The sequence below is a fragment of the Alosa sapidissima genome, chromosome 11 (assembly GCF_018492685.1).
Source record: "Alosa sapidissima isolate fAloSap1 chromosome 11, fAloSap1.pri, whole genome shotgun sequence".
Lineage (NCBI taxonomy): Eukaryota > Metazoa > Chordata > Actinopteri > Clupeiformes > Clupeidae > Alosa > Alosa sapidissima.
The window spans coordinates 11,905,890-12,031,812 of NC_055967.1; the positions used below are offsets into that span (position 1 = coordinate 11,905,890).

The window sequence follows — 125,923 nt, forward strand, 5'->3', positions numbered from 1 at the left end:
AAGAATGCACAAAGAACATGAAATGTAAAGGAACTGTTGTCCTACTGTGAGCAATGTGATATGAACAAAAAGGACGATGCACTGTATGTCAGGGCCTGCATGACTTGATGTCAGAGACATTATGATCAAATACTAAAAAGTTAGGGTGCTCAACTTTCCCCCAAAGTATTATCGATCTGTTACCTTGGCATTGTGCAACAGTGTTATGCAACCGTGCAATAACTGTTACGATTCGGATGGAATTATGAAACCATTGGAAGATGTGTCAATCCTGCAGTCATATAATTCATTAAAATAAAATATATTGAATATTAACATTAAATATATTGAATATATTCATTAAGATTAAAATTAAGAAATAGTTATCATGATATCAGAAAGTGATATCTCAGACGTGGTGTACATCTGTGTTCACATCACTCTGCTTTGCATGCATTTACTTTATTGTTTGTGCTATCAATTTTGATTACCTCTAATGGGCAATGGCAGCAGAAACACTTCAATTCTCAAAATATTTTCTCAGAACTGACAAATAATCATGAACAAGAATATAAATGGACAAGATGTAATCTCAATGATTAGGACTAAGTAAATATTCTCTTGCATTTTGGACACAGAGCTGCTTATTGCAATTACACAATTAAAGCAGCCTCACTTGGCAAAAAAATCTGCCATTAAATCTGTTCTGGAGGGCAGTCAGCATCTGGATACACTCATTTACAACAAACACAAGGCCTGTCTGAGCTCTTTACGCTGTCTGACACATTGATCAATTCTGTAAATGTAGTGGGGATTTAGGCCTGTGCTTCTCAGAGCCTCCATTTCCCTAAAATCACCAGAACAGACTGTTCTCCCTGTTGGGGGGGGGGCTACTAACTACACCTAATGAAACACAATGTCTCCATCGTGTGGTCATGTCTCTGAATAGACTTTGCACACTCCTACTGCTCTCTTTTAAGGGCTGTCTTCGTATTTCATGTGTTCGGCATAGGCAGGCTCTAAAGCGGACATCCACAAAAATGTAGTCTGTTCAGTTGACTATAATGATCTTTGAGTGTTCAATATGTTCTCCTCAAGGAAGGAACCTTTCAACACTGCCATTATGATCAAGGATTTAATGGAAGGTCTAAGTCGGCACTTTTCATGCCATACACTGATGCATTACTATGACTTGCATAGTAATGATAACTTACAAATAGGTTCAGTGGGTACAGTCATTCTGGTTCAACAAGGTTGCTAAGTAGATCACATGCAAAATGTTCCTTGTGAGAGAACTGCTTTAAAACATGTTTTTTAAAAAGGGTATTTCTTTTTTTTTTCTTTTAACAAGCTGTTAAATTTGGTTGAGAAAATATTTCTGGAAATTCCATAAACTGTGTGACTACTGTGAAATTCAACAATTTTTACCATTCTGCTTTAGGATAAGACCAATATGACTGCAGTGACGTGATAATACAGATAGCTAAATATGAAACCTGAGAAGAAATCATTAGAATAATTTACACGAGAGAAGACAGATAAAGTCACAGAGTGTATAAAAACATATATTCACTGTTTATTTAATGTTGGTTAACTTGATCGACAATGTTTGACCGTGAGCCACCATATATACACCAACAGAAAGCCATGAAAGCTCCTTTGTATGTTCATGTGGCAATTAAAATATACTGATAAAACAGATATACCCAATATTGGCAGCACTATGCATACATGTTCAAATGTGTAAATGGACTTGATGTAACTAAGCTCCTCCCAGTTGCTCATTAAGTGGTTCGGCACACTGACAGTTAGAACCAGGAACAGAAAAATAACACTAAGCAAAACAGCAACTATCAAAAGGAACACAAAGGACCTCTTCCCAAATGTGCACAATACAATTGAGGCCATTTTGTTTTACACTATGGTCATTGTTCAGCGCTGCTGGCTGGGAGACGTAAAGCTTTTCTGGAGAGGGAGGAGAACACTAGCATGCTGATGCATTAATGCACAGCATTAGTGCGGTGGACTCTCTTGTAGAGAGATACCATTGAGTAGATTATATTAGATTTTAACAATGGTGTTGACTACAACAGATTCAAATAGAATTGATCACTCTCTCTGTCTGACACAAGGACGGCCACCAGTGCGGTCCATGTGTATTCCTCAGTATATAAACTAGTCAGCAGCAACCTGGACTATGCGTCCAGAGTCCCTCTGAGAACAAACCCGACTATGTTGAGGATCCCACCTCCACAGCAGAACTGCCACTGAGCACAGAGTGTGAGTGTGTGTGTGTGTGTGCACGTGTGTGTGTTCGGGGGTGAGGATGTAATATGGGATGAGGGAGCCGCAGCAAGCAGAAAGACATTAGTGATATGTATGTGCTGTTTTGCTTTTTCAAATCAATCCGGTTTTGATGTGCTGATGAATGGGGTGCTATAAGTGGAATGGGACCTTTTAAAACCCTACATACCACTGTACTGTCTCTATGTGTATCAACAACATTGCCATTGATAACCTGTCACAGATTCCATAAGTTATACCGTACATACAGTACTATTTTCTTTAAAAAAAATTACTCTTAAAAGAATGAGCCTTTAATAACGCTGTTTTAGTAATCTGGAGATATCCTACTGCTCTCTTTTTACAAGCATTTTTATACAAAAAATATCATGGTAGATGGCAAAAATGGTAGATAGTCTACATTAAAGACTTCAGGGGGCAAATGAAACAAACTTCATTGTAATTTCCTTTTCTGAGTGTTTGCAAGGAATGGAAATGATCCTGAATACCTGATGAAAACGCTACATGCTACAAAATGCTGCAATCTCACCGTGGCAAATTCCCCCCTTTTACTGCCATTGATTCTAGGCTGCCATTACTGCAGCTGAGACAGAGGGCCTTTCCCAGGTCGGCTCATCAATCTGATTTGCACGCTGCAGTGTGCGTGTTTGTGTGTGTGTGTGTGTGCGTGTTGTGTGTGTGTGTGTGTGTGTGTGTGTGTGTGTGTGTGTGTGTGTGTGTGTGTGTGTGGTGCTGGACTGCAGTCTGACAGGCTGTTTGCCACTGGTCTCTTGACCACATAATCGATCTCTGTGGTTCAGCTTGGATGATGCAGAGTTGGGCTGGTGCAGTTGGCTAAAATGGAGCAGATTGGTTTAAGGCAGTGGTCACTTTCTTGATCTGGAGTTCTCTGAGTGTAGTGGTTCTGCACACTGGTTTAAAAAAAAAAAAGACAGCTGGGTGGGTGCAGCCTATGGGAAATCGGGCAGCTGCTTTAAGTGAGGGAGGGATCCTTTCGGGCAGAGGGTCACTGGTCACTTCGCTAGAAATCGACAAACACACATACATTCCATGTGCTGCTGGACTGACATAAAAACACAGGGGCCAGCTCAGTTCACTCCCCCCCCCCCACACTTATGCTGACACGCCTCTCACTCATTCCCTCACTCCATCTAGGAGTGTGACAGTTTTCTACTGAATGTGCAAACTTTTGTCACTCGTAATCACGATAAAGGAAAAATATATATATAACAGACAATATAGAAACAAAAAGAAAAAAAGAAACATGTGTGCAGTCCCTGATACAAACATCCAAAGCCTTCCCCTTCAACATGCACACAAACATACACACACTGCAAATATCATATCCTGGCTTTGGAGCACACTTTACATATCATAGCATGGTTGATGTGAGGAAAAATAACCTGTAGCAAGATGTTCTTATTGTTACTTATGTGCCAAACTGAAAAAAAGAGTTGTAACTTATTATGTTGCATATAATGATATCAAGTACATAAAATATGTTTAAATACTGTCAGTTCCATATGTTGTTTTAACAACAATTGCACAGGTATCTTTAAGTAGAGAAGCATTTGTCCACCCAAAGCTATTTGTAAAAAGACGTCCTAGAGCTGTTCTGACCTGTGCTTCACTTAAACCCATAACTTCTGGATTCACTCTGACTCACTTGCATGACACAGAAGTGCCATTTCTGACTTGAACCCTGGCTGACGGACTTGGGCCAGGCAAGAGGCATTTCATCTACCGATTCAGATTTGCTATGCAGTGTCGACTGTGTAAGGGCACTTGGATCTACAAAAATACTTTCAAACAACCTTATTTCCCTACCCAGCAATAACTGGATGACATGCTAGAGTGAGAAAGAGAGAGAACACATCCTGCAAATCTTTGGCTTGCCTCCTCCTCTCTCTCGTTGCCTGTTTTGCATAACATTACTCAGTGATAGAAAAATATGAGATTTAGATTGGGTGACTTTGGGATAAACAGCCTGAACATCCACTTTTCCATGAGATGCTATCCACAGAGACAGCCACTAATGTCCCACTCTGTTATCACTCTCTCTCCCTCCCTCTGTGTGTTTGTGTGTGTGTGTGTGTGTGTGTGATTGTGTTTCACGCCTATCAAAATGAAAACTGAGCAGGGCTGATCTGCATTAAGTGCTGAAGAAGAGGACGCGAGGACAGGGTCCCGTGGCTGGAGGGTGTCTCCCGTCTGTCCTAGTGTGGCGCTCCCTTCCCTTTCTCCCTTAGTTCCCCTCTTTCTATTAATATTCTCGCCACACGGCCTGGCTGTGAGAGCCTAAAGCCCCGGGCTTAAGACAGCTCGTCCTGTGGGCAGCCTGTGAAGAGGGCGAGGGGGGTGGGTGGTGGGGGGGGGGGGTTTAGAGGGGTGAGGGGATGGGTCAGAGGGACAGTCCTGTCAGAACAGCTTGGCCCAATCTGGATCGGCGTTTCACCAGCACATACTGTGTCCTCAGCGATGGCTCCCTGTCAATCATGTGCGTGGGACTTTCCCAAACGAGCGTAACTCACACATCAGCAGTTTGCAGTTTGAAAAAACAGAAACACCTCTCCACTGGTCGAACTCTTTTGGGTGGACAGCGGGCAGCCTCCTGATTCGTGAATCGGTTGGTGAGCGATGAGTGGTTTGATTGCAGCCAAAAATCCCAGGTGAATTAAGTACTGATACCAGACCAGCTCATTCACAAGTACCTGATATGCCGGCCATTTTTGCTGTTCCAAAGACATTCAATGCCTTCTAATTCTGTTCAGTCAACTTGATCTCTCTCCTTCATCTCCCTTCCTCTGTTGTCTTTCTGGACTTGATGGTATGTCTTTTCCAGTTGCTTGCGAGCTATTTATTCTGACTGAGGTTGTTCTGAACAAACACACTGGTAGATGTACTGAAGCAGCTACTTCCCTCACAAAACACAGTATGGACTACAGTTATATCAAAAGGTACATGGATTATTTAGCAATGATATGAAATTCTTTTTTTTTTTCCCCTCCACTCTTGCGGCACTTCTATCAAAGAAATGCTTGTGTCTGTTAAGAAAGTTCTTATATGCTTTGCCATGTTTCTTTTTTATGAGTTTGTCAGTCTGTTTCTCAAAACTGGTCAGTACTGGTCATCAAACCCTCTCAAAGCCTTAGAACCAAGTCTGACTGGATACCAGGAAAAACAACAACAAATAAACAACAAAATCCAAAGCACAACCATAACATGTAGTTAAAATGCATGTGGTACAAGTACAGCGCATAGTAATAATCAGCCACAAACAAAGCTGATGGACTTGTCCAGTTCTCCAAGCGGCAGAGTCTGGTTGTAGCCGTGTGGGACAGAGGAGCACGTTGAGGGGGAGGAGACAGCAGGCCTGCAGCCGTGCCCCCCTCCCTGGGAGGGGCGTCGGCACGGTGACTAGTGCTAAGCGCTAGGCAGCAGCCCGAAGGCGGTCCGGAGGCGCGCCAGAGACAGGGGGCTCAGACGTGCAGTGCCTGCAGGGCCTGCTGCTGGTGCTGCAGGATGCGGACGACGCGGCCGAGCGAGTCCGGCGTGGAGAAGGCCAGGTACTGGCAGCAGAGCCAGTCCTCCAGGCTGACGCCGCACACCGTGTCCAGCGAGCGCTCGGCGAACTTGATCATCATCAGCGTCCGCTTGAGGTCCAGCCAGTTCTGCAGCGTGGCCTGCCGATGGCCGGGGCCCGGCGAGGCGCTGAGCGCCTGGAAAAGGTCCTCGCGCGGCCCCCACAGCAGGCACTGCAGGCAGGCGCGCGCCTCCGCCATCTGGATGCGCTCCGACGGGTTGGCGTTGAGCAGCAGCGCGGCCAGGTGCTGGAGACCCTGCGAGTAGAGCGAGCGCACGGGCAGCGGCGGCAGGTCGGCCGTCGAGTACTCGCGCTCCTTCAGCTCGGGCGACTCCTCGAAGGGGTTGGCGCGGTGGAGCATCTCGTAGATGAGGATGCCTGTCTGGAACTCGTCGCACTTGCGGTACTGCGTGGCCGTGACGATCTCCGGCGCCAGGCGCGAGTGGTCGCGGATGGCGTCGGCCGCGGCGGCCGTCGCCTGGTGCTGGGCCAGTGCCGCGCCCTTCTGCTTGGCCTGGGCGAAGTTGCTGATGATGAGACGCGCCGGGCAGGCGTTGGCCAGGGCCCCCTGGCCCGCGTTGGCGCCCGTGCCCGCGCTGAAGGCGTTGTTGTTGTTGTTGGGCTCGCCGTTGGGCACGTCCAGGTTCCAGGGGTTGCCCGGCTGGCAGTGCACCAGCAGCAGGTTCTCCAGGCGCAGGTCACAGTGCGTCACGTGGAAGGGCTTCATGTGCTCCAGGCCCGAGCACAGCTGCAGCAGCAGCAGGCACACCTGCCGCTCGTACAGGTCCGGGCTGTGGGTGTGCCGCTCGCGGCCCTCCCGCACAAAGTCCGCCACCGTCTGGAAGGGCACCTCGCGCGTGATCACCACCACTCGGCTGCGCAGTTTCCCAGATGGACCGGCGGTAGCGGCGACAGCCTCGCCCTCCTGCCCGTTGTGTGCCACCGTGTCAGACGCCTCAGACGCCTCTTTGCTCGACCGCTTCTCCGCGACCTCTTTCCTCTTCTCCCTCTCTGGGCCGTTCTCCTTTTTGTGCGACTCCTTCTCTTTCCCCCCCTCCTCTTCCTCCTCTTCCTCTTCTTCTTCACTCTCACCTTCCTCCTCTTCCTCCCAGGGCAGCAGGCGGGAGGGCACATCGGCCACAAAATGGCCGCAGTCCTGCTGGATGTTGAAGTGGAGCGGCAGGCTCTGTCTCACCGCCAGGCTGTGGAAAAACTGCTGCTGGGTCTCCTTCACTTTACTCCTGCAGATCTAAAGGGAAGAGAGGAAGAGGCAGTGATCTCAACATTCACACTCACAGGAGTTAACTGCACTCGTGGGTAGGAACCTGCTCGCTATGAAAAACAGCATGTATTTCCTTTTCACTAAATTCATCAGGCAGTTACTACTGTGGGGACATTGGGAGAAGACATAAAAGCAGGCCATGTTTGTTTATTTTTTCAACAGTTTATATGCTCCATGCTTCTCCCCTCCAAACACTTTGATATCATGTGAGATTAGTTTTTATACAGATGGCCCTTAGACATGGGAATAAGCTGGAGTCTTTGCATAATTAAGAGTGCAGTCACTGTGTGGGTGACACAGGTGATTTGCAAGATGGAAGCCTGTGAGTTTGCTAATGGTGCTTCAGATGCTCACACAAACACAGTGTAAGTGAGTTATTTGGTGTGTTAGATCTCCCACGCCCCAATACACTTGAGTGGGTGGGAAAATGAGACACCAGTCTTAGTGGTTGATCACGCAAATGAACGGAGTAAAAGCAGGAAAACCCTCCAAAATATTTCACTTCATCAACTATGTAACAGTGTCCGTTTAAACACACACGCACACGCACACACACACACACACACACACAGAGAGGCTCCAGCGGCGATGGGCAGCCAGAGAGACCTCCGGGATGAGAGATGGCCTCCAGCGAGATGGTAATGACGGGGGAATAATGCTTTTTCATCTCTCCTCCTCTCTCATTCTGTCAGATGATGCAGTGCGCATTAGCGTTTACGCTATTGATCTCACAAATAACGCAGAGAGAGAGAGAGAGAGAGAGAGAGAGGATGGGGGATGGAGCGGCTCCAGCAGCAGGCAGGGCCCCAGCAGAATTGACTGGCTCCGGCTCGGCAGCGCTCTAACTCAGGCTGACAGGTTTCCCGGCCGCCCCCACTCTCCAGCACCGGCACACAGCCCCCATGCCTTTCATTCTGCCCACAACCCCCCCCCCCCCCCCCCCCCGCACTCCTGATCAAAGCGGTCGGGCAGCCACCTTATCTCCGGGCCTCTGCTCTCTCTCTCTCTCTCTCTCTCTCTCCCTTGCTCTCCCTCTGTGGTTCCTCTGGCTCTATCCCCTCACTAAAACACCAAAGGGAATCCTTCACTCCCACTGCCTGACAGGGAGAAATTGGGGTAAGGCCCTGCAGAGGGAGGATACCATTCAGATCAGAGAATACCGAGCTCACTCACACAGTGGCTCTGCTGCTTCGCACTGCATGACCTTTTGAATTCCGATGTCCGATGATGTCCACCCAACATAACACATCCCTCACAGCTATGCACACTGTTATTTTTTAATCACTTAACATTTAACAAAAACATTCTTTGACATGAGGTTATTCAACTATAAAGGCCTCCAAATTTTGAAGATAATGAGCCTTTGGAGGGAGGTAGGAGATGACCAGAGGCACCCAGTGCGAACGCCTGCTCGGCTGCTCCCGTGCCGTCCAGCTGTGCGTCTAGTGCAGCCGGCAGCAGCCAGTCTAGGCCTGAGTTGAGAGGTGTAATGGGGAGGAGGGGGGAACGTGTAATGAGAGACTGTGAGAACTCGCAGACCTTGTGAAAAGAAGCACCCTGTCGCTTCCAGGAGAAGTTGATGAAATTTTTTTACACCATTTCAGAACGGCGGAGGGAAGAAAAAAGAAGCTGAGGAGAGTTGTCTCTCCTCTAATTGGGGCTCAGAGAGAGAGAGAGAGGTAAACGGAAAAAATGAGCGAACGAGTCAGAGAGAGAGAGAGAGAGAGAGAGAGAGAGAGGGAGGGAGAGAGAGGAGTTAGAATTGTTGTTTATTTATCAGAGAGAAAAAACAAGCATCTCTCCTGAGCCCGTCTTTAATAGAGCAGTCGTTTTGAAGGGCGAGGTTTTCACCATGTGTAAATAATGTACTCTCTACTTCACTCCCTCAGTCGTCTGGTAACATGCCTCTGCTCCATCTCTCCTCTCCCTCTCACTTAGAGGCATACTAATGAAGCTCTCCGAGATGTCAGTCAACACAAACAAACAAACAAACAAACACTCAACTATAACGATACCTCCTACTGAGACAGTGACTAGATCAAAACAGCCAGAGATGATGAAATAGTGTCATCAGCAAGGACAATATTCCATCAAACAGCTAAATAAAAAACAACATTAACAACAACAACCAAAAAAAATATTTCACTTCATAATGCCTCAGTGCAGAGTGAAGAAATGCATCATCTCATCAAGACAGTGTTCCTTTGACTTCTCACTGCACCTTTGTGCTGTGACACTTTGTGTTTCGATCTGAACATGCACTATTTGCGAGGCTTGTGACCTAGAAAATATATCACTTTTTTTCAGTAGTGCGAAGAGGTATGAAAGTGATGAAAAGTAAAGCTTTTTTAGTGTGTCCCCTGAGATCTCCAGCTGACGCTTACAGAGGTAACGAAAGAGATTGAGAAGGAGGAAGAAAAGAAGAGAGAGAGAGAGAGAGAGAGAGAGGAACTTTCAGAGGACGTGTGTTGGCTCTCACCTTGATGGCATAGTTGACGAGTGGGTCTTTGGCGTAGGAGGCCGTGTAGTAGACGGCATCTCCGGCCTCGCAGCAGGGCTTGCCCGTGGTCAGCCTGAAGTGGGACCAGCTGTCTGTGCCGAAACGCACGTGGTCCTTCTGGCCGGCCATGAAGCGGTCTTCGCACTTGCCGGCCAGCTTGCGCAGCGTGTCCGTGTGCAGGCCGCGGATGCGGCCCACCACCTCCTCCCAGCTGTCCATGCCCTTGTAGAGAGCCTGCCTCTGAGGCTTGGCGCTGGCTGCCGCCCCGGCTCCGCTGGCGGGCACCCGGCCCGTGGTGCGAGCTCGGCCTGCCAGGGACTCGGCGCTGCGGCAGCCCCGCCACTCGCGGCCGGCCGTGGCACTGTTGGCGGTGGCGGCGCCAGTGGCCAGGCATGAGAGGCTGTTGGCGGGCCGGCCCTTGCCCACGATGGTGGGCCGCTCCAGCGAGTCGCCTGACTCGTGGTCCAGCGCACCGCGCGCCTCCGAGCTGAGTGAGGAGCTCTGGCTGGCCGTCTCCCAGGTGGAGTCCAGGTCGTAGAGCGGGTTGGCCACACTCAGGTTGGTGCCGCCAGGTTTGGCCTCGGCACGCGGCCGCAGTGGCATCACCTCCCTGGTGAGGTGGGCATCAGGCGCGGAGGTGCGCCCACCGGTGCCCTTCTTGGGGAGGGGAGGCGGCGTGTCCTTGACCGCTGACTCAGGGGCATCCGGGTCGACTGAGGCGAGTGTGTCGTCCGAGGCCTTGACGTTCCTGGGGTGCTTCAGAGGGATCATGTTGGCTCTGGACTGACCTGTAGGATCAAAGACAACACAAAGTCACTCTTACATCAAACTGAAACACAATGACAATAGGCCCTTTCGCACTGTAGGAACTTTTTGCAGTTCCTAGAACATACAGTTCCAAGAACCAAGTTTTTTTGCACATTCAGAAAGCATGGAACTGGGGATTAAAAAGTTCCTCTGACTTTTGAATACTGTAACTATTTGAGCTCCTACTTAGGGCTACGGCCTTTTCCCTGTGCATAGGAACCATGACTAATGTGTATGCCAAGACAGCAGAAGCCACATTTTAAAAAAAATCTCTGTAAAAATAATTCAACTTCTGTTCTAATTTGCATAACATACAAACTGCATGAGAAGGCTACAGACACTGACTCTTGTCATGAAAACGAATGTTTTCTGAACAGATGAGAATAAATGTTATTAACAATGTTGATTCTTTCTTTTTAAATGTTTCCTGATACCATGAGCCTCTAGATTGTCAATACACTTCAGTAGCTAGTAACTAAATAGCAATGCTATCTGTTTCTTTACTTAATTGTTCATGTAATAATTGGGCTTCTAATGTGTGTTAAGTCATCTCAGAGTTCCTAGTGTGTGTGAATGCAAACAGAAAAAAAGCCCTAGGAACTGTGTAGTTCTAGGGGTAGCCTCTCCAGCTAGTAGTTACAGTAGTAGAACTGTGTTCTTAGAACTGTTGTGTCCGAATGTGCCTAATAAGCAGCGACAGCGTCGACGCCTGAGAAAAGGTGGGCCCAGGTGTGATACTTGAATGCTCTGAGTTCCTGCTGCTTTGGATAAAAGCGTCAGCTTAATCCTACTTTAACTGTTTACTTTAACTTAACTTCACTATTGACAAACCACACCACAGCTCCCCGGGTAAAACAGTAGGCCCAGATGGCCCTTGTGGTGCCCATCTATGGCCGGTCTCTGGAGGGATGAACCAGACAAATCCCAGGGGGAGGTCTCCTGGGGAGGAGTCAGGACCTCCAGAGGGACAGCTGGAGAGAGGGCTGTCCAACCGCCCGTGTGAGGGTGAGATAAAAACTCAAATCTCATTTCTGGCCAACACCAGTGAGGCTTAAAGAGGCAAGCAAAGGGTGATTTTGCCTGACAGCTTTAGTTAATTCTGCCCTAATTTTGACGACCAAGCTAAAAATCACAAAAGTCTGTTCCATGTTAGAGAGAGGAAAAACAATAGTCAAGAGGAAGAAAATAGAAAGAATAATGACAATAGAAGTCTGAGAACTTCCCAGGACAGCTTGTGCATAAGATATGGGTTTAACTAATGTGAAAAAATAAACATGTACAGATATTCCAAGGCACTCGGTGTCTTCTACTAAAACATCTTTGAAATAAGATAGAAAAAAATATCAAAAGGGCCAGCTACATAAGATTGTAAGTTAGATATGAAGAATCCTGTTTCACGACCTGATAGCACTTAACATTGTCCACTTAAGCCACCATCAGCCCTCCAAAGACAGTGTAATCTCTACTCCTCTCCAGATGGGCTCCTGCCTCTAAGACTCTTAGGGCCATGATGTTATTTTTTCATCATGGAAACGACAGATCTCGTAATGAATGCCAGAAGAGGTTATTCTGGCCTTCCATTTTCGTAATGCTGAGTGTGTTGAGAAGATGTATAATAAAAAGTCTGTATAAGTAAAATCCAGAGCCCAAAGTATTTATTCTCCTCACCTTCCAAGTCTTACACAATCAAAAAGCTTTCTATTCACTAAATTAAGGATCCAAGTTTTGACCTCACCATAGTCGTAGACAAATACCGATCCCCATGTGTAAAGAATGCATACAAATCAAATCCTGGGGCAGTGCCTCGCTTAAAAATACCATTAATTATTGATTGATCACTGGCTGGGCTACATATTAATCAGAAACCAACCATGAGTGGAATATGGCACCTGGCACCATTAAAACACAATGAACAATGACATGGCAAAAACGGTGTTGATGAGACCTTGTACTGTTTTGTTTTAACTTCCAATCATATTTTAATGATCCTACACGGTTGGGTGACGAGGCCTCCATTGCCAATAACAAGCTGTTCTTAATTCCTTTCCTGGTTAAATAAAGCTTACAAAGAGTTTATCTTCTTTCCATCTAAACAAGTCTTCTTTGCACATGTGGCTGTTCAGGTGTTCCCTTGACTGACCCAAATAGATTGCTATTTCCTGGCACCTTTTCATGCATACTGGAACGTGAGCCAGGATTGCGACTTCTTGGTGAGTCTACCCCAGCCTCTATATACACCACACACACACACAGGTACACACAGGCACATATACACACACACAGGTACACACAGGCACACGCACACACACACACACACACACACACACACACACACACACACACACACACACACACACACACACGTCCCACTCTTACACTTAATTTGGGTCCCAATGCTGTCTCTTGGGACCTTAACATGCTTGACACTGCTAATAACAACCCACCCATACCAAACCAGAAGAGTCTGATTTATATTCACTATGCAAAAGAGTTTCAGCCTCTCTTCTGGTGGATCAGGATAGCCCTGAGGTCATAAGAAGAGTTCCATTTCTAAAGGGGCGTCATAAATGCCAAACAGGGTTGGCCTGGAGCATCCAAGTCAATGAGGGGTTCCAAGTGCTCTATTCCCACACACAACAGAATTACACATTTCTATGCCCGAGAAAAAAAAAAAAAACACCTACGCTGAAAGGGATGGAGAGAACATCATCAAGCTAATTTTTGCCACTTCACAATGTGAAAATTAAATATTGGGGAGGACTGACACTGTTTTAACAATCACCTCGTGTTGATGACTTCCTTGTTTTTTTTTCCCTCTCTCTCTCTCTCTCTGTGTGTGTGTGTGTGTGTGTGTGTGTGTGTGTGTGTTTGTGTGTGTGTGTGTGTGTGTGTGTGTCTGTGTGTGTGTGTGTGTGTAGATCTGTTGGCAGTAATCTTATTGGATCTTCAACACCGGTGCTGTGCCAACTAAAGGGCCAATGAGAGAAAGTGTAAGGTCAGAGTCACATGGGACAATCTCTTGACTGAATCCCTTCAATCTCCCTTCGATGGTCAGCAAGCTTGCTAAATTCCCCTCTCATCATAAAAGGTAACAGAAACACAATTCCAATCATACAACACTGACAAAGTAAAAGCCAGCCTTCTCCTCCACATAAACGTCTTTAACGTTGCTGTTAAAACTACCCATCAGAAACCCATGTCACCCTCTCTCAAAGGCTTAGGATTCCAGCACTACAAAACTCCTTGTGGCACTTTGAAAGCAGAGCAGAGGGGGAAGAAAGAAAACAAGACAGCTACATGATAAAGCATGACAGATCACCATTCCTTTGATCCCCCCATCCCACCCCACCCCACCCCACCCCGATTCTCACAGGTGTAGATTAGCAACAGGACAGCCAGCAAAAGTCAGCTTTACACTCACCTCTCCTCCCTGCTCACTGATCTCCTATCACAGCTCACCGTGCGCAGGATTAACATATGGCAAGCCTGATAGCACACTCCACTGACCTGAGTACAGCACTGCCAAGTGCCAACGCAGACAGCGCAGAGCAGAGAGATAAACAAGCAAGGCAAATCTACAGATAACATGCGAGAGTGAGACAGGGAGCGAGAGAGGGAGAGAGAGAGAGAGAGAGAGAGATAGAGAGATAGAGAGAGAAAAAAACCTACCTCTTTTGCTCTGTGCCTCCCCACTAAATGCTACAAAGTTCAGAGAAGTGGCGGTGGTGGCGGAAGCATGAGCAGCATCCTTGCTGCTAAGCGTGCTCAGCGAGCTCTTTTAAGATTTCCTGCTGCGCCACTCGCCACCAGGCAGGAGAGACCTGCTCACACTGTCTCCACACTCTCAAAGACCGACACAGAGTGAGAGAGAGAGAGTGTGAGAGAGAGGGAGAGGGAGGGAGGGAGTAGGAGGGAGAGAGGGAAAGGTAGCCAGCCATGCTCCCTCCTCTCTACTGACACTTCACAAAGGGGAGGGGTGCTAGAGTGTGTGTGTGTGTGTGTGTTTGTGTGTGTGTATATTGGCAGCAGAGCGACAGATAAAGACAATCAATACAGTTCCTTTTTTCGCTTTTATGAAGGATATTGTTGTTTGTAGCACCAAACAATAAAATCTCTATCAGAGCATTCAATAAGTTTTCCACTGTGCTGTCTGTAATAGTGAGTTGTAGTAAGTCAGGCGAAAGTGCATGTGCTTTGTGTGACAGAGTAGCAGAAGACAGGCTTTTGCAGAAATCGTGACACTGCATGCAACCATGATGGTGACTAGTTCTTTCTAATGTTGCTAATAGTTCTTTCATTAACCTCCAGAAATCAGTAGAGGAGCTGTTTTTTCACACCCGCACACAAAAACCTATAGACACACAAAAGCTCACAAATGGTCACCCCATTAAGAAGATCAAAGTGCCACACATGGCTCACACAGCAGGGCACACACACACACACGCACACACACACGAGCACACACACTCCTGGCTGCTCACAAAAGGCCCACCAAGGGGCTTAACACACATGTCATTAGGGAGCAATGAGAAAAGCCCTTTTCCAGAAGCTTCCCAGGGCCTGCAGGATGCATCAGAGCCCTGTCACTGCCAGCATCGTCCCCTGCCCAGGCTCTGACTGGGCCGTTAGTCACAGGGAAACTCAACTTCCTCCGCACATAGCTGAGGCAGCGGCAAACGGCTTGAGCACAGAGAGCTGAACAGAGAGAGGTCAGATGGAGAACAATGCATAATGACCGCAATCATACGGGTCAGAGGACACAGCGAGGGAAGAGAGTGAGAGAGAAAGAGAGGAAGAGAGAGAGAGAGAGAGAGGAGGTGGGGTGGATGATAAGGGTGGTAGTCTACACAACTAGGACTACAACTTGTACTGCCTGTGCTGTCGTCTCATTCATTTTAAACTTCAGAAACGTCATCCTTTTGAGCAAAATAACACAGTGAAGTGCAGCCAGAGATCCACATACATCTACATGGCTGAGTGGCTGTGAGGAGAATGATGGAAGGCCTATATTGTATTTTGAGTGACAAGGGCAAAATAAACAATACAAAATAATAAGTACAGAATATGCCTCCTATGCCACCCTATTTCAGGGATACATTCTCTTACATTTTCACCTGTCAAAGAGCTGAGCCCAAAAATGGTGAGCATCCTGACACATAAGTGAGGAAAAATTAATTTCACATATTCTTTTCTGTCAGATAAAACAGCATCACTAAGGTGTACTAATACAGTATGCATGAGAGTTACACTTTTCAGTGTAAAAAATACATCTCACATTTCCAAATTGACACATTCACTTCCTTACATATCATTTTTACCACAATTAGCTGTCTGCTGGGGAGGGGGAAACTGCCTCAAGAGTTCTTTGCGAGATAACTAGCATACTAGAGTTTCAGACTGAAAGCTCCTGATTTCTATTTCCATTGTAAAGACTATGCAAGTTTCATTAGTATGTGGAAACATGGGACATCATTAAGGAGGTATGGGGAGAGTCGCCAATGCCAACCCTCTCCCAAAATATGTCAGTTATGGAACAGCATGTAACTGGGTTAGAGGCGGTCATGTTTGTCCTAAAAACCAGGCAGCTTCACACTCAGTCACACAGCAAGGAATGTGGCGTGCAATTGCAATGTATGACTATAATCTTAATCACTTGCCAGCCAAGCTGTTATATTGATTTTAGTGATCTCAGTGGGCAGTGGGTCTGTGTGAGGCTAGAATGTCAATGTACTCTTTTGGCACAAAAGGATAGGAGAGGGCAGGGCAGCCAATTAGTAATTCTATTTCTATCTAGTTTCTCTTTCCTCTCATGAATAATGCCTCTGCTTTCACAGTAACTTTAGTGAGTCAGGTGCAGATCATCTCATTTGAACTCTGGACCTGTGGATCTGAGTCTGGGATGATGTTGGTGACTCAAGAAGAATATCACTTACATTGCTTAAATTGGACTGCCAAGTTTTTACTTAACTTGGTAATGACAAGAACTGATCACTTTGACTGGATTCACAACAACAATCATGAAATTATATTCATTCTCTATTGAAAACTACACGAGTAAGCAAATGACAGCAATAACATGGACTGTACGGGTGCAAACCAACAGTACAGAGGCACACTGGTTTCTCTACAATAGCAGGCGCAGGCCAGGGAGTGCACAACAGCATTGTGATTTTTCTTGTAGTCATGGTAACCCAACCCCTGACAGTTTCTGAAGAGGAACACTCAAGTTTTGATGAGACTGTGCAGGAGTTTTACAACTGTCACGACGACTACAAAAACTACTGATGCACATTCGAATAATACTATCTACTGAGACAGAGTGGAGCAAAGGCAGAAAGACAGTAACAAACAACAAGTCCAGCTTTTACTTGCGTATCCCTCCCTTTGTGGCTAAATTCTTTACGCCAGTTGGAAAATCCTGGCAGACCATGGAGACAGTGAGTGGGAGACCAGCGCTCCCAGCGTTCCCAGTGTGTGCTCTTACCCAGGTTGCTGTAGGTGGCGCTGCAAGAGCTGGAGGCGGGTGAGTACGAGTGACTGCCTTCCTCCTCCTGCTCCCCGAGGCTGGCACTGCCCTCGCTGGCTGACGCAAGGATGGGCCTGGCGCTCGAGGCGCAGGCCTCAGCCACCGACGACAACTCTAGCTTGGCCGGCAGGGAGGCAGCGGTGGGCATTTCGCTTTCGGCCGACTCCATCTGCGCTTGGCTGTAAGGGGGGAGGGGGGAGATGGTGGGGAGAGAGAGAGAGAAGGAGAAAATGCAGAGGAAAGGGAAATGAGTTGGGACCGTTAACACGACAAGCAATGGTCTACTGGTTAGCGCTTCGGACTTGTAACCGGAGGGTTGCCGGTTCGAACCCCGACCAGTAGGCACGGCTGAAGTGCCCTTGAGCAAGGCACCTACATTAACACCTGACTGCTCCCCGAGCGCCGCTGTTGTTGCAGGCAGCTCACTGTGCCGGGATTAGTGTGTGCTTCACCTCCGAGTGTGTTTCACTAATTCACAGATTGGGATAAATGCAGAAACCAAATTTCCCTTACGGGATCAAAAGAGTATATATACTTATACTTCAAAAAAAAAATCCTCGATGCTTAACACTGAAAAACAGAAAACGCTTAACACTGAAAAACTTAAAAGAACATTTAAGCAATGTAGTACCTTATTTTAGTGCCTATATTGAACAGGTTCAAGTGTGCACAAGTAAGTTTTGTGGAGATGTGCCAGACACCAAAGTGTTATTAGCACCTGTTTTATAAGATGCCAGTAGGAAAGTGTGTCAGTGTGTGTGTGTGGGTGAAAACCACAAAATGAACCATTTGTGTGTAATTTCCCACAAAAACATGCTCCACACAGACAATCACTGAACAAGACAAATAAATGCACATCACCTTTACAGTCACTGAAAAGTATTGGCACCCCTTTAGAAATGTTGGTTTTTAAGCAAAATACACACACTTTTGGAGTTTGTTTGAGAAAACAACACAAAATATCATCAAAATGCTGCAGGAAGTGAATACTGTCAAACTGACACGGCCAAAAGACTTGGCACCCTTCACAAAAAGTGTCTTTTGCACTGATAAAAGCACTTTTCATTGTCAAAATCCAGTGCTAAGGTTATGGGTAGTCAATCGTCAGCTGTGATAGCACTTCTGAGAAATATCAGTCCATTTCTAATGAACAAAACAGAATACTGAACCAAAATTATAGAACTAACTGGCAGTTACCTATTGTCACTCATTTATATGGTTTTGGTTCAGTATTCTGTTTTGTTCATGCTTATAAAACAGCAGTATGTTTGGATGAGGAAGAATAAAGCATACACTGTAATGTGCACCCTGTCTAAACTGATGCATGGCAATAGGTAGGTAGGTAGGTAGGTAGGTAGGTAGGTAGGTAGGTAGATAGATAGATAGATAGATACTTTATTGATCCCCAGGGGAAATTCAAGGTGATACTTTAGGCCTAAAGGGGTAGGGTAGAGTCATTCAAATATTTGGAAATCCTTGGAGAAAATATCATACTGTCCAAAGAAACCAATAGAAATGTACAGTAAAGTGACTAAACTTGAGTCTATTGTCCATTAGAAATGGACTGATATTTCTTAGGAATGTTCCCACAGCTGACGTCTGACTACCCATAACCTTAGCACTGGATTTTGACAATGAAAAGTGTGCTTTTATCAGTGCAAAAGACACTTTTTGTGAAGGGTGCCAAGACTTTTGATCGTGTCAGTTTAACAGTATTCACTTCCTGCAGCATTTTGGTGATATTTTGTGTTGGATTTGGGGAAATCAATTGTTGTTTCAGTTGTGTTGAGCTATTGAAATGGTCCTAGTTTGTTTGTTCTCTCAAACAAAGTCCAAAAGTTTGTGTATTTTGCTTAAAAAACAACATTTCTAAAAGGGTGGCAATACTTTCATCAGTGACTGTATATTAACTGAGAATTTCATAAAATAATACAATATTCCACCACTCGCAGAGCTCTCTGACGGGATGAGAATCTAATGGATAATGAATGGTACCTGGACCTGAGGCCCTCTGATGTCTTCAGATTGACTGCTGTGCTTTGTTCATAATGCAGTCACCCACTGGTTCATTCAATGATTTAGACATGAATCAAAAGATTCTTGCTGTGTGCGTTCTGCAACTATTATTTATGGAGGGCTTAAATTATGTATTCAGATCGCAGATGCAGATAATTCTATTAGAGAAACACATTGCTGCACAGCTGCAGCTAGAGAATTTCACCCGTCCAAACTATTGAGGGCCATCAATCAATGTGGCCCTAGGGGAAAGTACTCTCCTGCAATTATAGTGACTTAAATAGGAGCAAGCTACACAGGTATGACACATGGTAGAAGCAAATGTTCCCGTAAAGGGTATGATCAGGTCAGCAGGCCAGCATCTTCACATGACCCCAAACGAGGTGGTGCGAGAAGACAGCCTGGTTTGGCCACATTCTTACTGGACCTGATCGGTGCAAATGCAGAATCTTTGGTAATCCTACAGGTGCTGTAGGAGGACCTGCTGAGATATAAAACAGGCCACGTGACATAGGCCGAGAAATGTTCTCCATACAGCCTGTCACAACTGACCAACCTGATCACAACTACCGGTACTCATTTATCCCAATCCGTGAATTAGTGAAACACACACAGCACACAATGAACACATAGTGAGGTGAAGCACACACTAACCCTGAGCAGTAAGCTGCTTGCTACAGTGGCACTTGGGGAGCAGTGAGGGGTTAGGTGCTTTGCTCAAGGGCACTTCAGCCGTGGATGTGGGCATGGGAGAGCAGTGCTCAACCACTTCCCCCGCCCACATTTCACTACTGGGTCGGGGATCAACAGACAACCCTTCGGTTACAAGCCCAAAGCCCTAACCACCATGTCTGCCCCAGATGGCAAATCAGGATATGACAAAAATAACTTTTTACATCAGTAACAACACCTTGTCCTCCTAAATAAAACCAACTTTTACGTCTAACGTTTGGACCTCACAAACATTTACCCAACTATGACTATTTGTTTCACATGCAGTTGGCTGAAACTGTTCAGTGTCAAAAATCAATCAATCATGTCTAAGCTTCTGCAGCAAAGGAAGACATTTTCTGAGAGTTCTTTGGACACTTCCTGACAAAGCAACCAATTACATTTAAATGTAAGCGTGCACTTCTGGTTGACACGAAAGCATTAAAAATGGCCCGCAGCAGAAAACATGTGTGGTGTCTACATTTTGGTGGAGAGTGAGAGAGAGGAAGTGGGGTTTTGAGTAACAAAATATCCAAGAGCATTAAAGACAAATACAGTGAGAGATCATGGTGAGTATAATAACTATATACAGTGAGAGATCATGGTAAGTATAATAACCATAGCCGAGGGAATCAACAACAGTTGCTACATGAGAAAAAAAATAGCCAAAACCTAACATAGCTTTCAGTAGACCTCAGAAAAAGCCAAATGGGTTGGTGATGTTCACAAAAACAGCCAGAGAAAAACAAAACAAAAACAACGCAAAACACAAAAAGTTCTTCACTGTCACAGTATAGTATTTAATCAGATCAACAGGCTGCATTGTTAGGATGGTTCCACTGGTGATTTTTAACATATAATTTAGAACCTGTGGAACTTGCAGAAAGTTAGAGAATGCTGGAAAATATGGGGGTGGGGGCCATTCCATCCATTTGATCTACTTGTCTATGCTTCCAACCAGAAAAAAAACAAGCACAACTCCCACATCCAAGTTCTTGCTATGCTCACACTGGTACATATTACACAAAAAAATCTCAACTGCACAACTTCAACAAATGTAAGCTCCAGACACTGGATGAAAAACCAACACCTCCCCAACAAATACCTGAGCCCACTGCGAGCACAACACGACAGCTTTCGGTGTTAGGACTTGTTCAAACAGTCTGAACGTGCCTTGTACTTATTGCAATGTTATTGCCTTGTGTGCATACCTAAACGTATGTGCCCACAAACAATATAGAACACACAAGCATGTGCGCACATACACACACGCACACACAGTGAGACACTCCTCGCTAAGTCAACAGGACAGATGAAAGGTGTAAAGCGGAGCTTACCCTCTGTACTGGCTTACACAGTTCCCCATGAGAGCAAGTTTTGAGAGTAGCGGGTTGCGAGAAGTAGTCCTAGAGCAGGCACATTCTTCGAGGGTGAGGAATCCCTGGCTGCCTCAATGAGTGGGAGCTTTCCCTTTTTGCGTTAGGCTGGCTCTCTTTAACTCACTCAGCCTTTACTCTTCACAGCACTCACCTGTCTGAGGTGCTATTTGGCGTGGTGTCAATGAGCACGCCCATAATCAATCACTTGGCTCGTTCACAAGCTAAAGGCGGCTTAACCCCTCCTCTCCACCAAAGAAAACTAGACACTTTCCTGTCAACCCGTTGGCTACTGGTTTGCCAATCGAAACGCTTCTGTTGTGCTACTGGAGATGAGAGTCTGACGATGAATAAATGTCCTCTGACAGCTAAGAGCAAAAATGGGGAAGGACATTTGGGGCTTTCCCAAACACTATTCATTTAATGAGTATGATTTTATCACTCTAGGGATCAAAGGTTGTATGGTGAACATACTGCAGAGCTCCCATACCGCAGAGAACACAGGAAGTGCTTGCGACACCACAGGAAGTGGCTTATGTAGGTGGGGGAGATTGCAGGGTTGTCTATCCATCTACAAATGCAAGTCACATTACAGAATGTCAACAGGGCAAAGATCCTGTTGGCATGACAAGTTGGTTTTGTAATTTATGATTTGGTGGAGCAAAACAATTTCAATGGTCTGACAGAGTGTGAATCATAGGCTTGCCCTCTAACCAAACATAGTTATAAAAAAAAAATAATAACTTCACAATAGAGTATAGAAGAAAGTGAGACCAAGTCATATAATTTCAGGCTGAAGTTCAGACTGTGTGGAGGCACATACTGTACTTGAATGATCAGAACATCATGTACAGTAAATGTGTATCAATCATGTGAAGTGTAAATACAGCGCCAAGACATGACTCTCGAAACCTGTTTTTTTTTTTACTCTACTGTGAGAAATAATAACAATAACCACTTACAAGTGCAATTCCATTTACAGAAGTCTGTGACAGAGGATGGTGTGTGACTGTGTGTCATAAAAACATGCCCAATTACAATTCACTCCTGCATCACAGGGTAATTCATGGTAGACTACTAAACATGTGAAGGCAGAATAGTCGCAAAGCAAGAAAAAAAAGCATGCATTCCATTTATGCATTGAATGTGTTTGGGAGAACTTCAGTAATTTCACTGCTATTATGCAATCAATTACCCATGCTGAGCTGAGTGAAATGAATGAGGCCACTAGCACCTGACTGTTATTGAGAGCAGTGTTAATGAGAGGGGGCAGGTACCACCAGGCACAGGGACTTGCACAGCTTCTGAAGAGCCAGTTGGGCCAGTCTGAAGCTCATTTTGCTTCCCAGCTCATAAATAAGACACATCTCTCGAAGGGTTTCAGTGTCCCTAATTACCAACAGGATGGACTGTATTTACATTTGACACAGACAAATATGAGGTCCTGTAAGCACCAGTTAGCTCAACCTCTTGAGACCCTTGTGGGGATGTGACAAGGCAGCGAGCTGATCATTACCAGTGACCCTTGCTGCCATCTGCCATCTTGATTTATGGGTCTTATTATGTGATGGACAGGGGCGAGTGGTTAGCCAGGCTGCTCACTGATGTATGGCCCCCCTGACAGGGTCAAGAGGAACTCAGGCATGGTGGAAAGACACAAAAAAGCCTTCAGCTACTCAGCAGTGCTCTCAGAGACGAGCCTTCAGACTTGGAAGCTTGGTATAAGGTCCAGGCACATCCTCCATAGCTTTTCATAAAGAGCTCTAGTGATTACAGTGTGTTGATTGAACTTCTCAAAATGAGGATTCACTTCTGATCAAAGTTTATATTTTAAACAGTTCACTGAGGGGCATATCGCATTTGGCTAATTAATCAGCGCCACTCTGTCCTTAAGAAACAGGAGTTGTTACATTTTCCAGATTGAGCATAGTACTCCTGCTGGAGCACATATAATTAACTGAAAATGATGGATGGTTGCACTATGCAATTAATTAGACAAAGCCAGGGGCAAATATTGAAAGGCTGCTGTACTTCACAGAAGAGAATATAAGCACAGCACATTCAATTGGATTGCCCTGCATCAATTAAATATTAAGGTAGCTCTACACAGTAATGACAGCGCATTACATGTACTTAAAAGGTTACCTCAGAGAGCAGTGAGGGTCAGAGAATAGTGAAAAATACTGTGAGGGTAATGGAATTTTAGAGCCTATGAAAGAAGAGAGGAGAGAGAGAGAGAGAGAGAGACTAATTACCTCATAACTTTGCTGATAAGGAGACTTGCTCTGCTCTTTGGAGCTGGTTGTCCAGGGGACAAGGGTCTTATGACAGTGGCCTCTCCTGAAGCAGTCTCCCTGCATTCTTCAACACGTAATTCTCCCTCTCCATCACCCGTGGCACTGCTGTCTGGTTTGTATGTAAATATTATTGTGGGTTTCTGGTTGGGGTCATCCCCTTTGGCTTCAGCAAACCAGTGGTGGCGTTGCGTGGGAGGCGGAGGTAGCATGGTGATTACAGTTCCATCGAGGCCCACCAGTTTGCCTTTATCCTTCTCGCGCTCCACCTTCTCTCTCTGCTCATCTTCGTCCTTCCGCCGGCGGAAGAAGCTCTTGAAGGATATCCAGCGTTTGGGCTTGGCACTTTCAGATGATGGACGTCTGCCCTCTCCAACCCCTGGACTTATCTCTCCATCACTGGGACGAGAGGACCCTGCAGAGGGCTTTGTCCAGTTGCTGAAGTGCCTCTGGAGAAGGTTGGTGGCATGGTATGGAGAGGAGGTGGACCTGGGTGGAGGGAAAGGGGGATTTGCCTCTGCCTTAGGACTTGTTGGGGCCACAGCGGCAGATGCACTCTGGGACTTTGGCAAGTGTTTGGCTGGAGTCTCCTTCCTGGGTTTTGACAGGCATCCGTCTGTAGAGGAGAAAAGTGACTTGGGTCTGCTGAGCGTGTCCCTAGTGGCGTCAGGTGGGAGGGCATAGAGCTCCTCAGCACTGCAAGTTTTGCTCTGAGCAGACGGGGACTCTGGAGGGGACTGGGGTGGCTGTATCGAAGCCACTATCTGGGACAGCACAGTGCTCGCTTTCTCCCGCTGCCCTGTGCTGGTGCCAGATGATGACATAGTGTCAGTGTTGCTGTCTTTGCACGCCTCCCCACTGGGCTCACGACTCCGCCCTGGTGTGGCACAGCTGGGGCTGTTTGGGGGCAGCCTACCAGGCAGAGGAGAGGAGGCGCTAGTGGGAGGGATGAGAGATACAGGAGTGGTGGCTGGCGTGGTGTTGTGTTCGCTAGTGGTTCTGCAGTTCAAGTCCAGGGATTTTGGAGATGTTCCTAAGCCACCTGTTACATCCTCTGCAGTGAGCTTGTCTCCCGTGGGCTTGCTATTGGGAGACTTCTCATCGGGGGAGGCTTGGATGCTCTCAGATGAACCAATTTCCTCGTAGGTGTGACTGGTGACCCTGCCTCCAGCACCAGGTTTGGGCTGTGGCAGTTCACCACTGAGACCCAGGAAGCTCTTGTACACAGCCAAGTTGTCATAAGCACTGGGGTTGATAACAATGGGAACCTTTACAGCATTTTTTGAGCTGCGGGCATAAGTTGGCTCATCACGGATGATGATGGGGAATGGGGGCATTCCTGCATTGTTGTAACTGTTGAACTTGATCTCTGACAGATTTGGGGACTTCACTGGCACTGTGCGGGATGAAGATAGGCCTGCAATAGGTGAGGTGGGCGCAGATTTGTGGGTGCAGTGTCTAGGGGGTACAGAGGGCCCAGGAGCTCCTCCAGAGACCAGCTCGACCCTGGGGATCTTTTGTCGAGGGCTGGTGCTGGAGGTCCACACCTCTTGGTAGCGGATGTTTCCAGGTTTCTTGCGAGAAGTGCTGAGAGGAGCAGAGGAGTTTGCCGTTGATGGTGAAACTGGGGTTGTTGGAGTGTCTGGTGTCGCTGGGGAAAGTGGTGATACTGGGGACATTGGGGAACCTGCTGACAGTGACAAACTAATTGGGGAGCCGGGGTAAGGTGGTGGGCTCAAGGGAGTTGATAGTCCCTTGGGTTTGGGAGTGCTTTCTGGGGCATAGCCTTCTGTGCTTGCCATAGATGCAGACACATCTACCACAGTGTAAGGTTTACAAATGGGAGGCTTTTCAAGGTTCACTACTCTGTAAGGTTTAGCTTGTTCCTCTGTGGGACTAAAGCTAATCGTAATGGGCTGGCCAGGGTGAGCCTGAGGAAGAGCACCACCTTCCCGCTGGATTGCTTCTTGGTCCTCCAGTCGAATGGCAAGAACAGCTTTGTGGGTCTCATTGGCTTTTGGTGAAGTCAAGGCTCTGTGCTGAGGCTCTCTTTCTGCTGGAGCAGAACGAGTAAGCGCCTCTCGGGGGGCAGGCGAGTGTAGGCCGTTGCGAACACCAAAAGGGACACTGCTAGTGCTGGATGATGTACGTGAATCATCAGGCATAGAGGATGAGGATTCTGGGGAGGTGGTGGACTCGGAGTTTGACAAAAACCCACTGCCTTGCAAGTCATTTTGTCCATAGGGGAGGAGGCCAGGCCCCCCATTTGAGTCCATAGAGGGATAACCATTAAGGATTTCATCATAACTGTCATCGTAGTCCACAGCACATATGCGCTGCAGGGAGCGATTTCGGAGTGGCACAGTGTTCCATTTCTTTCCTGCAGCAAAGGGCACTGGAGACAAGGTTGCAGCACGGAAGTTTGCAAAACGCGGTTGACCTCTCATTCGGATCTCCATGGCTAGCAGCTCCTCGTCACTTTCATCCCAGCTCTCATGCTCATCATCACCATCACTGTCATCATCATCCTCATCTTCCTCATCATCATCATCCTCCCCCTCGCTTGAGAACTCTGGATAGCAAAAGCGTCCACCTTCAGTGCTTATGATCTCTGCACTGTCACTGAGAGATACCCGTTTGGCTTGGCCACTGCTGCTTCCCATTGCGAGGCACCCAGCAGCTGGCAGTCCCCTCTCCAGAGAGCGCCTGTATGAGCTGCTGATCCTGCCTAGGAAGTCGTCTTTTGAACTGGTGCTGGGTCCAGAGCCCAGACCAGCAATCTCCTTCAACACATCTGTGAGTCCATTGTTGTTGTTGTTGCCACTGGGAGTTCTGGGGCTGCAAGGACCATAGCCTTCAATTTCATCGCCACCGTTTTCGCCTTCATTGTTGTTTGGTCCACCAGGCCTTTGGTGATTTAGTCCATTACGGTTCCACACGGTGAATGCTGAGGTTTTGCCAGTGCCTGGGCCATCACCAGACCGCTGGTTTCCCTCAGAGTCCAGGCCTGTAGAGGAGCAGGGTAGCATCATTGTGGGCTTCACAGCAATCGTGGGCTTCTTGGCAACAGGTGGCCGGAACTGAGCTGAGCGTGCTGTGCCACCGCTCCGTTGGGAGCTGTTGGCAAGGTTGGCGTTGGGCCTGGTGGCTCCAGTTGGAGTGTGGCTCTGCTGAGTCTGGGCTCGTTCAGGGGGACCCTTCCTGGGGGCACCCTCGCTGAGGCGGTGCAGACTCTTGGGTTTAAAGCAGTTCTTGCACTCACCCGGTTTCCATACGTGCTCTGTAAAGGTGTTGCAGGCGGACATGGTTCTTGTCCTGGTGTGGCGCCTGAGGCTCAGTGGACTGGAAAGCCCTCCATGGGCCCAGAGGTGGGAGAATGGACTCTTCTACTAGACTGCTGCAGACACAGGGCAAGTCTTCAAGGTGTGACAACTCCTAACCTAGGACAAAAAAGAGAAGAAAAAGGGACATTTTAAATCATCCATTTAGTGGTAGCATTGATTAAATGGTTACAGTATTAAATGTCACATTAAATAATGCAACAAATAATGCAACATAAACATATCAGTAAAACACAATCTCTGTTGATTCGGTTCAAAAGCATCTTTAGCAACATGATATGTGACATAGCTTAAAGTCACGGAGACAACATATTATTTATTTTATTTTGATACTATTCTGATGACCTTTAAAATCACCACAACCAAATATGTGAATGAAGCACGCTTTCATTGCAAATGAATTTGCACTAAATCTCTGCAGTAGCTGCTGCTTTCCAAGGGGTGGCGCAGTGTCACTGAGCTGGGCTGACTGATGAGGCTGGGGCCATTCTCCACTGGGTGGCAGAAGGCTGCCTCATCATGAGCATGTGTGAGAGTGGAAGGCCGGGGGGTGACAAACACACAGGATCAGCCAGATATTCGCAGCTCTATTTTTGGACTGCAACTCCGTTCAGTTGCAGGTAGTAATCAGTGGGACAAGCTGAACTGAAACGGAGAGTGCTGATGCCTCTGCAAAAAACACGGAAGCACACATTTAGCGACTATTAATGTATAAATATAAGTAGAAAATGATGAGAACTGCAATTTGATGATTAGATCTCATCAGAAGAGTAATGAACTCATTACACTGAAAACTGAGATGTAGATCTAATAGAACTCGGCCACTCGGTCCAGTAAATGAGGCAGGGCAACATAAGAATATGCAGTACATTAGGTCCAATTTCACTGTTGAAAAACAAATGAGTTTGCATACCAAACTGTCATAGAACTCAGAAGACTCATCTTAGCACAAAGCATTCTGGGTACAACTTTGTTAATATTTCAGGCATGTCCATTCTGACAGCACATCCTGTTTATGACCGAGCAAGCAGAGTGAGTATGATCCTCTTTCCTGGCACCGGCAGGCCACGCTTCCCACTGCCTCATGGTATCAGAACCCACATCCCACAAGATGTCTCCTCTAAACTCTGTCTTGCTGTCAACTTGCTTCAGAAAGCTAGCTGCCCATGTCTGCCTGTGGTTCAATTATATGCTGGTACTGTAGTATGCGCTTAAATACACTAGTTAAATACAGAGGGATACTAAAAAAAATTATCATTAAGTAATTTAGTTAAGTAAGTAAAATTAAAGCTCATGTCTGCTTTGTGATGACAATGAAAAAGCACATCACATATGAAACTTCAACAGTCTGAAGCAGTTATCCGTCACATTCAAATTGCCTGGTTTGGTCCTATTAGAAAAAGAAAGAAGAAAAAAAAGAATATTGAAAAAAAATGAATATTTCTAGTCCATTTCCACCTCACCTCAATTGACCAGTCCACCCACTCAGACAGCCTAAACCATTTATGCACAACTGGGAGCAAACTCGCATGTAGAAATTTGAATTTGAAACGGCAACCTACCAAGGACTGCAATTAAAATGAGGGTTTTATTTACTTGCACTTCTAATCCCACAGTGGAATGCAAAATAGTTTTCTGACCCAAGGCAGATGTTTTTGTTCTTCTAATGATGAAAAGGGCTTTGCCCCACTGAGGAAACTTCCATGGTGGAGGCAATCGTCAGTGGTAGGACAGTATTTCTGAAGTTGCTTGGCTAAGAGGCATAAAGCCATGAGGTGTGCTCTGTGTAAACCCATAGCTGTTTATGCCCAACACTCCTCTTATACAACACTGGGTTCAACACTGTCTTCATGGCACATTTCTGGAGCCGTGAGTCCATTTTGGAAGCTCTTTTTGGATGCCTCATTACTGGGAATCAGATCTAAGAACACAGAGGAGACAGAGGACAGACATAGAGGGACTGGATGCCTGCCTTGGCTTTGGATAAGTGGACCCTCTCATCAGTCACCTGCTGTCTCTCCCACTCAGTCACCATCCAGGATTCATTGTGGACATGGGCGCTACAGGATAGTGAAGCACCCCTGACAAGCAGCCTTTCAGGGAGCACAGTCGTGTTAATAGCCTGTCTCTATACTGTCTGTTGAAGCACAATGGGGAGAGTGATGCTTGTGCAAGAAGGGACTCAAATTGGCTGTGCATTTTCTGCACTAAACGCAAGTGAAATGTGTTTTTTTTTTTCTCCAGGGGAAAGATTTTGCTTATCATTTTCTTTTATCAATTCAGAGTTTCAAAGGGAGCTTTTCCTTGATGAGAGAGCTATTATCAGTATGAGAGGAAGGAAGGATAGCCTTTCACTTTAAATGCCTCTCAGTGTTCTGCTTCAGCTGACCTTTACATCTTTGAGGGAAGGAAATCCCTTATCTCAGCCAGCCTTTCACAACACTACATACATATACTTACTACTTATTCATACTTTGCACGCGTCTCTTTGGCTGGAGCTGCCATCAATGACCTCAGCATTATAGCCCATATCCTCTCGGAAGAGGAGGGATTTTTTTTATCAGACATCAGTCTGCCAAGGAAAAACATATACGTTTTCAATCAAAAGGAGCTCAAATCATCTAAAGTAATAAATGTGTTTAAGGCTGCGGACATTCCATAAAAATAGCACAACACTTGTGTTTCAATATGAGGGAGGAAACTGGCCTCTATCCCAACTTGGTGGGGTGAGTGATTGAACACCTCCACATGACGTGGGTAACACAAGGGTGGGTGTGACTGTCTGACGGGGCCACGGAGGTCAGATCCTGTACCGGGCATATTGCTGTGGTAACACCCTGCACTGCAGCCCGACTGACACAATGAGGCAGGAACACCCAGCTGAGGGGTTAGGGGTTATTCACCACGACCCCAGCTCAGAGAGATTTATTCCGCTAACATGACTTTCCAGGTCCCTAGGGCAAACAATAAGGAGTGACTCAGGCATTTAAAAACAAATTAATAAAAACAAAAAAGATCCCCATTATAAACCATGACTCTTGACAATCACTTGCCTACATTTGGCTCACAGGTCTGTTATATTTTAGAACAGCCTGAACAGTCAGTAGGTAGTAATTGCCCACTTTCCACTATTTAACCTGTCAAATAAAGTACCTTCTATTAAAGCAACTGTTCCATTTCTTCTGATAAATTAACTTTCTCTCTGCAAAGAGGAAATTACAAACATTATAGGAAGGTATTAGTACAACATTTCAACATCTAAAAACAGAACAGAGTACAGGATTGTATATAAGGACCTTAACAACATAAAACAACTAAATTGTTGTGGCTAAATTGTAGCTAAATTCATCATTCACCCCCAAAAATGGTTAGCACTGCTGGTCTGCCTATTAGCCTCTTAGTCAGACTCTCCCTGTCTGACATTGCGGAAATGAAGACAATACTCCATGGGCCCTCCCACTCAGTTCATCTCCAAACCAAGAGGGCCAGCCAGACTCATCATTCAATGTACCCAACAAAAGCAAATTCCGCCCATTCTCCAGCCACACAATCATGTTATTTTATAACCTGGCGTGAATTGATGACAACTCCCAGGTCCCATGGCCTACTTTGAGTCTGCCCAGCCAGAAAATGCTGTCTCTCAATTCTCGGTTATTTATTTATTTGCATGTGGCCATAGATGCAAAGTCTCACTGCTTACACCGCTGAGCATTTAGTTTGGTAAATGATCGGGGAAAACACAGACCTGGCCTCTTTTGGGATGGGACAAAACAATTGTTAAAAAACAATGATATTGATTATTTGCGAGCCATGGCAAAACAACATTCTTTTCAGTTCATCCAGAGGTGAGCAGGCATCCTACTTAGCTCCCTGGTAATGAACAACTTATGGGAAAAATCTGAAGAAATTCTTTCATGTAAAAAATCCTCTTATGTTTCAGTCATTGGGCCCTATCATGACATTCTAAAGTGCATCGTCACTCGTCCAGTTCACATTGGGAGGGGTTTCGTTATCAAAAGTGGAGCGCATGGCGCAACAAGGTGTTCCTAGGTTTTTTAATCAGTCATATGGGTGTGTTTGGGGAGTAACATCATTTCAAACCAATGAGAATGACATCTGTCATTCCCTTTAACGGCGCAAAGCGCGATATGTCAAATAAATGCATCGGTATTTTGGCATTCAACGGCGCATTTGAAGGAGGCTGCTTGCGAGAACGTATGGAATAGTCATTCTTAAACCATGCTTTACTAAAACCTAGCATAGCCTTCACGCATTTGCACTCGTCTATTATTTGAACTCATTTGCAAAGTGAAACTAACTTCACCAAGGAGTCAGTCAAAGACAAGACAGTTATATGCAGTTACTTTCACTATTGACTGACAATGGGTTACCACCGAAAACATAGGCTGGAAAAAGCAACACTTACCCTAATGTTGCTCAAATGGCTGAATAAAACAACATTTATCCTGCAGAGGAGTTGCTTACATCTCGTGACGGTGCGTCTTCAGCTGTGCTCCACACGTGTCTCTCGCCTCTCCCCTAATCACTTTTAACCGTCATTACCAATTTGCAAAAGATGGTGAATAACTACTCATCATTGTAATCGTGCAATTTGTAATGCTTTGCATGGACGTGCACTGGTGTGCGTTCATGAATGATAGAAGGATGTGCGTGCACCTGCCAATATGACTGTTGACATGCGCTCTTAAAATAGCATATGAACAACTCGCCATTGACTTCTGACCAGGTTTAGGTGGTGTATGATGGAGATTTTTAGACAACGCGCCAGGCCCCTCCCTAGGTTGTTAATTGCCACAACCCGGGGCGCGATGTTTAAAAAATAAACGTGCAAAATACCGAATTCAACTTTGCGCGGGTGAAAAACGAACTTTACTCCATGCGCAGGTGCCCAAAATACAGCCCATTATTTGAAGTGAGTTGTTTAGGGCATTACAATTAGACGAATAGGCCAAATAATGCTGCAATGTCACATTACCCGGCTTTCTTTCCTTATTTGTTTTGTTTTGTGTTTTGTTTATTTTGTCTCTGTGCTTGCTATGATTGTATTTGGATGAGGTTGTGTTTGTTTATACTTGTGTATTTACTGAAGCTATCCCCAGGTGCTCAGCCTGAGCAGGTATTGATCACTGGTATTGACCGGATCTAGGCACAGTTCCAGGTCTCCTTCCCTCTCACTGATTTGGATAACAGAGTTTTAGTACAGAGAAATGGGAAAAGATAGGTGTGAATGATAGCTGCCATGTACTGTAGACACTTCATTACATCCTTTAACATCCTCTTACAACCTTCGCATGACCTTCAATCACTAAAAGTGACACATAAGACATTAGTTGTTAATGTCACCTTATTAAGTTTTATTTCACTATATTATTTAGCAAGATGTACTATTATAGCCATTTTATATCAGGCAGTTAGCACAGTACGACATATGAACCAACAGGATGGAACAAAACTAAGAGACTGAAACTGATCACAGCCACTACTATCCTTGTGTAAGACTACTTGAAATGTTAACAGAGACTAAGACAAGACAAAGTGCTGCCTTAAAAGACCCTTTAATCCTTCAAATGTCATCTCTGACAACACCATTACAGTCAGGCAGCAGAAGTTTTTATAAACAGCATCAAAACCCAAGTCAAAAGTCAAGAGTCAATTCAGTTGATGGCAACCCTGTTAATTAAAAATGATACGAGAACATTTATCCGGAGCTCAACTTATACTATTAATGAGGCAAGTGTGTTTTCATGCTCTGATAGCATCACTGTATAAAGCTCTTTGTATAACAATCTTCTATAACAATCACAAAACTTGGGATCAGGGATGGAGGGAATCCAGACCTCCTCATATACTAAATATATCTGCATGCTCTGGCTGTGCCAATGTAGAATGTCCTTTAAAATATTTGGTAACATTTTACTTAAAGGTATCTACATAAGAGTGACATGACACTGTCATAACCCTAACACTAACCCTAATTTGTCATGACAAAAACCGAATGACACTAATCCTAACCCTAACCCGAACTTGTCATGAAAAAAAAACGAATGACACTTGACAGAAGTGAGTGACAAAAGCGCTATGTCATAAATGTTTATGACTTGTTTATAGTGTTTATGACACGTTCATGACAGTGTCATGTCACTCTTATGTAGATACCTTCAAGTAAAGTGTAACCAAATATTCTATACAGTAAACATCATACAGTAAACTTGGGAGCAAGAATGAAAGGGGATGATTTAAGAGACCAAAACAGCTACAGTTCCAGTTTTCTATGAGGAGAATGGGAGACACAGCTTACAGTGAAAGATCCTGCTGTCATGTCTGTTGTATTCAGGCACTTTGAGGTGTGGTGAACTTCTTTCTTATCCCAAATTATGTTTAAAAAGGAGGCGATGAATCCCAGGAGAGAAAGCCTGAGGCAGAACTGAAGGGCTGTGAATGAAGCGGGATTAAGCGCCTCTGTGGAGCAACGTTGAGTCACTGTCATCCATCATGAGGGCACCGAGAGCCACAGCCATCCCTCAGTCTGCTGGCTCAGAGCGAATGTTTACGTTTCGCCTTAAGCTAATGAATGACTCAGGGCATGCATCATTAATAGACTGAAATATAAAGTCTAGTTTTGCAGTATGCAGCGCAAGAGAGTGGTGACACGCGAGGCGGCCTGGGTAGGACACGCTTTGCTGTTCTGGGTTCGTAAATACGCAGCACAAAACATGTTGGGACAAAGGCTATCCTGGAGGTCTGACCAGAGCATTGTGTAAGCATGACTGATATTAGCTGGGGTTGTGGTGGGTGAGTTATCAGCCTCTGCAGCCCGAGGTACACTCACCGAGCAGGCACAGCGGAGGGAAGGAAGGGGGCCTCGTTGGTGACTGCAGTGGCCCAGGCTCTGACACACACACACACACACACACGGGTGGCAGACTCTAAAAAGGACATGTCCAGGTGACGAATGTGCCCCTGAGGCCTGGCGGCTCATCACTCGGGCTCGGGCTCTCCGGGGGGTCTGACAGGCAGCACTGGGTCTGGAGCTTGAGCCAGAGCTGCTGGAGCCAAAACCACGCGTGAGCAATACAAATGACTGCTGCCGGATCCTGCTGTCTCACACTGCTGATCCACAGGCTGGCTCTGCAGCAGGGCACTCTTCTTTCACACTCACACCATACATTTGCAGGCACAACAAATAAATGGTCAAGAGCCAGTGCTGTGCAAACAAGGCCAGCACAGGCTTGCTTATTGAGATGGCATGGGAAAAAAATGGTTTAGTCCGTGTTTCTTTTGGAGGTCTGACAGACGTTTAACGTTGCTTGTGGTGATCTGGATCATCGCTACACCATCATTTCAGTTGGATAACCAAAACATTTCAAGACTTTGGCTGAAATGCAAGAGCCCTGAAAGCATGCCTCTTGACATGTCTCTGTATCTGCACTGAGTGAATACATGTGTGTGTGGGCATATCAAAACACAGACTTCATGTCTCAGATGGTTGCATGGGGACTGATTACAAATGCACAGGCCTAAGTTTAAACACTTCACATGTGAGAGTAGGCTATGTGTGTTAATACACCCACTTTGAGTGTATGATTTAATGTGAGGTGAAACCCTGATTTACGGGTAGCCCCTGAGGAGAGACATAGGAATGCTGTGGCAAGGTGCTGACTCCGGCCAGGCCACAGTGACACAGTGTGTGAGTGTGAGTGAGTGAGTGGGAGTCTGTGTCAGCAACACACCATTTCAAGTGATGCTCTAAGCCCCACTTCTGAAACCAACACCGTCTTCAGACACATTGCTCAATGCAACAAAATAAGCACATAGGGACGAGGCCTTGTTTATCCCCAACCACATTTAAATGAGTACTAATTAAGAATTTCTGGGGAGGCCTCCCACACTATAAAATTAGAACAAGGAGGACTTAAATGGATTGCTACGGATAGTTATATGCTGTATTAGTTCGAGGAACTTAAACCAGTTGTGGGATGAACAAAAAACCCTGTCATTATGGCAATGCTTTGACCTTTTCACCCTGTCGGTCTCACACACACAAAGACACTCACACACACACACACACTGAGAAATACACAAAACACACACACACACACACACATTCATCAAACATCCATCCAATCTAAAACTCATGTCCTTCTTTGTCTGTTCCGGGTTCATAAGTTGAGCACACATCACGAGGCAGAAAAATCACCTGCTGGCACAAGGGCAATTCTGTGTCTGGCTCCTATGAATGCACTCAAGCAGTGAGGCAGCATCCACCTGGCCCTGGTCTCATATTAATGAGGACTTTGTGCTTGTGCAAGTCTGTGTGCTTCTAAGGACACCTGCTACTCTTCTCAACCTAGCCAACAGTCCCCCCGGGGGAAGCTTGGCAGGCCAAAGAAGCAAAACTCAGCTGAGACCGAACAGGACAACCACAAAGGCCTCACTTCACTCTGCTGCTCTGACCAATGGACTAAGCAGCACCAGCGTCTAAACAACGAAATAAACAAACAGAACAAAACAAAATAAAGTTACACTGGTAAGGAGGAGAAATGTTTCTTGCTTTTACTGTCCAAGAGTGGAAGCATTGAATGCAGAAAGCTGGAGTAAACATTCAGTTTCTGCTGTATCTGACTTTAACAGTCCTATCCAACTCCTGCAGAGCCCATAGCCTAGGGTGAAATCATCAAGGCGAGTTCATATCCCTGACCTACAGAGGTTTTGACTTACAAAACACCTGCACTGCCCTTACACATCATTTGAGATCTGGATGAAGGGAACGTTCAGAGTGAATTAATTTCACTCATTTCAGCCGATCAGTTAGATTGATCATGTAGGCCTTTGAAGGCTCCTCTGGTGTCAGTGAGAGCCCATGAGTGACGAGTGTCGTGGCGGGAGGATTAAAGGAGAAACTCTTCCACTGAGGGCCCCCACTAATGGTTGTTTTCATTCCCGTCTCATGTGAGGTGACATGGTGACATTTTTTTCCCAATTTGTGATGACTTATTTTCTGTTGAAAGGGGTGGATCTTCCTTGTTTAAAAACTTATTCCACAAGTCAAAAGTCATTTAAGAAGAGTGCCATGGGCTATATGGTAGATACACCCCTCTACTTTATTTATACAAAATCAGTACAGCTTCCTTTTAATTAACAATCTCCTGTGTTAATTACACCATGTGTAAATATGTGACAAGCCAGATTACTACTCTCTACCATGACCGTGACCATCTGACCTACCTACTCTAAGACAAAGGTACAAGCTAAAAAGACGTAAAAGAGAAGGATGATAAAATCACAGAGACAGGCTCCAAAGAGTAGAAACCAAACCTGTGTATACAAAACAGTCCTGGATGAACAGGTCTGAGAGAAATCTTGTAATAAGGTTCACTGCAAAATAGGTAGACATAACATAGCAATGTTTACATTAAATATCATACACATACTTAACATGTGTGAGCTAAGGAGCTGACTCAACCATGACAAATAACAAAGCGACCTTTAATAAAGCAATGATGGCTGCTTTGTTGACCTTCATGCTGAATCCGACAGCATTTCCCTGACAGTGAACCAGTTAATCCCGTCTGAATGAAAACCCTGCTTGTGATAAAAGCTTGGAAGTCTTTTTTTTCTTCTAAATCCTCCTTAGACCGCAAGAGAGTGAGAGTGAGAAAGAGACAGAGACTGAGACAGAGGGAGAGTGAGAGAGAGAGCACAGAGAGTAGAGTCCATGACAAAACAGGGAAAAAACATAATTGAAGACCCGATCACGTCCTCACTGGGGTAGAACACTCCGGTGCCAGAGCTTCATTATGGAGTCTCATGCAGACTGAATGGGCTGCCTATGAAAGTTTTAAGATGTGATTTGCTGATGCTTTAGAGCTGGGAGGTGGTGTGATTAGAGAGCGGTACCAGACTGTCAGAATGGGATATGTGATAAAAGTGTGTGTGTGTGTGTGTGTGTGTGTGTGTGTGTGTGTGTGTGTGTGTGTGTGTGTGTGTGTAGCCATTTGCCGTTGGGAATGCTGTCACTATGCTGTGGCAGCAAAGATAACCTGCTGCTATCCTCTATAAGATTTGGGCTCCCACAGTGGCTATAAAGTTGGCCCTCGGGGTCTGTTTCTCACCCAGCAATGGCTTTCAGACAACCCATGGTAAACCATCTAAGAACTCTGCAATGTCATAAAAATCAACACCATCTCCATTAAGGCAATTTTTCCCTTGCACTCCGATGGGAAGTGTGGGAGTGTTTGCAATTTAGTTCAAATAAACTAATCCTAAAGTATAAGATCATAAGATGGTGTACAATCATTTGCAAAGCCTTCAAAAACAGAAAAAGATCAATGTTTCACCAAAGACTGTGGGATAATATTCTTCATGGTGCACATATCCCTGGCAAATATTGATTTAATGTTGATTTTCTGCCAAAATGACCCTGCCACATGCCAAAAGGTTGCAAGACAATGTGGTACAACCATAGAATCAGACAAAGAAGCGTTTACATATTTTTTAACATTTCCATGAAAAATGGTGTGTTCATACCCTTTTTAAATAATCAATAGAAACGACTTTATTTGCCATCACAGATCTTATGATTCTAGACGGCATCTTTTTAGCAGCAATCCAGATTTTTAGACAGGAACAATTCTTATTCTTTGCCATCACTCTGGCCTTTTGCTCACTTTTTAATGGACTGAGGTCTGGACTCTGGCTGGGCCACTCTTCAAATGTTGATATTGTTCTCTGTTAACCATTTCTTGCCTTGTTTGGCTTGTCAGGCCGCCATGTCCCTGGGTCAAAACAAAATTATTTGTCCAGGTGTGCCCTTATAAAGGTTAAGCTGAGTTGTGCATGTTTGGAGAAGGGTGCTCCTTGATCAGCATCCATGATGACCAAGTGGTCCATTTTGGAATGGGGTAAAAATGTCAACCACCAAATCACCATACCCACAGTGGAGAATAGCTATAGAGGTGTACTAGTTGGACAATGGGGCCTGGCAACATTGTTAAACTAAATAGCATCATGAGAAAAAAGGACTAGATCAAGATTCTGAAGGAAAACCTAATGCACTGAGCAGGGAACCTTGGGCTCATAGGCAGCATCAGACCTTTAAGCATAACAATGATCTGAAACATCCAGCCAAAGTGGGAATAAGTGGTGAACAAGAAACAATATGGTTGAGACCTCAAACCATAAAAAAGTGAGCACAAGGCCAGAGTTATGGCAAATAATGGTTCCTGCCTCAAAACCCGGATTGCTGCTTAAAAGGTCTAAAATCATTGTGGAGACATGGAGAGGCTTGGTAGGTATTATAAGAGCTATCCATTTTGAGAGCTATGATGGCAAATAAATATGTTTCCATTGATTATTTAAAAAGGGTATGAATAATTCTGGACATGCCATTTTTCATAAAAATGTTAAAGATAAAAACTTTTCTTTTTTTGATACCATGTTTTACCACATTGTCTTACAACCTTTTGGCATGTGACAGTGTCATTTTCAGTCAGAACAAACATATTGGTCAAGAGAAAATCAACATTAAATCAATATCTGCCAGGGGTATGAATCATTTTGTTCTTAACTGTAAGAACCAAGTCCCAAGACAATGTACAGCCAATGATCATTATTTTGACATACAGTAGCTATGATCCCTTTTGGCACTATTCTGCATTTGCCATGTTTATATGTGATTGAAACCACTACAGTGAGGTATGAAGAACTCAAAATCTTGGCTGCATAGGGGGGAAAAAGTGTTGACAAATATGCACACAGAATTGTGATTGACAGACGTGCTATGGATGGATCTGAAACGAAGCAGGCTTGTGCACCACAAGCCAGGCATGACAGGACCAAAACTGCACAATACACTGCCAATTTCCAATTGAATAAGGAGACCGTGGGCATGCTTCAGTTGTTCCAAATATCTCAGTTGGCTCTCAAGCCTCTACCCTGCTGAATAAACACAGAACGACGAATGGATTGCACAGAGTTTCTGTCCACTTTTTAAAGAGAAACAGCGACGGCAATGAAACTGGGCCATTTAACTTAACTTTTAAGTGGCTGGAGGCCCATAGTCTACAGCTCTGAAACATAAGCCCAGCCTGGCATGGTCAGGACAAAGCCAGGGCAATGGTCGCCGTGAGGATAACTGAATTACAGCGTCCACAATATCCTTTGTGTGCGTGTCCGCGGTCCCGCTCCAGGCGCTCTAACTCGTTTATGGGAGACTTAGCCTCAGGTTGAGGCCCCAGCTCTCCGGCACTAAAACAGCCCATTAGAATTCAGTTGTGGCCAGAGCATTGACTCTCTGTCTAGTCTCGGAGCTAATCCATGGGAGCGAGATGGCTCTGGGTTGGGTGGGAATACTGATTGAGATGTCAAAAGTCATTCCTCTCATCCTTGTTTCTCGCACTTTGTGTCCAAGACGATGTTTCGACCGTGCACATCACAGGGGAGATCTCTGAGGTGATGCAGAGGGGAGGAAAACGACAGCTGCATAGATCCATCAATAATATCAAAGATACGGTGGAAATATGCTTTTCTTGAAATCGGGTGAACTCGTTTAAGTATAAGTATAAGTATATGTATATATACTCTTTCGATCCCGTGAGGGAAATTTGGTCTCTGCATTTATCCCAATCTGTGAATTAGTGAAACACACTCAGCACACAGTGAACACACAGTGAGGTGAAGCACACACTAATCCCGACGCAGTGAGCTGCCTGCAACAACAGCGGCGCTCGGGGAGCAGTGAGGGGTTAGGTGCCTCGCTCAAGGGCACTTCATATACTCTACGTGCCTACTGGTCGGGGTTCGAACCGGCAACCCTCCGGTTCCAAGTCCGAAGCGCTAACCAGTAGGCCACGGCTGCAATACACAATACACTCAGCAGTGGCAATAGTGTGTGTGAGGTGAAAAAAGGGATTTATTAGTGACCCCCTTCTCTCTAACCGGCGGAATTTGGTTTCGAAATGTAGTGAGATGTGCATTGGAAGCAGAGGCAGAAAATTTCAACATCAAAGGCATTATGTCAATGGCAGCCTTTGACTAAAAACATTTACAAAAATGTCTTTAATCCAGACTGCAAATCATTTCGCGACCCCTCCAATATTTTTGGCAACCCCCCTGTTACCGACCCCCAGTTTGAGAACCACTGCATTAGTTCATACTGATGGCAGTGAATGGGAATTTAGGCAGGAGTGTGACTGACTCGGTTCCTGTAATAAAGGTTACGCAATAAATTTCAAATAATTTCAACTTTTGAGGCAACAAGCAATGGGTCATGAGTGAATCTTACTACCCTCTCATACCGGGAAGACACAGCCTGACAGCTAGCACAGACATAAAAGGAAGCAAATGACACTTCCCAAGTCTTTCACATGAACATTTATGTCAAATGCAGCTTTGAGACATACTTGAAAGGACGCCCTCGCAGGGAAGGAAATGATGGGCCCTGCCTCTACCTGCTCCGACACCCAGCATGAGCGCTCACCTCTTAATTATACATTTCAATTAGCATTTCCGTGGCTGTGACGGAGGACGGGCAAATTAAACTATTGCTGCTGTGCGCAGGTTCCTGCTGGCGCCTAGCATCCCCCCAGGGCCGCTGGCCTTAATAATTACAGTGGTGGCTGAGGAGCTCTGGGAAACGCTTGGAGCGGAGCGTCAGCTCTCCACAGATCTGAGAGAAAGCAGACACACAGAGCACACCATAGACAATGCCATAGGGTCACGCCTGTATTGGTCTAGACTAAACATGGAACTGAAGGCAACCATGGTATGGGTGTTGTCGCCAACAGTGAGAACCAGTGTGAGACATTTGCCGAGTCAATTGCCAAAGAAATAGTGTAGGAAGTCTGCAGTGTTTGCCACAAAGCATGAGCTACATGACTTCTTTGAACTGATTCTTTAAAAGCCTGTCAGAGTTAGTCATCTTCACTCAATTACATCTAATCATTGTCAGATATTTTTCAATGCATAAGACCTACAGTATGGTTACCAGTAAACAAAAATACAAGAGGAAGCAATACAGTATTTGTACATCTAAGATTCACAACATAAAGCATTAAAGAGCTTGATAAGTGGTTGTAGTACTTTTAAAGCAGTGCAAAACCAATACTTTCAATGTATTTTTGCCCGAGGCAGTCCACAGCTCTTTGAGTTCCACAGACACAACAACCTCTTTTCTACTTGGCCAAGAAGGTCAAGGGGAAAATGGGAGGGCTTGTCCATCATCCGCGTCCTCCTGTGAACCATCGATGTCCTCTTCTGAGCCATACTGGTAAACCAACCCTTGCAAGAATATCTTCAAATTGCTCTGGTAATGAAGGAAGCATATCCCTAGCATAGCATATGCTCAACAAGCAGACAAGCAATAGAGCTCCATCAACACAATCAATTCAATTCATCAAATCAATTCTGCCAACATCAATGCTCCTTCATGCTTTATGTGCCTTTATTAGCCTGCTTAAAGGGAGCACATTGGAGATGAGAAGGCTGGGCACCATGACATATTGTGGAGTGTCCTCTACAGACACACATAAATAAAAGGCTGAAAGTGTAAAGCTCTCGGACTGTACGCTGAGAGATATCCACTCTTTTTGCACTACTACAGGATCAGGGGGAGGCTAGGCTCAAGCTCATGTGGGATTCCTCCTCTTGAAACACTTTGGGGGCTCAGAAAACGAAAAGTATGACTGCATGCTGCCAATTCGCTTAATGAAGAGCATAGATGATATCCAAAACTCTATTGGAAAGCACAGTTGGTGTTAAGAACTGAAATCTGGCAGTATGGCTTCCAGCATTCTGGGAACCAGAGCAGAGTTGAAACACCCCACTTGTCTGATCGCTCCCATCCACATGTTTGCCTTTACGAGCCAAAACGCTGAAAATGACCTCAGATCAGCGGCAAGGGGGGAAGCCTGGGATTACTCGAGTCCAGGCCTGTCTGGAATTGACAGAATTAAGAGTGCCACCTCCAGCTCTCGGTGATCCCCACCACCTCAGATAGTCTGGATGTGTAATCCGTCTGATTTCAACACTTGTTTTTTCAGAGCAAAGAAAGCACTGTTTCTGAAGCACAACGTCACCAAGGAAGTTCGGAGATGTCACGCAGCAATTCAAAAGAAGAAGCAGATGTTGCTGAAATCGTTTCCTTGATGGAAAAGAGATGTTTTTTGTGTAAACACTGATATTTATAGAGATGTTTGCGCCTGAGGCCATTGTTTTGCTCTCGGTCTCTCTCTCAGACTTATCCTCCGCTCTTGGAGTATGCATTCCTTCACTGGCAGGAGGGGGAGAGGGGGTGTTCATTAGGCTGGGCTGTTTTGATGAGCTGCTCCGTGGCAGACTCTCAGTGACTTTGGGAGTGGGGGGAGTGTGTGTGTGTGTGTGTGTGTGTGTGTGTGTGTGTGTGTGTGTGTGTGTGTGTGTGTGTGTGTTGGGGGATGGGTGGGAGGGGGGTTGCGGGACGCAGAGCAGATTTGCATTCTTGGAGGTCTGAGACATTTTGTCTTGTGGGCAGATATTTCAGTTGTGACGGCTAAAATCATCTTTAGCCAGAGAAATAACATTCCATTGCTGTGTGTACTCTTGCGCAAGGTCTGCGAGCAAGCATGGGAAAGAGCCTGCATTGCCTGCCTAGGGGGGGAAGGGAAGGGGAGAAAAAGTTGGAAGGGAGCAAATGGACAGAAAACGGCCCCCAGGGCAAACACCAGCCAGTGACAGAAAGCAGGTATGCAGGCAAGCAGACACAAAACACACGCACGCACGCACGCACGCACGCACGCACACACGCACACACGCACACACGCACACACACACGCACGCACGCACGCACGCACGCACACGCACACACACACACACACACACACACACACACAAACACACACAAACACACACAAACACACACAAACACACTCATAACACATGACACATAAAACGTAAGTGGTTTTAAACTATACAATATGTAGAAAAGGAAGATGGGTGCGCTCACACAGAAAATGAAAATGAGAGTACTTAGGAAAAGGAGAGGTATCTGCACAGCCACACAAATTTGCAAAGTGCCGGTTATTAACACATATGTGAAGAACTACTTCTTAACACTCCTTAACACTACTTCTTAAGGCAAGGCAGTGTCTCCAGTAAGAATATTTCCATTTTATAATAGCGAAAGAAAATAAAAAAAGAAATGCTGAAGTCAGTAAGCAAAAAAAGCCCTTGTGTGCTCATATTCACCATGACACACTCTGCCACTTTCCCTTGAAAAGCGAGTAATTGCTATGGCAACTGGCAAGAATGAAAAAGAAAAAAAAAAAAAAAATATTCCCATGAAGCCAGAGCAGGGGCATACCGGGCCTGAATGGGGTTACGTTTTTTTCTTTTTTTTTGCCTTCATAAAAAGCCAAATTGCACCAGTCAGAGGGGCAGCAGGGGCCGAGGTGTGGAGGGGGCCCTTGAGCAGAGACTCCGCAGCTGAGAGCCAAGCACTGCCCTGCCCTGCCTTCGCCTGCTGGCCCTGGTGCTCTCTTTCCCAGGCTCTCAGCTATCCGAGTCGGCCTAATCACTTAAGGTAGGCCCCAAGGGAGGGAGAGAGCTTTACCGCCCACAACCTGTAGTTCACTTCTAGTTGTTTTTTTATTTTATTTTATTATTATCACACGTCGCAGGTAGCTTCACTTAGCATAGTCGAAAAAAGAAGGGTCACAAAGGTTTCGCTATGTCCATAGTGCAAACACATATACGCAAACTGCAAACACTTGATCACACCAACCCAAACATCCACACGCCTACATATTGAATATGTACCGGTATTGTACACGTGATATGCACTGACAGATAGCAGATCTATACGCCTCAAGCTATTCAAGACATGGTGCTTGCAAGCACACCCACTCTACAAACTCAGACATTAAAATTACCACACACTCACACACACACACACAAACATACTCACACACAATCACACACACACAGCTTTGCCCCATGGGTAAAATTAGTGGTTAGGATTTAATACCTGTGGCTGAGCAGGTAAAACGGAGCCAGTCTCAGCATGACTGTGGCCTGCAGAGCTCTCTGAGGTTCACTCTAAGATGTCTCCCCTGTGTGTAGTTTGAGCCCTGAGCCCTGTTCCCACGTGCGCACCTTCAAATCAACACCGCCTGCTTCGCCACACTGGGTTACAGCTGCAAATGGTGCATGCAAAATATTCCTCTCCAATGCCATGCAGTGTGGGGGAGGTGTTGAGCTGGCGATCAGTAAGTTTAAACAGCCTCCCTGTGCCAAAGTAAATTGACTCCCAGAGAAACTGTTCAAAACACCCAGAAGTAAAGAAACCTGACGGGACACCTTTAACCGAACAAGGCCCTTTCTACAGGGCAATTAAGAGCAAACACATTTTACACCATCATCTTGGAAGGGAAAGCGCCTTGTTTCCTCCCCATTACTTGTGACATTTAAATGTCAGCGTCTTGCCCTGATTAGAATGAGGGTGGATGGTAAGAGGTGAAGGGTGAGAGGTGGAGGCTGGGAGGTGGGGCCAGCGGCTTAATTAAAACACCTCAGCATGCCTGCACGTTTGCCCCAGTCATCCTTTCTGTACAGCTGCTGATAGCTGCCTCTGTACTGCTGGAGCTGGTCCTGGAGCGGATATTGCCTGTTGCACTGTGATCGTAATGAATTGATGAGGACTGGTCTGGCTGCTGAGGAGCACTGTGTGGCGACAGCACATGCTCTGTTTCATCTCTGTGGGCTGCCACCGTGGGCCGGGAAGCAGGGGGGTGAGGAGTGTGTGTGGGGAGGGTGTGTTTGTGTGTGTGTGTGTGGGGGGGTGGGGGTGGGTGGCTGGGGGGGGCATTATAACAGAATCCACATGCATCTTGACTCATGAGTGGGGGCGGGGAATAGCGCGTAGGCACGTGTTGCTATGTGTCTAATATGCTCGTGGGCAGCAGTGTGAGCTGATCTGTCTTGATGCATTTTGATATGTGTGTTCCCTTGTATTGTTTTGCGCTGGTGTGTGAGCATTTGTCTTTGTTTAGCATATTTTTAGTGTGTTCTTCTCCGAGAGGCCTGCTAGCCAAGAGGCCTGAGAGGAACTGTAACACTGCCAGTGTTTTGAGTGGACTGGAGACTGTGGGATTGGGAAAGTTGGATGAGGTGTTCAGCCTGTCCTGCAGGGGAATGTCACCTTCATTAAGCACCACCCAGAGAGCCAAATCCCATCTACTCCATAGACCATATCTGGAGACCGCAGCCCATGGTCAGAGAGAGAGAGAGAGAGAGAGAGAGAGAGAGAGAGACATGTGCCACTGTTCACCAGGCCGACCTTCACTGCCACATGAGCATATTCACCCTGACCATAGCAGACATGCTGTACCCAAACAAACTCTACTAAGTATAAACACAAGCAACCTTGTCTGCACAATAGTCACAACATGTCTAATACAATCAACTGACTGATTGCACATTGACCAAAAAAGGACCCTGATATATGGCCCACGGGCAGTCCTTGTATTCAAGTCTGCATCATATCTGAAGTTGTGGTATAAACACCATCCACCCCCCTCCGTCACTATGGCTGCAGTCAATACGAATCGTTTCGAATCTCTCTCTTTGCGTTGTCAGGGCCAAGTTAAGTGCAACAGGAAATTCCATTAGCTTTGCATAAGCCAGCCTTTTCTCTCACTGAGGGAAACAATTTGCTATCTCCATAAAATTCTATGGTAAAACGATGCTGCAAAGCCTTAACACTGGCAGATGGATTACTGTTATATTATGAATTATGAGTTGAAAGAGCGGCCCTCTCTTAGAGGTACACAAGTTCGCCTTAAAACCCACACCCCCATACTTGAGTCCCCACAATCCATCCTTGAAAGTAGTCTTCCATTACTTTTGTAAGGGTACAACTCTAGGGATTTCACAGTTCTTTCCTTTCACTTTTGGAGAGGATGAGGGAAGATGTTTTTGGTGGTAAAGAAGCAGAAATGGTTATGGATAATAAAGACTGCACGATCACTGTGCCAGTACTGGGTGTGATTGAAAGCCCCATATCAAGTGCCATCTGCATAAGCACTGGTGCGATAGACTGTATTTGTGTATGTGTGTGTGTGTGTGTGTGTGAGTGAAAAAGAACGAGAAAGAGAAGTGTTATGTACCACATACTGTGCTTGTGGATGAGTAAATGTATGAAGAGAAAGTGGTTACAAAAATGCCTGCTTATTTGCATGTTAGCAGCTCACCCTTTGGGTGCATAATTACCTGTGACTGTGTGTGTGTGTGTGTTTGCCAGTCTCAGAGTGTGTGGGAGGGCGTACGTGTGAGTCCTGGAGCCACTCTCCTCTCCAGACGCAGAGCACATGGCCGGGGGGTCAGAGGGAAAGCGAGCCGGGTTTATTTCAGTAATTACTCAGCCACGGGTCGCCGGCTCGCCTGCTCGCCTGCACATCCAACTTTAGCTCCATCGACTCCCTCTCCACTCTCTGTCACTCTTACCCTGCCACCACCTAACCCTTCAGAGTGGCTCAATCAGTTTACACACACACACACACACACTCACACACTCACACACAGCTAATAACCATGAGAGGGAATTTGGGGCCTAATGGCTTCCTGCCTAAAAGCCCCATCTCAAAGTGGGGTAATCGTTCACACAGTCAGGAGGGGTCTGCGGTAGCATACTGAGAGGGGCTGGGAGAGCTGGACATGTAAAGCTTTGTGCTTGAGGTTAGAAATGACCAGAGAAAAACTACAACCACTGTCAATCCAGCAGAGGCGGACAGAGTACACAGCTTCATTACTTGAGTAAAAGTACAGATACCCTTTGCTAAATTTTACTCAAGTACAAGTAAAAGTACAACAGTCAGATGTCTACTTAAGTAAAAGTACTGAAGCACTTGTTTTTAAAAGTACTTGAGTATCAAGAGTACAAGAGTAGCCTACATTTTCTAAATATTGCATTACTACTGCCACAGTGCTTACATTTATGTACAGAAACGTCCTACATGGAGTTATGAAAAATGTTAATACCTTGTAAAAGGAATTGAAAGTAAAATCAAATCATTTTCATCTTTTTACCATGTTGCCAGGGATGGGCAGTATTTCTAATACATGTATTTAAAATACACATTTCAAATATGAAATACCATTTTGTAATTGAAACACTTGAAGCGAAAACTATCATTAACTTGTTCAGAAATTTAAATAGTCTGGCGAGGTGGGGCCACGGATTGGCACATTCCCGGGATGGACCTGCTGCGTCTTCATCCATTGTTTTGTCTATGGTTTCGTCTCTTATCTAAATCTAACCATGGAGTTGACTTTGGCGGAAAGCTGAAGGTGATTGCTGATAGGCTGTCCCAATCAGTGGTGCCTGCACAATCCAATCACGTTTGAGAGGGAAACAACAAATCGAGGGTTTCCAAAATTTTTCTTTTTTTTAGAAGTAACGGATACTCACGGTTATGGATAGAAATGTAGTGGAGTAGAGTACAATATTTGCCTCTCAAATGTACTTGAGTAAAGTCATGAGTACTCCCCAAAAATGATACTCGAGTAAAGTACAGATCCCTCAAAATTGTACTCAAATACTGTACTCAAGTAAATGTACTCCGTTACTGTCCGGCTCTGCAATCCAGCCAGTATTATTTCCATAGCGCGATCCAACTGTATCACAGTGCAATTTTATTAGGATTGTACAGTATAACTGCCTACACAGAATGCATTCTGGCCATTAAACAATGCTTCAGGATGAGCATCAAGAAAACTGATTCAAGTCATATCGGTATGAATACTGTGGTTCATGTGTTGTGTTGCTTCTGCTACAGATAGTGACTCAAAGATTCAGACCTTTGTAATATCGCTAAAAGATTTTGCAGTGATAGAACTGAACAGGGGATATTATTGACTTTACTGCACAGACAGTTAGTGCCTTTGAGGCCCTGACTGACACTTTGGCAACAGTATTAATAGTTCACACATTGCAGCGATGAACATTTGGAAAAGCAATGTTCTACACAGTGTTCCACTTGGCTCCATCCTTATTGGTGTGTTGCAATGTTGGCCATAATCCCATGAAAAAAAAAAAACAAAGACATGAGGTCCTAACTAAAAGACTAGACATAATCAGCTCCATTCCACACATTTAATGACGGTAAACTGAGTAATTACACACTAGCTCAGACTAGCTTGCAGTGGATGGAGGCAAACAAGGAATGGAAAAACATGCAAAAGACTAGAACATGAAAAGGCCTACATGAGTTACACTTGTACTTCGCCAAAATGTCAGTGGCTGTGCCTGCTGTTATTCTCCTAGCAGAAGTAATGGCCACTGTTTAGCTGGCAGAATGTAATTGAAATCATTGATTTCATCCCCTGCAGAATTAGAGCGCAACGGAGCATGAAGTATGAATGACAGGCAACAAATGGACATGCAGTGACTCACAGAGCAAATGTGCAGAGCACAATGGAGAGGAGCATTCTTTTAAAATACAGCGAAGGAGAGGAGGGCTTACTGCCGCAAAGCAAACAGAGCGGGCCCTCTCTCCTCCTGCCTCAGCTGGAGCAGGCGATCTGTCATCTGAAGTGTGCTGTGGAGAGGGGAGAGGGGGGAGCCCATAGGAGGACGGTAGTGGTGGTGGGGTTGTGTGTGTGTGTGTGTGTGTGTGAGAGAGAGCGCATGTGTGTACACTGCATGCACGTGCGTGTGTGTGTGTGTGTGTGTGTGTGTGTGTGTGTGTGTGTGAGAGAGAGCGCATGTGTGTACACTGCATGCACGTGCGTGTGTGTGTGTGTGTGTGTGTGTGTGTGTGTGTGTGTGTGTGTGTGTGTGTGTGTGTGTGTGTGTGTGTGTGAGCATGTGTGTACACTGCATGCATGTGCGTGCGTGCATGCGTGTGTGTGTGTGTTGTTGATTAAGAGTACAACCTCCCACACTGATTTATATTTCAGCAATGACAGAAGAGAGCAGCTAATGAGAGGATGACAAAGGAGAGTCTTGCACATGTGCTCTCTCTGCTATACTTCACACTGGGAGACACCGCTGGACAATATAATGGATAAATTCTGCTCTATTCTCTACTGCCTACCACTCTGTGCTTCAGCCAACACGATTCAAAGGGAGCTGACACCCGACTCTGAAAACCTACTACTTCAAAGAGAGCATAGTTAAAGTGTCACAAAAGGCAGCTGACAGTGATAGGTATGGGAATTGCCTCATGAAAGAAGAGAAAGTGAGAGAGAGAAAGAGAGAGAGAGATAGAGTAAGTGAGTGAGTGTGTGTGTGTCTGATATCACATTCTGCCCCTAAAATTGTTAAATCATTCCCCTCACTCCTACTGCTATGTCCACAGTCCACACACACACACACACACACACACATCTGTACATCACCTCTCAAACACATACACATCTTCACTGCACAAAACACATTAACACGACCATCGTTGAAACATCTAAGGAACTCCCAAGGCCTCGTAAGCCCAGAGCCCCAGACATCCCTCTTCAGTTTTAGCTTCTTTTGCACGAGAACCTCCAGGGCCCACCCCATGCCCTGTGTCCTCTGTCACACTCACACACACACTCACACACACACACACACACACACACACACACACACACACACACACACACACTCTCTTTTGCACAAGAACCTAAAGGGCCCTGCCCCATGCCTGTGTCCTCTGCCTTCTCCCACACCTCAGCTACACACATGTTGTGATCACACACACACACACACACACACACATGTTCACTGAAGCATACAGGAGATGACCACACTCTCTGCTAACGCACACACACATTAACACCTACAGAGGACACGACATACAAACTGACAAGACAACCGTAAAACTCACCCTAAACATACCTTTTTGGAAACTGAGACGACAACAACAACGACGACGACTGAAACTGACCTTGGCGGTTGAACAGAAAACGTGTCACAATGCAATGTGTGCAGGGCTAAAAAAGGAAAAGCGATGGAGGAATGGAAGCGAGTGGAGAAGAGAGCAAAAAAAAGGAAAAACAGAGATGGATGGTGGGGGTGGTGTGGGGCGTTAAGAGCACAAGCCTGTTGATTTTCAGCTCTGTTTGTCTGCGGAGGTGCTGCCAAAAGGCCATCCCTCCCTCCTCGCCTGCCTGCTCGTGTTTGTGTTGGAGCTGTGTGTGCTCGCAGCTCGCTCGCTCATTGCTGCAGTGAAGGGTAGCTGTAGGAGAGTGGGATTTGCGGGCAATAACTCAGAGGGGATCGGCTGCTTCAGAGGTGTGCCCAGACACACACACACACACACAGACACACACACACACACACACAAAGATACAGAGACACACACAGAATGCGATGTCAGGCACAAACATATATAGCCACCCACACACACACGTGCAGACGCCCGCACATGCATTCTTGGCACCGCCAGCCAACATCTGTGACAAAAGAAACAATCATCTGGGGTTGCGTTGCATTCATACACACACACACACACACACACACACACGTGCTCACAGGCCCCGGTGCTGCCTACAGATGGCTGCTATTTACGCTGGTGGAGCGTGGGCATATGGAGACGCCGCAGAGGATCTGCTCAAACCTCCAGTGACGGATGACTGAAGAAATGCCCTGAGACAGTCAGACACTTCTTCTTCTTCTTCTTCTTCATCTTCTTTGACACCGTTTCGGGAGGTTCTGGTGATGGCTTCTCTGCTCAGCTGCACAAAAAGTGCCCCCCGATGACAAGTTTTTGCATCGGCAGAACTTTTTCCGCGTGTCTGCGGATAAAGCGCGTTCTCATGAGGTGGCCAGAAGCAAGAGAGGCTAAATAAATTAAACAACACTGGAACTACAAAGACGATTCCGCGGTGTTAGTAGTGGTAGAGACCTCCGCAGCCACATTTGGCGGCGGTAAGATGCTTCAGACATCAAACGAATCCCTTACTACTGAATTCTGCTGGGTGGAGAACTAGGATTTAACAGGAACATCAAATAGAGCTCCAGTGCGTTTGTCTTGGATGTGCAACCTCCATCAGAGGGCTTAGTTTCTTTCTTTCTTTTTTTTTTCCATGGAATCCGTGCAAGATGAGGAGAGGCATTGTGAGCACGGACTGATTACCACATCAAATCAAAGGGAGGGAAATGGAATACAACAATGCCCACGCTGGGAGATGAGTGGCCACGGGAGAGGAGAGCGTTCAGCCGGAGTGAACCTCTGGGATGGGATGGGATGTTCGCTTCTGGCAGTTACGGCTTTGGTTCTCAAAACTAACAGAGACAAAACTAACAAGACCACACACGCACTCATGCACACACACTCACACATGCACATACAGGCATGCACACACAAAGCTGTGTTATCACTGAATCCACCCATGAATTTTCATAGCTCAGTCTTTTGAAATCCCAGTAACACAGGCATTCTTATAATAGGCGGTGGTGGGGGGGCGGGGGGCATGTTTAACAACCTTCACTGGCACAGAATTTCACAGGGCTGTCTCGGGTTGGTGTGTAAGGGGCCCTTTGCCCTGGCGCATCGGTAAGCGTTCCTCTGTACCCGCGTGGGCATGCTCATTATCACATTACACTTTGTGCTGTATGCTTGAGGTGCATTAGGAGGCAGAGGGAGGTGGAGGAAGAGAAGAGAGGGGAACCTACAGCACTGAGGATCAGACGGCAGCCATGGACTCCCCGCAGCTCACGGCGCCTGGTGCAGCAGGCCAGCCTCGGCTCCACGCGCTCTCCTCAGCAGGCACCTGAAACCACAAAGGGACAGAGAGAGGGAGAGATGGGGGAAGGAAGGGAGAGAGGGAGAGGGAGAGGGAGAGAGAGAGTGAGAGAAGTGAGTCAGAGAGAGAGGAAATGGGGGGTGTAACACCTTCTTATTATCAAAGTTCTTAACCTTGAATTAGCTCATTCTCAATGACCTTCTAATCTCTTGGTGCCATAATGCACAATAGTGAGAGGGTGTTGGCTTTCAGGCAAATCTACCCAGTGGCAGGGGAGAGGGAAGTGAACCAACGCGGCGTGCGTGATAGATGGACAGGTAGAGCAGGAGAGGCTGAGAAACTGCCTTGGGGATGAGGCACTAATGAGACACTCCATCACAGCTCTGGAAAGGTGTTTATCTAACGCTGCACCTAAAACCAAGCCCGGCAAAGACTGTTGCTTTGCTAATGGACAAACAGCTGCACGATTATGTAAAAAAACCATAATGTATAAGAAAGTTAGCAGAGGGAGGGGGGGGTTAAGAGAGAATGACAGAAAGAGAATAAAAGAGAAAGCAAGGGGAGTGAGAGAGAGAGAATGAGAGAGAGAATGAGAGAGAGAATGACAGAGAGAATGACAGAGAGAGAGAGAAAACTTTTCACCACCTCACAGCCCCAACGGCAACTGAACCCAAGTCTCGCTGAGCCTTTGCATCATGAAATTGAGTCGCTTTTCTCCCCATAACATGATTTTCCACCAATTTGTGCTTAAACAAAGCTGGCTCTTCCAAACACCACGTATGCGGAGTTATTTCCCCCCTGTGCGCTCCAGCAGGAAGAGCTGCCTCTGTAGGGTTTTTGACAATGGGGCCGTTTCGGCTGTTTTCACCCACACGGATTATGCCCGAGTGTTTGGGAACGCTGCATTCCTCAGAGTGCACATCGCTGTGTGAGGAAGCGGGTCTTGCTGAGATCCTTTGTACTCCAATGTGTTAAAGCAGGCACCAAGTACAACTCTGAGTGGATAAATATATCCAGGCGTAATTCTCCCACTCACTGAGATTCTGTACACACGCACACACACCAAATCTGGAGGCCTGGGGAGTGTTTAAGACCCTATTTATTCCAGCATAAAGAAAGCAAATCTCACAAAGGCAGAAAATAAATCTTTCCAGCAGGGATAAATTCGTATTAGCTAATTAGTGGGGAAGATTAGTGGAGACCTTGCTATATCGGCTCACAGCCCCATTCCTTCACAGCTGAGCACGCCCTTCCTCTCTCTCTCTCTCTCTTTCTCTTCTGCTCTCTGTCCTTCTATGTCTCTCTACCATCCTCCCTTCTCTGCAACCCTTCCTATCGCACTGATTGGACCTCAGCTTTGAAACCTTGCCAATCACAAAGCATGGCCCGAGGGTTTGACTTTGATGAACTCTGACAGGTAGTCATACGCACATCTCTCTCGTGTCCTGCCTGTTAGCACTCATGTTCCAAGTCAGTGAGCTCAGGTTAAAGCAGCTCTCCGCATCTGCTCCGAGGATGACAGAGGTGGCCTGTGTGACATCAACCCTGGCCTGAGCGAGCTTGTGATAAATGGCTTATTATCAGAGTGCAACGGTGCAATCAGAGAGAAGAGATAATGTTAGGATCTCTGATGGATGGAAACAGACGTGTGCTGGTTTGCAACATTGGATCTATCGCTCTTTTCTCGCGGGTGACACAACACTCCAACAGGGATGGCTTTGGGGAAAGATCAAAACGAGTGTGATGATTTAAAAGTAAAATATGGCTCCTCTTTACTACACTTAATGGATTTCTGAAGTGGCCATATCTGCTCATGGCAGTTGAAAAAGGTGCAGCACAACCTCTAAAATACCCTTTGCATGTGAAGGTAATCTAAAAAAAAAAGTCCATAAATAAGAGAAAGGGAGCAGTGACGGCAGTTTAAATCCTAGTTTCACGCTTAAGAGGGCCATGTTAAGCAGGTCAGCACAGTGCAGGCCCACGTCGCCCCGGCCTGTTATGGGTCTGATTTATGGGGCCGGACAGCTGAGGAGGCCTCCCTGCTGCTGAGCCCAGAACTGAGAGGGGGATTCTGGGGCTTCGTTTGGAGAGCCCTCCTCTGTCATGAGCACTGCTCACAGGGGGGGGGGGGGGGGGGGCTAGCTTTTGCGCCAAAGCCAGCAGGGAAGAGGCCAAGCAACAGCTAAAGTGGCAGTAGCACCTAAACCTGGAAGCAAGATCTCCAGTTGGGTATGGAGATCACCCTCCCCCTCCTGCAGACTACAACGTGTATAGTTCCAGTTGTACTGTTGCACATTACTGAAGCAGTTAAACATCAAGACTGAGAACAAAGCTATCCCACAAGCACACGGTTAAGTAAAGGGTGAAGTTACAGACTGTCATCACACTAACAGTACATGGAAACAAGCTCTTTGTTTAGAGACACATTTTAAAGAAGTGCTATTGCATTAGGGTTCTGTATAAACAACTGCCTTTCTCGGGTCAGTCTGATTGTTTTGCCATATTGATTTGTGCTCAAACAGTTGGCAGGGCAGGGCACTTTAAAGTCTAAACTTGTCAGCCTGTTGTCCCATAAAGCCGGTACATTTGTTAATGCAGAAAAACATCCAGAAGCCTCAGAGACCGTTCTAGCGCAGACCTTCCAAACACATTTACCTCAAATGGCATTCGGTAGCCACAGCACCCAGCCAGGCAGAGCGCTGCCACCAGGCCTTTCCCAAACAAGACAAATAAACTTGTAATGGCATCTCACACTGTGCAGGACTATTTCTGGGAGAGACAAGCTGCGCAGAACTTCCACAAAACTTAGTTCTAGCTAACCAGCAACAACTCAGCTAGAGAAACAACTGAAAAGTAGAGTGCAGGTTTCTACTATCTCCAGCCCACAAGCGCTGAAATCTGCAAACTAAATTAATTTTTTTCCAACCTTTTTTTTTGTCTGCCGGATATAGGAAAATAGCTCCCTTATCTTAAATTGCCTTTGGGAATACACCGCTAACAATTGCATTGCACTGTGCTCTGTATCAAATTACTTGAGTGGGGGGATGGAATAGTTGTGCTGAACCCACAGCAGTTTCCCCCAAAATATCTGCACTTGATATGTGCATACATTAACAGGGGTCCAGAATGCGAGCATGGAGGATTTAGCGGAAGCAGTATCCCATAAACAGTCCAAAACAAAGTGCACAGTATTCTAGTCCAGGCCGTCTGCTTTCCTACTCCACCCCAGATGCACAACATATTCTTCTTTTCAGTCTCAAGAACACTGCCTTAAAACCCCAAGCCAGAAGGAATAGATTAATGTATAAATAGTGAGGCCTAATCATAACTACCTCAGTGCCAGATTTGACACTTAAGCCAACTAAACACACAGGTACAAAAACACAGTATGAAAACACCACACACTCAGGACAATGCCTCCCAGAAACAATTCAGCACCTCACTGAACTCAGCCTGCTGCCAAATCAACTACTGAGAAGTAAGCAACAGCAGCATCAACAGCAGCTGCAAGACAGCACAACACGAGGTGTTGTCTCGTCTTTTCTTCAACTTTCAGTGACCCCTGGGAGGTTAAACTGAGTCGGGGAGGAGTGTGCAACAGACTGAGGTGTTTAGTGCTTGTCACAGATGCCGACAGACTCCTTTGCTCGAAAGCCGACTGGCTCGCCCTCTGTAGGAGGCCGTCGTCTGCTCAGTCACTCTAATTGATCTAATAGACGCGGAGGGAGGGAAGCAGGCGCCGGGGAGGCAGATGAAATGTCACTGGGCATGCTCGACCCAATCCATCACACACACACACACATGCGCGCACCAATAGAAGGCCAAATTACGACATTAAATATGTAGTTGGGAGGCATTAGAAATGGGCAATGTGGCGGGGTTAGGTCACCGGCTGGGCCACAGCACGTGGACCACAGTGCGCCTCAGGGATGGATCCCAAAAAAAAAGAAAAGAAAATACAAATTACTAGGATGTTCCACCACGGCTCTTCCTGTCCGCAGTCTCCATAACAACCAAGGATTGTGGAATGGAAATAAGCGGAGAGCAGCGGTGTAGTAGTCCATGTGACGGAGAGAATGTCAAGCTGTCGGGATTTTTACACTAACTGTAGGAAAAATCTTGTGTGTGTCCAAACAACACTGCACATGCAGAGGAAGTCCTGAAGGAAGAAAGAGAGAAACAAAACAGGTGGATATGGTGTAGCAGGGGTGAGGCTAATCTGACATGATGATCTAACAATCATTACATTCTTCCGCTGGACAGCCAAGCTACACAATGCGTCTGCTGGCCTTCTCAGTTATGATTACAGCATCTGACATGCATTGTTTAAAGCCTTGATTAACAGGGTAATGCAACTCCTGAATAATTGGACACATCTCCGTGGAACAAAAGGCTCGCTGTTTGTTATGGCATACAGAAGCCTGGCATTTCTCCTCATCAAGCTGAACCCAAGGGCAGTGGGGGAGACATCTCAATGTGGGATTAGCAGATGCTTCAGGCCCATTAAATGGAAGTTGCTTCCATTTTGGAAAGCCTTCAGCGCTACTGTCATGCAATAAATCCGTATTAATTACACATTTTCCCCCCATGTGTCATGCACATGTGAGGTGAGGAGCAGCTCCTCTGCCCCAGCGCTATCTCCAGAAACTCTTCAGCGCGGTGGCAGGGCACAATCAAACCACCTACAGTTGCATCCATCACGGGGACAGGTGCTGGGCCTCCGTAATGAAACAAGACAACCAGAAAATTATAATGATTCTTCGCACCTCCTATGTCACTCCATTGTGATTCTGTGACACTGAGGGATGGGCATCAACTACTGTAGCGATGAGTTTTTGTATGTGCGGGAGTGTGAGCTACTGATTGTGTGGAGGAGGGTGCTTCTCGGCAATCGTAGGCTGACTGTGGTTGAGCGCGAGATGGCAGAACCGCGGGTTGGAAGGACTTCGCAGCACATTTTCCTCCCATGTGAGGGGCGGTTGGTGTCTATGCTGTTCACGTACAACACAGCACAGTACAGTATAGCTCAGTAGAGCATAGAAGGACACTTTCTCCACTGCTTTGCCCCTTGACCCCTCTCTGTCATTTCATTCTATTTTCCTATTTTCTATTATCTTCTTCACTCTATCCCCTGATATGCTGAAATACAGCTTCTTGACAATGAGACGTTGTAAACCAAAACAAATCACCCACAACAGAGTGGACTGCTGTTGCACTCTGAGGCATATGTGTGTGTGGGCTCTTTTTCTAAGAAACAACTAATCCTCTCAAGTAGGCCTAATTGCAGGCAACGGTGTCTGTTATTGTTTGCTTAATTGTTTGCTCTCTGTGGCACAAGTGAGAAAAAAGGGCAGATTGATGCAGAGACACAGTGCAAGCAATGAAGCTTAATCAAAAAATACCCCCGTGCCAGAACTGACAACTAAGCTGACTTGACACACACAACAAGGTGCCTCGATTTGCACATTATCACAACAAGCACTCATGCATTTAAAGGGCAGGATAACACTTCACTCAGCACACCAAATACACCATGTCATTCAAGACTCCACATGGGAGTCCATAACACTTATTAGCAGCTTTAAACAATCGAGCATGAGAATGTGAAATACCAGGTGACAGGAGGCACCTGAAAGAGGCCTTGTTGAACAAAGGAGAATCAGTTTCCAAGTGGGAGCACTGTTTTATCTTTTGTCTCAGAAACGCTCACTCTAACAACCAAGATCAAAGCAGAGTAATGCATAAGAACAAGCAGCCAGATGGTATTGTTAACAAGGCAATGCGTCTTCAGTTAGTGATGACCACAATATTCCAACACTGCCTGAAGAGAAAATAAAACACAGTAATGGAGATCAGATGACATTTGGCGAGTCAGAGCCCAGTTCCCGCGGCACTGCATCATCCTTCCGTCAGCGTCGGCTGACCGTTTGGGGAGGTCGCGGCATGACCTCCGCCTGTGGGCGCTTCACCAGGCGCCCAGGCACAGAGGGACACTGTCAGCCCGGGTGACAGGAGGGGTGTGAGCGGAAACTCACGGCCCCTCGCCCTGATGTGACAGCCTACTTGTAGCCGCGGGAGCCGCTGGGTTGGGCAGACCTCAGCTGGGGAAGGAGGAGAGCCAGGCAGCTTGACCTCCAGAATTTAGCACAGCGGCCTGGAAGTCACACAAACGACACCCTATATTTACACACACAGGCAAGCCTGGGGAGCAGAGCAGCACTGCATCAATAATGGATGCGACAACAGCAACTTGTCTTTCTGGAGAGGAGGGGAGGAGATTTTTAAAAAGACGATCATCATCACTAAAGGCAGCAGTGCAATACGTGTGCGTCAGCGAGTGCGACTTGGAACACACTGCGTAAGGAAAACTAAAAAGAAGAAAGCTGGAGAGATTGAGTGTGATGAGAGAAGTGTGACCTCACCACTGAGTCTCTTCATCTGATCACTCCTCCTAAATCTCCAATCAATGGCCATTAGCTGAGGTGCTCAGCTCACGTGGCCTCTCATTATTGATGCATCTGTCATGTTTGTCCTGATTGCAAATGACTGCCAATGTACAGTGCAACCTATTCACCATATTCACACGGCGGCCATCTTGTCAAAACAAGATGGCCGCCGTGTGAATATGGTGAATAGAGCCTCATCTGAGCCTGTTCTGTAAGGAGGACTTGTTATCCACAAGGGGAAATCCTTATGCAGTATGCAATGAATTAATAATTATTATTGCAGTTATTGAAGCAAACATCATTAGCAATGTGACCTATATACGTTGCAAAACACTGTCACTCTGCAAAAACACTGCACTTCTTCAAGAGAAGGACTTATGTGACTAGAGAAAGATTCTACATCATTTGGGAGAGAGGTACAATAGCCGTAATAATGCAGTTAATGACGGATGATCAAATACAATTGCCCGTTATGTGTGTGGGGAGTTGGGAGTGGTGTTTGTGCCACCTAACCACTTAAGTTGAAGAGCCACTCAGAAGGCCTACTTGTAACGTTACCATGGCAGATACTGATGTAGCACAAGCACAGACACACACTGAAAAATTCAGCATTTCAAGGCTGACTAAGACGTACAGTAAGGTCACAGATCTATTTCTATTGGCAACCATAGCAAAGAAAGGAAAGAGAAGAGAGGTAAAAAAGGATAACATGTAGAAAATGGATAAAAAAAAAGTGAAATGATATAAGAGGAAATGACTTGGCTGTGCACAGAGCACAATTGATTGGGCACTAGCACTGGCGCTGGCAGAGGGACGAGGGTTGGGGGGGGGGGGGGGGGGTAATAAAGCCCAGCTGGCTAAGTGAGGGGTGCTCCTCATCAAGGTCAGGTGCAGACGCTCCGCAAAATGACGGGTCTGGACAGACATGCTGTTCTAATAGTCTGCCTCAGAAAGGGGGACTGTGGTGCAGCCTTCCCCTCTTTATTCTTCAAGGGCTTCCATGGCACGCAGAATTAGACCAGCAAATTAATCACTTTCCACTTTCCGATAAGACTGGCTCCCAGAACTAGTGAGAAAAAGTGAAAAAAGTAAAAAAGAAAACATGCCAGAGGCGATATCCCTCCGCTTTGCCTCAGAATCACATAAAGGAACGATTCCCAGAAAAAATCCTTCCAATATACTGTGAACCTGAACATCTGTATCTGATCAATTGTGCCCAGCAATCTTAATAATAGCAACTTCAAGGAGATCGAAACAAAGCTGTCTTTGGGGAAAAAGAAAGAAAGAACGAGAGATAAGGAACTGGTTCTATTCAGGGATTAACAGCTTTCCTGGCAAATGGAAGCGTACAACCACATACTTTGAATTGAGAGCCTCAGTTGAAGGAATGAGTGAACGAATTGTGTTTGGGCATAGGAAACAAACCCTTTGGGTAAAGAAAAACAATGAAAAAAGACAGAGAGAGAAAGATAGAGATAGAGAGAGACTCCTGAAGACCCAAGACAGAGGTGTTTAGTAGGTAATCACACATATGGTATTAGTGTGCAAACAAAGTATAAGATAACCACAGTCTCCACAAATCCCTCCTGAACATAAACATTCACCTTGTTAACATGCAAGGCAGCATGTAAAAAGAAGCCACACATCCTGCCTAATTACAGGGCACCCCCTGAGCCAGGAATCCACACATACACGCTAATCCATGCACAGGATTTAACACACACACAGAAACAAACAAACAAACAAACAACACATACGTTTACATATATAAACGCACGTTTGCACATGATCTAACACACTCACACAAGCAGTCAAGCACATTATCTAAGACATAGACAGAGATAAATATATAGATAGATAGATAGATAGATAGAGATAGATAGATAGATAGATAGATAGATAGATAGATAGATAGATAGATACAGAGAGACAGAGAGATACAGATCACATATTCATGCTGACATCTCCGATATCTAGATGAGCTTGCCTGTGGCTGTCAGGTGGCTGTTCCCCCAAATGAGCCTCAGCAACAGTTGCCTTACGCAGCGATAGCAGCAAAGAGAGAGAGAGAGAGAGAGAGAGAGCAAGAAGAGAGACAAAGAGAAGAGAGACTAACTTACAGAAAGAGCCGGGGAAAGAAAAAAAAGAAAAGAAAAATCACTGTGGAGCCTCAGCGTCAGCCGAGAGGGAGGAGAGCCACGTGAAGAATGAAATCAGAGCGGCAAGCAAAGAGAGAGGCAGGGGGTGTGAGCAACGGAGGGAAAGAGCGAGGGAGGGAGAGGGAGAGAGAGAGAGAGAGAGAGAGAGAGAGAGAGAGAGAGAGAGAGAGAGAGAGTAGGAAAGACTACAGAGTGTGGTAGAGGAGAAGAGGGAGAAGGAAACAGAGCAGAAGAGACATGCAGGGAGAGAGAAGGAGCAAGGAGATAAGGCAGAAGACAATGCTGGACTAGAGCATGGGGATTCTTTGGGTGTGAATCTATCCAGCCACTAGCCGTTACTTGAGCCGCTTCCCGCGACATTCATAATAATGTGCAACTCATACACAAGGAACAAGGAAGAGAGAGGAACACATACACTCTGGGGGACAGAAGTAGAACTCTCACCCGGAGGAATGGCAATGTTGTGAGAGTGTGTGTGTACTGTGAGAGTTATAAAGACAAAGTTTGTGTGTGTGTGTGTGTGTGTGTGTGTGTGTGTGTGTGTGTGTGTGTGTGTCTGAGAGAGGGGGGGGGGATAGAAAGAGAGCTACAGACGGAAAGATGGTGAGTGTGACAGGCAGACACTGACAAATTCCCAGTGTACCGTATCAGCTTCCCTGTGCCTTGTGCCTCTTAATGAAGCACTTCATGGGGTCTGAGTGGAACATCTGTCAGCTGACCAGAACCGGAGTTCGGCCTCACTACGCCAACTCCCTCCACTGAACTACTCCCACTGACTTAGCCTTAGCCACATGACTGCACACCGCTAATGCACTATACTCAAACAGAGAAAAGGGTGAATGAATGAATGAATGCATGAATGATTTTGTGATTTTTAAAATGATAGCCCAAATCTCAGTCTACTACATTGGTTGCAAGCTACTGATTCACATTATTAACTGGCTACTTCTGGTTTCTCACTGTTCTATTAGTCAAATGAAAAGTTTGAAAGGAACATAACCCTTATAACCCTTACAGTTGTATCTAGAATGTGTATAACCTAAAGTGGAGATTTGCATGCTTCCCTTACGATGCTGCCACTATTCCCATGCTTCACTTAAGCGTTCTGTAGAGTTTGCTGCATTTAATTAATTGTGCTCAAATAATGAAAAAGCTTGCTATAAAAACAGCACATAGAAGAGCAACACTATTTATATTGCAATTAATTAATGTATTGTAATTAAGGTAATGTCTTCTTAATTCAAACCATGGGACCTACACTATACTACATTATAGACAATAGCAGGGACACTACACTCACACCATAAAGATTCTCAGAACATTTCATCCAAATATAAAAAGTCTATCAGTAAAGCCCTTTTCACTTGTCAGACACTGGCTACTAAACAAAAACACCTTTCAAAACAGTTCTGCTTCACAGCCTTATCACAAGATTTCAAATAAAACCATCCATCACCTCCTGTCAGGGAACTGGCCACATTGGAAGAGGTTGTCCAGGTGACTCCAATGGGCCCGAAGAGAAACATGTGTGGCAGACAGGAATTTTATCCTTTTGTACTCCATCAATAGTAATAATTTATTTTCATAACAGAGAGATAGACTGACATAAATCAGTGTCATCAGCAGATCAGCAGAGTTTCATCCCAGTTAATCTTGTCAACTTTATAATCCCTCAGAAACTCATCTCTGATCGTCTCTCATATTCACCAAATACCAGATGCAAAAAAAATCTACAGTTTTCTCCATTTCAACCTGGCTGCAAGCTGACAGTAAATTAATTCCCAACAAAATGTTGAAAGAAAAAGCAGCACATATCAAACCATTGCATGGTTTGTTTTATTTAGTTTCTAGCCAGCATTCATAGAGTGGGCATATGATAGTGAGATGGTGGACACTGAGTGAACTAATGGACCTTAGTGTCCCTGAGACTTGAATCCAGTGACAAATGATCCATTTCTGTTCCCTACGGAGAAGAAACCTTCTGCCCAAGGGAAAGCAAAAGCTACTGAACATATACTGGCTAAGAGCTTTTATGCATCACATGTATGTTAGGCAAAGTAATTGGAATGTCTATCCATCTTCTGGAAAAATAGTCTAATGATCATAAATTGTCCTCTAACAAGGTTCATTGTAAATTCACAGCATGCATATTGGTCTTAAATTGCACAATAATACCCTGTGTTATGGTTCAACGATGAATACAAAGTGCTTCTTTAAAGACACCAAGTCAGATGACTTCTCTCTGGGGGAACCGAGAGAGGAGCGTTTGTGTGTGTGTGTGTGGGGGGGGGTACTGTAGCATTTGACTCAGCTGGGGCTCCAACGCGCCCCTGCAAACAACCAGGGCTCGTGCTCTCGTCACCACAGCAGACTCGCAAACCCTTGGGGACACATTAAAATACCACCCGAGCTTTTGTTGTTGCTGCCTGCTTTTGTAGGCTGCCATTAGAACAGAGACCTCCCAGACAGTTCTGCAGTAATGAACTCCCAGAGCACACCATTGTGCTGGACAGAATAAAGCCGAGGCAAGGCAGAAGAGAGGGGTGGGGGGTGGGACGACAGCAGTCATTAGTGGGTGGCAAACTAAAATGGTCATGGGAAAGCCAGAGTGTGGCATTGCATGGAAATCATGCAGGAAAAGGGATGATGCACTCATGTGCAATTAACAGTCTCTCTCTTCTGGTTAACAGTGGTGTCACTTGTAATAAATGTAATCAAACCATGTACACAAAAATAATAAAAGAATAAATATGTGCCTCTAATCAGCTTGTCCCCAGTGGGCAAAGAATGTCAGAAGCAGTTAAGCTTATATTGTGTAATCTTCTTGATGGTGTGCAAGTCTGGGACTTTAAAAAAGGATCTTGATTTTGAAAATTTTCCTGTCAGTTTGACGGAGATGTCCAACATGGGTCAAAGGGAGGCTCTTATTTTGAGGTGAACTAAAGGCCTTGCCAGCAAAATGAGACCATCTGAGGCATGTAACACTTCCCGACCATCTTCCTCTGATGTGCACTATTGGGAGTTACCAGGCCGTCTTGAACTTCCTACTCCCTACAACATGTGCAGCCGTTCCACAGCCTGAGGCTTACGACAACATGGTGGGATTACACATTGTCCGGTCTGAATGGTTGGCTGTTGAAGCCCAGAAATAACACTAGACCTCTGAAATACAATGTAGAGGAAGTTTTTCATTTATAACACACTTTGGTTAATTCCATTCTTGCACATTTCTCACTCCAGATGCATTTCATCCCTGATCTTGAAGTATCAAGCCAAACCATTTTTAAATGTCCTCCAGGCTGTCTCTTTTTCGAACTGTACTTGAAATTTCGATACTTTCCAACGCCCTTTCTAACAAGTCACAAGCTTTCGCTGAACCTCCCTCTTCTCTCATTAAGTACATCCTGCAATGCATGCATGCGTCATGACATCACCAGCACTAAAGCATTCCTCCCAAGTGTCCTAATCGCTGAGCTGCGGAATGGCTGGGATTCCGCAAAGCAGGGCTGCGTGGACCCTAGCATCCAGTTTCATCATAGAAATGTCAGTCATGACAGCTGAGTGCCTCCCTGCCACGCTGCAAGGGCTGGGGGGGGGGACTGCACTCTTGGCCAGGGTGGCTCTGACTCACACAAGGAGGAGAGCTGGGCATGGCAGGGCTGCTGCCAGGAGCCTGGGCCTGGGCGATAGCAGCTCCAGCCCTCGATACTGATTTAACTTTGTCCCCTCTCCACCCCCTACCCTTCTCCCCCAGCAATTTCTGCATCAAAGAACTCGCCTCACTCTGCACACATTCGGAGGCAGAGAGCCAAACGGGGTGCTGGTGATTCGATAAGGCTGCGACACACAAAGCTTCTAAGGGGCTGATATTAGTTTGGGGCCTTTGGAGGAAACAAATCAAACATGGACTGCTGAAGAATCTACTGGAACTCCTTGGGGAAATCCAGTCTTCTCTCTCCTTTTGGCATTGGTCAGGGAGGAGCTGAGGCATGAGTTTGAGAAGCTGACCCAGCAGGGCCGTAGATAAGGAGCGGCATTCCACGGAGAAGGCTTCTGTCAAGACCGTGTGTACAGAACCGGAAGCGATAAGGGCCGCCTGAAGGCAAAGAGAGGCTCGGACATCTTCTGAATGCATACTTGTCTCCAGCGCTCCCTGTCTATCCAGAACCAGTCCGGGGACGATTTATTTGTATGCAGTGACTTTTCGCTCAAATAAGAACTGCATGCTGGGATTTCTAGAGTGCTGCACGTCTGCAGAGTTTTTTTCATTCAGTTTTTGCCAAACGCCAAGACGGAGAAAAGGAAGACCACCACCCCCCCCCATGGAACACTCTAGAAGGTCTGAAAGCTTGTGGAAAGGGGTGAGCGCTCCTTCACGTGGCTTCTCCTCTCTCCAATCAGCCGGCGGCATGGAGTGTGACAGCACTGCCTCAGCCTCCAGAGCACAGCTTTATTAATATCTGCATCAAACCATTTGTCAAGGCTGCTCACCACATTCGGGGGAGAACAGCTGGCTGGCACAGATAGTGCCGGGGCTGCACACTGTCACTCTTGGGCCTCTGCAAAGCCAGAGACGGGATGCACGACAATGATCTTACATGTCAGAGTGAACTCAGGCTACGACTTCCACAGCAGGACACACAACAGCTTACTCTAAAAGCTTTGGACTCTGTGGTGCAACATTACCATTGCGTTGGCTTGGTGGTTGGGGGACATATGAGTAGTCCAGATATGAACCTCCAAGTAATGCATGACTGTGCGATATACATGTATACAATTAGTCCATGTGCAGATTAGCTTGGCATAGAGCCGGTCACAAATGAGTGATTTAAGAGGTGCTTGTGACATGATTAATCTCATCGCAGACACATGGAGTACAGCAGGTCAATTACACAGAGTTTACAGAGGTAATTGGCTTTGGCATTCACGACTTGTCTCGTCAAAGACAGGATGAGAATAGAGAGATATATAAAGGAGGAGAGGGAAGAGGAGAATGGGAGAGTATGAGGGAGACTGAAAGGGTATGACAAAGAGAGGGACAGATTAAAGGAAGGAGGGTGAAACTGACCTTTCCTCTGGAGTCACTGCAAACTGTGGCTGAGCATGAGGCTGGTGGATGCAACGGAGATGGGAGTAATTGAAAAATCGTGTAACCCCTGTTTGCAAGCCCAAGTACACAGGGCCTTCGGGGGGAGAGAGGTCTGAGGTTTTTAAAAGACACTCTCTGACTGAGCCAGGGTTAAGGACATTGAGGTTCTTAGAATGCCGGGGTGGAGGAGGCGGCTTGCGTTGTCAAACAAATCCATTTTCACAGCAGAGAGTAGTAATGAAAACACAAACATAAATCTAGATGCTGCACAGCAAATGGTATGGGAGAGTAGATGTGGGGCTTAGCATTCCACATGTGTCAGTCCCCTTTGCTGAACTTTTGATCTGCCTAACAGGAGAGAAGGTTGAGGAGAAACACATCAGGGAAAAAAAAACATTCCATGGCATGCCCTCTCATGAACACTCCAGCACATGGTAGGTGAAGCAATCTGTGCATGCATAGTAATATAGGAACACATCAGAATACAGTTAGAATACCTGAGAATTCTACAGTACAGGGGGTGAAACCAAAAATTATATTTTGGTGGTCCTCTTGCACAATGGAAACAAGATTGCACAGGCATGTGATAAAATGTTACGCCATAAAATGCACTTGCCAAGAGAAATTGAGCACAGGACACTTCAAGAGGATTCCTTGGGTTCAGTTGCTTGTCTGTCGAATTCCTTCTCCAGTCACTGTCAGATTCCCACTGCTAAATGGAAGTCTGTTCCCTAGGCCCCACCATAACAAGCCACCTGAGAAATTCTACGGATGTTTGACACGATTGCGAAGCTTAGACCCGGAGGTTTGTCACAACAGGCACAGCGATGGCTGCACTACTGTATGTCTTTCTGAGTATGGAAACAAACAATGGCCATGCTCTATAGGAGTTCAATTAGCCTAAAAGGATGCTGACAGTTCTCGTCAATCAAATCATTAATCAGCGCTAGCCCATGTGTGGGGAGGTAAAGGGTAGGTCTCCTAACAGATGGTGCCGCGCCGATCTGCAGCTGTGAGCACATGGCGCACCACTTGCCAATGCAGTAGACACACCTTTAAATTCATCCTGAACGCTGGTCAGCAGGGTGTAAATGAACAAAAGGTGGCATGACTATGTCAGATGAAAATGTCACATGGCAGTGAAAATGTAACATCTGACAATCAGTTAGGCTTTTAAAAGAAATAGAAATTCAAAGATCCGTGCAGATTGACAGCAAATGTTACCACTTGTACTGCCAATGAAGTAGCAGACAGTGAATGCTTGTTAAAATGCAATTGCATAACACACTAATCAATCTTACAGCAGGACACTCAAATGAACTGCGGACAGTTACCTGTTAGCATCTGTCAACTCTTATTTACCACTGTATGTCTTCTTGGGAATGACACAATGACTACCTCATGAGTACCACATCTGTATAGACACACAGATAAAGACTTTTATAGAGTGGGCCTACAAGTACAGTACACTGTGTGAACCAGGTTATAAAGTACACACCAAGTTGCCTCTACTACAGCGTTGGTTCTGAAGTAGTGTTAATTTCAGCATGCCTGGTGACTACAACGGCATGTTCACATGAAGGCCTGCCACTGAGTGAGGTGTGAACAACCAGGGCAAAAAGACCAGCAGGGAAAATCACCACAGAGAGAACCACAGGATGGCAGAAAATATGCAATCAGCCCTCTGCAGCAGGAAAGCACTAAATAACAGGGTATATGTTACACACTGTAAGAACCGTGGCATTTCGAGAAGCTTTAGCTCTGCTGCAACTGATTAGGGAAAATGACAATGGATGTCTTGTTTTTCCTCTGCTGACTGTAGTGAGACAGAGGGAGTTTGTTTGGGGAGTGGATTTGGACATGGCATATAAAATGCCACAACACGGTAGTTGGGTCATGAACACTTAATATTTTACAGTGTGCCTATGATTACAGGTGCTTCTCACATCTTCAATCCAGCCCTGTTGGGTTTAATGAAAGGGCAGCTTTCGGCCTCGATTACATGCCTGGTCATATACACTATGAAAAGAAAACTTCACACTTCCATTACTACACAATGTGGAATTTCCAAGGCCGACCTCTTCGCTGAAATCCAAAATGGCCTTTTCAAGCGCAGCAACTGACCCAAAAGTACTGCAGTCAGAAGTACCAAAAATAAACATCTGATAGAAGACAAATGATCATGGAAAGGCAACATGTTTTAAATGTATTAGAAGTGCAAAACATGCAGAATGATTTAAGCTTTTAAATCAGTTGTGGAAGTATTGCAGAGAGGAAATTACAGTTTTCTGTAATATCCACATTTTCAATTGTTCACTTTTAATTTAAAACTTTTACAGCAGTATCAATGTCAGTTTGTGAGGCCACGTAGCACCATGAAAGTTGCAAATCTGGCAAAAAGTAAAAAAATGAAAAATTCCTCAGTCAAATATCAGAACATTCTACCAGTGAAGTACTGTGGGAATAGACTGCTTTCCATTCCTGCATTACTCTCAAGAAAGAGAAGGATCTATTTCACCTAAATATTCAAACATAACTGCATCATCCTTCAGGCATCCAAAATTCATGTTGATTGGATCAGGAGTTCACTCACATGGACTAGCAACTTAGGATGAATATTTCACATCCCATCCATGAAACGGTAATGGCAAAAAATGTGCCTAATTTATCACATTTACTTTGAGGCTTTTCAGAAAGAGAGAATGTTAAATTGAGGAGAAACATATAAAATAAGTGGATGCTGAGGGTGACAAGTATAAACTGACATGAGGAAAACTGATCACGTGTAAGGTGACCACATCACCTAAATGTTCATTTAAACACAGAAACCAGCAGCATAATGAATGCTCTGAATGTTCTGCAGAGTCATGCTAAAATACAAAAAAATCTCTCAATTCTCAGAAATGTACTGCAGTGCACAAGTCTGTAACTGAAGCAAAACAACTCAGATGTTTGTTTTCACCCACCATCCTACTAATAAAACAACTTGAAAGTGCCACAAGACAAATTGCTGCTCAAGTACACTTTGGAAGCCTCTAAAAGTTTAACTATTATGCAAAGGCAAATTCTTCAGCTGTAATAGGTCAGACAGCGAGCTCAAAGTATGTCATCTGCCCAATCTGCACTCTAACTGTGCAGCCTTTCTTTGCCGGCTGTCTTGTTCTCGTAACACCTTTACATGGCTCTAAAAGTGTGGAGATAACACTTCCATAGCACAACGACACAGAGCCAAAAAATCTCCAATTAATTCTAAACACCTCACAGGCAAACACATACTCTCTCACACACATCCACACACACACACACACACACACACACACACACACACACACACAGACACACACAGACACACACAGACACACACAGACACACACAGACACACACACACACACAGACAGAAATAGGAAAAAAGGCTGCATGCTTTAACAAACAACCGTTTTATGAGGCTGATGGTGTTTGTGTTCATGCCCACATGTAAATGTCATCATCCAGGCTGACTTGGTGCAGGGTCAACGTTCTCACAGTTCTCTGGAGGTCACTTGTGTGGCACAGACTCAAAAGAAAAATCAGAAAAAAATCAAGCCTCGAAGGCTAGGCTATGTCTCCAATTGAGCTGCTTGCACATTCTTATCTTTTCCTGTGGTGCGATGTAAACTGCATTCCAGCTGTCCATCATTACGGTCTTTGCTTTTTAAAATTTGATGATGTAAAATGGTGCATGGAAAGACAATGTTATTCCTGGTTTCAGTCAAACAGCGTATTTGATCCATGTGCTCACTGTGAGACCACTTCTTTCAGCTTTTGTACTGTAGCAGACTTTAATGTAATTATCCTGTGCTTCAGTTGACAGATGATGAACACAATGGTATCCTATTTTAAAAAAGCAGGTGCTAATCAAGTCCACATCCTAATTGCTGGCATTCTGCCTCCTCTCATGGCATGAAAGAGTTGGTCTACTACAGTCTACTGTATAAATAATTAACAATCATTTAGACAGATATGCTAACTGCTAGTGTACCACACGACCTGCTTTACTTACTTACTTCTTACTTGTACTTACTTGTACTTGCTTCTACATTAATAATGAAAATAGGTGAGCTCTGAGGAAAGACTGCCCAGAGGTCTTAATCAGGCAACGGATCTCTGTGCCTGCTTTTGAAATTCAGCAGAAAGCTTAGTTGCTTATTAACAGTTCTGTCTTGATCATCAGTGCCGGAAATATGCTTGTTTGAAGAGGTGATAATTACAACCCCGCACAAACTGGGGGAGCATCCAGTTCGCAGCTGTATGTCAAACACCCAAATCTTCTCTTTTCTTCCTCTCTTTCTCTTCCCTCTTCTTCCCTGTTTTCCCCTCACTCCCTTTTTCTATCCCCGGCCTCAAACTCCAACCCCCCAGCCCCCGCCCATCCTCCTCGCCCCCCTTGCTCACTCTTGCACTCGCTGCATCAAAGCATGCATCTGTCACCTGAAGAGACTGAAAAGTAGGTCTTGTTTTATCATCCGCCTTGGCCTTTGTGCAGCATGAACAGCACAGCTTCAGTGCTGTCAGTCTCTGAATCCCACTGATATTCATTAACGGCATCGTCCTTGGTCTAGCACGCGTGTGAGTTTGCATGTACGTGCGCGCGTGCGCACGTGTGGGTGTGTGTGTGTGAGAGAGAGAGAGTGCTATGTGGGTAGGTGAGATCAAATCCATGAGAACAGGTGAATAAAGAAAATCCTAAGTGTAACATTAGCATAGCGGCTGGGCTAATGAGCTGCCATCAGACAAGCACAATTAGAGAGGATCAAAACAGAAGGAGGAAAGCTGTAGCGTTCCCACAATGCCTGACTGCAATGCCTTTATACATCATTACCAGTTCACCATTTACATCAACCCCAGGCTCCACTCCACAACACACTCATTATCATTCTTTAATGTTTTGAGGAAAAATGCCCCTACACAATGTACAAATACGTCACTCAAAGCACCATTATAAGCTAAATCAAGCTATAGAATGCATTCATCACAGTGCAAGAGAGATCCTTTAAGGTTAATGCTTGCCACTTATCTCTAATGTGGAGCCATATCTAATCTTTGAAAGTGAGTCTACAACTGAATTCAGCACTAACTGCTTTTATTGTGACGTGCTGCATGTGGAAAATGAGTCTCAACGTCCCACCTGGCTGAGTTATTGAGGAAAGTGGAGGAAAGATAGAGCCAGTGAGAGTGAAAGAGCAAGTGAAACTTGAGCTTGCGTCCATCACGACTCACTTTTTTTTCCGGGAATGGGCAGCCGTGGGACAGACTAATGGTCTCACAGGAGCCCTCTCAGACAGAGCACATTATGGGCCTCATGAAGGCTGGCCGCCATCACAGGAGGAAGACAATGAAGAGGCCGCAGACAGAGACCTAGAGCAATGGTAATATTCCCTTACGCTGACCACTGTCAACTCTGCAATACATCTAATGGCCTGGTGCCCATCTGTAGACGCAGCGCTAGAACAGCTGCTTGAGACAGCCGCGGTGGTCTCAGACTGAAGCAAATTTATATTTTTCTTTTCTTGTAGGCCAGACAAATTTCGAGGTCGAAACACCATAAGGGAGAGAGAACAAAAGTACTCATTCTGCATGAAGCCAGACAGAAACATTGCCCAAAAAATGAGAATTGGCTCAGCTAGCATCCATAGATATGAGTTCACAGTCGACTTTGTCATTCCTAATGGGAATAGTTTTTCTATCCTAATAAAACAATTGGAGGCAGATGAGTTACAGGGGACCTGCACCTGCATACCAAGTATCCGCAGCTCAAGGGATCACACTGAATGGACCACTGAGTCATCAACGGGGAGCCGAGCAGCCTCAGTATGAATCAATATTCCCCCATGGCTTAGCATAAGAATGATGTGAGGGGAAGAGGAAGACACAATCCCTCTGGAGGCCTGCAGCCTGCTGTCAGATGTCTATTTCAAGCAATGGCGCACAGAAATTAGCCCACTGGACTGCAAATTCGACTGTTTGGACTGCGGAAGCAAACCAGAGGTCTGACACAGTCTAGTCACTTTACTTTAGCTTGCTAACATGGTGCACAGAGTTGGTCAGTCAGAGTCATTACTTGAAGGACATTCAATAGAATAGAATAGAATTGTGTTTTGAATAGAAAAGTACAATAGTGAAACTCACAGTAGGGGTTTCATCAATTTGTCAACTATTTAAAACAAATCACTAGACAGTGTTGTGGCTAGTCAAAAATGGCTAAAGGATAAACATTCCTATGTATGGAGTACTTCACCACAGTGACATGTAAGTTGAGTACAGCTGTATTAAAGTACAATAAGAACACATCTGTTATAGATAACCATCTAAAGATTAAACACCCGCTGCCAACAGCTAGCACTACCAGTAATGTAAGCACCAGCACTGTACCGGTTCATACAACTATTATGAAAAACTTGTCAACTAGTACAAATCAGAAGTCATGAAACCCCTACCTCACAACATTATACCAGAGATCGCTGCCTTGAGGTGGCTGGATGCATTTAATGAATTTATTCCTCAGTATATGATTCTCTCATTACCAGCTGGGCAAGCCGCTTACTAAGGCTATTAAAATGGTAAGGATGAGTGTCCACAAGGATCGTTTCAGGATTAAAATAGACTTTTTTGAAGCACAATCTAGAGGCAGTGTGAGGACAGAGTTATGGAACTCCTACCATAAATCGACACAGAGAGAATGAGAAAGCAGACTTTACTTACAGATAAAGCAACAACGTATGCAGCTCTTTGATGGGTGTCAGGGTGAGACAGGAATAGCTGGAAGAAAATAAGAACATAAAGCACCATAAGAAAAACAGTGTGTTTTTTTTAAGATTCAAAGACTGAGCTTCTTGATCGGCACATCACAGGAACAAGAAAATATTCTACATGACTTTGGAACTGAGTATAAGCTCAGGATGGAACCGTCATATTAAACACCGCTTAGGATTGTTAACTCTGTCCATAAAGGACCATCTGGTGGTATTTCAAATGTCTGCTTACAAATGGGGTACCAGCATCGTTAACCTATTTCTGTTTTTTTGTCCCACTCAACCAAGCTGCCACACCACTGGTCAAATTTGCGTTGTTGTGGCTTTTGCATTCCTTACTCTAGATGACATTTACATTTGACATTTAATAATTTAGCAGACACATTTATCCAAAGCGACTTATACACCAAGATAAGAACATTCAAGCTAGAGTGCAGAAGAGACCTTAGGAATTACAATTGCATCTGTCAATACTATTACTAGAGGATGAGTGCTGACATTATAAGTACTAGTCAGTGTGATAGGGGGAGAAAGTGGTAGAAGGAGGAGGTAGAGAAGGGAAGAGAGGGAAGTGCATGGTAAGTGTTTGGTGTGTTAGGTTGTTAGAGGAGAGGAAGACAGAGAGGGACACTCCTGCTCTGGTGAACATTATATAGTGATGAACACTAAGTGAATAGAATGGTAATTTGCTTATTACTTTATTTACCAATCACCTCACTTGTGCAATTCGGTTATAAGATGATGCCAAAATATTCCTTTCAGTTTCTTGCATTCTTTTAACATGCTACTACTCCATATTTCCAACATGGCTTGACAATAGCCTAGGACAGGAGGAGGCCTCAGCATGTAGGGAATCGTTCCTTGCAGGAAATGAAGCGTACTGCTATGCACTTTTTTGCTCTTCAAATTCCCCTGTGCCAGAACAGTGCGGAGCCCAGGAGAGGAACACCATTGTCTTTGGTAATGACATTTTGCCAATCTCGTTACATTCTTCCATTATGGAGGATCCACCATCTGTTTCCTCTCCATCTCCGAAGGGCAGTGCACGAGCATCTGCCCGCTCCATTCAGACGTCTTTTTTGAGGAGGAGAGTGTAACCTCATTCATGGTCCAGAGTCACAAGTAACAACGTCCCCAAGTAGAAAAGCAGAATAGAGAAAGGATTCCCGGTAACCAATAGCACAGTTGACAGTTCTGTGTTTGCACTGTATTGAGTGCAAGACCCTCTTATTACAACAGGTACTTCTACAAAAGTTAGCCCTCATCAAGACTAAGGGCCCTACAATACACTCTAACACTCTATGGAAACACATACCCTTGACATAGCCCCTCTCGTTTCCATGTAAACTCAGCTGTACTGAAACACTAGACTGTACTATAGCTATAACAAAGGCCTAGTCTAGGCTATTTGAGAGCAGCTCATCTTCATACAATTCTGTGAAATGGCCATAGACAATAGCCCTTACTTTCAGATCAGATATTTCCTCTCCTTTTAAGAGTTTCTACACTTCCAGGTCAGAATGTAATTTCACCCTGTCCAACCTGGATGTCAACAAAGTTTCTCCTGTTTGTTCAGATCCCATAGCAGCCATCATTCAAATAAAATATGCTTTGGGGCTATGGAAAGCGGATGCCACTAACAGACTTGAGACACAGGGTGCCATACCAAGGAAGTACAGTAGGCATAGGAAAGAATGAATCCAGCTTTGTCTGTGCTGACTAATGGCAAACAATTCACCTTTAGAACAGAACATCTGCTATTTCACTATTGATGAACAGCACAGGCAAGGTGAAAGTCTTTTTAAATATCAGCGACCCAATGGAAGCTATGTTTGTCCAGAGGCTAAGCTTTGTTCTGTTAGTAATTCCGACAAAAAAAGCAAAAGAATTTGTCAGAGACTTAGCTATTCTAAGGATGATTCATTTTCTTTCTTTTATTCATTCCGTTAACCAATAATATTGTTCTGCCACCTCTCTGGGAAATGGAATTGGCCCTCCTGCTCTCTCTTTTTTGCTTCTTATCTTCCTCAGTAATATAACCCATCTTTTTTTTCTCCTAATTGTGTGGCTAAAATGTAAAAATACAATATCCAATACAACAACACAAATATTCCAGGGACAAGACTAAAAAGGACGGAATTAAATTAATTACTGAATCAAGGTGTACTGCTGCATATAAAAACAAAAAAAAGGCAGGCAGCATTGTACAGACAGGCTTGCCAAGACAACAAGGCTCTAGGCAGCGAAAAGAGGTTTGGGTTGTACAACCAACCATGTCAAAAAGCTTCTATGCTGCATTATGTGCATATAAATTGTGTATTTACTTAGGTCTGACATGGAAATGGGCCAAATTAGCATGCCGCTGATCAATGCCTCAGACTGGACACTTCCAACGGTCCACAGGAAGCTGTTTTGGTGCTCCCTGGAAGACTGATTAGCCATTCACATTAGGCTCCACTTTCAGGCTCATCAATGATGTATGTACAGAGGGTCTTCTCATGCACTTATATGGCCACCCACTGACAGATGCTCTCTGTTGAGAGTACACTCCTGCATGTTAAGTGTGTGATCAATGTGAATATACTATCCGTGGCAAAGCTGTGTCTCTTCCTCTGACCCTCTCTACTCCTTCCTTGTCAGAGGAATAGAAACACTTAGTAATCACTTCACCAGATGCGGACGGCATAATGGATCTAATCATCAGCGACAGGCAATAGATGCATTGCTGGGAATGCAGTCCTCGCAAACTTGAGGGTTTCGTCTCATTACTCCAGCACTTACAGTACAGAGTTCCAGTGATGAGATTTCCTGAAATATTCTCACTCGTTTGGAGTGTCTTCTTCACTGTGGGAAGCAAAGGCACCGCTTCAGTGGAGAGGCCGCAGGCCAGGCTTGAGTATGCTTCTGAATACAAAGTGATCCGTGGTGGAGCGACCAAGCTTTTGCCCCACACTGAACTCAATCTGAGTCGGGAAACACATACTAAAAATTCTAAAGTGTCGCACAACATAGCCACTTCTCATAATGAAGAGAATAGGAGGTAATCTAATTCTACGTTGTGTGTGTGTGTATGTGATTCTTGGAGTGTGCATAAAAATACACAACTTCTCACAGAATAACAATCAACCTGCTATGGTGGCTTGGCAATATTTCCATTTGTTTTCATCTTTAAACTAGGCTAATTCTTTTTTTGAATGACTAGCAAGAACACAATCACATCAGCTCTCTGTGTAAATGCAAATTGAGAAATCTTCTCAGACCCTTCAGCTGTCTCAGGAGCTCAGGCATTTGGGATTACAGGGGGAGGAAGTGGTACCGGCACGTGCGAGTTACATAACAGCCCGCATCTCCTCACAATACACTCCTCTGGCATTCCTTTTGAGATCCTGCTTATTCTGTCTTGCCCCCACTCCTCCCTTCGCCTCCCTCCATCTCTTCCCCCAACACCACTTCCTCCCCCTCTCCCTCATCAGCAAAGCTGAGGCGGAGGTTGCAGAATCAATTTATTAGCATGCAAGCATGGCTGGAAGGTGGGAACATGTCGACGGATGTGGTGAGGCAGGTACTTCGCACTGTGAAGAAGCGGAGATTGTTCCGCCTTATTAGCATGGCAGAGCCATTTCCTTCGTTACTTATCATCTCAACTGCATGAGGAATATGAGATGAAGGGGCTAGCTGGGCAAGCAATTATTCCACGCAAATTTAAAGTATCAAAAATTTAAATGTGGAGCAGAAAATGGTATGAATGTCCCTCGTTTTCATATACATGCCAGCAGTAATAGACCAGTGGTAAAATGGATTTGACACAGCACCGAAAATATTTACATTTTAAAATGTATCTGCAGCAATGACATATTGATAACCGTGATGAGAGGAACAGCCATGACCTTTCTCCCTCCTTTTCCAGTCCTATCCACTAGTGTTAAACAAATCATGAAAAATGAATCGCACAAAACAGGATTCACTATATTATTCATTAAGGTTGTAACCTCATACCACACACACCTGAATAAAGCTTAAGTGTTTAGTGATAATTAACCTGAATGACTTTAAGGTTTGGCCATGTTGACAGTATACACAGGAAGTGTTTCCAGACTGCAATATGATGACATGGATAAAAAAAATGAAATCCAGCACTGAATGTTGAGGAGATGCTACCAAATCTGCATTCAAATGTTTCAAATAATCAAAACTGCCCAGTATGTGGCTCTTTGAATTTCATTTTGAAGATGGTTAGTACTTCTACTCACTCAGTGTGTTGCTAGGTAACCCCCAAACACTGTCTTGTACATGGGGCCGGGGGACAGGTGCAGGGATGTAAAAATGTAGGCTACAGAAACTGAACTCATTTTTGCCATAGGGTCTGCAAACCCAAATATCAAACAACCCATTTCCAAGAAATGCAGAGGCTACCTCAAAAATATCACCTTTCATCTTTTCCTATGGCCTATGGAAGTGCGCTGCTGGTAAAAAACAAACTAGATTTGAATTTCAAGAGTTTCCAGAGAAACCTCATCATTTTTGAGCTGGAAATAAAAGTTCATGTAAGACTTAGATTTTTATATATATATATATATATACTATGCATTTGTTTTATGATACACAGAAGGACAGCCAGCCACCATAATCCAATCTCACGTTTGAAGTCTGATGAATGTGACATTGGCAGAATGAGGGCAGGCATGTAAAGCCCTGGTCCTTGGTGTATGGTGCGTTTGTTGTTGGGGTGGTGAGCTGGGGAAGAGGGGAGAGGAGGATAGATACAGCTGCAACAACAGGAACTGACTGGGACTGGGGCAGACTGTGCTCTGTGGGGCAAGCAGGCCAGTGTGGAATCTGGGTGTGGGGTGGGGTGCCAATGTCAGGGACACACACAGGCACAACAAAGTCAGGGATGAGGGGATTAAGCGGGAAGCCATGGGCCTCTTGACGAGAGACTCACTGTGATCTGAGCGTACCCGGACCGAGGGACTCTGCCCATCAGCTGGTGAAAAGAAGAATACTAGCAGGCAGGGCAAATATTTTCACAGTTGATAAGCTAAATAAGATTGTGACTGAGGGATTAGTGACTTTGCTAGGTCTGTGTGCCTCACAGGGGATGTGGTTTGGAGCCATGTTTCCAGGAAATTGCATGCTGTCCATTCTGGGAAGCAACATAATGTGAAATAGGAGCCTCTCAACTCAGGCACTGCATCCTCCTCTACAACCTCACCTCCACCCTTCTACACACCCCAGTCAACAATTCCAAAAGTAAGCCTTTATTTCATTTGATTTATTTATTTCAAAAACATTGAACATTAAGACAGAACTGCTCCAGCTTGTCGATACGTTCCTTAAGACACAAATATGGTCATAATGGTGCACAAACAATCAAAACAACGAAGGACGAAGTTGACAGGATGACAAACGGCCGGGAGAGTTATATCAGAGTGCCTCCCGGCCTCACATATCATTCCTGGCTCCGGATGACATCCATCTTGCGACAGTGGGCATGAAAGTAAACATCAGCATGAAGACAGAGCGGCAGCAGTCTGCTCTCTTGCTCTTTGCATCGCTAACCAGGCACTGGATTCATTCATATCCGTGGGTAACATTAGACGGAGGGTCCGTGCCTGGCTTGTTGACTGAAAAGCTGTACCAATAAAGTCAACAAAAACGGCTGAATGCAAAATGAACACATATGGCAAGAATCACATCGATTTCAGAGGCCCTCTCCTTTAAGAGTTGTTGTGTGATTTTCCAAACCAGGAAAAATAAAATCATAAAAGTTTAATTTAACTCAGTTAATAAGAGCTTTGTGAGATGAGATTTATGTACTGGGAGAAAGGGACCTGACGAAGCAGACCAGCTAGTCCCATCTGGTAGTGAGAAACAAGCAACAAGAAGTGAGTTTGCGCCAGAGACCTCAATCTCTGCATCAAGCAAGACACCCTGAGAATGAGAGCCATCTGAATTTAGATCATCGCCCTGGCAGTGATAGATTTGGCAACCGATGATGTTGTGAAACCAAGAGAGAGAAATATGAGCTGATATAGAGACCTCTACTGGGACAAGGTGACAAGATATTCCCTTACTGTCGTCAACCAAAAAGGGGTGTACTGTATTTTGGAAGGGAGCGCTTCAGGAAAAAGAGAATTCTGTACTGTACTTTTGCCATACGTAGCACACTAAATATTGCCTCCTATTTTCCCCCCCTATGTTGATCCCTCAGGGCACAATTTAGAGGAGCTACCTCAGGCATGAGAGCCTGGATTAGAAGAGACAGCAGGTGACCACCAAGGCACACCATCAGACAGATAGACAGGCGGACAGAGCTTCAGTCTCGGTGAAGCAGGAGTGGAGAAGTAGAGGAGACGCAGTGCCTTAAGTGCCAGACAATCTCCGTACAGCCAGAGGGCTCTCGGCAGAACCCAATGACCCCCCATTCCCAGCCATGAAATCCCTTTCCTTCGGTCCAGCTTCAAAGATGGGGGGAGTGCACAGCTGAAACCCAAGCCTGTTTTAAAAGGAGGCACAGCACTACCGATGACTTCTGAAACAATAGCCTGGCAGACAAAGGGCCACAGATCAAGTTGAAAGTGAATGGGCCATGACCAACTAAATCAAAAACACGTTGAGATGTGGGTGAGGAAACTCAATGCTCCATGAGAATCCAAAACTTCATCCCTATCATACCCAGCTCTCTAACCCCGCAACAATCCTGTTAATGTCTGAAAGCAAACTAAACCAGTAACAATATTTAGATTACCATTGAAAAGCTGTTCTCATTTTCATGTGTTTGTTATCCAATTTAAAGCATGTGATATGAAAATAAATCAGACCAAACTTTCTCATAAAACATGAGTATCTATCACTTCAAGTGAATTAAAGTGAGTTCCTCAGGAATAATTCACTTGAGAGTATTTTCTTACACACTGTGCCAAGTGAATGACTAATTAATCTAATCAGCTTCCCATTAGACCCTGCTAGGATTTGCCAGGGAAAAGAAAAGGGCCATATTAAATTAACATATACTTTTTTTGGAAATGCCCTGGGTGAAAAATGGAGGTCAGATAGTGCAATAACAAGGTTGAATTTTAGAAAGACACATATTTTACTCAGACATCTGTTTAAAGACACAGGTTCTGGTACTGATCGATTTAAATTTATAGCACCTCTACTTCATACACACTCACCATCTGAAAACGTGCACATACAGTATGAGCCTTTTCTCAATACACGGTGTAAAACCACCAGTGTTTTATGACTTGTTGACCTATAACCTACAGCGCAGATGTGAGGAAATGTGGACTTCTATAAAGCGGAGTGAAATACAGCAAAACATATGATGGATAGCCTGTAAAGCTGTGCAATGGTCACATGAGGAAAAGCCTTGTCCTTTTAAACAATTCAGCCTTAAGCCATCCACGCTTCACAAAATTGATAGCCTTCTATCTGACAAGAAATGGGATTAAACAAACAATGCTGCAAATTAAAAAGAGGCCCTATGCAACAATTTTAGCAAAAATGACCTTAATTATGCAGGTTGAGAGTCGTTCTGATGGTTCTACAACACTTTTTGGGTCGTTTGGTGGGTGCTTCGTCTCCCCCTAGTGCTTCTCCACGGAAAAACCGAATATGCAACTTTCTGGTCGCGGTCCGAACAAATCCGGATGTAACTCGGTGGAAATACTCGAAAATGTAGTCAGATTGTAGTTTCTAAGAAGACTGCAAAACGGACTCCGACTTGGCTTTGTTGCTGTTGAAATTGTAAGTAGCCTACCCTTGTGAACTTCGTTTTTGTAATGTGATTTGATAGTCTCTTGAACAATGTGTTTGCTCAACCGTTTTATTGTGAGCCCTATGTGTTTAGCTTGGTTTATTGATGGCTAACTCGCTAGCTAGTGGGGGTTTAGCGTAGCAGTCACTTGCTACCGAAGCTGCAGGGGGAGCCATGTCGTGAAAAATGCGAGCCCAAATCAGGCGAAAACCCAGAAACAGCGAAGGAATAACCAGACCTGCATAGGGCTTCTTTAATTCCACAGCCCTTGTTGCTGAATAAAGTGGCTTGTTTTGACCATAAAAGCATATTGTAAGAGTCCAACTGCTTCCTGTGTGATGTCATGTCGGAGACGGACATAATGTATGGCCATGGCCAAGCAGTATGCCAAAAGTCAGGAAAGGCACGTCGCGTCACTCTCCACCTCTTCCTCTGGGCCAGGGAGGGCTGACGCAGTGGCAGTGGGACAGATGACCTCTTCTCATGCTATTGCACATTCTTTCCATATCTCAGTCCAAACAGACCTGTGATAACTATAGCCACTCGCGGGGGCGAGAGGGGCTCCCAGCCGTCAGTGTGGAATTTGGGGGCGACTCTCTCCCACTCGCTCCCAATCACGGCAGTGAACGCCCGCTCAGCTGGGGCTGACGTGGGAGAGGGGGCTGGGCGCCGCACTGGACAGGTCATGCCTGTCCCGCCGTACATCACACTGCTCAACTCTACCCCCTCCGCTCGGAGTACGTGCATATGTTAACATCTACACTGTCGTGGTGTCCACTATTTCTAGGCGCTGTTATCACTGAAGAAACAGAGCAGAACTGTGCTGTAGTCGTGCCCATAGTCTGCCCTGCACCCAGTTTCTCGGAAGTGTATTTTTAATAACTCTCTGGAATACTGACGATATAGCAAGACTGTAAAATCTGATGATTTTCTTTTCACCCCCAAGACAGTGCAAGATGAACAGATGAAAGATCAGCTGAAAGATCAGTTTAGTGTAGAGACTGGTACAGGGAGTTTGACATTGGGGGTGCTGTGTGTGTGTGGGGGGGAGGGGGGGTTGCGCTGCTGAACCTGAGCGGGTGCAAAAGCACTGAATGACAAATGGCCAGAGAATAAGCAGCACACAATCACCGTGCCACATCTGATATTGATATTTCAAGGCTCTGGTGTTGTGCAGCCTTAAATTATGCCACACAGCAGTCAACCATTAGTCATTCCCCAGCGCTGATGAGAAATCAAACAGCTGCTGTTTGCAAGGCCTCCCAGGAAAGAGAGGGCAGGCAGAGAGAGAGAGAGAGTGTGTGTGTGTGTTTGTGTGTGTGGTGGAGGGGGGACAGCGGCACTGAGCCATATCTGCACCACTTCAGTTCACTATTGATTGACAGCTACTTTCTCTGAAATGTCATCTATGTCATCCCGGATGTGGAGATTGCTGAATGCTGTCTTTACGGACACACAACTCCTAAGAGACTACAGGGAGTGCATTCAGTATGGGGGGTATTGATTCTTTCTTATCAGTGTGGGGGGTACAGTGGCAGACTTAACCAGAGTCATTTGAAGTATAGAGGTCCTTCAAAGTGACTGAGTGTTTGCACAGAGGGGAATCAGTATTTTGATTTGAACATCAGGATTAAAGATGCTTCTTAAGCCTTGATTTGCAAATGTTCACTTCAGAACCACTAAGTTGTTCCAAGTGGAGTGAGAGGCTGAAGCAAATCCTCTACATCAAGTGCTGTTGCTTTGAGTGGTAACTAAGGATGAAACACATACATGTAACTGTCAGATTGCCATAAAAACATGACCTGACTAGGATTTGTCCCTTTGCACTGACCCATAAAACGTAAAGGTTAACACTTGTAATCCAATGAAATTTAACGACAGCCATCTAGATCAAAATGAGTTGAGGAAAAGTGGTGGACAGACACAGTGATGTATCCAACTGAAAAATATGAATAAATTCCATTATTGGCAGCACCAGAGAACTCTCTCGGCTTTTAAACTAGCCTCAGATGAACTCATGCCATTCAACTGAACTGCAGATGTTTCCCAGGCAAAACTGCATTTAGTCAGACGTTATCACATCCCTGTTGTTCATTATAGCTGGCTTGAATTCCGTTCTACAGCCCATGTAAAATAATAAAGCAGGAATGGCTTTGTTGGATCAAACCACACTCAGCCTAAAAAGGCTTCACTTTCAACCAATCAGAATTTTGGAGCAATTTTGTCACAAACAAAATGTCCCCAGCAGCAGCACCACCAAGACACCGACGCCTAGAGTTGGGACAGGACATCCAGAGAGAATGAGCGTTTGTGAGAGGCATCAAGCTCAACATAGGCTAGCCTAAGCCATGGCAATTTCAATTAGTCTAAAGGTACTTGAACTCTGTCCGCGACAATTGCAGGATTTTGTTCTAGTGCTAATGCAATCATGCTGATCTAATGAGAGAGACAGGCATAGAAACCAAACACAAGGAAGGTTAGATCAGAATAATCTCTGTCAACACCATTATGTTGCAGTTTCTGAGCTGTTAAGCCTTTCGTCACGATCCAGTCACATATGAATGCTGGAAGGATCAGAGTTTTCTTGTTTTATGTAAACATAAACAGACATAAATTCAATAAATAAAGAAAACACTTTGTTAAGAAAAAAGATGGCAAAAGGAAATGAGCTGATAACTCAAAAAAGGACAATATTCACTGAATGCAGCACAAAGTACTGACAACAGCATTTTAATTATGATCAGAAAATATCTACATTGACAGGGGAGTCCAGGCTGCTTCCTCCCATGAGAAGCATGTCTGGGCATGTGTTTGACCGCTGATTTCCTATCGTGGGAGGCCACAAGAAAGTCTTGCTCATTTCTGCTGGATCAGAATCCACCCAATCCAGCTTGGCCGGCCTGTTTTTGAGTATTAAGTGTGTTTATTTGTTTCTTAAAAAGGATTTCCAGGATACTGAGAGTTCCCACATGTGATTCCCAGCCTCTCGGTAACACAGTAAGGAAAATAATGGGAGATCAGAATTATATTTCCCACACAGTCTAACCGTCCCAGTGGGAATTCCAAATCAAAGCCATCTCTGATAGGGGACTACTATAAGAGGGAACTGTGGTGGAGAGGAGATGTGCTTTAATTTTGCTCCAACATGCTAAACTTCTTAACAAATGTGGTGGAGTGGCATACTGTACACTCTGTGACTCATCAGGGCGATGAGACAAACCAGAATCTTTGAGCTCATTTATTTTTGAGTTTACCACATATTAAGACAGTCAGTCAGCAGCATACGTCAATGGAAAACATTTGTTCAACCCGGACAGAATGCGGATCAAAGTTGAAGTCTGACCTCCTAGATCTACTGCCTTGGTAATAATGTCACCAGTGCTGCATACATCACAGTCAATGGGGTCAGCTGACAGTTTGTTTTTAACACATCACCTGCTGGCTGGCTGATTCAGGTAGATGTATGGCCACCGCTCGCCGAGACCTCTGGGTCATGGGAGACCCTGCAGGGAGCCATCATGAGGGGAAGGGGCAGGTACGCTGGAGGCCCCTGCGGCTGGCCTGTGGGTTCTGGAGAGTGTTGGCACCCGCTGCCAGATTCCTGCTCGGCCTAAGCCTTGGCCCGAGACCCGCTCCGTTCAGCTCGCTCTGCGCCGAGCAAAAAAAAGTGGAGGGGGGGGGGGGGGGGGGGGGTCTGGCCTCCAGAGAGCCGACTGCTCAAACATGTTAAACAAACAGAAACATAACCTGTGTGGTCTGAGGCTTGGTGGCGTACGCCTCACCCTCAGACCAAGGAAGCTCGGATACATTTGCAGCTCGACCATTACAGGTCTTGTTTGTGCTGTTACTTTTGCTTTGGGCTGATATAGAAAACAAGTTTGCGGGAGATCGCAGAGCATGGAAAAATACTAGTAGTGACTGGCCTCTCTTTCACTAGGTGTTGACAGATGTTGGGCAAATGGATTCCCATTCATGGGCATAGTCTGGGTGAGCCCAGCACAGCCAGAGGGGCAGTGCATTGCCACGCAGTGCAGCACGAAACCGCTCAACTCAACTAGACATCCTTGTCCTGATCGATTTTACCAAAAAAGGGGACTGATGGAAGACTGGTACACACCTCTCAGCCAAAACATCATGAGTGAGAGTGAGACTGCTCCCATCACTGAGGGGGTCAATTGGGCTTTCCACATCAACACATCTGGTGAATCAGATTTTCTTCCATTAAAAGCGATGACTCACCAGCTAAGAGGTTAACTGCTGCCACGACCTCAATTTGTCTCCTTGCACAGGCGTGGCATCCTGATTTCACCCACATCTCGCTGTTCACAAGAGCCAAGACACAGAGACACAGAGACAGAGGGAGAGAGAGAGAGAGAGACAGAGAGAGAGAGAGAGAGAGAGAGAGAGAGAGAGAGAGAGAGAGAGAGAGACAGACAATGCTATATAAGGCTCGGTGCACCATGGCTGTGGCACTCTACTGTAAGTGCAGCGTGCCTTGCCCTGGTAAGGTGCGAGGGAAAGGGCCTGGACCAAACGCTTGTTTACACAGCATCTTCTCTTGCTTTTCCTTTTTAAGAGGTCCTGTTACCAAATGCGTCTCAGGCCCCTGTATTCCCATCTCCAGCACTAATATTTACAGTGCCCTTTGCGGCCTGAGAGAGGAAGTGGGCTGAGGTCTGCGCCGATGGCGCAGCGGCACTCTTGGCTCCGCCCACACCACGGGGTCACGTCCAGGGTGGAGAGGCTGCGCGCATTGGGGCCAGGATGTCCTGCCCCAGGTGGTGCCAGCAGAATAGCAGTGAAGGCAGAGCTGCAGTTCAGTTGGAAATTCTATTTGCAGCACGTGTGTGTGTGTGTGTGTGTGTGCATGTTTGGGTCTGTGCATACTCAAGAGACCATGTGGAGAGATGGCCATAAATCTCACCTTTTGCTAAACAGTTACTCTCCCTCTCCCCCCCCCCCCTCCTTCCCCTGTCTCATGCTTGCTCCTCCTCGGCTTATCTGAAGTTCTTCTTGCTTTTCCTTCCCTCATTACCCCTTTCAGTATTCATCATACTTTTTTTGCCTTCCATTTCCAGCTCTCTTGCAGTCTCCCTCCCCTCTTCCTCTCGTTCACTATCTCATGTGACAGAACAAGGGTGCAAGGGCACAGAGGAAAACCGAGGCATAGGAGAACGACAACGAAAAAAAAAAAAAAAAAAAAAGAAGCCTCTCAGGACCGGCTGATTAGTCAACCGTTAAGAGGGAAAGACAAATAAACGTCAGGGCTTCACACAGCTCTCCCCCGGGTATCTTTTACTTCTCCTTTTAGAAATGACTGCTTCCTCTGTGTCTAATTCACTAGGCCCCTCCACAGTGTGTGGGAAAAGAAAAATACATCCATATGTACGTCCACTAGTGTTAAACAAGTGTGGGTTTCACAGCTGTGTTGCCAACCATGTCAAATAGAAGACAAGCACCAAGGGGTGGATAAAATGTTATACTATTTAATTTGCTGTAAGGCCTAATAGCAGACCTCACAGCATACACTCACTGTACACACACTAATATTTTTAGCTTTTTGTAAAGATATTCAGGTATAGGAAAGTCAGATGTGCTTACGTAAGAATGCTTTGATCTTCTTCTTAATAGGGAAGGAGTCTGCCCCGTTGGGCTCGGAATAGCCCCCTGATCAAGATGAGCAGAGTCGTAGTCTACCCAAGCAATTAACACAAGCCTAGATCAAACAAATCCTGGGCTCTGGAAACCCAGGTTAGTGTGGGCAGGTTGAGGAAACATGATTCTGACAGTCGTGAGCGCACAGGGATCTGCTCTGTGCGGCATCTTCCACCTCTCCCCTGACACACTCATGCTTTGATGGATTTCTCACAGGAGCACACCTCTGAAAATGTCTTGTTTAACTCGTATGCATGTCCACAGAGGAAAAAGTAGAGCAACTGAATTTAAATAAATATTCTTGTCCTCAACAATACATGTTCCAAATGATCAAGAACCTAGCACAAGAGACTATCAGGTAGATGTTATTTAGTGCAGAGGGACCAAATTAATCACCTGTCTGTTTTTTTCTTTTTCCACACCCAGATCTACTTCAGATTTGAAATATGTTCACGCACACCAATTTTCAGCTGTACATGAACAAGATTTTTTTACTCGGCAAGAATCAAGGTATCTTGAGGATGCCTATCTGATGGCTCTCTGGGTATGCTCAAATGCTATACCCTGAAACTGGACAGGCACAGGCCATGAGCAAGGGTGTACACGCACGCACGCACACACATACATACACACACACACACGTCAGTCATCCTTAGAGCACAAACATTCCATTTACTCACACAAGGGTCTTGTGCTCCCCATGCCCTTGCAAAAGATGTGAATGGAGAGTCTTTGCTTTTAGTGCAGACATGTCCTTGGGCCATGCTCAATCCCCATGGCCCCACATGGGCAGCTGCCTGCAATTCCTGATGACCTTTACCACCTCTCAAAACATGTTGGCAAAACTCCCCATTTATTTCTTGTCTAGGTCTGTAGAAGGCACCAGAATGGGCTTTATCAAATGGTATTTACCAAGTAATCATTAATGAATTTCACAATGCAGTTTTAACTAAAGAAAAACACTGGGGAAGCCAAGGTCAAGAGCATAAAAGAGGAGTCAGACAGAAAATGACCTGGTAAGAAGCCAATGGCTCAGCCCAGCGACAAGCAGGGCCAAACCCTGGCCAATCAAAACAGACCTCCTAATTCCGTTTCCATAACAGAGTGTGGAGCATGCAGTCGTTGTGGCGATTATAGTGATTAAGTGAGCCTGAAGCCAGTGTGATTGGGAATCAGCGGTCTGATAAAGAGAGAGAGTGAGAGAGCATGGGACAGGAAGAGTGCTGAGGATGTGACACACCGCCAAATGCGCATTCATCATGATGTCACCGTTTTCCCTGTCCGAGCCAGGGTCGGAAAAAAAGAGCTCAGCCCAATCCAGGCACCAAGGGCTTACATCACATTCAAACGAGATCACCTACTATATTTAAACATGTGAAAGCGCCCACCGGGTTCACTGTCGAGTCCAAACTGCCCCCTCTTCACCAACCCCCCCCCCCCCCCTCCCTCCCCACCCCACCCCACTCTGCACTGCCCTGATCTGACCATGTGCATATGGATGCTGCAGCAGTCCACACAGTGGAGAGTAATGGGCACTGGCTGCTCAAGGGGCAAAAGGCATTTCTAAACTGTCGCGGTGAGGGCAGTCACCCATGGAAATCTACTGTGGACAGGACGCAGTGTTTATGGCTGGCAGTAATTACAGTTTGGTGGAGTCCCCAGCTTCGAAATGGAGCAGTACAAAGCACACCACTGGTTTCGCTGGCAGGCCAGCAGAACCATTAAATCTGTCGGCAGTTCAAAAGATGGAGATAAAGTGCTGGATGTAAACGTCATGGGAGAGGACCTCCCAAACACTGGCGCTCTCTGGCGCCCAGGAACTCTACAGTGTTGCAGGACAATTGCATAACTGAGGCTCTAGCCAATGGTATAGCCTACTGCTGTTCTGATCAATTGCAAATGACGTTTTGATGCTATGAGTGTTACCCTGAGCTCCTGGACTAGGCCACTTAGGCATCAATGTGTATCAACATTAGCCTAATGCATGCTTAATCATGACTTTTACTGGACAGAACTGAATGCATTAACAGAGCTGAAAATCATTTGCCAAGGTCTTCAAGGCTGAGGCATAACAAAATCCACTATCCACAAGGAATTCAGTGATTGATTAAAATATATTCAATGCAAACTACTATTGTTACTGTTACTCTAGTCACTTTCCAAATTAAGTCCATTGGTAATAGGAGCTTGATAGAAACAAGCTCATACTTGCCTTGTCAACTGCAACTCGCCTTAGAGTACTTACCCCCCAGAATTATCATATTCACTGTGCGACTGAGAAATGAAAAAAAAAACTTGTTCTATAATCATCTCTCACTTCAGTAAAAATGCTACTGTCAACAGCTATGAAAACACTGTCAAGCTAATGTGCAGACATGTATTATACCTGCAGTGTGCACTCATCATTCACTAACAAATTAACCACAAAATACCGAAAGCACCTCCAAAAACAGTCACACATGCACACACAAAATCTCCAATCAGCAAAACAACGACTGGCTTTTTTCCGGGCCAACTGTTCTGGCGAACCCATCCCAGTGACATCAGCGTCCTTATTTACCCAGCACGGCACCATGTTCCGATTCCGTTTGAGCATATGGTGGTGCCGATGAAGGGGAGCTTTGTCACGTTTCAGGTAAACGAGACGCGAGCCGCAGGTGGGCTGCCAGACCAGGCCCGCTCCCGAGAAGCGCGCTGGCTCCACGCCAACCGGCTCCAGCAGCTAGGATGTCCGTATGCATACCACAGCCCCTAGCCCCTGACACAAGGAGAGAGAGAGAGAGAGAGAGAGAGAGAGAGAGAGAGAGAGAGAGAGAGAGAGAGAGAGAGAGAGAGAGAGAGAGAGAGAGAGAGAGAGAGAGAGAGAGAGAGAGACACTCCATCTGACCTATCAGCAGGAGGTGTGGGCCAGCCAGATTTTGTTGTCAGAGGCTGAGCTTTTTCGCAGGGCAAACAAGGAAATCTCAGTCCCAGCCTGGGCCGTCTGGCATTCTAATGAGAAAGAGAGAAAGAGAAAGAGAAAGAGAAAGAGAGAGAGAGAGAGACCTCAAAGGGCGCTTGGTCTGTTGCAGGTACCAGAAAAAAGGATAAAAAAACAGCAACTTTCTGAACATCTCCTCAAGTTAAGGCTTGCCGACTTGTTGAGTCAGCATGCCTGATAAAATTAGGTTCTCACCTCTCTGCAATACCTGACAGACTGGTTCGCATTACTGCAGTAGTCTGGAGCAAATTTAAAAAAAGTTGCTGCTTCATGCTTCAATAGCTGCTTGGCATCTGAAAGTGCAAGGTTTTGGGAAGCACAGGAAAGGGACCCAGCAAAGAAATAGCAGTGACACCAAGTATGACCACCTCGCCCAATGAAAGCGAGGATATCTCCGTGGTAACGGGGCCATGGCGCGCCTCATCGAAGAGAGAAGTGGAGAACGCATTGAGCTTGTTGATTTGGGCAGAGGAGAGAGTGCTTTCATCTGCCGGCTGTGGAGAGGGCTGAGTCGAGATGGAATCAGCAACTCCTATCTTGAGTGCCCAGCCTGCCACTGCAGCGGACCTCATTATCTGAGGGACGGCGAGACGGACAGCCAAGCATCAGAGGAGGGAAGACTTCAAATAAGCCCATAATTGCACTGTTTGCAACAAATTCAACTGCAAGCTTCTTTCTCTCCTCTCCCTTACTCTGTGTGCGTGCGTGTGTGTGTGTGTGTGTGTGTGTGTGTGTGTGTATGAAAGAGAGAGAGAGAGTGCAAATCTTAAAATGGTCTAAAATTTAAAGTCATTAAAAGTTGCAATGGTCACTGGGCATGTATAATAACGGGCGTGACACCGATTTAGATTTCCTGTTGATTTTTATCACACTGCGTGTTTGACAAATGAGCTAAGTGCTTTCAAAGCAAACATTACAATGGAGTGGTGTAATAAAATAAAGCAACCCGATCCTCTGCTCCCTCAAAGGCCGGGCTGAGGCCATGTGGCTGGGGAGTAGCGTCAGTGTTGGGGTGGGGGAGGTCTGGGGGGGGGGGGGGCAGCGAGGGATTAGACATGAGCAGTGAAAAACCAGTGGCCTTGCCAGCAAAGCACACTCTGCTCATATAGCCCAATAAAGAGACCTGACAACTTTGTTTGATCACTCTGTACAACAAGGAGGATGGGTGGTTAAAGGGGGGAAAAAATCTGTCAAGCTTTGCTTGCTTTGGAGGTGGCTCACAGCCTGTAGCCTATGTCTCTCCTGTCCATATGTGTTTGAGTGAGTGGATACTGTATGGTTTGTGTGCAAAGTCTCCAAACAAGATCACACACACGCACAGAGACAAAGGGGGGTAGGGGGGCACTACTCTTGTCACTCGCCACTAGCAAGTTCATGCTGTTACACTCACCTCACCCCCCCTCCCCGGCTCCCTCCTGTTCTCCTCTCTAATCTCCCTGCCAACCGTGGCGGCATGCCAGCAGCTCCGCTCCACCCCAGACGTCCAACCATCAACACTCCACCTCTCTCCTACTCCCCTACACTTTGAGCATTCCTCAACTCCTGTATATGGACTTCCGCCACGGTTGCCACTACCACTAGCGATTTCACGCCATTCTCAGACAGCCATGTCACAAGCATCTTAGCATTGCATCCCCACAGACAGCTACAACCACCTAGCGCCCAATATAGCCACCACAGGGAACCGGACTAAAGGTGTTTGTTTTTCTTTTCGTGCTCAAAGCCTGAATGCGTTTCTGTCCACCCCCCACCCCTAACTTGCATAATGAACAGTGAGCAAAAGCAACGGCTGCTGGAACACTAGTGTGACATGCACTAATACCACAGATGATTCATAGAGTGGAGACATTGGACGAGATTAGCTCTTGTGTTACATGCCAATGCTGCGCAGCCAACAGTGGTGACAAACAATAGTGTCTGCCTTTTATACATGCATGCGGTCACAGATGTATTTTGACTCCGCAGTTCCATGTCTCAACTCAAATAAAGTTACGGGAAACATATCAGTCCACTGAAATTGCTTAAGACCTCTTTGCATGTCTAATGCATGTCTTTAGCACAGTTTAATAAGAAAGGGATTTCAGTGATCAAAGTGATTTCTGGAGCATCTACAGTACAAGGGCCTATCTGCCATCTCGGCCTTGGACAATTCCTGAGCTATGCCAAGTACGTGCGCAATGAACAAAGATGATTACTTTCAAAAACAACTGACACACAGCACTACAAATTAGGTTGACAATGTCCCCACTGTGGTTCTTTTTGTCTGGCATACCGGACTAATCACTCAACTATTGTGGTGGACAACCACTAAGTGAGCTATCCATGGAAACTGGACAAACACTGCAACACTGCATTGCAAAACCGCATTACAAAAATAGCCTGACTCAAGTCTTTCAGTTACCTGTAAGCAAAGCAGAGGTGGAGATCAGTTTGCAATAGCTAGCTTGGCCAAGTTTAGTAGGTATCAGCACACAGCTAGCATGGTGGAGCATAAAGACATATTAGTGCTCGCCGCCCATTCAGATTTACCAAATGCCTATTCATTCTTCTGATTCACCCCACTCAGGCTAAATATGGTCAGTCTGTAAGCATGTAAAATCAACTGATGTTACAGACAAACTGAAAGCTGTAAACCAAATGCTCACCAAACGCTCACAAATTACAGACCAACCAAAGCAAAGCCAGATAAGCAGTGTTAAACTGAATTTTTAAAGTTCACTGGATGAAAATGACACCTACCCTTGGGACTTCTGCAGGGCATCCAGAATGAATGCATGTATTGTACCATATGTGACTTAGGCCTTCTTTGTGAATATCACATTACCCATATGACAGCTACAAAGTTCAAAATTTTGGCAAAAAACATGGAACTTTTCTCGCTTTCTCTCTCCCTCTTATTCTCGAGCTTCCATTCTCCTTGCCTCCAGCATAAGAACAAATAAGGACGTCTGACAGAATCTGGTTGTGGTTCTAGCAGCGGTTTACTCTATTGTCGTGACATTTCTTTCAAGATTAAATTTCAGTTCATGCATGACCCACCAATATATCATTTAATTCAGAGTGATGCTGCAAATATGTTGAGCACTTCAAAGTGCCATGAGAAATCAACTGTGATCTCTCTGGACATCAAGAAAAGTACACCATTTTAAGCGAGACACCAGAGGCAAGAGAGAGGAAAGCAAATGTGTCTGAATCCTGGTTATCTTTGACAGGGAAAGAAATCATTGTGACCTAATTAACTATCTGAGGTAGGCTATTATTCATTAAGTTATGACAGTGGTTTAAGCTGGCACCTTTTCAACCTCTATTATACATAGACACAAATATAAAAACCCTGAAGGCTGAAATGCCAATAAATCTACGATATAATTTCACAGTGCATAGAAGGAATATGGGGTGGAATAGTAATGTGTGGGTGAAAACATCAGAGACATTCCTGCAAAACTATGGAGAGACAACCTAAATTGAAGACCACATAGAAGCCTGCAGCCCGGTTAGTAAACAGCTTTTGAGTTGCCCTCACCACTCTTGCACACCATCATAGATCTCATCTTAGTGACTCTGGAAGGGGCTGCCAAGAGATAAACCAAAAATGAGGAAAGAGAGAGAAAGAAAGGCAGTGTTTGTGCAAATTGATGGGTTTGGTTTCCACAGCACCAAGCACTTGTTTTCTTTCTCTTGTTCTCAGGAATTTTGCGACCTGGGTCTGGCGACGAGCTCAGCCCTCAAACACAACACAAAGCAACAGGGCTCGTTGAGTGGGCGCTGAAGATCGGGCTCAAGATTGCATTCGGGCATGTCATGAAACCTGCCCTCCTCCTGCCATGGCTTATGCATCGCATCTCCACACCAAGCCCAGAGCGGGCATGCCACAGCTCACACTCGCCTGCGTAAACAAGGCAACCGGTAAGGTATGGATACGTGGGGGTGGGGGGGCGCTTATCTGCCTAGCACCGCAAGTGTGCCGCTAATTTTAGCAGCAGCCCCAGTATGAGTACAGGAGGCACGCTAACCACAAATATGGATACAGTGTTGTCCCTCTATGCAATTAACCACCAGGAAAACGACCAGCTTGACTCTCGGGATGTGTGCATGTGTGTGTGTGTGTGGTGGTGGGGGTTTCGGAGGCAACACGACAGCTGGCCAGCGCAGAACAATGTAATTACACACCATTATGGCGAGCTGATTCAACCTGGAAACTGCTGGAAATTCCATCAGGACTTTATGAACTGACCCCAAGCACACATGACTTTCCAAAGCCAGAATCTTGCACCTGTGACTGTGCATGGTAGATAAGAGCACAGACAACACATGTCTCAGCACAGCACAAACAGAGTTCTGTTTACTTGGAGTAAGGTTGCAGCGAACTAGTGGTATTGGATGGTCAGGATATTATCTGGGTGACTGATAAAAATAGTTCCTTGTGTCTGAAACTCTGAATTGTAACATGTTATTCACTCTTTAGCCTGTTAGTCCAAAAGAGGCTCATATGAAGAGGTACGCCAAGGGGAAACTGTGAGGACTGGAGTTGACGTTCAGATCTTGAGCATAAAACTGAGTGGACAGAGCTAAGGAGAAAAACAATGACATCATGGAAGAATATTCCAGGCCAGCAGAGGTGATCTCTACCAAAATTGCAATTTTATGAACACAAAGTAGTGATTTACTATCAGAACCACATGGGCTAAGGTAAAAACTTTCATGGTCCTCTTTGGTTTCAGTTCAAAATCCCTTGTTACATTCTGAAAATCAGGTCCATGCAGAAGAGACAGGTTTCAATATGGCTATGAGAAAAACACGACTCGTCATGAACAGCCAGGGCAATATCCTTCAGGGAATTGTAAAGGACACAGAGGAATTTGAGAGATCATGCCAGGAGCAAGGGAGAGAAAAAAGGACAGAGGGGATTTTTTCCCCTGCCCTGAACGCTTCCTGGAGAAGATGTGCAGTGGGAATAAGGAATGAGACGTTAGACTTACCTGTTACAGTCATCACAACTACGGTGCACAAACAGCTAGCCGGCAGCTTCACCTGTGCCAAACAGGCAATAAACACAATCGCTTCAGCCAAAGGAAGACTTCAGTACTCTTGCAAAGCACTCTGCCTCCCCCTTTCCCAACCTACTACGGATCTGAACATCAGCAGTGCTAGGTCACGGGGGTATATTTAAACCTGCCTGAGTGATATAGGAGACTTTCTGAGTGGCACAGAGCGAAAGGTGTGCGCTGTTTGAACAGACCCCCCGAGGCTGAGGGCTCTGCGGGGCTATGACAGCAGACGCCGCAGAGTCCAAGCTCGCTGCTCTCAAATACCTCTTTCTAGTGCTACCAGACCTGTCACTCTTGTCTCACGCGATGAAAATAACACGGTCATCACCACCTTTGCCGACCATGCACACAGCAGCCAAAACAAGAGCCATCCACACAGTCATCCGTGCCTGGGCCACTTTTTAATTTGGTCTCCGGTTTCTGGGGTGAGCAATGTAGGTGAGTCAGGCTTATCATCACAGCTGTGTAATTTTCAAAGCGCAAAAAAGAAACAAAACAAAAAAACTCCCTCTCCAGTTCCCAGATAGGCTACAATGCTGTGGGTGTTTCTTACCGTGGAATCATACCAACATTCTGTTTCTTTCACATCCGTTTCTACAGTGGAGCAAAGCAGAATACACATGCATAATAATGTGCCACTGTATTTAGATGAAGCAAATACTCATTATGTCAGTTTGAAAATGGTAGCTAGAGGTTTCTAGCTGTTTCACCATGTGTCTAATTACTAGACACGAGGCAAACATCCGCAGCGGTTCCATTCTCCTATCCATCTCATCAGCCTGCTAAGCTGCAGGAATGGGGGAAAAGGTCTTTGGAATGCAGAGTTTGCTGGAGCAGACACTAAACTCCAAAACAGAGATCTCATTTCACAGTCGCCTAGAGTGATCCAGTTATTTTACAGAAACATTTCAGTTATCTTAGCCAAAACACCATGAGGCCTAGACCATTTTCTCAGACATAATATGCTTGCACAGGATGCATGCACAAATACAGCCTCAAATATTCCTAATTTAAATGTTTCATTACTTAGCCTAATGTAATACAGAGGACAAGCCCAAAAACTGTGAGATTTTAGAGAAGCCATCCCTTACTACCAAATAACATGCTTGTTAAAATCATTAAAAGGTATTCAAATGTCAAGGTGACCTGTCTCATGCACAATGCATAAAATCCAATTAATGAAGACTCACTGCAAACTCTGCCAAATCAGAAGGATTAATCTGAAAGATTAAGAAGAGACCACAGTCAAACATAGCACATGGGCGTCGCTGGCACATCCAAACTTCCCATTTTGATCACTGGCTTTGCAAAAAGGAAAAGATGTGTGCTTCACACGCTGATCGTGTTTGTGTATCTGCAGTTTATGGTTTCAGGGAGGGGCATTTTGCCATGGCAACCAGGGTATTCAGACTCTTCACCTCCCGTTAACCCTTTAAAGCTATGACCTCTGCCCTTACCAACATCAAATAAATGGGCACATGTAAAGGTGTCCATGTGGCCTGTTTAAAATGCAGGTCACTGGGTTTATGGAGAGGCTCAGGTTCTGGGAACGCATCGTGGGTGTCTTGGTGTCTGTTCTCTGGTCCATTGAAACCAACATGCAACCAACCAACATGACTGTGCAGTAATAGCCTAATGCATCAGTTGGTATAAAGTAAGCAAATAAAGTATTACTGTATACTGTTACTACAATGTTATAACAGGAGTTAGAGCTATCTGGGGGTGTTGATTTGCGATGTGAGGTCCAGGTCTCCTCTTAAGGGGGTAATCGGAGCTGCCACTGCATCTGCTGAGTTCACGTTCCACACAAGATGATGAGTGCGTGGAACATCTCTGAGCGAGTGTGACCTACTAAACCTCCGTCCATCAGGTCATGCTAACTACTGCAGGTCTCTCCATGCCAAGCTCCGAACAGCCAGCTTCCAGCTTTTGTGGAGCCACATTAACACTTCAAACAAGAGGGCAAAAACTGGGTGTCATGTGCTCAGCCGCTGGAGAAAATTCACTGTGACAATCAATGTCAGGCTGCAGTACAGCTTTTTAGGAGTGCTGGCATCCTAAGAGAAAAGGACTAGTACAATACTTCACATCAAAGACTTCTGTTCTACTTCATAAAAATGATTGTGGCAGAAAGGAAATTTATTCTAAGAGGCTTGCATTATGAATAAGTCTGTGACAGTTTGGCGCCTCTAATTCATGAGAACACATTCTTGTGGGTTTCCATCATTTGCGTTGGACATTATTTAACGACAACTATTGCACAACTTTTTTTTTCATAGAGGTAAAAGCTTGCCATGTTTCACTTTTCTGTAAGTAGAAATGAATGTTAACTATAATTGCTAGTTTACCTTTATGATTACCACAGACCCACAAAGTGAAGATGCATAGAATCTTTATTTCTTTGAGAATCTCAAAGAGCAGATGTTGCCTTTGTCTCTTATTTATGTTGAATATTGACTTTATTGACTGGAAACACTAAACCAAACACCAAATTGCTTATAACAAGCCACCATCCTGCTAGAACGCTCAATGCTCAACTAACATGTCATGTTTCATCCAAAATGTTATGAGGTTAGTGCCCCCCCCCAACCCCACTCCGCCGACTAAGGCAAGTTGACCAACCACGGTCTGTGTTGCTTCGACGTGAAGTTACAATTTTGAGGAGGTGTACGTCAGGAGGTACATGGTGACACAGAGGCTCTGCATAGTGACAGCGTCGATTCGACGCAAACCCATAAACTAGGCTTAAGACTCTGTCCTTTGGCTGTCCTGCCCCTGGCCTGCCCCCTCCAGGCCTCTAGGTCACACCTGTTCTCCAGCTCTGACTGAGGGGAAGGGGAGAGTTCAAAGAGCACGGTGTCACATAACATTTCCTCAACAAGATCACGGAGGATTCCAAGCAATTCAACAAAAACGAGAACATATGTGCCAAACAATAAGTAAACAAACTGAGGTTCTTGTGGATCTCCTGCTATCCAAACCTACTGTCATAAAGTTCTGTTTTAGGATACAGTACATGCATCACAAAAGTTGTGATTGTTGTTTTCTGGATAGAATGTAAAGATAGCTGAAAACTACCTACCACTGAACACACTTTAAAAAGCTGGCTGGTCTACTTGTATTAGTATGAGCAAAAATGCCAATAGGAACACAGATCAGTACAATTCTACTAAAGGGGGGTCATATTTTCCCAGAGAGGCAGAACAGCAAAATCCAGACTCAAGTAAATTTAAGTAAAACCTAAAGATGCTTGTTGATGCTTGGTATTCATGGCAAATAAAAACATTTTCTAAACCAAAGTATTCTGGCTGTGCTTCCAACTATGGAAAACAAGAGAAAATATATCCACAAGAGAAAATATATCCACACACATATCTTCTATGCTCCCAGTGTAGTTTGATGAGTATGTTTCGACCACTCAGGTCTTCGTTGGGTACATATTGCTTCCAGCTATATCAGGTTGATATCCAAAAGCAGCAGACCCACTGATGGTGCACTATGAGGGCTCATTGCACTTGTGATATTGTGTAGATATTTAACACAATAAAGTTACTCATAATGCTGCACAATAAAGGGAAGTAAGTGTGGTAATGTGTTTGCTCTAATTGTGAGGTCACATGTGCATGTGTTTGATCAGTGTCTCAATACCTAGTAGTGGACATTGGTGACATTGTTGGAGAAAGTGGAAGTCTGAATTCAATTGAGCAATAATAATTCAGTTACAACCTGCAATTGTATGTGCATAGAACCAACCACACATACCTAGCCAACATAGGCTACTTTGAAACATTTTCGAAACAGGATTGACACGTTAGAATGTTACTGTAGGTATATTGGTTACTCTTCTTCACTAGACACTATTATGTTCTTCACAAATACATGAATTGTTCACTCGTCCCTTTCAGGCAGCCAATGATGTGCACATGGTCACATACACACGGTGTGGCCCCGTCGCAGACAATTGACACGACACATATCGTCCGACCGTCTGATGAAAAATAAACCTACGTGCATTTGGCCTACTCTGTGTTTATCTGTGTTGGACTTACTATACTTTAGCATTCTGTATTGTGGTTTGACGTCACATCATAAAACAGGGCGAGCGAAACGTGATTAGACCAGTGTCAATACAGAATCACAATATGTGTAACGGACTATAACAGATTATCTAAGTCACAGGCTAATTAAAATGTTTTTGTCGACAAATGTCTAACGTCTTGTGTATTTATTGTATCATTACTTTACAGCAGTGAATACCCACGAATATGTTATCATTTTGCTATTAAATGCTATCGAGTTGTTGCAGGTAAACTTTTAGCTAGCTTGGTGACTTTGTGCACCACAGCAGAACAGCAACCAAACTAAATAGCTTTACTGGCAACAACTGTCAGATAATAACAACAATGCAAAATGTTTATGATATGACGACACGAAAATAGAATACACCCTCTGTGTAACGGCCACATTTAAACTTTCCTCTGTATCAAATATATAGTTACGCCTGTGTCTTCAGACTGGGAGAACTGGAACTTTTTTCCTTACCCCGTTAGCAGTTTTGTGGTCCGTCACATTCCTTTAAAGTCGTGACACCATTTTAATCCGAACACGGTGAACTGTCCTGCGATGGAAATGTCGAATCCGTCCAATGTATTTATTGGTTGATAAAAGTAATCACGCGTCGCTGGTCTCGCACACTTTAGCTCTCCGCCGCAGCATTTCCAGCCATTCGCGTGAACGCGCGCATACGTAGTTAAGGGCGGTCTCTAGTCTCAAGTGCTGGTAAGCAGTTCGCTTACCAGAATGTCGGACACGCGCGTCGTTCACATGAGATAGACTGAAATGTTGGTTCTGAGGTCCAAATCCACTGAAGTAAAATGATGTCTTTATTTCTTATATCTTTAAGATATATCCATTACCATATTTGCTCTGAGATATGTTTTTATGATTATTAATAAGCTAGACTATATAAAGATATTTTATTTAAAAAAAGTAATTCCCTTTATGTGACTTCTTGAAAATGAAAAAAATCAAATGGTGGACAAAGACTTTGGGCTTGTTTGGGAAATGGGGGTTACACATCACAGCTGGCAATGACATGGCAGTGGTAGCCTATAATTTGCTCGTCATACATACTTGTTGAATGGTCTTGGTAAACATTGTAGAGCAGGCTTCGGAGTTCCCCCTCTGATCCTAGTTTCTGTTGGCCCCTGTCCTCGTGAAGGGGAGGGTGGATCAGTGAGGTGGGTCGGCAGTCAACAGTGATGTGGGGGAGTGACTCATGTCTTTACACATTCCAGACATTGTTTCACCTTCACCAGCCATCAGGGCCAAGGTTTTCCAAGGCTGGGAAGGGACAGTGGAGATGATGACAGACGGCAGATCAAGGACAAGACGGCTGCATCAAAATTGGAAGCCTCACATTCGGAGTCCCCACAACTTCACTAGAGGTGTTTAGATGGAGCAGGGAGGAATATGAAACCTTCATTTTTCTATTGTGGGGTCATACCTTTTCAGCAATTGTGGTGATGAGCACAGTACCCAGTGAGTTGTTATTCACTAGGGCTAGACTACATGAGTTAAGAAAACAGAAACTTTACTTTGATGTGTTGACTAATACTGCTGATCATACCATGATGACCCTAAGACATTGGATTTTGTAGTGCAGTGGCTCCACAAGAGGGAGTTTTCATGACAGGGATTACTAGCAGTATTAAATCAATTCAATCTATTCTGAAGTCATGTAAGAGACATTCAGGAGATAAACAAACATTAGACCAGCTTAACCATAATTTTCCTTAACATGAATCACTATTAAGTAAATGACTTGATATGCTTTCTATTTGACTAAACTCAAATGCTTAGTATTATTATATTTGGGGCAGCCGTGGCCTACTGGTTAGTGCTCCGGACTTGTAACCGGAGGGTTGCCGGTTGGAACCCCGACCAGTAGGAACGGCTGAAGTGCTTGTGAGCAAGGCTGTAGCAGGCAGCTCACTGCGTCGGGATTAGTGTGTGCTTCACCTCACTGTGTGTTCACTGTGTGCTGAGTGTGTTTCACTAATTCACGGATTGGGATAAATGCAGAGACCAAATTTCCCTCACAAGATCAAAAGAGTATATATACAGTATACAGTATGACACATATGTTAACTCAGTAGCCAATAAGTAACTTAGTTCTCCAAGGTAATGATGATAAGCAAGTTCTCCTGTCCCCTAGTTTGCATTGTGTGGAGGAAATAATTCATGAAGAGCTATCACAAACTATCACTGCATACAAATGTGATCAAATTGTGTTGCTTCTTTGTTAACGTAATGCAAGCAAAGATTTAAATCAGCATAGATGAAAGGGAAATGTTGACTCAGAGGGTGAGAATGCAGTACACAGGACAAAGCAGTACCGAGTGGCTTTCACTGAAAAGAAAACAATGCATAATTTATCATACATCAGTAAATCTGTATAATACTCGTCAGTGAAACAGCAGAAATCGTAGAGCAATTATTTTTCTTTTGCTTCAAACTTAATGGATTTTAGTATCAACCATGACAAGTCACCTCATTCAAGTTTGTAATCAATGACACCTACAAATACAAAAAGTAACTTAATGCTTTGTAAGCTCAAAGTTGTCCTGTTGGGTAGCAGGCTATTTTTGGGCCATGGCTTTAAAAAAAAAAAGGAGAAGCCCCAAGCAGATATCTGTGCCAGCTCAAGGGAGAAGGATGTGAGTCCAGCTCAGCGCATGACTTCTGACTCACTCACACATCCTGCATCCCTCCCCAGCCCCTCTCATGGAAATGACTTATTTCTCAGACATGGGACTCTGTCTAAACCTCACCCATTGTCCACTTCACATGACCCCCCCCCTCCCCCCCCCCCTCCCCCATCCTGCTCAGGAAGCTGGGGAAAAGTAGATGACCCTGCCATATTAATGGGGGGCATGAGAGGTGGAGAGGTGGTGGAAGCATGAGATTATTCATTCGGGAGTTTTTACCCACCTCTCCGGCAGGGGCATCTTCTCAAGCACGGGGGTGTGGCAACATATAGAGTCAGGGTCATTCAAGCAAACAAACTTTACTGCTTGCACTATGTGCATGTCAAAATGACTTGGATTTCTAGAGTCATAAACACTTGTGGTTATAGGAATGGAAGCCTTGACCATGATACTCATGAATCAAAATGGGAACACACCACCATGGGAACTACAACACTGGGCAACACTCGTTCTACTTGGCAGAGGAAGTGAAAGCGATAAAGAGGGGGGAGAAAAAGACTGGGAAGTAGGACACCTGTGAGCTGGCTGCTGGGTCTGTTCCAATGGCACACGTGGGGCTTTCACAGGCAGGATGCTCCAGCTGGGAGACAGGAAATGGGCATCAGAGGAACAGAGCCACCCCCCTCAACAGAACACACACACACACACACACACACACTAAAAATAAAACGATCAGAACTCAGTTTCTAGCTGTCAGTGAAAATGCTAAGACGGTGATTCTCGACACAAACCATTTACAGTCTATATTGTGGCGCAACATTGTAAAATCCTTTGAAGCAAAGTACAAGGTGGATTCCTGATTTGTGAGATGTTTGACATAAAGCAGCCAATCAAACCAAAAGGTGCCAAAATATGCAATATGAAATGACAACATTGTGCATCTTGGCTTGGAAATAAAACGCTGTTGAAGTACAAAGTGCAGACCACAGATGGTAGGGGAAATTATTTCTTGGCTGTGTAACATTTGAACGGGTGAACCATTTAGAAAAATCTGCCTGCTCAAGGCCTCACTCCATGGGGGACTGCAAAGTTATGGGCTGAACTGACAGTCTGCTGCTGAAAATTATGGACAAATGCTGGCGCTAAGAACACTCCTGTTTTTTGACAGCACAATAGAGATCTCTCTCTTCTGCTTGGCTTGGCACTGTCATAGTGAGCCCTCTAATATATGCCCTTGGGCTGTTTCTCCACAAGTTGCTCTGAAACAATGGGACTCCAGACTTCACATCTGCAAGGCTCATCTGACTGCCAGCATACCCTCCATGCTTAAAAACACAACGTGATAATTTCCCCATGAGTCAGTGTCACAGACAAAAGCCTTTGACCATTCATGGTCATAACATAAACCACACCTGTTGCAATTACATTAGCAAAGTACCATCAACAGGGAAAAATCATTCTACAGCTCCCCCTCTTGTACCTTGCATGACCTGCTTTGGTATTACAAAAATACATACTGTACCCCTCATAGAATATTGACAGTTCAACAAAGATCACAACCTATTAAAGGTACACTATGCAATATTTTCACCTTAATATAACCTTTCCGAAGATAAATGAACTTGTAATGGGGGAATTGTTCACCTAGCATAGCGATACAGCATAGACATAGTGAGTCGCTACAAAGAAAACCGGCAATACAACATTTTAAAGATAGGCGGCCCGCAAAGTCTTGTCAGTAGATATAGCTCTTTGGAGTTAGTTTTTGCCTGTTGTTAGTCCTTCACCTCTACAACAAGAGCATTTCATTGTGTACAATGGGAGTTTCGGGACAAGTCACGAAAAGTTTGCTATATACAAAGGCAGAGGAGGATATAAATATATTGCAACTCTAGAGGAAGCTTTACAGTTCCCAAAACACTTGCCTGCATAGTGTACCTTTAAATGTATTTTCTTGCACACACCCTCAATATGACCAGGACAAGCGACACTGATGTGCTATATTCTCCTGTTGAATGAAAGCTTTACAACAAATGCAGTCATTACTGTAAATGCACTTTATTAGACAAAACATTGTCACACTTAAGCTATTCTGTGACGGCAAGCTACAAAATAATTTCAGAACCAGAATATGTGACACATTTAAAAAAACATTCTTTCTAACTGACCTTGACATTAAAAATGTCAAAACCATGTATTAGCAAACATTTAGTCAACAATGTGTGCATGGTTTTAGACAGATAAAATGAGAACAAACTCCTCCCATCAGCTGCTCATTTGTACCTTTGACAAAAACCCACCAAAGTAGACATGGGCATTGGCATTCTTCCTGTCTCTTGTCATGGCAAAGAGGAGTATTGAAATAAAAACAAGAAAATAAAAAAAGTTTAAAAAACGGAAGGCTCACTGTAGAAAAGAAAGAAATATTCAGTCACGGTTCCACATGTGGCATGAGATACTTAAAAATTGACAGAAAATGGGCAGTGTCTTCCTCACAGGACTACAAATGGACCTCTTGGCGGTAGTGGTGGTGGTGGCGGCGTCTGAGCGGATGAGTCGGATGAGGACCCATGGACGCTCAGCCTGAGGATCACCTCTCCACAGCTTCTGATGAGGAAACTTCAGTTACCTGCGGCCAGTTTGGTTTAGTGATGTGAACATCAGTAGGAGGCTTTCATCACTCCGATATCATTAACAGGATTCCACATTAAAAACAGTCATGTAGTTTCTAGCCTTTAGATGGGTAAAGGCAATGTTAGGATCTCTTACTGCCTTATAGGGCGGCACTCACACTGCTTTTTTCACCTCCAGAGTGTATTTCAAAGTAGTGAGTGTTAAAAACATGCAAGGTAGAAACTGATTGTGTACATATTGTTGCTATGATACGTTATATTTGGCTAAATCGCTAGCTTCCTGACTTCGCTAAGGCAGGCAAGCAAGCTAACGAACGACCCATTGTTAAAAAAAACACAACCTCAAAACTATTTTAATGCTTTTTTTCTGCTTGCGCCCCGCTTTTATAAATGCGAGGCGCATTGTAACGGAAACAATTTAATATGAGCGCCCTGAGGTGAAAAAAACATGTCAGTCTGGTGCCCAAGGGATGAAGCCACTATACGAACCCAACCTTACCTTTCAGTGAGCAGTGAAAGCACAAAATTATTGGCAGTCATGGACAGTCTCTCTGCTTGCGTGTTTTCTCACAGGTTAAATCAGCTGACAGACTGTGCTGTAAATCTAATCACTCATAATATGGGGGAGCCTAGGAGAATGTTTTGTTTTCTCAAAGCATCTGTTTCTGTCTGCATCGGAGAGTAACAGGAACACGTGCGTCTATCTGCACCATGGAGCTAGACTTACCTCTCCAGGCGGTTCACCACCTCTCTGACGGTGTTGATCAGGCTCTCGTGCTCCTGGGGGTTGGTCAGAATGAGGCTGTGCAGCTTTTTCATGTAGGTGTCGATGGAGTCCACTGTGGGCATCTCTCCACTGCCTACAGATCCAGAGAACAGTCAGGGTGACGCAGGGGCCAAGCGATAAGAAGCGGTTTGTGAATAATGTGGTGGATTATTAAAGCTGCCTAAGCCAAGTGCCTGAGACGATGCAGTATGATTGAATTTCATCTTTATTGCTAACCTCACCTAGGCGTTGATTAAGCATTAAGTGCCTACAGGCCACCTTCACTGACATACAACTCATGGTGAGCAGAAGGATTCAAATCTAGGCTGCAGTTCACAGAAAGAGAGAGAGTAAAAAGAAAGAAAGAAAGAAAGAAAGAAAGAAAGAAAGAAAGAAAGAAAAAGCCCCTTTGGGGGAGCTGAAGGCAGGCCAGGCAGGCCATTGGCATCTCCAATCCTCAAAGAAAGGAGACCTCAAGTGCAAAAGCCAAATTGTTCATGACGCATTAACATTACATTACAAGCCCCCTGAGATGCAGCAATGTCCTTCAGCTGCACACTTTCAAAGTCAGACAACGCAGAAAACACAGAATTCCAGGGTTAATTATTAATTCATCCTATAACCAATTCCCTAACACTAGCATTAACATTTGAACTACCTCTGCCAGTGAAGCTGGCAGTAATGACTGCAGTGGGTTATCATGAATAAAAGATGTCCTCCTGGCAGACCTTCCTTATCCCCCTCAAGCTCTGCCCCGGTGCAGCAGATGTGCAAGCCACGCTGAGGAGCCTTGAGCACAGACCGCACATCTGTACCGGACAGCAGGGCAGGCCTGGTGCCAACAAAACCTGTCCAGCTACAGTACAGTGCGCGCGCACACACACACACACACACACACGCACGCACACACACACGGTACACGTGGTCATAATCCACGTGATAAATCAGAGAGTGCTTACAAGCAAAACAAAGAGACGTGCAGCACTTGTGCTTGCGTGTGTATGTGTGTTTATGTGTACACATAAAGCCAGATGGAATTCTCTGTGACAATTGTGCAAGTGAAAGCTTGAATGTTAAGCTATTGATAGTCATGATAATTCTGTATACATGTAAGTTATGTAAAGCTATTGATACACTGTGCATGTGTAGTGATATGTATTAATCACAATAAAGGGTGTCTGTCTGTGGGCCCATAATGATTGTCTATCCATGTATGCGTCTGTATGTGAAATACCATGTGTGCATGTGCATTCACGTGTGTGTGTGTGTGTGTATGCACTGTGTGTGTGTGTGTGTGTGTGTGTGTGTGTGTGTGTGCGCGTGTGTACCTGGCAGAGGGTACTGGGAGAAGCTGCCAGTGAGCGCCTGCCTCAGCGTCTCCAGGTGCTGCTGCAGCATGCCGTTGCGTCCACGCTCTTGCATCAGGTCGCCCTCCAGGCGCTCCACGGCGCTGCGCATGCTCTCCACGTGCTTCTGCAGCGCCGCGTTGCGCTCCTCGTACTCCATGTTGGTCTTACGCAGCTGCCGCATCTCCGCCTCGCGCGCTGAGGGGATTGGGGGGTGGAGGGGGGAGTGGTGAGGGAAGAGGACCGGAGGGCCACAGAGGAACAAGTCAGAGAATCTCAAAAGAGCTCAAAGGAGCTTTCAGGAAGGAACTCTGCACCAAAGAGAACTGTATTCGATGTGGAGATGTTAGTCCTTTTTACCATTTGAGGTGACTTGATGTAGGGGATTCAAAGTAGATGCGTGTGATGCTAGTGTACATGCATGTGATGTGTGTTGTGTGTACGTGCATGTGTGAAGGTGGTTCAAAGTAGGCAGGTGTGTGCTACTACCAAATGTGTATGTGTGTATGAGTGTGAAGGTGGTTTAAAGTAGGCAGGTGTGTACTCCTAGTGTGTGTGTGTGTGTGTGTGCGCACATGTGTGTCCGGTACTTACATTTGCTGTGGTTGAGAAACTCCTCTGTGAAGATGGGGATATCAAACACAGACCTGTCCTTCCCTTCAGCGTCTTTCTATCAGGCGAGGCAGAGGTGGGGGTGGGGTGAGGGGGGATTGTTGGGGAGTAGAAAGACAGTAATGAAGAAAAATCGAGGGGATGAGAGCCCAAAGATGATGAGAAATCTGATTGCTGTGAACAATGCCAGACTGCAAGTGTCACATACAGATAGCTATCGGCAACAGAGAAAAAAAAGTTTCAAAACTCCAAATCTTTTATGTCTTGCTGATGGAGCCTGTTCCATACTTCAGAGCAAAATTGCACCCATCCGTCCCCGTTGCCTGACTATGCTCATATATCACTGCTAACTTCACCCTGGTGTCTTCACGGATGGACTAAAGCCCTCTGCTGAGTTAAATCCAGAGCACTGCCACACTGCCTGGCCCACAGTCTCATAGCGAGCTATGATGTAAAAAAGGTCATTTCATCACTCTGGGGCAATTAATCTCCTTCAGAGGCCAGGAATGAAGCTGACACCTGCTCAGACACAGAGAGTGACAGAGAGAGAGAGAGAGTGAGAGTGTGTGTGTGTGTGTGTGTGTGTGTGTGAGTGAGTGAATGAGAGAGAGAGAGAGATTCCTCACAAACCTAACAAATTACTTGCATGACAGGCCCTTTGGTCCTGCAAAAACATTTTGGGACATCAGTGCATATTATAGCTGTATGTCAACAGACACTTCTATGGAACCACCCTGGCCTGCGTTACATAAACTGCTGACAGACTGAAGCCGAGGATCCTTAATCACATTGCTTAACTCCATAAAATTGACTTATGCTCCAAACAGCATTTTAACAGCTGAAGACTCAGAGACACTGTGCCAAGGCTCCTTAATCCAGCTTTTAGGGCCGCTGCAATTAGAAACTTAATTTGTAGCAAACACTCTGGCCAGGCTCGAAAAGATTTCACAGCAAGGAGGGGAGAAACCGGAGCCGTATACTGGATTTATTCAGGCACTTTTAGTCCCCAGTACATTTTTTTATGGGGGCAGAGCAGAGAAGTACAACGGCTTACCTCGTGAAGAGACTCACTGGCTACCTGGCGGCCAACATCTGTGAGGCAGGAAAAGCATACAGAGAGGCTCTGGGTGATTCATCATGTCTACTGTAAAGCACGTCCTTTCAATACATCTTGAAGTGATTGGGAATGAATCACGTAGACGTTATCTGGCTGGCGAGCCAAAGGGGATATTTCAGCCATGGGGCCCCAAAATGCAGACCAGAAGCCTTTCGGAGATGTAGGAATAAAACTACAGCATTCTAATAACAGCATGATCAATTCAATTCAATTCACTTTATTAATTTATAAACTTTATTGCATTCTGGCAAGACAGCACCACTTTAAGCCCTGGCATAAATGGTTTTTCGGGTCTGATATGTGAACTTTGAGAAATAAACCCCTTGATTATGCAGATCTTTTGCATTTGTGAGTGCATGGGGCCTCAGACTGAGCAGTCTTATAATCAGATAAGTGACTGAGTGGCTTCGGGGGAAGCAGCTGGCTGTGCTGAGATGCCATGGTGAGTGAGTAGTGGGAGGAGTGTGAGAGAATTTGACTTTTGGGCCACCGTACCTCCCCATGGTGAGCGACTAGTGAGAGTGGGAGAGATTTGGACCTTAGGGCCACCGTACCTCCCCATGGTGAGCGAGTAGTGGGGGGAGTGTGAGGAATTTGGACCTTAGGGCCACCGTACCTCCCCTGTGCCTCTTGCCCTTCTGTTTCTCCTGCACCTTCCGGGTGTAGTGCTTGTAGGCCTCCGTCTTCTGGTACTTTTCCAGCTCTTGCATGTAACGCTCCTTATCCTTCTCCGCTTCGTCAAGATAACGCTGCCGACACAAAGAAAGAGTGAGAGTGTTTGTGTTGGGTTTCTGAATGTAAGTGTTTGTGTGCATGAGATAGAAATACAGGGTTTGATTGGAGAGCCAACATAAAGACACCCCACCAGACACCCCACCCAAAAAAAAACACTCGCAGAGACAGCCCTCACCTAGACTTTCATATTTGATTTCTCAACAGTAAACGAAAGAGTGGCGTGAGGTAAAGTTGTATACAACATGACACAGTTATTTGAGCCTGCTTGGTTTACACAGGTCTAATGATCTTATCAACTAAATACAACTTAATACCATTGAGGGATAAGGAGAGCCTACTCTTAAGCAATTTATTTAATTCATTAGCAAACCTTTTCAAACCAGGAGCACACCAGAGTAATTTATGCTTGTCCGGGCTTGCACTATTCTTGGCTTTCCCAGAGCCTACTGAATCTGATATATACCTGAGATCTAACTGAAGTCTTTGGTTAAGTAATGAACATGAAACTTTTTTTTTTCCATTACCTAATCTGACCACAGTGTTCGCGTGAAAATGAGGAAATTCAATTTAGCAGTCAGCATTTGGCCAGCAGATCAAAAAAATAAATCTTGCTGTTCATTGGTCACTCGAAATTGAACTCGAACTGCCCTTTGTGGCAGTTGGCCACCTAATGGCATCTCTTTATCGGTTCATTCATCTGAGGGCTGAGGAGAATTTCAGAGAATGATTTCATTAAAGCTCTTCCAGGCCATTGCTTTAAAAACAGCAACAGTGATTTCCAGAGAGATTACATTTGAGCAATTTCTCTAACCCAAGGCATGTTGACCTGAAGCAAATATTTTCCACAAAAAAGAGATTTTATGGAGCACTACCAAGCACATTCCTACACAAAGAGAGACAACAGAAGTGGGAAATGCATAAGCCTTTTTTCTGTAATGTTAAGGGAAGGTAAGAGTAGATGAGGCCTTGCGACTCTCCTAACCACCCTACTTGCTTCTCGTCCGGCGGAAGCTTGCTCCACTCATTGCCCAGCATGCGGGTGATCTCGGGGAAGGGCACGTCGGGTCTCTCCGCCCTCAGCTGCTCGCGACGGTCATTCATGAAGCGCACGTAGCCCGTCAGCGGGGCCTTGGGCGCATTGCTGTCCTTCACAGGCTTCTTCCGCTTCCGTCCTTTGGTCCAGCTTGTGCGTCTGGGCTTCTGTGTGGAACCAAACAAGTAACCCTTATAGGCCCTCAAGAAACTTAGAACCTCCTAACATTTACAAACAACAACTGTGTTAAACATCACATTATGTAGTTAAGAATAATACCCAACAATTGGAAAACTATCATAATCCTACCTCTTAGCAGCAATACCAAAATAGTGTTCCGTGAAACAACACAGGAAAAGGGCAATCATGCAACACAGACAAATGGGTGCAATTACTTTTTCAGGCTGGATATTCAGCAGGATATAAAGGCTATAAGTACATCTGATCAGTCCAAGTAGAAAAGTCTCTACTCCTTGATTGATTGATTGATTGATTGATTGAGACAGACAGACAGACAGACAGATAGATACAGACAAAACTATACAGGTACACACTGAGGCCGTTTTCCTTGAGTGAAAAGCCACAGTCCAGTGTCTTACCTCTTCTCCATTTCTCTGGCTGCTGTTATCTGTGTTGGCACCAGGCGAGCCAGTCTGCTCCTCCATGGCCTTCTCCTCTATCCACAAGACCAGACAAGTCCTGCTGGGCACAAATGGCTGATGAGGGTATGAAATGAATGAGTGTAGGTGTGTGTGTGTGAGGATGGGTGTGTGTTGGCACATCCACTAGCATGGATCGGACTGAAACTATGTCAGAAATCTATACCAACACTGTCTGGGCTATATTCAGATAAGACCCAGATGTTGAGGATTCATGAACATGCTGTTCTTGGTCTTTACCTGTAAGGAACATATATGTCTGGGGGTTTGGTAAATGGATGCCAGGTGAAAGACACATCTTTGGTACAGACACATTAAATGAGAAGTGATTTACTGAGAAACTAGCTTGCATGGCAGATACTGTTTGTGTGTGTGTGTGTGTGTGTGTGTGTGTGTGTGTGTGTTTGTGTGTGTACTTGTGCACCTACATGCTGACAGTGTACTCATTTGAAACGTCGACACAATAATCATTTTACATAATCAGCGGATGACATAATCTACATGCCAAAACATCCTATTGTTTTTAATTAACATGATGATTCATTTATTGTTTGGGAAGGGAGACTAATGGCTTGTTGATAGAATGACTAGTAGCTTGAAACCCATCCAAGGCAGGTTTTTTTTCTTTTAAAAAAAAATCAGAATCCAAAATAGACACAATGACAGATTGCTTTGTCATATACTGAATGAGAATACTGAAGCCCATCAAATTTTGACACGACTTTTCATTTTGAACACCTAAGCTTAACAGCTCTCTCTCGCTCTCTCTCTCTCCGATGTCATCCTCTCATCTGACATGAAACTTTTGACATGAAAATTGCCCATCTTTGCTACCTGCGGCTATTTCTTAAACGCATCTGGAAGTCTCTTAGTCTTCTCCTTTTTAATCTGACAGTGTGACCACTAAACCCTTCTTTCCACCCCGCTGCTGCTATGCGTTGCCAGATAGTGTTTTCCTCTGACACACAAATGCTGTCCAGAGAAGCGGTGGCGGCAGTAAAAAGTTTCACATTCAGTGCTGGTGGAAAAAAAGTCCCCCTTCAGAGTGCAGCCGGGGCCACATTTCCTCTCGGGTCACCGTACCCTGGCTGCAACCGAGAACTGGGGTGGCTTTGTGCATTTCCTGAACACGAGACACGGCAGAGACCAGTAGCACGGCTACAAAACAGTTCAGACACAGCGAAAGAGACACCAAGCTGAATGCACTACACTGTTGGCTTTCAAAGGAAAGCAGCGACAGAGCCTGCGGACCCGAGAACGAGATTCGCTGATTGAATTCAACATGGTGGCCCCTGGATGAGAAAAATCAGACCCCTGTGTGAACGGCTGCGGGACAATTCTGTGCTTTAGTCAGGGTCAGGGGTTTTGTTACAGGTCTCAAACAGCCAAGACCACAAGCAAATACAACTCCAACCATTGTCACTATGTTTTTTCACCTCTGACCCCTAAATCCCCACTCAGAGTCAAGCAGACACATTGTGGCTCTCTCCATCCAGTCATTCAATACTGTGGGAAAAGTAAAACGAAAGCTAGAAGATGGAGAAAAGTAAGGTCAGGCAAGCAGGCGCATGCCAAAAAGCATTCCATTTTCATTTTGCATTGCAAATGAAATGCATGTCCAACAGAATTGTTCACTTGGTCCACCATGGAATTTCCATGGCATTTTGGATCCTGCCAAAAGTGCTGATAATAAGGAGCAACAGCTTGGCTGATCAACTCAAAAGCAGTTAGGGTGGTTTGACATGCAGGAGGCAGCAGCATGAAACAATTACTTGATTGCTGCAGTTAAAACTTCCCTTTTGGGGTGATTAGCTGTGGAATCTCAGGCAGCAGCTGCGTGTTAAAACCCTGCACGTATAGGAACCAGATATCAGTAAAGAATACTAGTACAGCAGTGCCCTCTACTGTGCTAAGTGTACATAACATTGTTATTGCAACTAATCAGTGGTTGTGAATGAAAAAGCAAACATATTATCTATAATGTGGGGCACGTTTCGGCATTTCTGTTGATAATCTGAACATTTAAACATAAAGACATGCTAAAAAGTAGGGTGAGGACCAGAAAGATTAACACTGAGGAATCGATATGCTGAAACTGTTCGACTGAATTTGTTCAAACAAAACAAGCAAAGGGTCAAAACACACATGATCTTGCACTAGCCTAGTCATTAAAGTGTTCTCATGCAGAATAATGTTAACTTCGAATATATGTAAATATCAAGGCTAGGGTCATCTTTTGGGACGTTTGCCAAACTATACGCTGTAATTTTCTGTAACACAGTAATGCCCAATTACAAGTAACATTAACAAACTAATTTAGCTAGGCATATATTTAGGCATATAATTGCAGCAGCTGGTAGCAAATATTCCTATTGAGTATTTGACAGAATCCATTTAGGGCAATCGCTTTCAAATGCTGGACACAGTTAAGAAACCAACTGGCCCCATGGTATCGTGAAATTGACATGCCAGCAACTAGACAGTTAAAGGCCTGAAGCTAACGCTAGTTAGCGACAGCTATGTACGTTCACACTGCGGCAACCAAATGCAATGACATAATCGACACTATTGGTAAAATTATGAAACCGTTTGATCTGTATCGTAGCTAAGTCACGGATAAAGGTTTAACCGGGTGCAATTGTCTACGATTATTTCCAAGCTATGGTTATGGATCCAAATAAAGGGCAAGCTAATGTTCGCTAGAAATTCAGCTAACTTAACGTTATCTGGATAGAAGCTAGCTAGCACTAGGACTAACGTTAGCACAAAGTTAGAATATAAAACCCCAGTCGGTCCAAAGTATGCGTTGACGTTGCTTTTGTCTAATGAAGCAAGGTATTTGACTGATCAGTGGTCCCATCAGATGGTACCATCATTAATCCAACTACATGACTGTTACAGCTAACGTTAATGGTAGCCTTAGCAAGCAATAGCCTATCTTCCTATTGGTAACTAGCCTAGCATAATGATGATGGTCGATTTCCTTTATCTACATTTCCATTGCCTGTTAAATATACCGTCATATTGTTCTATAAAATAAACGTTAGAGTTTCACACTGACCTGTCTCAGTCGTGTTTAGGGCTAGGGCAGGTAAAATATCAGTCAAGGAACTTCAGAAATCAAAACAATACAAGAAGACGCGCATTGAAGTCGCAGCTGCCAGCACAAACCGAGGGGATGTTAAAAAAAATCCAATATTACAATAGACTATGCTGCGCAGTTCTACATAGAGCGTCTCTTCAAAACTGTATTATTACCGTATATGAGAGATTGTATAGACCCTTTCAACAATAAAAACAAAAACAATGCTTGAACGTTCTATTTGGTTCCAGATGACACGCTGTATTCGTCTATTTAGAACTTGGTTCTCAAAGTGGGGTCCGGGGACCCCCAGGGATCTGCAGCACATTGTCAGGTGGTCCCTGACAAAGTTTGCTACAAAATATGAAATTGTCTTATATGGCGAAAAATGCTACAGTATCAGTATTTGCCAGAATTAAGCCAATTGGCAGACATTTGAAAGGATACAAAGGGGAGAGTGATATTGTGTGGTGATTTTAATGCACATAGTACATTGTGGGGGGATAAGAATGATGTCAATGGGGATGTGATGTTAGAATGTATGGATGAGGAAGAATTAGTTTGTCTGAATGATGGCTCAGGTACTAGGTTGGATATTGTTAGGGAACATAATCAGCAAAAGACCTCACATTAGCTACAATGTCATTAGCAGACAAGTGTGAATGGGAGGTATTGAAGGATAACGCTATAGGTAGTGACCACTTCCCTATTAAAATTCAAGTAGGATGGAAGTTGCAATTGAGCATGAAGTCAAAAATGAGAGATATTAGAGAAAGCAGATTGGGACACATTTAGAGAGATTAGTGATGAGATGCTGTCAGTAATAGTTATCAATAAAGATATTGAAAGTTTATGCAAAGAAAGATTAGTGGCATAATCAGTGCTGCAAGTTTAGCCATTTCTAACCCAAACCCAAGAATTTAAGTAAAATATGGTGGTCTAATGAATGCAAAAAAGCAATTAAAGATAGGAACAAAGCTTTTAGAGTTTTGAAAAGAACAAATAATTTCCAAAACTTAATTAAGTTTAAGGAATCTCAAGCAGTTAAGGAAAACTATAAGGGATACTAAGAATGGTTGCTGGAGAAGGTTCTGTGACTCTGTAGGAAGAACTACTCAAGTGGAGAGAGTTTGGGGAATGATAAAGAAAATGAAAGGGAGTGGAAAATAATATGGATATCCTGTGTTGCATGAAGGTCAAAATGTAATAACTAAGTAGCATTGGCAAAGCAGAGATAATTGCAAAGGCTCTGAGTAAGGTACATAGTAACCTAATGAAAATCTTAGCCAACAGGAAAAGGGAGCAAGAGCAGAAACAATTGAAAAATATAAACATAATTTTGAGAATGAAGTTGTGATAGGAGGGGTGTTGGATGAATTAATCACATTAACCGAACTCAATAATGCTCTGAGAAAGTTAGGTAAATCTTCACCAGGGGAGGATGGGATTTGTTATGCTATGTTGGAAAACTTAACTGACAAAGGAAAGGAAGTGTTATTGTCTCTTTACAATAAGGTATGGACAGAGGGAATTATTCCAAGGGCATGGAAATAATATATAATTATCCCTATTAAAAACCTGGGAAAGATCCAAAGATTCCTAACAACTACAGGCCAATAGCACTTACATCTCAAATGGGGAAAACAATGGAAAGAATAATAAATGACAGGCTTATATATAGTTGAGACTAAAGGATTGATACAAAATTATCAGAGTGTTTTTAGAAGAGGTAGAGGTACTATGGATCCTTTAGTATTTTTGAAGGATGCATAAGACGAGCTCAAGTGAATAAGGAGTCAGTGGTGGCTGTCTTTTGTGATATTGAGAAAGCATACGACATGATCTGGAAGGAAGGACTCAGGTAGAAAATGGTATCCCGCAAGGGAGTATTATCAGTATTGTTCTCCATCATGATAAATGACATTTTTAAGGAAGTGGAGAATTTTGTAGATGTAGCATTGTTGTGCAGATGATGGGGCGGAGGGAGGAATGTTGAATTTGTGGTGAATAAGATACAGCAAGCAGTTGATGTAGTGGATAAATGGTCTATTAGATTGGGGTTTTAGAATCTCAATTGATAAGACCAAAACAATGTTTTTTTCAAGAAAGAAATTGGCTAAGGAAATAAAAGTGAAGTTATCCTGAGTTGAATGTAATGAGATGTCTATGCGGAGTGGAGTGGGGAGCAAGTACCTGCTCTAAGAACAATTTATACAGAATTGATCAGGTCTGTATTTGACTATGGTTGCATAATATATGGCTCTGCAGCCAAAACATGGTTGAGTAAGTTGGATGTGATCCAAAATCAGGCATTAAGGTTATGCTTTGGTGCTGTCAAAACCACACCAGTGACAGCTATCCAGGTGGAGATGGGAGAAATGCCTCTTCACCTTAGAAGAGATCAGCTAGCCCGTGTGTATTGGGCAAACTTGAGAGGTCATAATGAAGATCATATGTCAGTCAGTTTTGAAGCAATGCCAAGAGCGTGGAAACGCTCAAGTCAGAAGTTTTGGTTGGGTCATCAATGATAAAGTAAACAAAATGGCGTTTAATGAATTAAAAATAAGTCCCACTGTACCTTTCCCAGCTACTCCACCATGTGTTTCTAAGGAGGTGTCTTTGAGATTATTAGAAGGAAAACAAGATAATGACATGGACAAATACAGGGTGCAGAGCTATTTAATGGAGAGGTATAGTGAGGATATAAGATAACTATATATACAGATGCATCTAAACTAACTGATAAAAGAATGGGGGTTGCTTATGTCATCCCAAAGTTTAAAATTAAAGTTGGTAAAAGAATCAGTGATTTAGCAGTTTACACGGCGGAATTGATTGCTGTGTGGCTAGCTTTGCTTTGGGTGGAGGTCAATAGGCCAAGGAAGGCAGTAATTGCTTCAGATTCCAGCTCAGCTTTGATCAGTATCAAAATGTTTCAGTCATAGTCAAGGCAGGACATTGTGTATGACATACTGCAAGTTGCAAATAATCTGATAAAGTCAGGAATTATTATAACTCTGGTATGGGTACCAGCTCATATAGGAGTTGTAGGAAATGAGTTAGCAGATAAAAGTGCCAAGCAAGCAGCTGGAAATTCTAATATAAATATAGTAAACTACAGCAAAGCTAGCCTGGCCTTGCCTTCCTACGTACTTCCACTCGATTTTCATCTCCCTCCACGACTCCGTCTGGGATTCCGGCCATTGGCCTCGAGCCAATTAGTGAGCAGGAGGCGGGAGTTGTGAGAGACGACATCAAGATTCTGCGCTGTGTTTGAATAGACCTCTCCAGAACAAGTCCCGCCTCCGTAACTTCCGTATCCATCCAACTTCCGGTCGTCAAATGTCTATGGGAAATAACATGGCGTTTCGAAAGATCGTACCTGTCAAACTCTGTAGGTGACAAAGTAGAAAAAGCTGGTGGGCCGATTGGCCTACACACTTCTGCCATCAAGTTTCCACTGGATTTTTTGATTGTCGGTGCCGTTTAAGGAGTAAACGATTATTAATGCTAACCGGGAGCTAGTTCCGATGTACGCGGGCGGAGGAGGACGTTAGATCTTGCTCACAACCCAGTCACAACCTAACGTGATGGTCATTTTCACGTGTGATTCATGCGTGGTTTCAGTGGTCTATACTGTAAATGTAAATCGTTTGCAAGGTTCAGCCTCTTTTCAACATGACTTAACTTTGGTTTGACTGTGCGAGTTTGTTGGCTGTTATTGAGATATTTGAAAAAGAAAGAAATTGCCGACGAAGACACTAAAGACATGACGAGATGAGATTTTTTTTCACGAATAACAGATAATGATAAGCAGTCTAGGAATCAGAGGCTGAATCGTATTGAGTCGATAGCTTTGTTTTGCATGACCTTGATCAGAACAGTATAACGTTTTCAGAATGTATTAACAACCTATCAAACATGATGATTTCACGCAGGGTTAGTGCCACCTCCGTAGACAGGCTCTGGTGTCACAAACTCCATTTCGGTGAAGACAAACTATGAAACATTGCCGTTGCTATGCAACCTTGACTGGGGGAGTCTGAAGCTTAGTGCTTCTTACTGATATATTTCTACTTTAACGGCACCAACAATCAAAAAACGCAGTGGAAACTAAATGGCAAAAGTGTGTAGGCCAATCGGCCCACCATTCTTTTCTACTTCGCCAGCTATAGATGTTTTACCGGTATGATATTTCGAAACGCCATGTTATTTCCCATAGACATTCGACGCCCGGAAGTTGGATGGATACGGAAGTTACGGAGGCGAGACTTATTCCGGAGAGGTCTATTGTTGTCCTCAAGGAGTTGGCAATGGCATAAGATAATGAAGCAATTCAGTCCGTGCTGTATACGCTTCCAAATATTCAGGAATTGAAGTCTGAACAAAAGGAGTGTTTAACACATTTTATTTCGGGCAAAGATGTCGTGGCCCTACTCCACCTGCGTGAAGCTGGGCCCCCATGTTATTCAAAATTGATTAAAAACACTGCTATTCGTTTGTGCTACGTTTGTGCCGTAAAAATGATCGTTTGTGCTGTTAAGGGTTTTAAGTAATTAAACTTTACATTTTCTGGCCAGTGATGTCACTCAGCCCCCCATACTTGTTCAAATTTCCCCCAAAATAGTCTCAATCGTTTGTGCTATGTTTGTGCTCATTTGTGCCGTTAAAAGTAACATTTGTGCTACTTATTCCACGTTATTTGTTACACGTGTGACGTCATCCAGCCCCCCATCAATGTCCAAATCTTTCCAAAATGGTCTCAATCGTTTGTGCTGATTTGTGCCGTTAAAAGAAACATTTGTGCTACTATGTTTTCTAAGTTATTATGGTTTATTTATTACTCGCATGACGTCACCAGAATGGTCTCAATCGTTTGTGCTATGTTTGTGCTGATTTGTGCCGTTAAAAATAACATGTGTGTAGCTATGTTTTTATAGCTATCACGCTTTGTTACAGGTGTGATGTCATCCAGCCCCTTATCAGTGTCCAAATCTCCCTTAAAATAGTTGTGATGGCTTTGGCTACGTGCGTGCTGATTTGTGCCATTTAAAGAAACGTGTGTGTATGCAGAAGTTGCCCAGCAGTTGTAGCTTATGCTAGACACAGGGCTCTCAAGTTTTAAAGTTGGCAAGGAGTGAGACTTTGTTTCTCAGGGGGAGGGGGATTTTTTTTTTCAAGATTCAAAGTGAAAAAAAAGTACAATTTTGGTCATGGTGATTACGTAGGTATGAATTTAAACAAATGTGCATACTGACGTGACGTAACTGATTGGGTCCTCAACCCGTGCCTTCAGGCGCATCACGGCAAACCTCAATCTGATGCAGGTTATGTAGACCAGCCTTTCTCAAACTTCTTTGACCTGAGGCCCAGTCATGGTAGACTTTGGGGTCATAGGGCTCATCTACACGTACCCAACCCCACTCCCTCCCAATCAAATTGTCATTATCATTATCACAATCATTATTCTCGGTGTATTATACAGTCTCTGCTCTGTTTCTACGGAAGTTCCAAAAATCAACGTTGTTCTATTAAGTGTCGTTAAACAATTAAATAGCATTCAACAGGTTGAAGCGGAGCTTTGATACCAATGTTATCGGTTAGTTTCAGTTTCTCTCGCGCAGACGCCTGCATTGAATGAACGCTCATACCACCACTTTATTGCATGGCTCCATGTTTAATGACATCGATAGCAGAAACGTTTGTTTTCTTTTTTTGTCGGTCCGCGGTATCTTGATCAACTTCGCAGCAAATTATCAGACGAAGCACCGGGCCTAATTTCACTACACGACTCCGCGGACCATCAGTCTCCTACGACTACGACGGAGTATTAGGGCCACACATGAAGAGAAAAAATATTTTTGCCATGGCGAGATTAAACTCGACATGTTGACTTTAAAGTCGACATGTCGACGTTAAACTCGACATTTCGAGAATAAAGTTGAAATTTAATGGTTTGGAGTAATTTCACCCTAGGGTCCTTTGCACCATGACCCCGAGCCAAACACCTGCTATCTTCCTCCCTCTATGGCTACGTCTGAGCCCGCCATAGCAACATACTAACACATTCGCGCCGCGCACCAGAGCGTTTGAGTGCACGTACCGACACGGGAGAGGTATGACTGAACTCGTGAAAGTTAAGTTAAGAACATATAAAAAACATATATTACTACTGACATTGGGTGGCGTGTTCCTTTAAGGTCGAACTTTTGTATAATCGTTGGAGTAGGTCTGTCATCGTGTCATACGGAACTGATTTTGCCTAACGTGCCTGTGTGGGAGAGAGAGAGACTCGTCGTGGGGGTTGCCTGACAACAATAGTTAGCCTATGTTAGCTCGACCCAAAGGTTCAACCAAAAATAGGCGAGCATTATACTTTTAGCTCTCTGTCTGGTTTGACCATGGATTCAATAAAGCACCGGAGCTGTGCTGATTTGGAAGCGTCTTTCATGTTGAGGTTACAACACTCCATAATTTAGCTTTAGGCCTTTTAGGCCTATTAGTTCCCAGCATGCATTGAAAGTCAGTTGCCGCATTTATTGTTTTGATTTTAAACTATGGTTGAAACAGTTTAGCCTTCTCTTGCTGGTGTTTTGAACAATAACATGACGAGATATGCCCATTGAAAATGGTTTAGTTAGGCTAGTTTATTGTGAAGAAAGACACCGTAAACGTGAAAGTAATAGGTATAACCTGGTATAAATATCCAGCTGATTCTTTGTAACTTGGAGTGGGATGCAGTTATCGCTATCGCTGGCATGAGGTAAGCGTCTCAAGCACCTGTCACTCATAAATAGCTGGAAAAATAGTAATAATTATTGAGTGACAATTAGATTTCAGTTATGCACTTTGTCTCTCCCCTATCCGAGGCTGATATATCTCTCAAATGATCATGCTCAGTAGGCTTCGTTTTTTCTCTGCTCGAGTTTTAAAGATGGCTCAAGGAACGTTCCAGCACTGTCAAGAACACTTTCCTGAATGACCTTGAGGGAACGTTAGCAGCGAACGTTGCCGCATCCTTCAGCGAACGTCTGCGGAAAATTGTTTGCTGGGAAGAACCCATTACATTTTGGGGAAGCTCCACAAATTATTTTTCACTCTTGGCAAGTGCAGTGCAATTTTACATTAAAGGAATTATCCGGAGTAAAATGCACTTTAGATCGATTTACGGATGATTGGGAGTACATACGTTGAGTTGACATCCAAATCATGTCATTCGGATGTGTTTTGAGAAAGTTCGATGTTACCGTTTTTAGTCAAAGCTCGTTAGCGTGGAAGTGGGATATGTTTTTTTTTTTTTTTAAAACGGCGACGAAATTGTGAATTTCCAGAGCACACTTGGCAATTGACTCCTACAGACTTTCCCCTTAAGATGGCAGCAAAGATGGCAACATTTCCGGAAAGGTACTGGCTTGATGAAATTCATTCTGGACTCTCTATCCGACCACATAAAGACCTCGGGATACTTCGGTTTGGCTTTAGGGACCCTCTACTCACTACCACGTAAGTGCAATGTTGTTTGGAACTGTAGAAGAGGTATAAAAATAGCGTTTTGTAGCGGCGAAATAATATGCCTTTCTCACTTCCACGCTGGCCCACTGGTTAGCATTCTGGACTTGTAACCGGAGGGTTGCCGGTTCGAGCCCCGACCAGTGGGCCGCGGCTGAAGTGCCCTTGAGCAAGGCACCTAACCCCTTACTGCTCCCCGAGCGCCGCCGTTGAAGCAGGCAGCTCACTGCGCCGGGATTAGTGTGTGCTTCACCTCACTGTGTGCTGTTTGTGTTTCACTAATTCACCGATTGGGTTAAAAGCAGAGACCAAATTTCCCTCACGGGATCAAAAAAGTATATACTTAATACTTGACTAAAAACGGTAACATCGAACTTTCTCAAAACACATCCGAATGACATGATTTGGATGTCAACTCAACGTATGTACTCCCAATCATCCGTAAATCGATCTAAAGTGCATTTTACTCCGGATAATTCCTTTAACATTGCGAGATGTAGAGGGAGAGCAGCTTCACAGAAGAGAACTTGACGGCAAATTTGAGGAAAAGTTGGTAAACCACCCTTCTTACCTAATTTGAGGGTGCTGATTCTGAATATTTTGTTTACCAAGCTCAATTCTGAGTTCTAAGCCACATAATCAGCATTTTAACATAAAATAGCGATTATTTTTGCTTATTTTTCCCTAAATTGGGTTGAAAGTAATCACTAAAACCAAATAAAAGTGTTCTCTAAATACATGTTTGAGCATTAAAGAAGCCATACTATAGTTTATTAACTTATTTAATGGGAACATGATTACAGTTAACATGTAATAAACTAGATGTACCGCATAGCGGTACAAAATATGACCGCCGCTCAGTCCTGTACATCCATTCCGCGAAAATAAATCACACTTCAATTTGTCTCCATCTTTTACTCCATCCCCCACTCTTGAAACTTTTGTGTATGCTTGTTTGGCATGCCTGAGTGTGTGTGTGCGGCTGCACAGAAAGTAGCCTACTTGTGCTGAAAAGGTGAATAGATTGTAGAATAGCCAAAGAAGATGTAGCATTGTTATAAAACCTTTAAAATCTCTAAACAATCACAAGTAGGGCAGGTCATCACAGTTCATCCATTGCAACTGGATTGATGAAAGGTCACTTACACCTGTAGGCTACATTGTATTTGGGAAAAGCAAAAGGTATCAGCATAATGTTATTTATTTATTTATTTATTTTTATGTATTTATAAACAAAAACATCTCTGTCAGTTCCATGCCGTTTTCAACAGCTATCAAAAACAAAGGTCATTTTTGGATGGATTTTTGTGAATATTTCTTCTTCTACATAAGATTTTAGTCATCTTTAGTTCATGTAATACTTTATTGTCAATGCACAAATTAAGTAACAGTAGTCTGAAACGTTATTGTTAATGCACAAATTAAGTAACAGTAGTCTGAAACGAAATGCTGTTTTACATCTAACCAGTGGTGCAAATAACTGACATGTCCAAATGGGCCTTGATGAAATGCGTCGCTAGACTGTTCATACACATTTTAACGGGCCAAAGTTGAAGAGCTTTTGTCCGTTATTGTTCGTGCAAATATAGGCTGATTCATGTTCCCTTGCATTGTGTAACTGAGGTCCATGGCTAGTCTGGCTTTCATCAGACCAAGCTCAATCTTTTAAGAAATCAAAAAATAAATAGCGGGCAGATCAGGCTGGGTTCACCATAGGCACCCGATATTGTTTAATTTTCCGATTGAGATATAGGCCTACACGCTCTGGCTATTCTAAATGCAAAAATGCATCAGGGAGTTATGACAAAACGGTAACTAACAAACTAGATCCTAATAGAAAGCTGTTAGCTTCCCTAAGCTACAGGTAGGATTATAAGGTAGGCCTATTTACAACATAAATTGTCAATAGGCTATGCTGGCGACACAAATAAAATCTCCTTTGGAAACCAATGGCTTACGCCTTACAGTATCAAGCGGACTTAAACTGTCATATCGTGGCGAAAAGTTGTAATAACATTCACGCAGCTCCATGAGTCAAGGAAAGAGCGAATGAAGTAGCCACTTCTAAATGGGACCCACTACACAGTAGCTTAAGGTGTTTTGCTAAAGCAGCCATAATGAAATGAAGGTGTCATTGTTTGGATACTTCACACACACGTGCTTTTTAATTTCACAGACTACAACTACCAAGCTGTAATCAAAGCACATCGATTCCCCTCTCACACCCTGCACGCACTTAAAACAAAATAAACAGGCGACTCAGTCTCACGCATGTATAGGCAAAACTGTATCAGACCGGTGTAACGTTGGTAAATCTTCCATTGCACAGAATGATTTTGTAGCACGTGCAATAAATGACAGTCGAAAGATACAAACAGTGCTGCTATACATTTGCTTGGTATAACCGCATTTATAGTTTTCTTCAAATGCAATAAATCAAATGCCTCCATCACTCAACCAACGCTAACGGTAACATTACCTAGGTCCTTATTGATATTACAAGATTAACGTACCTGCAGTAAAAACTAAGCATGTCCGATAAACATCCTCAGATTTATTTCGGCTTCAAGAAGAAATGGGAATTACACTTCATGTGAACATCGTCCTATCCTTATTAGATGTTCGCTGCGGTAAATTACAGTCCTTGTATGAAGCGTCCATTGTTTTTTCCAACCCACTTTTAACTTCCAACAAAATTACGTCTCACTGCAACGATGCGCCATCTAGTGGACAAACGACTACTTCTCGCCAATACTGAAAATGCAGCCATGATGATGATGATGAATATTTATTTTGGCTTTCTTTTAATCCTACTGATTTTCATTTTTTACCGGGGGGGGGACAAATCACAAATGAGTGATTATGAGCCAGGTTGATGTGGGCCCTTGAGACCAACAAACCATAAAAGATTCACAGAGAACTGTGTCTGCCCTACCCTCCTTTCGGGGGGTCCAGTCCAGCGGGGGGGGCTGCAGATCAAAACGAAAAACGATGGTTCCATGCTATCCATGTGGGGTTACATGCCCACCAAGTTTTGTGTACCCCGGTCTTTCAGTGTCCCGGGAATCCTTGTTGGTGTACGTCACTAAATGTACACATAAATTATTTTATTGTAAGGCCCCCCATGAACGAAAGTACACAAAACTTGGCATGCATTCAGAGGGTGTCATAATGATCCTACACTTTTAATTTCGTGCAGTTTTGACCTTGTCAGCCAGAGATATTGAGATGAAAACACCTAATTTTTTGCTTTTTAATTTTTAACTAGGTAGCGCTCTATATGAAATAAGTGGTAATGGGATGGGTTGACATGCCCCCTTAAGACCAACATACAAAAAAAAGGTGGACCTCCTAGGCCCTACGGTTCTCGAGATATTCACAGAAAACTGTCTCCGGCCACCTACAGGCCAGTTGGTGTATAGTAACATAAATTAATTTATTGTGTGGCCCCCCATGAACGGAATTCCACAAAACTTGGCGTGCATACAGAGGGTGTCATAATGATCCTACACTTCCAATTTCGTGCAGTTTTGACTATGTTAGGTCACAGATACCTTCAATTACACCACCTCATTTTTACTTTTTTGTGTTTAACTAGGTGGCGCTATACATGAAATGAGTGGTTATGGAATGGGTTGACATGGCCCCTTGAGATCAACATACAAAAAAAAAATGGTCCTCCTAAACCCTGCGGTTTTCGAGATATTCACTGAAAACTGTGTCTGCCCTACCCTCCTTTCGGGGGGTCCAATTCAGCGGGGGGGGGCTACAGATCAAAACGAAAAACGATGGTTCCATGCTATCCATGTGGGGTTACATGTCCACCAAGTTTCGTGTACCCCGGTCTTTCAGTGTCCCGGGAATCATTGACGGAAATTTGGGCATGCGAAAAAAAAAAATAAATAAATAAAAAAAAAAAAATAAATAAATAAATAAATAAATAAATAAAAATATGACTAAACCTATATGACCGCCGCTTCGCTGTGCGGCGGTCATAATAACATGTAAGAAATTCTAATCAAAACACAACCATATTTTTATTGCTAACACATAGTCACTCGTGGTGTTTAATGCATTTCATCACAATAACAAATTGCACAGATAACCTTCAACTCAGAATATATCCTACAGTACATATGAACTTAGATAGCGGGAATAAGCCTAATGCAGAACTGCATCTACCGACAGCAACAACCGACAAGTAAAAAACATTTTACTTCTAGTAACACTGGATTTGGTATGTGTGCTTGCCTCCATACTAGAGCTTGATAATGTGCTCTTCTAATATGCCATTGAGCAGCATCACTTGTGGTAGAGCCTCCGATTCTCGACATCTAGAAAACAGAGTGGCTCTGTCATAGTGTTGTCACCATACCAAAATTATGACTTCGATACAATACCTGCCATCTTGATACTCGATACTGAAACGATATCCAAATCCTAAAATATCTGGAAAAGAAAGGACGCAGGCCTCCTCCAAGTTTATTGAGTCATTTGTGTTAAATTTGTTGCACTTTTGGTCAATTCTGGGTTTTAAACTTCTAAACTTCCTACATAATTATGACCGCCGCGCAGCGAAGCTAAAATTACACGAAATTAAAAGTGTAGGATCATTATGACACCCTCCGAATGCATGCCAAGTTTTGTGTACTTTCGTTCATGGGGGGCCTTACAATAAAATAATTTATGTGTACATTTAGTGACCTAGACAAGGTTACACCAACCTTGTTACACCAACAAGGATTCCCGGGACACTGAAAGACCGGGGAACACAAAACTTGGTGGGCATGTACCCCCACATGGATAGCATGGAACCATCGTTTTTCGTTTTGATCTGTAGCCCCCCCACTGGACTGGACCCCCCGAAAGGAGGGTAGGGCAGACACAGTTTTCTGTGAATATCTCGAAAACCGTAGGGTTTAGGAGGACCTTTTTTTTTTTTTGTATGTTGATCTCAAAGGGCCATGTCAACCCATTCCATAACCACTCATTTCATGTATAGCGCCACCTAGTTAAACACAAAAAAGTAAAAATGAGGTGTTGTAATTGAAGGTATCTCTGACCTAACATAGTCAAAACTGCACGAAATTGGAAGTGTAGGATCATTATGACACCCTCTGTATGCATGCCAAGTTTTGTGGAATTCCGTTCATGGGGGGCCACACAATAAATTAATTTATGTTACTATACACCAACTGGCCTGTAGGTGGCCGGACAGTTTTCTGTGAATATCTCGAGAACCGTAGGGCCTAGGAGGTCCACCTTTTTTATGTATGTTGGTCTTAAGGGGGCATGTCAACCCATCCCATTACCACTTATTTCATGTATAGCGCCACCTAGTTAAAAATTAAAAAGCAAAAAATTAGGTGTTTTCATCACAATATCTCTGGCTGAAAAGGTCAAAACTGCACGAAATTAAAAGTGTAGGATCATTATGACACCCTCCGAATGCATGCCAAGTTTTGTGTACTTTCGTTCATGGGGGGCCTTACAATAAAATAATTTATGTGTACATTTAGTGACCTAGACAAGGTTACACCAACCTTGTTACACCAACAAGGATTCCTGGGACACTGAAAGACCGGGGAACACAAAACTTGGTGGGCATGTACCCCCACATGGATAGCATGGAACCGTCATTTTTCGTTTTGATCTGTAGCCCCCCCGCTGGACTGGACCCCCCGAAAGGAGGGTAGGGCAGACACAGTTCTCTGTGAATATCTTGAGAACTGTAGGGCCTAGGATGACCAATTTTTTCCGTATGTTTGCCTCCAGGGGTCATGTTAACCCATTCCATGTGCACACATGTGCATAAACAGATACACACGCACACACATACATTTACAGTAATCATACGTATGACACATACTCACACAGTAGACATATGTACGCATGCATGCACATGCACAAACACACATATGCAGGCAAACACACAAGCACGCACATACACACACACACACCCACACACATAAACATAAACTTGTACACGCACACATACGCAGGCAAACACACAAGCACGCACATACACACACACACACACACACACCCACACACATAAACATAAACTTGTACACGCACACATGCACACAATTCAAGAATTTTTCCCGTCGTCTACTTCCTGAATTTTTGGTCATTGATACCCAGGACACCGAACCACCGGGGTACATGAAATTTGGTGGGTATGTAGTCCCACTAGACTTTTACGGAAAAATTTCATTTCGTCCCCGGGGACCAACAGCACAACCCCCCCCCCCCCCCCCCCCCCGCCCCGTGCTGGGCCCCCCGAACCGCAAAAAAAAAACAGTTTTTCCTAAATAACTACCTGAACCGTGGCACTGAGGATGAAGAATCTTTTATGGTA

At 44.7% G+C, this 125,923-nt stretch overlaps 2 protein-coding genes across 11 annotated transcripts; both read right to left on the reverse strand.

The window, feature by feature from the left end:
* Nucleotides 1-1,531: 1,531 nt before the first annotated feature.
* Nucleotides 1,532-98,512, reverse strand: peak1 (pseudopodium-enriched atypical kinase 1). Of its 7 annotated transcripts, XM_042109039.1 has the most exons (8): nt 97,903-98,094; nt 94,551-94,580; nt 71,869-71,925; nt 51,366-51,463; nt 23,340-26,818; nt 16,940-17,160; nt 9,628-10,436; nt 1,532-7,115 (listed from the first exon to the last, which is right to left on the reverse strand). In XM_042109039.1, the coding sequence occupies exons 5-8, from the start codon at nt 26,681-26,683 to the stop codon at nt 5,763-5,765; spliced, it is 5,727 nt and encodes a 1,908-aa protein (XP_041964973.1). In that variant the 5' UTR covers nt 26,684-26,818; nt 51,366-51,463; nt 71,869-71,925; nt 94,551-94,580; nt 97,903-98,094; the 3' UTR covers nt 1,532-5,762. The 7 variants fall into 7 exon arrangements, with proteins under 7 accessions (XP_041964973.1, XP_041964977.1, XP_041964972.1 ...); XM_042109043.1 differs by lacking the exons at nt 94,551-94,580; nt 97,903-98,094 and adding an exon at nt 98,494-98,512; XM_042109038.1 differs by lacking the exon at nt 94,551-94,580.
* Nucleotides 98,513-102,109: 3,597 nt separating this feature from the next.
* Nucleotides 102,110-112,267, reverse strand: hmg20a (high mobility group 20A). 4 transcript variants are annotated; one of them, XM_042109101.1, is made up of 9 exons: nt 112,033-112,267; nt 108,912-109,011; nt 108,270-108,479; nt 107,161-107,293; nt 106,482-106,519; nt 105,410-105,485; nt 104,798-105,013; nt 103,431-103,563; nt 102,110-102,674 (listed from the first exon to the last, which is right to left on the reverse strand). In XM_042109101.1, exons 2-9 carry the CDS (start codon nt 108,975-108,977, stop codon nt 102,563-102,565), a joined length of 984 nt encoding a protein of 327 aa, XP_041965035.1. In that variant the 5' UTR covers nt 108,978-109,011; nt 112,033-112,267; the 3' UTR covers nt 102,110-102,562. The 4 variants fall into 4 exon arrangements, with proteins under 4 accessions (XP_041965035.1, XP_041965034.1, XP_041965036.1 ...); XM_042109100.1 differs by having other exon boundaries at nt 102,110-102,677; nt 112,033-112,228; XM_042109102.1 differs by having other exon boundaries at nt 102,565-102,699; nt 112,033-112,237.
* Nucleotides 112,268-125,923: the final 13,656 nt, after the last annotated feature.

Bases quoted from the DNA above. Each gene is read 5' to 3' on its own strand.
- peak1 (XM_042109043.1), bottom strand. From the start codon at position 26,683: ATGTCCGCCTGCAACACCTTTACAGAGCACGTATGGAAACCGGGTGAG. The intron at 17,161-23,339 runs GTAATTAGTCTC...CCCCCCTTACAG, and splicing joins CTTATCAGCAAAGTTATGAG to CCAAGCGCAGATGGAGTCGG. The intron at 7,116-9,627 runs GTGAGAGCCAAC...TCTTCCCTTTAG, and splicing joins TCGTCAACTATGCCATCAAG to ATCTGCAGGAGTAAAGTGAA.
- hmg20a (XM_042109100.1), bottom strand. From the start codon at position 108,977: ATGGAGGAGCAGACTGGCTCGCCTGGTGCCAACACAGATAACAGCAGC. The intron at 105,486-106,481 runs GTAAGCCGTTGT...CTCGCCTGATAG, and splicing joins CCAGTGAGTCTCTTCACGAG to AAAGACGCTGAAGGGAAGGA. The intron at 103,564-104,797 runs GTACACACGCGC...CTGGATCTGTAG, and splicing joins CTCCCAGTACCCTCTGCCAG to GCAGTGGAGAGATGCCCACA.